The 144,179-nt window shown below is 44.6% G+C and overlaps 1 protein-coding gene across 1 annotated transcript; it reads right to left on the minus strand.

The window, feature by feature from the left end:
• Positions 1-5,426: 5,426 nt before the first annotated feature.
• On the minus strand, positions 5,427-63,583 carry EMB (embigin). The gene is made up of 10 exons (XM_053301491.1): positions 63,164-63,583; positions 44,554-44,628; positions 41,614-41,691; positions 37,257-37,452; positions 32,533-32,627; positions 22,775-22,917; positions 16,488-16,770; positions 14,049-14,082; positions 11,251-11,326; positions 5,427-9,116 (listed from the first exon to the last, which is right to left on the minus strand). Exons 1-9 carry the CDS (start codon positions 63,240-63,242, stop codon positions 11,269-11,271), a joined length of 1,041 nt encoding a protein of 346 aa, XP_053157466.1. The 5' UTR covers positions 63,243-63,583; the 3' UTR covers positions 5,427-9,116; positions 11,251-11,268.
• Positions 63,584-144,179: the final 80,596 nt, after the last annotated feature.

Below are 144,179 nucleotides of genomic sequence, written 5' to 3' on the forward strand. Positions count from 1 at the left end.
GCTATGGGGTTTTGAGGTGACCTAGTCTGTAAAGTGCAGCCCCCAGCTGTTCTATATTAAAAATGGCTTATTCCTCAGAGGGGAACAGATAATCTAAGGGAGACCAAAAATGCAGAGGGCAGAGGGAATCCTGTTTCTTTTCTTTGGTACTCTGGAGTGCTGTAGCTATAACTTAGCAAGTGACTGTTGCTGGTGTCTGTCTTGTTTCTTTACTGCCCTGAGCCATTTTTGGAAGGGCGGTATAGAAATCAAATAAATAAATAAATAAATAAATAAATGAGAGAGAGAGAGAGAGAGAGAGAGAGAGAGAGAGAGAGAAGATCCGCACAGGATTATTCGCCCCCAGCCCTGAACCCCACTAGGGACAGCCCTGCACTTGAAGGCCTAAGACTGCTCAAGCCTCTCTTGTTGGGAGAGGTTTTCCACTTTACGCTCCCAGAATATTCCCTTGGAAGGTGAATCTGCTCATATGAAAAAGTGGATGATGGCAGCCTACTTGGGACTCCTCCCAGCTAGAGGAGGGATTTTTGATCTCTCCCCACCACCCGATTGTTACAGGGAGTAATTAAATGACCCACATTAATTGGGCAGGGTCCAGGACAGGGTATTTCCCCGGGGAATGGCACCATGCTAGGAAAGGAGCTTTTCCAACACATTCAGTCCATATGTTTGGGCCATTTCAACATTTTTTGCCCAACTGCACAGGATCTGCCTACTGGTAAACAGAAACCTCATGGCTGGGTGAATATCTAAAAGATGTCCAAATCTGGGATGAAAGGTAGACTAAACAAGCTTTGGTTTGATAAAACAGCACCTGGGAGGCAGCAAATTGTATTGTAGAGATTGCATATGGGAATTGGATCTGAAATAAGCAATCCATAGGTTTACAGCCACTTGAAAAAAGCAATGGTGCAAAGAGGCTGTTCCATGCATCAAGCTCTTTGTGTGATAAAGCAGCTCTTCATGGAGCTCTGGCTATTTTTAGCCAACTTTCCAGTAGGTTTATGAGATCACCCGGCGTTTTGTGTGTGTCCCTGTCCCCCCCTATCAACTTCGCAATGCCTGGACCAATATGAACTAAATTGGATACAGTTCTAGGGACACATAGTGACACTTCAACGACATAGTTTGTGATGATATCATCCACCCCGATCCAAGATGGCGGACATGTAAACCTTTAAGGCGCAAGTGGGCTACCTTGTGAACTGCCTGATTTGAACGAAATTTGCTACAGATGTAGAGACACATAGGGATGCCCAGATTATGGTATGTGATGATATCATCCATTCCAATTCAAGATGGCAGCTGCATGAACATCTGAGGTGCAAGTGGGCTAATTTGTGGACTGTCTAACCAATTTAAACCAAATTAGGTACAGTTGCAGTGAGTGACACATAGGGACACCTCAATGGCATAGTTTGTGATGATGTCATCCACCCCAATCCACGATGGCAGATGCATAAATTTTTGAGGCACCAGTGGGCTAACTTGTGAACTGCCTAACCGATTTGAACCAAATTTGCTGCAGCTGTAGGGATACAGAGGGATGCCCAAATGGTATGGTATGTGATATCATTCACTGCAGTTCAAAATGGCAGCCGCATGAACATCTGAGGCGCAAGCAGGCTAATTTTGGAGTGCCTAAGCTATTTGAACCAAATTGGGTACAGTTGCAGAGTGACACACACATACACCTCAATGACATATTTTGTGATGATGTCATCCACTTCAATTCAAGATGGTGGACGCATAAACTTTGGAGGCACAAGTGCACTAACTTGTGGACAGTCTAACCAATTTGAGCCAAATTTGCTATAGCTGAATGGACACATAGGAATGCCTCAATGGTGTAGTTTGTGATGTCACACCCCAATCCAAGATGGTAGATGCAAAAGCTTTTGAGGCACAAGTGCACTAACTTGAGGACTGTGTAACTGATTTGAAACAAATTTGGAACAGCTGTTGTGAATGACACACAGGGACACCTCAATGGTGCAGTTTGTAATGATGACATCCACCCTGATCCAAGATAGCAATAGCAATAGCACTTACATTTATATACCGTTCTATAGCTGGAAGCTCTCTAAGCGGTTTACAATGATTTAGCATATTGCCCCCAACATTCTGGGTACTCATTTTACCGACCTCGGAAGGATGGAAGGCTGAGTCAACCTTGAGCCCCTGGTCAGGATCAAACTTGTAACCTTCTGGTTACAGGGCGGCAGTTTTACCACTGCGCCACCAGGGGCTCTTGGATGGCAGACACATGAACATTTGAGGCACCAGAGATCTAACTTGTGGACCTTGATTTGCACCAAATTTAGTCCAGATGTAGAGAAAGTGAAAGGAAAGTAGGCTGATTATTTCTTACTCAAACAACTTGTTCAATATGCCAGTGCAAGCTCTCCAGTTCTGCAATTTGTGATAATGTGGCAAGTCTTCAGGCTTACAGGATCTTCTCCATTTTTTTACTAGAACCCTGAGGTTCTCTAGTAAAACCTGAGCCTGGCATAAAAAGGGCCTAGAGTGGGGAGGAGACAGCGTTGGATGTATACTGGTGGCCTGGAGGGAGCAGCCAACACTTACTGTACCCTGCAAGTCATGCATTGGGATAGTCTGCATATACAATTACAAATCTACACCTGTTGTAATATAGATTCAACAGTTGCATTTAGCAGGGAAATGCACTTTGCTGCTGCTGTTAAATAAATGCAAGTTAGAACCTTTTGCCTATCCATACTGTGACAAATCAAAAAATTATTTTGAGAAAAAGAAATCTGTATAAATCCATGTTCAGAGCTTTAGCCAAGTATTTGGTTCATGTTTTCTGGGTTTTTTTAAAACTCAAGTTGTACACTCATGTTAATTAATCTGAAATCACTGCTTTATTAAAAAACCAGTCAGACAGGGATATTGATTTTCTTTTGCCTGCAACACAATCAGCAGCTTACAAGGCCAGAATGGCATGGATTACAAATGAAGTTTTATCCCTTTCCTTCTTTGTTTCTTCATTTTCTCTCTCAAAGGTCACAATGACCATTTCCTTTTCAGCTGTCTAACTTCAGAAAATATATTTTCCTTTTCTTCTGTTTCTTGCTTGGATTTAAAATTTTAAAGAAAAAAATGTATCTCAATATGCATTTTATTGAAAATGTTGCAATAGATGGAAAACTATTGCATTGTTATGATTTTAGCCTATTTTACATCAGCACTGATTTGGTGAAGACAGGAACTCTAGATTCCAAGACCTATTCACACAATGGGCCAATTCTCACAATCTGGCTATGTTGGTTATGCCACCAAATGTAGGGGAAGCAGAAGTGCACATACTCCCAATTCCTGGTCATCTGCACAGTGAAAGGACCAGGAAGTGATTATGTGGGAGGGATCTATCATGGTTGCTCAACACAGGGAACCAACATCAGCTGCCCTTCTTAAAATCTAAGATGGTTGATGTTGGTTGCCCACACTAAGCAACCACAATGGACCTCTCCCACATGATCACTTCTGGTCCATTTCACCATATAGATGACCAAAAATGGGGAGTGCGCATGCACCTCTACCTCCCTCTGCCACCGGACATTCAGTGGCATAACTAACATAACCGGATTGTGAGAACTGGCCCAATCTGAGGAAATAAAACTATCTGGTAGGCAATGATGAACATTACCATGGTTATCAGAATCAAAGACACTCCTGAATTTAAGATGACCTTTTAAAAAGGGGTTTTTTCCCTCAAAAAGAACATGACTCTGAATTTAAGACAACCCCGATTTCTAATATCAGAGTACGGATGTGCATAAAACTGGAAAACCAAGTTCCATTAGAGTCGAACTGGACTTGAACTGAACTGGATCTGTTCCAGATTTGTTTACAACTGAACCAGACTCTGTTTGGCTTGAATTCGAGCCCAGTATGCAGGTGTGTGTGTGTGTGTGTAGGCAGTACTGGTAAAGGGGAATCCATTAAGGATTCCCCAATACAGTACAGGGGCAGGGGGTTGGCAGGTGATCTAAATAAATTGAGTTGGAATGGGAAGGAAGTAAAAATGTACCTTTAATTTGGCATCCTCTGGGGTGGTTGGGTGGTGGTGGCGGGGACTCCCCCCACCCCGGCTGGAGCAGGTAGATCTGGTTAGGGTCAGTTTAGCAGAGGCCTCCCCCCTTTTTTTGCTGTCACACACAGTCAGAGGCCTAAAACGTGCCTGAACTGGGACTACCCACTCCGGCAGGGTAGGGAGTCCCTCTCCCCGCCCCGGCAACTGCAGTCGGTGCAGCTGCCAGCTACAGCAAATTCAAGGTAAGTTTTTACATCCCTCCCACCCCAGCTCTATTTCTTTAGATCCCCTGGTGCCCTCTTTTACTGGTAGAGGGGAATCCTTACCGGATTCTCCTTTACGAGTGATTTTCAAGCCAGTTTGAGCCGAAGTGGCTCCAGTCTGGCTCAACCCAAACCCCCTCAAGCCAAGGGGCTTGAAATCAAGCCAGCTAGCACACCCCTTCCAGCGCGCACACCCCTACACCCCAGAGAACTTGGGCGAAAAACCTAGTCTTGGATTCAGATAAATCTAGTGCCACTGATCTTCTAACAGAATGAATCAGTCAAAGACAGTCCTGGTAGCTGGATTTGGGGAGGAGCCAAGTGTAGCACCTGTTTGTGTATGCAGTTTTCCATCCAGCTAGAGATTCAGTAGTGGAAGCCTTCTTACATATATAGGCCATAGCTGATTGGACCATGGAGTACTTCACAGACATTCTCTTCACAGTGAACTCATGAAGGGAGGAAGTGCTTCTCTCAAACCCAAATCCATCTTCAGCAGGCAGCCAGAAAGAGGCTCCTTTGTACATATAGCTCTAGGCATAGAGAAATCCCTTTCTCAGTTTATCTGAACACTTAGGCCATAGTTACGCAGCTCTGCTCTGTCTGTAGATATTGGACTACAACTGTCATCATCCCTGACTAGTTGTGGCTGGGGATGATGGGAATTGTAGTCCAAAAACAGCTGGAGGAGCAAAGATAGCACTTACTTACATTTATATACCGCTTTATAGCCAGAGCTCTCTAAGCGGTTTACAATGATTTAGCATATTGCCCCCAACATTCTGGGTACTCATTTTACCGACCTCAGAAGGATGGAAGGCTGAGTCAACCTTGAGCCCCTGGTCAGGATCGAACTTGTAACCTTCTGGTTACAGGGCGGCAGTTTTATCACTGCGCCACCAGGGGCTCATTCACTGTGCCACCAGGGGCTCAAAGATGTGCAGCCCTGACAGAAATCAGGAGATAGGTGCAGTTGTGCACATATCAGGAAATCAGGTGCAATTGTGGTCCCTCCTGTGGATTCAGAGGTAACATATGTAACAGGCTCTCTCTCATGTGCGTGCACGTGTGCACACCCCACACCGCCCCCAACACATATCTGGATATAAAGAAAACACAAACTGGTGTTTAATATCCTCCATTTCAGATGAGTTTTAAGGCATCAAATATCTTGAAGGCTTTACAGTTTATGGTACATTTTTTCCTTAAATGTCACAAAAACAGATGTTTATATTTTATAATACAGGTAGTACATAAGACATTCAAACATTCAAATAGGATGAGATATGCTTTCCACTTTGGTCCTTTATGCCAGTGAAAGGGATAGCTTATTAGAATTTTATTTGCTCAGTTCTGAATGGGAAGACCTTTTCCTTTGACTTCAATCCCCTTTAGACATTCAAAATCTGGGTATGCTGTCCCAAATTGCAGGGGAAACAGGGGCACATCTGCTAACCACACCCTCTGGAACCAACTTGACTCTGTAGCTAGTGCTCTCTTTGTGTTCAGTACTTGACTGAAGAATGTAATCATGCCCTTGGTCTCCTGGTCTCCAGCATTTGTCTGTAGACAAGCATTGAACAAAAAGGAGACCAGAGGGTGTGGCTATGGAGCATGTCAGTGTTGGGGAACAGGGAAGACACCACATTCCCCATCTTTACCTGGGTGCACTTTTAGAATGCCTGAAAAAGAGTTCTTATTCTGCAGGATCTGAAAGTACTGTAGGTGGACATAACATTGCAATTCTATAGGGCAGGTTCAGACAAACCATTGAAAGATGGTAAGCCAGAAACTGGAGCTTCCTGGGGAGCCTGTGCTCCTATCTGGTGTGACGTGTGAACCTGACATCCTTCAGTTCATGCTGGAATTACTGACTTCTCCCCAACTCCAGCCTGTGATCTACAACCAAGGGCTGAAGTTGGCTTGACAAAGTTGGAGAAGTCAGTAACTCCAGATGGGATCTGGAGGCTGGCAGGTTCACATGCCATGCTGGAGAGGAGTACACACTCCCTGAAAAACGCTGGTTCTGGCTTACTGACTTTTGGCAGGTCACCTGAACCCACCCTATGTCTAGAACAGTCGAGTAACAGTGGAGAACATGTTGGGATGGAAGGCTGTGGATTATTTATCTGTTCACTTTTTGAACGACAGATGTTTTAATGGCAATCCTGCCAAAGTTAAACATTCTCAAGTCCACTGATTCTCACTGGGAGAGCATGAAATATGTGCAAGCAAATAAGGGTAAAATGGGCAATTCTACTCCAATAATATGTGGATATTATTCTTTCCCCCACCCCAGAAATCATTATCTGATCTGATTGATCTGTCCCTCAACCTGCTGTCCTCTCCATTTGTCTCAGCTCCCCCAATGAAACTGACTTGCTTAACTCTCCTGTTGTGTTAAAAAGTGCTTAAACAGTGGCTGGATTGTGACAAGTGTTCATGTTTGTTTAATCAAAGAGAAAATTTCAAAGATGATTGACGGTGTGTTCCTTATTTTCTGAAGTTTCTTTCTTTCCTTTTTGCAGTAATTAACAACAAAATAAATTTGTGAACATCCAACAGTAAACTATACAGGTGGCTGACCAATAAATTATGAAATGATTACTTTCAGGATGCAGAAATATGTAGCTATGATCAGAGGAATAAGAGATATGTTAACATGAGAGAGAGCGAGAGAGATGGCACGAGCAGTTTTATACAGAAATTTGAGATGTTTCTCCCCCTCAACTCTTTGGGGAAACAACCTATATTCCACAGTGATCCATAAAAGCAAACTGTTCATCCATAATTAACATGATGGCAATGAAAGTCATTTCAAAAGACTATTCTTCCAGAAAGATCACCAAAGATCTTAGTATTGCTCTGTGCAAATATTCAAAAACTATACATGTGGATTTAAATTGCATAACATCTGAAAAATATGAGATATGACATATTTGCTTTCTATTTTCCAAGCCTTATAATTACTCTCCTAACATTCAGTCATCTTTCCAATTTTGAGGGCTAGCAAATTTTTTGTTTCTTTTTTCTTTTTATTTATAGGTTGCTTTTCTGCCTGAAGGTCCTACAAAAATCCTGAAACAATGAGGTAGTTCTTAAGATCAGCCAAAACCAGGCTAAGGAAGCAAAGGCCAGTTTTGGTGGATCTTAAGAACTGCCGGGAGCCGTGCAACTCCCAGGGTCAATGTGGTAGCCAACCCAGCAAAGAGGCCTGCCACTCAGTCAGGGTTAAGGGCGTGAGTGCACCCTTAACCTGGGCTAAATGACTGTGTCAGTGCCACATGGCTCCAACACAGCAACAGCCAGGAGGCCAGTGCGTGATAAATCCTCATAATACACCGTGTACTCACACGATGCATTATGGGAGTTTTGGGGGTCGGGGTGGCCCCTGACACTCAGCACTGCCAGAGGTGGCAGCTGCGCATTTGGTTGCTCAATCTCCACGCCCAGATCCAGACCAGGGATCATCTGTGGGGGAGGTAAGCTTTTAAAGGCTTCCTCCCCTTGCACCCTCAAGGCCTTCATCACCGATCATGAGAAAGGGCTCAATGTATTAAAAAAAATGGGAAAGAGGAGATTTTAAAAGAAGCTCATAGATTGCACATTTCCCAGAGGTTGAATGCAATCCATTAAGCATTCATTGCATCAATCGATTCTTACTGGAAGGAAGGAAGGAAGGAAGGAAGGAAGGAAGGAAGGAAGGAAGGAAGGAAGGAATTAGCATACTATATCATAATTCCCATTGCCAATGGGAATTTGCAAACCTATTTCTTAGGGATGGGCTGTAATTCAGTAGTAGGACATTTGCTTTGTATGCAGAAGGCCCCAGGTTGAATCCTTGGCACCCCAGTTTGGGCTGGCTGAGACCCTTCCCTGCAGCCCTGGAGAGCTACTGCTGGCCAGCATTGACAATACTGAGCTAAGCCCTCTTCAGACATGCAAAAGGGGTGTGTGCACAACACTCACACATACAGTGTCCCGAGAGTGGACCAGCAAGCCCCAGTCCAGTGATGATGTGCTGAGAAGCCTTACTCTGCTGTTATCTTCCCATTTATGGCATTTGAAAAGGTGAACTCCATAACATGGTGGTGGCCATTTCAGGGACCCAAATAATCTTCTGACCAGGAAACAGCTGCCATCATGCTTATGGAGTTAGCCTCCTCAGATAAATGATGTCAGTGTGGAAAGCATGGAGAAGACGATGCTTCTTGGTGTACCATCAGCAGGGCAGGACTTCCAGGTGTGCTCTCAGGATGCTGTACATGTGTACAGCAGGTCTGTTTTTGCACGCCTTCCTGAGATGACCTAATTATCTGACTCAGCAGAAGGCAGCTTACTGTATTTAAAATCCACTGGGGTATTTTTGGTTGTGAATCATGGATGTATTCTGATGCAGCACTACTTTCCTGATGCAACAGAAGCAATGGGAGCTTTTGGAATGGGGCCTCATGTGCTGGACCACAATGTGCGAGAACCCACAATGTCATATACATTCGACTAATGGCTGAACATTAAGGCCAGTGTATTGCTAACTGTAGCCAAAAGGCCCAATTTGATGTAACAGAGAGAACAACAAAGGGTAGCAAACAGATGTGTTCAGACAGTACTTCTGTGTTGAGGTGTGCGACATCAGCATCATCTTAATTAAAAAGGCATCTTTTAAGCAGTATTATTATGTTTCTTAATACATCTAAAAGGCTATAATCAGAAGCCAAGTAGCTACGGTTTCAGGATTTACATCTTCCTGGAGTTTTTTTGGTGAGACACATAGCCACCTCTTTCCTTTGTCTTCCCTGAATGAAGCAAAACAGACATTACAGAGAGAGTTAGCAGTGCTAATTGATCCAAAACATCACTTCTAATTACTAATTAATGTTCATTATTCAACTTTCTTATATTTCTAGGACAGCTCAAGGGTTTTGAACAAGATATTTGCAGAGCAAGATACACTAAGGGATCTTGGAGGAGAGCTGGTCTTGTGGTAGCAAGCATGAATTGTCCCCTTTGCTAAACAGGGTCCACCCTGGTTTGCATGTGAATGGGAGACTAAATGTGAGCACTGTGAGATATTCCCCTTAGTGGACGGGGCTGATCTGGGAAGAGCACCTGCATGCTTGGAGACGCAATCCCTCCCTGGTATCTCCAAGACAGGGCTGAGTGAGACTCCTGCCTGCAACCTTGGAGAAGCTGCTGCCAGTCGGCTTGGATAACCGGAGTTTGAATCCCCATTCAACCATTAAACTCACTGGGTGACTCTGGGCCAGTAATGTATCTCTCAGCCTAACCTACCTCACAGGGTTGTAGTGAGGACAAAAATAACCATGTACGCCACTCAGAGGAAGAACGAGATACAAGTGTAAACAAAATTTTAAAATTCTGTGTAGAAAATACTGAGCTAGATTCCTATGTTCCTAAGACAAGCCTGCATAACTCCACTGACCCAAATTAAGTCCAAAGGAAAGGTTTGGTAGGCCACAATGAAAGGCTGGTGGGCAATTCAGCTTTCTGGGTCCCAAGTTCCACTAGCAGCACAATCCATGTAGGCCACTGAAAAGAATCATAGTGCTGTTGCACATCATCTAGGCCAGTGGTTCCCAACCTGGGTTCCTCCAGATGTTGATGAACTCCAACCTGGTTGGGAACCACTGATCTAGACATTTCAACTGATCTTCCGCAGGATAAGTTCCTTAAAACAGGGCTGCACAACTTCGGCCTTCCAGCTCTTTTTGGACTACTGCTCCTATCAGCCCTGTCCACAGTGGCCAACATCTGGGGAGGATACGAGTTGCAATCCAACATCTGCAGAAGGGCTGAAGTTGTGCAGCCCTGCCTTAAATCAATCCCTTCAGGCGGCATGGCACTCATGGCCTCAATGGAAGACTGTACCATCAGCATGAATGGTGCAGCCCAGACTGGGAGAAAATGAACAAGACTCCATGCTGCATGGTACTTTTTTTCATGTATTGCATTTGGGTTCCCCACCTTAAAGAGCCCACCCAGAAATGTAATAAATTCCCATAAACGAGCAGCCAGTGTGGTGTAGTGGTTAGAATGTCAAACTCAAGTTCAAATCCCCATTCAGCCATAAGCCTCACTGGGTGACTTTGGGCCACTCACTTCTCTCTCGGCCTAACCTACTTCACAGGGTTGTTGTGAGGATGAACATAGTGCTCTAGGCTCCTTGGAGGAAGAGCAAGATAAGAATGTAAAAATAATAATAAATATGGACATGGCCCTAGTCTGGTTTGCATGAACAAACACTTCCAAATTCTGTTCTTTGTCCTGTCTGGGGTTTGGATTCGGCAAACTTGGGCTTGGTGAAAGAATGCTGCAGTTTACCCCAAGACTGATCCAAGTCCCTATCACTTGGAGGCCTTTGCTCCCCCCCATCTCCATCATCATTATTTATCTATCTATCTAACATATTTTTATACCGCCCAAAACTTGTGGAATTCTCTGCCTCAAGATATGGTGACGGCCAACAACCTGGATGGTTTTAAGAGGGGTTTGGATAACTTCATGGAGGAAAGGTCTATCATCGGCTACTAGTTGGAGGGCTGTGGGCCACCTCCAGCCTCCAAGGCAGGATGCCTCTGAGTACCAGTTGCGGGGGAGTAACAAGCAGGAGAGAGGGCATGCCCTCAACTCCTGCCTGTAGGCTTCCAGTGGGATCTGGTGGGCCACTGGATCCTGGACTAGATGGGCCTTGGGCCTGATCCAGCAGGGTTGGGTTTCAGAAAACAATTCTTGCAATCATTAAAATCAATGCGTTCTTTTAAAAAAAACATCATTTCCTGGTCATTTTAATGGGCCTGCTTGTGTGCTTCGAAACTGCAATGAAAACCAGAAGTCCTGAAGCAAGACAGTATTTGTTTCCCATCTATCTGAACTAGTCCTGAAATCTCTCAAAACTGAGTTTAAACTTACCAGCTTTCCAGAAAGGACTTAAACTTTCCTTTGTCTGGTAGTACTATTTTCCACACCATTGCTGTCTTCTGATTTCCTGGATGGAAGAAGTAGAATTATATTCAGTCTTTTATATAGCGGATAATTATTGCAATCATCATCATCATCATCATCATCATGGGCTACGTTGTATTATTGGGCATTTCCAGATGGAGAAATACTCAGTTTTAAAATGGAAGTTATTACCAATTCTCTACTCAGGGTCCAGATGATGTTCTTGGCTGTTGCCCAGTTTTAAAGCATCAACTGCAGAACATTTCCAGCCAATCCATGATATGAGTAGTTGCACAAACTTTGATTATCATTGTGGACTGGCATCAAAAGACCAGCAGATGGTGCTGCAAAAGTGCACAATGGCCAATAACAACATCTGGACTCCAAGTGGAGAAGCAGTAAGAATTTCCATTTTAAAACTGAGTATTTCTCCACCTAGAAACAGCCATTAATTCTCATGTGGCTAAACTTCCCTATCAACCAAGGAAGACTAGGCACACAAGAGATAACTGAACAGGTCAAAAAGCCTGGGCAATGACGACAACAATTCCAACTTCTGGAATGAAGCCGTTACTATTAAGGGTATTCTATATTTATGATACCTATGAGCAAATCTGGTGATCTCTCCTTCCTTGAAAGCAGGGAAAGGTGTGGAATTTTTTAGGTTTCAACCACTTTTCTGCCTTTCTTGCCCTTAGGGTGAGCCTTCAGTGAGCTAGCATGAGCTTTCAGAATTCTAAACAAGCACAGCCGGGATTGCCTTCCATGTGATCAGATATGTAGCCTGCCTCATTGTGTGGTGTGGCCAAAAAGAGAGAGATCTCCATCATGGAATATTTTAACTGACATTCATTTTTCAGGTTGTGATCTCTGCATGTATAGGAAGTATTCAGAGGAAATTTTTACTCCCTGAAAATAATGGGTGAAAATCACCTTATAGTGAGGATATTCAGCTCAATAAATAGGTAAGAAAATCCACTATAGAGACACACTACAGTGACAGAGAAGGATCTGCAGGCCATATGACTTCAAGAAATCATGTGCAGATGATTTTCCACTGCGCCTCAGGATTGGTTGGTACACACAGGCTTAAGAACGTTTACATGATGCACCAGAAGTTTCATTCCCAGAGGAGACAAGTCAATCAGACAGTTCACCTCACTGAGGCATTCCAGCACAAATAAAAGTACTTCCTGAGTGGATTTCAATGTATTCAGTTTTAAGAATGTGACCTTATCTCCCTCCTCACATTCCCTGGTCCTTGCATGCCTGTCATATCAATGTGTTGTTGTTGGTTTTTTGCTTAATTTCTGCTTTCTTCAAATTATTACTGGCTAGGGTTATAGCCACTGATAAGAGTTGTTTTAGTCTGGAGATTTGTCCTGCATTAAACCCAACCTAAATTTCAAAGCAAGAGAAGGACTGTAATAAAACCCTGGACAGCTTGGGCCCAGGGTATTTAAGAGAGAACTTTCTTCTTCATGAACCTCGCCACCTATTAAGATAATTGGGGGAGATCCAGATCTTGTTACCACTCGCTTGTTTGGTGGCAACCCAAAATCAGGCCTTCTCTAGGGTTGCCCCAGGGCTCTGCAATACACTCCCAAATGAAATGAGAACCTCCCAATTGCTGGCTGTTTTTAAGCAACTTTTGAAAACACACCTATTTTATCTGGCTTTTAGTTTATAATGTTTTACTGATGGTTTCTTATTTATTTTATATTATTTAAATTTTTAGTTGTGTTTAAGTTTGCCCAGAGATTTTATATGTGGCGAGCTGTGTGTGCGCATACACACACATACATATTAGATAGATAGATAGATAGATAGATAGATAGATAGATAGATAGATAGATAGATAGGCTGGCAGAGTGGTTCAAAAATCTGCCAATACAGTGTGTGTTCTTACCCTAAAAACAGAACCTTGAGAGGTGTGTGTGATGGGATGGGGAATGGTTGCTTTTGGCAGACAATCTTCTGAGGGGATTCTGGCAGTAATCTCCAAGGAGGGAAAGCCTTCAGAGAGATGCTAGCCATGTCTGAGGGGAGTCCTGGGTCTGATACAATATTTTTATTAGTCCTTAGGAGTGGAGCTGGATTATAACTACTCTTAGCAAGGCTGTAACATTTGGGTTTAGTGTATGCCTATATGTTCTTTCTTTAGTTTTTCCTATAACCTTTTAATAAATGAACACCACCCACATCTGGTGTGATAGGAAACCTGCCTTGCTGACGTGTTGAGAATTCAACTAAAGATATCTCCCCCATGATGCCTTCTGCCCAGTCAGATCCAGGTATCCATTTAAATGGACAGTGAAGCAGCCTCACCTCAGATCCAGCTGAGCTGTGCCTATGCATTCTGCTTTGGCCCACCACTTAACTGTAACCTGCCGCCACCCCCGGCCCATCCTCAAATGCTCTTCTTGGCCCTCTACTTTTCCACTGCCCATATTTTAATTAGACCTCCCTACCACAGCTGATTTTGGTCTCTTGCCAAGGCACTGACAAATGGCATTTATTAAAAACTGAGCAATTCTCTCTCTCTCTCTCTCTCTCTCTCTCTCTCTCTCTCTCTCTCACACACACACACACACACACACACACACACACACCATGACAATGGATCAGTGGATCAATGGCAACCTAACACACCCACTGAACTCAATGGCAAAATGCACTTGGATTTTAACAGAGTTACATTTCACCCCATATCGTTTAATGCAATAACATCTTATATTAAAATATAAAATAAAATTACTACTTACAGTTGTTCTACTTGTTCAAATTCTTTTTCAACTTCTGTGAGATAAAAAAAAGTCTGTGATTATTTTATTGTTAATCATCATCATCATCTTGAAAAAGATGTATTTCCTGCCTTTCAAATCAGTCTGCTTCAGGAGGAAGATTTCATTTAATCCCCATCGATGAAAGTCTAAGGAATGTTGTATTGGGTTAAATCAGCCAGTCAGGGCATTTGGTTTTTAGTGGCACTCAGTGGGGTTTTCAAAGTGTCCTTGAGCAAGGACACAGAAAAGCAACACATACTGGTATTCAAGCAATTATCTAGTACCTGGTAACTGATTCTCTACTTTGGAGAACACCAAACTTAGCCATCCAGAAGATGGATCCTGGAACCAAAAAAACTGACTTTCTACCACCTAATGATAGAACTCTAAAAGGAAAAACGTCCAGAGCTACTAGATGGGGTGGTATAGAAATGTAATAAAATAAAAAACCTTCCTTCCAACTACTAGGAAATATTACCTAATTTAGCTTCTGTTGCTTCTATACCTAGGGTATTATCTGAAATTAATCCTCAGCTTTGCAAATGTAAAGGCTTACCACATTTTATTTATGTATTTATTTCTGCTCTCTATTTTACCAGGTTCCCATGAATATAAGAGAAGAATATAGTAACTCTGGCTTTTATGTTTTCAAAAGGAGAACAGCGGCATTGGTACAATCTATGACTTTTGGCACTGGGCACTAGCTCCATTTTGCATTCACATCTAACCTAATGATTTTGCAGCAAAGAACTCCCTAAATTATGTCTTAAGACTGCAACATATTTCAGACATGCTCCCTGTCAGCAAAATCTTTTCCTTGTCCCCTCAATTTTGTTTTATATTGGTTGAACATCAAGCCTGAGTTCTGTGAAACTTAAGAGTCAGCTCATTGCTTTTAGATTTTTAGCTGGTCCTAACAGAAGTATTGTGTAACACATACATGCACACAGGAGTGTGGATCTATATCCTTTGACCATATTCATACTGTTTGATATTAAAGACCTGTGATCTCCTGGCCTGGCTATCCCTGGCTCAAGACAGAAATGTCTCATTTGTTGATCAGAAAAGAAATTACAGGATGCTGAATTTGGAGTTTCTTTCAAGTACACAAGGTCTATTGTCTGTACTATAATCAATGTTTATTTTAGCTGTGAATACAGTTTGCAAAAGAGAGATTGATCTATCTGTGTTTGCAAAAGCTACTGTTGGGAATTAACCAAAAATATTATTTAGTGCTTGCAGAAGCCATTGTTGTGAATTAGCCAAACTCTTCTACAGGGCCTGTGCTAATCAAGAACATATTTAAAGAAAGACAATGTGAAACAGCAGGATTCCCCTAAGTTGAGGACTCTTCCACTACATCCTCACACGTAAAGATGTCAGCAGAAAGCAGTGGTCAAACTTCCTGCTCAGGAATAAGTGTATCTGTCTTTTCTGGAAATTCTGCTAAGCGCTGGTCAGAAGCGGGGCAAATCTGAGGTTTCAGACTACTTCAGGAGCTACTGTACTCGAAGGACCCCAGACTAATACAAAATATTTCTCTGCAACAACCCTGTTTTGATTTTTTCCTAATGGTTCAAGATAGCTTGCTTGCATTTTGTGTCTACAAAAGAAACAATATCTAAGGAAAAATAAGTTATATATTTAATACAAATCCTAGCTATGGAGGATTTGCATTAAATCCCATGGAGATTACATAGGCCTATTATTAGAAGTTGATAAACAAAACACTGAAGAATATTAAACAAACTAGGGAACGCATCAAGTAACTGAAGCACTTTGCATTCTTAAAATGCAAGTTAAGTACACATCCTCCACCATGAGCACACAAATGATGTCACCTTGCTTAGTTACTGGTAGTGAACATCAAAATGATATGTGGCCTCTTGCCTCACCACATATTGCCAGTTGCCTTATGGAAGAAACGGATATGGTAACTCTCCCCTGGGTAGCTTTTTCTCCTACCTTGCTTCCACACAATCACTTCTACCCAGGTTTTCCTCTAACCTTGCTTCCACACAATCAAAAACTGGGAGTACACACAGATCCCAAACCTGGGTAGAACACAGTTTTCGAATGTGTGAATGACCTCAATCTGTGGGAGTGGAGTCAGAAGCAGTGTCCCTCTAACAGAGATCCTCAGATGTTGTTCACTACAACACCCAGCATCCCCAGCTGCAATGGCTTTTTCTGGGGATTATGGGAATTGCAGTCAGCAACATCTGGGAATCTCTGTTAGAGGGAGCACTGGTCAGAAGGGCAGAGAGAAAGGAGAAAGAAGGGAGAGGACTGAAATAGAGCAGTTTCTTAATAAAGCTCTCAGTTAAGCCTACATAAGATGCTTTGTGTTTACAACAAGAGAAGAAGGTACAAAACAGTACTTTTAGAAATAAAAAGTGTGCTTCTTATGTATCTTACCGTCCTGAGCTTCTTTCTTTTTGGTGAAGAATTCATAGAGGAAAATTGCAACTACTAAAACAATCACTTCGGCAGCAATTCCAAGAAATGGTTTGAGTGGTACCAAATAAGACAGAACTTTAAGGGATACGTGCCCTTTACTTTCCCCTAGTTCAAATACAACGCGGCACTCGTAATCACCACTGTCCTTCTCAGAAAGATTATGGACCATCAGTTTTGTTTTGTTGTAATACTCCTGGCTGATTCTGTACTTCTCTGGCATCAGAGTTTCATTGATAGCAACCTAGTACAAAAGAAACAAGTTTAAAACTGTATTAGAGTGATACACAATCTATTTAAATGAAATAATGCATAATTAGGAATTGAGAAACCCTGTATCTGTCTAAAGCTAGAGAATAACTTGTGTTTCCAGAGCATATCTATTCTACAATCTTGATATACTTTACACCATAAGTTTTAAAAAAAGAAGGAATGAGAATCTCCAGGTGGGGCTGGGAGAGGCTGCTGCTTGAGACCTTGGAGAGCTGCTGCCAGTCAGTGTAGACAATACTGAGCTAGATGGGCCAAAGGTCTGACTCAGAATGAGGCAGCTATCCTATGTTGCTACGAAATATACTATCAGGAAAACAAAAAGCATGTAATGAAAATACAGATGCCAAAAGCAGACAGGGAACAATCCTGTCTCATCCTAGTTTGGGCAAAGTGTTTGAAATGAAGCAGATATCCATTTTGGTTGCAATATACCTGGGGTAGGCCGTGTGTAGCTCTCCAGATGTTATGAAACACAACTCTCATCACCCCCAGCCTTAATTTATTATAGTTGTGGATGATGGGAGCTGCAGTTCAGCAACATCTGGAGAGCCACATGTTGCCTATCCCTGCAATATACACTCCCATGGCATCCTTTATTTTATTTATTTATTGTTAGATTTTTATACCACCTTTCATTAAAAACAATCCCAATCCTTGGGCAAATGCCGGGGGCCCAACCCTCCAGGAGGGCCGATTGGTGCTAATGCCTGCATTATTTATTTATTATTATTACCTTCATTTATTTATTTATTTAACATATTTATGCCCCGCCCCTCCAGTGCACTACTGCTCGGGGCGGCTCACAACAATAAGATAGACACAGATACAATAAAAGTAATAAAATTAACTTTTTTTTTTAAAGTCAGATTAAAAACCACAATTGTTAGGTTCAAATTAAAACTGAAAATGATAAAAAGCTAAAGAAGCTAAAGAACCTACAAGACATAACAAAACAATAATGGAGCATTAAAAAGTCTCCTTAAAAAGGTGTGTTTTGAGATGTTTTTTAAAAAAACACAGAGGGAGGGAGCATGGCGAAGCTCTTCAGGGAGGGCGCAGTGCCTTTGTTTCCCTCATTCTCCCTGGCAGTCCTCTCAGCACTGTGTGACTGGAGCTGCCATTGTAACTCCCCCACAATAACCCCCACCATAGCGTCTCTCTGGAGCAACCCTATGTTGGGGAAATTATGGGGGAATCAGGATGGTGGTTCCTGTCACCAGAAGCTGAGCTCTGCCACTGTTCATAAGTCTACCAGGGACAATCCATGGTGCTGAGGTGGGCACTGCTACTGCTGCCTACTAGCAGTCCCACAATCTAAAAAGCCAGTCAGGGCCCGCCCTTGTAAGGGGAACCCATATAGGTGCGGACGGAATGGAGGGTACTTTGCTTCGGGCCTCCGCAGACATGGAAGAAGCCCTCCAAGACCCAGTTGCTCAGGGTTGTTCTTTTAAAGGTGATTGGAAAAGCCCATGGAGGGCAGATCCATCAATGGCGACTAGTCATGATGGCTAAATGGAACTTCCAGATTAAGAGGTAATATGCTAAGGCACAACAGTAGGATGATGGTAGTGTCTTCAGGCCCAGCTTATTTATTTATTTATTTTATTTAGCAAATTTATTAACCGCCTGACTTCCTTAGACTTGAGGCGGTTTACATAAATTAAAACAAAAATGAGGACAAGAGAAGAAGGGGGGGGAAGGAAGGGAGGAAGAAAAAGAAAAAAGAAAAAGCACACACCCCACACATGTTAAAAACTAGAACCCTGGCAAAATAAATAGGTTTTCAGGAGCTTCTTAAAGGACAGAAGAGAGGAGGCATTATGAATCTCAGGAGGCAGAGTCTTCCATAGCGAGGGGGCTGCAACAGAGAAGGCCCTCCCACGAGCCCGGGCCCCATGTACCCCCTGGGCCTGGAACTCTGAGAAGGCCCACCTGAGACGACCTCACAGGGCGGGTCGAAGTTGGACAGGAGAGGCGGTCCTGAAAGCACACAGGCACCAAACCCTGTAGGGTTTTATAGGTGATAACAAGCACCTTGAACTGGAGCCGGAAGTGAACTGGCAGCCAATGCAGCAACCTCAGCAAAGGTGAAACATGATCATATGCTTATGGGCTTCCATGGGACATGTGGGTGGCCAATGTGGCGGAAAAGATGTTGGACTAGACCAAGGCTGCACAACATTGGCCCTCCAGCTGTTTTTGGACTACAACAACCACAACCCCCATACACAGTGGTCAAAAGTGAGGGATGATGGGAACTGTAGTCCAAAATCTGCAAGAGGGCTGAAGTTATGCAGCCTAGACTTTTCAGTCTGATCCAGCAGGGTTCTTATGACAGGGTTAACATATTTTAATGAATAAAATAGTATTCCATCACCTTGGTTTGTTTACATAATTGTAAGCTAAAGTGAGAAGCAGAACCCCTAGCTGAAATTCTTTCCTTGGGTAAATTGGCCAGGTTGACATGATTCCAGTGTCTACATTGGTTGGCTGCATTCAGTAACAACCAACAAGAACTTGACTTATATGCCCACAGTATAGTAAGTTGTTCTCTGGTTAGCTCACTATGTCTATATCTACCGCCACACCGACACACCCCATTAGAAAAATATACAATCAGACACACATTAAGACAAAACAGAACAAAAAGAAGTGCCAACAAATACAAATAAAAGGGGAGGGGGGCATTTAAAGAGTCTTTTAAATCTGAAGTAAATACCTCCTAGCTCACAGCAGGCACACAGCTACCCAAACTGGGGAGCCAAAGCTTCCAGAACATAACAATCAGTATTGTTTTAAACTTTTTTAATTGTTCAGATTTTATGGTTTTAAGTTTGATTTTTGAATGATTATATTTTGTTTTAGTTTGTAAAATGCCCAGAGCCATTGGATGGGGTAGTATAGAAATGTGATAAATAGATAAATAATAAATAAAATATCCGTAAACATTTCAAAGTGAGAACCAAGGCAAATCTTAATCTACAACCGCTGTACTCCCGTATTGTACAAACAATGAATGAAATGGAGAGAGATGGCATGGGGCACATGGGTACTCACAAATACCAAATGCACGGCTGCCATGATGTACGGTTGATGGGCACATCAGAATGTGTGCCCTGATGGTAGGTTCTGTCCCTGATCCCTGCATGGAATGGAGCGGGGGTGAGGATTACTTGAGGAGAGGACTTGTGCTATGCTGCATTCTAGGGTTCACATTCATTTAACACAGGCCATGACTATGGGGCCTCAGGAGGCACTCAAAAACACATCAAACATCACCCTGTGGTGCCTAAAGAAGAAAATGAATCGTTGTGGCCAAGCTGCTTTTGAGAGGAAAGCTTGTCTGCCATGACTGTTTGCCTCACTGAGGAACCCCTGATAAGCTTCAGAAGAAAACCATGAAGCTATTCCCATGATCACTAGAAACTGGGCTAAGAGAGCCACCCAACCCGGTTTCTGTCATTTTCAGAACCACCATGTTTGTGGGTGAGCCCGGTGGTTCCACGGCAGCGAGCCCCCCTAAGTAACCCTCCTGCTAAACGAAGTTAATGGAGCGAGCACTCCGTTAACCTAGTTATTTTGATCATTAGGCTTAACATTTGGGGGGGGGGAGGTGACCCCAGGAAGGCATCACTCACTTGTGCAGTGCCTTCCTGGATCTTGGTGGGCAAGGCGGTGCCCCGCTTCTCTCAATCCCTGGAGCTTCCCAGTGGGTTGCGGCTGGGCGTGGGAGCACCCAACTGAAGCCACTGCTCGTCTGGGCAGCTGATTTGGCCACCCAGCAACAAGCCACTGCTTGTTTGCGTGGACAGCGGGCTAAGCTGTGTAGAGCCTCCATGTTTTCTCAGAACACAATTTGAAAACCAAAGCCAATGGTTATAGTACGGTAGCATGGGATACACTCCCCTTGGGTTCTTTGCTATTCGTGTGTTACGTGTGTGCTAGGGTGTGCAAAACTTCAGTCGCCAAAGTGGAGCATACTAAACAGACACAATTCAACCCAAATCCAGCAAATGCTCATTTGCAGCAGCCTCAAATGGAGTTGTCCAAATTTTATTTATTTATTTTATTTATTTATTTAATGTGTATACCACCCACTACTGAAGTCTCTAGGCAGTTTACAGCATTTCCAAACCTATCTTGCACCTTTCCCAGGACTTCAGTGAGAAGCGGAGGAAAGCACACTGGAAGTCTTTTTAAACTGCAGGTGCACTGCAGCAGGCACTGCTCCCCTGCCATTGCCGTCAATAGGGATGTGCAAACTGGTTCGGCTCGACATTGAACCAGTTTGGTTCAACAGTTCAGGGTTGAGGTGAACCACCCCCTAGTTCAGCTCAACCCTGGACCGAACACATACCCCACCTGGCCATTTGGGGGGGCTCGTGAACATTTTTTGGGGGGCATTTTTTTTAGTACTTACTTACTAAACAGCTTGGGCCCTGGGTATTTAAGAGAATGCCTTCTTCGTCATGAACCCCACCGCCCACTGAGATCCACTGGAGAGAGAGGTCAGTCTGCAGTTGCCACCGGCTCGTCTGGTGGCCACTCAGGGACAGGCCTTCTCTGCTGCTGCCCGGAGGCTTTGGAATGCGCTTCCTAGTGAAATAAGAGCCTCCCCATCTCTGACAGCCTTTAAAAAGTCTTTAAAGACACATCTGTTCACCCAGGCTTTTAATTAATATTGTTTTAATGGTTTTAATGCTGTTCTAAAATATTATTTTAAAAATTTTAAATTGTTGTAATGTTTTAAACTTTTCATTTTTGTTTTAATGAATGTTTTACTTTGTTTTTATTCTGTTGTAAACCACCCAGAGACGTATGTTTTGGGCAGTAGAAAAATATGTTAATAAATAAAAATAAAACAAATACTGGGGCTTCTGGGGGGCTTCTCTGAGGCCATGCAGGGGTAGGGTCCGTGGAGGTTCCCTCTGCCACCACAGGCCTCTGTTTCCAAAAACTGCCCAGTCCAGGCATTATTCGGCCCATTCCGGGCCTTTCCCCCATTACGGTGGCCATTTTGGAGGCCGCCGCACATGCGCAATGGGCCCCTGTGTGGCTGAGTCATGACCTATTTATTATTTTTTATTTTAATTTTTTACATTTTATATCCCGCTCTTCCTCCAAAGAGCCCAGAGTGGTGTACTACATACTTCGGTTTTGCCTCACAGCAACCCTGTGAAGTAGGTTAGGCTGAGAGAAAAGTGGCTGGCCCAGGGTCACCCAGCTAGTATCATGGCTGAATGGGGATTTGAACTCGGGTCTCCCCGGTCCTAGTCCAGCACTCTAGCCACTGCACCATGCTGGATCTAGGCCATGTGGCCGCCAAAATGGCCACCAGTGGGTGGAGGCCCAGATTTGGCCAAAGTTCACCTGAATAGGGCACTTTTTGACATAAGGCAGGCTGGTGGAGGGAGAGGGAACCTCCGCAGACACCTGCCCATGGCCTTGGAGAAGCCCCCTGGAGAGAATAAGTATAGCTTTTTTAATTTTTTGTTTACAAAAAATATTCACGAACCACCTCTCCCCTAAAATGAACAGGGTGGTGGGGGAACCGAACTGGCCCAGTCCAGTTTGGACTAGAACTGAACCGGGCCAGCTGGTTTTGTGCACACCCCTAACCATCAGGACTGAAAATAAAATAAAGCCTCTTCTGATTCTTCACAGTAAGTACTAAATAGGGATTATATAAGAGTGGTGATGGGACGGGGGGGGGGTAGGACTGGGTTGAAGCTTTGGTCCAATTTGAAGCAACCCCTTCGAATCAGACCAAAGTGATCCCAATTGTCCCCCTGAACTAACTTGTGCACCCCTTTAACAGATGGTGGTTTGCAAAGCCTGTATCAAGATATGCTAAAACTACAATAAGGTGAAAATTGTAGAAATTGATTTGGCTCATCTCTGCACCAGAAATACACTGCTTGCAATGAATTTTGAAATCACTGTTTTCCCATGATCAATAAAGCAAAAAACTTTACCTGTTCACTTCCATTATGTTTATACCAGCTCCAAGAAACTGAAGTATAATTGCCTATTTCACATGTCAAGGCCACAACGTCACCTATATAACTGACTATTTGCTTGGATTTTTCTCCTGCGGATTTTCCTTTCATTCCGGGCACTAAGAAAAAGCAGAGAAGACTCATGAAATGACTATCAAAATCTCTACAATGCATACAATGCATATAGAAACTATCACGTATAGCTATTCGGTCCTAAGAATTAGCAAGCCCATTCTCTTAATCATTTCTTCATTGCACTTATAATTAAGTATTATGATTTCTAATGTTTGCATCTAATTAAAAATCATTTCTAGCTGGATTAGTATGTATAAAATTAGCAGCATTTTCAAAGTAGCAGTTACAGTCCACATCATTTTCTCCATGCATAACTGGGAATAATCCATCCACTTCTGTGAAGGCAACAGGAACATAGGATGCTACCATATACTGAGTCAGACCATAGGTCCATCTAGCTCAATATTGTCTAGATAGTCTGGTAGCGGCTTTTCCAAGGTTGCAGGCAGGAATCTCTCTCAGCCCTATCTTGGAGATGCCAGGGAGGGGACTTGGAACCTAGATGCTCTTCCCAGAGTGGCTCCATCCCCAAAGGGGAATATCTTACAGTGCTCACACATCTAGTATCCCATTCATATGCAACCAGGGTGGACCCTACTTAGCTAAGGGGACAAGTCATGCTTGCTACCACAAGACGAGTGGGCAGATTTAGGGGGGCAATTTCCCTAACAGAAATAAGTACTTTTATACACAATGCATAATTAACCTATGGAATTCTCTGCCACAAGATGTGGCGACAGCCACCAGCCTGGATGGCTTTAAGAAGGGCTTAGATAAATTTATGGGCAAGTCTATCAATGGCTACTAGTCTGAGGACTATAGACGACCTCCAGCTTAAAAGATGCCTCTAAATACCAATTGCAAGGGAGCAACAGCAGGAGGGAGGGCATGCCCTCACCTCTTGCCTGTGGACTTCCCAGAGGCATCCGGTGGGCCACTGTGGGGAACAGAACGCTGGACTAAACAGGCCTTAGGCCCGATACAGCAGGGCTGTTCTTAAATAAGGGGCGAGTCGGATCAAATGTGAATGGCATAAAGAGGTCCCAGTGACTGGACTAAAACTGCCTCAGAGAACCGACAACTACTTTAAAGTAGTAGACAAGCATTGAGTTGGTTCAACCAGTACTTCATCTGTACTAATTTAAACTGGTATTTGTAGCACATGTAGAGGAGTGGTCCAGATGAGCTGCCACTCCACACAAGGGAAAGGTGCTCTAGCACAGTGTTTCTCAACCACCGGCCCACGGACCGGTGCCGGTCCATGAGCTGTTGGGTTCCGGTCCGTGAGGGTACTGGTCCGTCACACAGAGGGGCGGGGCCAGGGATCCACGGAGCCTGGGTGAGCTCTCCAGAGCACATTTCTAGGCAGGCAGCCCTCGTTGCTGGATAACGTTAATTTAGCTTAGATGAACTTTATCCAGCAATGAGGGGTGCCTGGAAATGAGCTCCAGAGAGCTCCCGGTGGTGGCCCCTACTGGCCCAAAATTGTTTTTAGGGGCCTAGGGTTGGGATGGGTGTGTGTGACCCCTATACTAACTGCTGGTCCGGGAAACTACACATGAGGAATGTACCGGTCCATGACTCCAAAAATGTTGAGAAACACTGCTCTAGCATGCGAAGAGAAGTGCTCATGGTGTGTGCACATCTGTATCATGTGTGGTCATGCCAGTGGATGAAGTACAATCCAAGCCAGCCCATACAGATATGAAGATGAATATGTATATACCGCTTTTCAATAGAAGTTCCCAGTTTACATAGATATATAAATAAACATGGCTTCCTGTCCCCAAAGGGCTCACAATCCAAAAAAGAAACATAAGACACCAGCAACAGCCACTGGAGGGATGCTGTGCTGGAAATGGATAGGGCCAGTTGCTCTTGATCTGTTCAGAACTTTGTTGGCTCTCTTTCTATAGGCTAAGCAGTATTACTATGAGAAAACACATTGGTTCCTGGCCCAGATCAACACAAAGACGTGCACCCGGTACTTTCAGCCACTTCCGGCCGGAGAGGGGGAAAGGCTGGCAGGGAGGTACACTGCCGCCCCGAAGGCTTTCACCGACACCAAGTGCCGGTGGTGGGCAATTTGGCGGGGCAAGTGCACCCTCCCGTGCCCTTAAAGTGAAACCCCCCACCCCCTCGAGCCACCCCCTCCTGGTTCTGTGCACATCCCTAACATCTGGAGACCCAAGGTTCCCAACCTCTGTTGTATAGGATGTCCCTAAATCACAGAAAGAATTATGTTTCACAGATGTGGATCCCCATTGGCAACGTAATGTGTGACCCAGGTCTTAGTTACAACTGCGTCCAGACGATGTTATTGGAGTAAGTCTCGTTTATTTCCTCAGGACCTTGAAGTAATTTGGTATGATATACAGAGAAGCTTCACTTATGATCAAACAATATGCAAATGAGTAGGGGAGTCAGTATTGGGCATCTGCTGAGATCCATTTTCCAGCAATGGATCCAAATGCTGATTGCCACTGCTGCATCTTCTTCCATCTCTTCTTCCTCCATTACTATATTCTTCTCCCTTCATTCCTTGTCCCCTTTCCTTTTCTTTCCAACACCAAATAGTGTAGAGCACACAAGATGCCTTAAGTCAAGCTACATGCTATTACATGCAAAATCAATGTGATTTTTAAAAAAACTAAGCAGCAGTTGCAGAGACTGCTGGATCAGGATAATGTTAGGGGCAAATCACTGAAGCTCTCCTTTCTTCATGCTGCAGTCTAATTCAGATTGGGCTCTTTGAGGCTGCCATTTAGTGGAGGAAAAATGAAGCACATCAGGGCTAATTATGCATTTGACATGCAGTTCAGACCTTAAGTCTTCTCCATTCTGCTATTTCTTCCACCTCAGGTGGCTACCAATGCCTGATGAATGTCCTGATTGACCTGGAAGAGGCATGGAGGTTCTAGCTGTGGGCAGCAGCCATTGCCACACCCAGAACCAACTGATGCTAAGAATCACAGATGGTGGTTTGCCAATTCAGCACTACTTGGTACTAGGAAGGAAATAAAGGAAGAGAAAGAGCCTGTTCCAAGGTGGAGGTTAATGGCCAAGCTGGGAGTGTCCACTGAAGTAGGCCTCCAAATGCCAGTAGGGGTTCTGGGATGTACAGACTTGTGACAGCTCCAAAGGAAGCACAGCAGGCGAAGTGGTCAGAACCTTTGACAGCTCTAAGCAAGCAAGCTGGACACAATGGGAGCTGGACACAATGGGGCGGGATGGAGGTTGCTCAATGGATAAGTAGGTTTCTACAGCTGCTGCTATGGTACAGTAGCATGGCCAGCCCTTTCCCTGGGGAAGACTGTAGTTTAAAGGGGCCTTATCCAATTTTGTAAGTGTTGGCTTCAGGGGTGGTGGAGGGCCTCTACTTGGAGGCCAATTGGCAGGTCCTCCGGGGACTCCTTTGAGTCAGAGGATAAAGGCAGGGTCAAGTCCTTGGGTTGTAGTGGGGATGCTAGTTCCGATTCCCCTGTTCCTCTGGCACGAGTGGTTCTGGCGATGCAGGGTTGCCCGTGGTCTTGGTTATAGAGTCTTCTCATCCTCAAAACTGTCTGCCTCATCCTACAATAAAGGTTGGGTAGGTGGATCTGGGGTTATGATGTAGAGGAATTCATATAAAAAGGTCCAGGGGCCCACTACAGGAACAAGCTAGTCCCCTTAAAGGTCCAATTCTTGGGACCCATGGAACCCTGGAGTTGCTTCTGGGAGAGCAGGAGCTGCCCCAAATGATAACAGTGATTTTCACGATGCATGATAAAGTGCTATTCAAGACTTCTTAAGTACACATAACTTTCTGGGGTCCACCCAGTTAAAAAGGTTAATGTGCAGCTGGTCACATTTTGTGCAGTACAAAACAAAAATATGAAAACCACCCTCAAACAGAAATAGAGGGGAGGGGAGAGAGAAAAAGAAACAGAAGATAAAGATAAATACCCTTTCCTTTTCAGCTTCATTACCTTATACAGGTGGCCCTCGTTATCTATGGTCCCAAAACCCGTAGTTTTGTATATCCAGAGTTGAGCAATGGAGACCACCTGACCTCAGTATACGTGCTCTAAAAAATTGTAGGAATTTGCTTATCTGCAGTCCCTTGGTAGCCAAGGAGGTTCTCAGAGGTAGAAATGACCTCTGAGGTAATTTCCAGCCACCATTTTGCTGAAAGGAGCCATTTTGTGGCTCTTTGGGGTTTGGGGTTTTTTTAAACCCAATTTTTCTCAGTAAATCACCAAAATTGGGGTTTGGGGGGCATTGCTAGATACCCGCAGAGCACTGTATGACACTTTATTTCTTTTATTTCTGCCTTTTCAGCATCCATGGTTTTGTTATTTGCAGTTGTAGCAGAAAACAGAACCCTTGCGGATAACAAGGGCTACATGTACAACAATGCACCAGAGGCTTCCCTTACTCTCTCCAATTCTTGCAAAGCACCCCCGTTTTTCTTGCTTCCTCTCTATTCCCCACTCATTTCAATTTCCCTTCCTTCCTTTGTTCTTTTACCTCTCTCCCCATCTGTATGCTCTTTTCTTTTTATTCTCATTTCCCTTCCTTTTCATCTGTTGGAACATTCTAGAATAAAGGGACATGCATGAATGAGGGTGGGCTACACCTGCCGCTTGTGCAGTAGGAAAGAAAGCTTAAATCTTTCTAAAAACAAATCAATCTTATTCAGCAACATACAGGTAAGGTAATCAGCCTCCAAAATGAATCAAGTTCTCCATGTGAGCACCCAATAACATGGGGGTGGGGTGGGTCTTGCTGATACGATTCCATCCCTTCCAAAAAAAAGGGAAAAATAGGATCACACACAATGGGCCTCTATGCCAGCAGGGAGTGATTTAGACAATCCAGTTCACACTGGGGCTTTCTGCATAGTGGCAGGAAGGGATTCATTGTGCTATTGCAGTAATATCCTTGGCTGGATGTATGAACCAGAGTAACATAATTTGGCCCATAGAAGCCACGTATTGGCTGTGCTTCTGTGCTCAGATAAATGGAGGCTCAGCCAACTGAGAAGCAGAACACTGTTAAACATATTGCCAGAATTTCACTGATATATTAGAGCTGAGCAAATAAATGATGAAATAAAATGTATCTGATTAGTATCGCTACTTTTCAGTCTGATTAATGTTAGTCAGCAGAGCGTAATCTTTTTAAAAATCACAGTTCTCTTATTTAATGAAACATTGCCTCTTCAATAGCATGCACTGTTTTTGTACTCAGAATGTATGATGGACAAAAGATCCATGGATCTGGCTGTCATAACAGGGTGAGCATGACATGTACAAAGTACTCCCATTACTTTGTTCCCATTTGTGCACCTTTTGCAACAGTTCTGTTTGCAAATCTGGCCCTGTACGTTGCCTTGCTGGGAGAAAACAGCAAACCACTTTGAGCTCCTTGGAGGGATAGAAGAGTAAATGTAAAATTAATGCATTGGTTGACCTCCAAACAAAGCACTGGTACTTCTGAAAAGTTCAGCTAACTTGCTAACTTGCTGGCTCAGTGGTGTGGGCAAATTTAGACAATCTCCCCTTCCCTGGAAGCCCTCTGTGCCACCCAAAAAATGGTCCTGAGGATCGCACAGCCCTCAGAGTCGTATTTTCAGGTGACAAGAGGGCTTGCTTCCAAGGGAAAGTGAAGATTGTTGAAACCACGCACACACACACACACCAGGGATGCATTAGTCTGGAACTCTTCAGAAGCACTGGCACCACTGCAGTGCTTTCCCCATTGCATCAGTGCTTCATTAGACAGGATGTCAGCTACTGTCCATCAGTGGTGCAAATATATAGGCAGACGGCACAATAAGGCTCTCCCCCTGGCATCAAGTTTGCTATTTTGGATCCTCCTGATCATGAAATGCATAGATCCATCAAAGCCATGGAGCTGTTTCCCCACTCTGGTGCTGAAAACCAGTGGACGTGGAGAATGCACTATGAGATATCCTACTGTCCAGGTTGAAAGGCCCTGGTGTTGAAGCACCACCAAATGTAACTGAAACCCCAAGCTTTGCTTCCATTTTGTCACAGGCTAAATGCCATATACGGCTGTGCAACAGTGAAATTCTAATCCTAATTATTATTGTTACAATGGGGGGTTGCTGAGTTTTGTTTTGTTTTCTCCCTCCCCTTGTTTTTTGTTTGTTTGTTTCATTTCGCTCTTTCTTTCTTTCTTTCTTTTTATTTTAAGTATATGAAAGGCTATGGATTTATTAATACAAGTAAATCTGTAACTCATTTTTCAAAGAATTTCAAGGGAGAAGTTATATTATGGAAGAGTATCTATGAATATATGTTTGTTTGAGGGGGGGTTGTTACAAAAGGATCCTTTTGATGTTCTTAGAAGTGTTGCTGTTAGTTTCAGTTCCATCACCACAGAGGCATTACAGAAGTCTCAGCTCCAAGTAGCATTTTTACTTTTCAAATGGTTGTTCCTCTTTGGTTCACCTTTGGAAATCGGTAACTGCCCAATTAGAAACATACATTAAAGTTCTGAATATGTTTCATTTACAGGAAATTTAACCAGAACACAGAAAATTGTGGACGTAATTTAAAATAATATTCAAAATAACTAACATTTTTATTTTAGTAATATTGGTCTCTATTCTTAAATAATTTGATCCTCTCTCTCTCTCTCTCTCTCTCTCTCTCTCTCTCTCTCTCTCTCTCCTACTTATAGTCAAATTATTATTTCCCCCAAGACAAGATTATTATCTAGGTATTCGCTGACTGACAGGTCCGGTGGGAGTTGCTCAATTATTGTTTTTGCTTTTTCTTATAATTTTCTTCTTCATATCAACTAGGTGTGTTAAAAAGTTATTGATGGGCAAGATTTAGTTTATTTTTGCATTTGTTCTGTATGTAAACAATTAACTATGATAAGTATGAAAGTACATAGCACATACATGGGTATGAACATGTGTTATATCATATTATGTGTTATTGGACAAGTTGGTGGCTCAGAGGTGTAACCTTTTTCTTACCTTTCTATATAATAAAAAGCATTTAAAAGAAAAGAAAGAAAGAAAGAAAGAAATTCTAATCCTGCAAACCTGTTGATTTTCAAAATGCCAGGACTTGGTTTTCCTCTTCCATCCATGCGACTAAGCCATGAGCGTAAAAAGTAAATGTATTTACAACCTAAGAACAGGATTTTCAAAGTGCAGTTGCTCAGCTATAAACTCGTAACTGTATATATAAAGGCAACAATATCATTAGAATATGAGTGACGTCCATCAATTTGTATCTTTCTCTGTTTACTCCCACAGCTCAATAATTTAGCAACTTGTATCTTTGTTAAAATATCATCATGTGGTAAGGTACCTTTATACTATCCCATTTCAGTGAAAAGGGACAGCACCAGTAAGAACTGCTGCCAATCCTGTGCAGATTTGAAGGAGAGGGCAGAAACAAAACAGAACAAAAAGTCAGAAAATTAGAACTAAGGAAATGAATATAAAAATGTTTTTAATGCAGAACTAAGCTAAAGCGATGTCCCTCCTCTCCCAAAGAAAGCCTGCATCTTGCACTGCACATTTTTCTTATGCATCTTAATGAGAAAACGATTTTATTCTTGCATTTTGCTTGCTTTTTTGCTCTACCTAGAAAGATTGCTTAGGGAGTTGCAATGAGCATAGTTCAGAGGCGACTATGGTTTAATTCTCATTTAGTATAACTGTGAATTCTAGCTCATGTGCTCTCTGCTTCTTTAAGAGGAGAGAAAGTTTTTTACTTCCATGGGTGTTTATAAGCAGCAACTGCATCTGGAAAATCCTCACTTTCCCCACCAAAGTGTGTGAACTAGCCATGATGTGCAACATGCTTTGATATACCATCCCAACCCCATCATCTGTTAAGATCTGTCTCACCTCCTCCATTACAGAAATCAGAAGGATTGGAGTGCAGTGCAGAGCCTCCCTCCCGCCGCCCCTGTGATCTTGACATTACTGGATTCTCTGCCTATCAAGGAGTTCTTCACCCAGCAGATAAGACCATGAATTTTCTGCAAGGCTTCACTGTGAACTTGAAGTTGTCCAAAAAAAACTGATGCAAAAGTGGATTTTTTTTAAACTCCGGATATAAATAGGGCTGCACTCTAATGTGCAGTGAAAAACCCAAATTTTGTGTGAAGTGTTCCCTGATAGCACACAGGGACTTCGGGGTAAATCTGCCAGATATGTGAATGCACATCCTCCATTCTGGAGGAGATGCAAGCTAAAGGTCTTTAAAAGCCCTGTGTGGAAAACTCCCCAAGAACCACCAAAGCCAAGTACAGAAGTTTTCGGTCGCTTTTGATGATGCAATATTGGAAAGGGTGGGGCAGGAAATAGTCACACTTCCTGTTCGCCAAGTTCCTTTGTGAGGTCCAGATGGGAACTCTCATATCTCCTTCTTCAGAAACACCGAGCAAAACTCAACACATGGGTACAGAAAGGAAGTAACAATGGGATAATATAGGATGGCTGGAGAGTGGGGGGGTAGAGAGGGAGAAAAATACCAATCTAAACCTGTACCATACCCTGCTTATGTAAATTATCGGGGAAAGGTTCAGATGAATCTGATTGGCCATTGTATGGAGAGGGGCTACTAGAGCATCTGCTCCCTCCGCCTATGCAGCCAGCTGGCCCCACGGTTTCCATGGGGACAGAATTTGCAAATGTCACCTACACATGTAAAGTTCAACATATGGAGGCTACCATTGTGCAGTTGCTAGTGGGGTTGTTTCCAGGAAGTGAATGGCATAATTTTTGCCTATTCACATTGGACTTGATAGATGTTGGCAGCATTCCTACTCACCACCCCCATGAGGGGTCAGAGGCGGTAAGCACACAATGGCTGGTGTGCATCATCCAAGCCAGCCTTAGGTATATTTTCAGATACACCCACAATGGAATCTTCAACACAGAGTTTTTTTCTTTCTATGGAACATGCCAACTTCTGTCCAAGAACAGTGTCACCATACATAGTGCAACAAGGTTGAGAAGGAGCCCAGAGCTGGTTCATGGCATTTTTCTGCCAAATGCTGCCTAACTGTTCCTTCTCCTTTCTCTTTTTTCTCCCTATTAAAACTGCACCTCTAATTTCTTCCTTCTTTCAGATCTCTCCCCCTTCTTCCTTTTTCTTACTGAAAGGCAGCGTGGTGCTCTTTCACCTTCCTTCCTCTACAGCAGAGGTAGGTAACCTTGACTCTCCAGCTGTTGCTGAACTACAACTCCCATTAACCTAAAAATTGTGGCTGGGGATGATGGGAGCTGTAGTTCAACAGAAGCTGGAGAGCCATGTTTGCCTACTTCTGTTGCAAACGAAGGAAGGTGAAAGAGCATCACCCTACTTGATGGGAGTTGTAGTTCAACAGCTGGAGAGCCAGGGATACCATGCTTCCCCTGAGAACTGGCCCCATCGTCAGCCACCTGAAGAAGATCTTAAGTCTTTATTTAGAAGAGTAGACTGTTTGTCATTCTTTTGATGGATTCTCACCTACATATGTGTTCTAGATGCACCTCGTTTCTATTTATAGGACTACCTTTCTGTGCTCTGAGAACAGCATAAATTCCAACCACACCAACAGCCATATACTGACAAATCTAATCACAGGATTTTGCAATGAACAACTAGAATCATAAAGAAAGCAAATGTCTGTGATCTTACCTTTAAAAAAAAAGCTTCCATAAGCATATATCTCTTCTCCAGTTTTAAAAACACAGGTATAATTCCCCATTTCGTTTTGGTTTCTGATTTTTACCCTTAAAAAGAACAATGGAACAGTTTGTATTAATGCAACCTTCTTCTTGTTGTTGTTAAAGGATAATAAACAGGTTTGAACAGCAAAAATAAGACCAAAATGTATTTAGCAATACAACATGAATGCAAAGCTGCCTTAACAGCGGTTTTCAAAGTTTATGGCAGATAAGATATTGTGGCTTGTTCAGACAAATGCATGTTCATCAGTTGATGACTGCAGTATTTCGAGTGAATGGGCCAACACAGTTTAAACACAAGATTGACAGGAGAACTACCCATTAAATAAAGCATGTATATGCAACCAAAAATAGTACCCCTGTGTTGAGTTTAGGGATGTGCACGGAACCAGTTCGGAGGCCCTTTATGGGCCTCCGAACTGGATTGAAGAACTGGCGGTCCTGCCAGTTCAAATGGGGCGAGGATCTCCCTTTAAGAGCGGGGTAGGGTGCACTTACCCCTACCACCACTTTCCCCCCACCGGTGTCCGTGTTTCTTAATGCCCACCGGGGCAGCAGCGTACCTCCCTGTTTCCGGATATGACTGGAAGCTGCTGACGCCCTGCATAGGTGCACACACGTCACGCACGCACGTCACACATGCATGCATGCCTGTGCTGGCGCATTGGCAACTTCTGGTCATATCCAAAAGATGAGGGCAATGGGGCAGCAGGGAGGTATGCTGCCACCCTGATGGGCATTAAGAAACACAGATGCCGGCGGGGGAAAAGCGGCGGGAGGGCTAAGTGCACCCTCCTCCTCTCTTAAAGGGAGACCTCCGCCATGGTTCCGTGCATATCCCTAGTTAAGAACATAAGAACAGCCCTGCTGGATCAGGCCCACGGCCCATCTAGTCCAGCATCCTATTTCACACAGTGGCCCACCAGATGCCACTGGAAGCAACAGGCAGGAGTTGAGGGCATGCCCTCTCTCCTGCTGTTACTCCCCTGCAACTGGTGCTCAGAGGCATCCTGCCTTTGAGGCTGGAGGTGGCCCACAGCCCTCCAACTAGTAGCCGATGATAGACCTCTCCTCCATGAAGTTATCCAAACCCTTCTTAAAGCCATCCAGGTTGTTGGCCGTCACCACATCTTGTGACAGAGAATTCCACAAGTGGATTATGCATTGTGTGAAAAAGTACTTCCGTCTGTTGGTCCTAGATTTCCCAGAAATCAATTTCATGGTTGAGTTATTCTCCTCTTACCAGCAAGAAATTACCACTACAGTGTCTTACCATTGCAAGACACCGTAATGGGATGTCAAGTGTATTTCCTTGAACCACATCACTAGCTGCACTGGTGCAGAAATGCATGACATTAGGCTGTTCTGGCACAGCCTGTCCCTATTCATTGGGCTGATACAGAGGACGGGTTATCATGACCGGAAGGCCACTGGAGGAGCTTGCAGCTAAGAGTCAGCAGCCATGCATGCTTCCGATACTGGATCATCTGCTCTACAAAAAAACCACTCAGAGGACAGGGAGGTGGTCATGTGTGAGAAGCAATCCTGGTCATTTGGCACAGGCAAACCACCTCCTCCACCCAAAATCAAATGTAAGATTACCAGTATCGGCTGCCTGAACCATCCAACCAGAATGGCCATCCCACATGATCACTTTCCGGTCCCTCTGACCAAGTTTGTCATGGCACATGCAATCTATTATGAGGAGCACTCATGGCTCCTGAATCGTAGCTGGAAGCTGCACCAACGGACTTCTGTCCAAATATAGCTAATCATGGGTCATAATCAGCAGGCAAGAGCATGTGCCTTGCGCTTGCATGCCCCTTTTTGCTCATGAGGGCAGATTTAAAGCTTCCTTCTGTAGTCTATAAGAAACTGCAGTTTCTTTTTTTCATACAAACTTGGTAAACTTATGTTCAAGCCACAGTTTCTCATATTTAGACAGAATGAAAAACTGCTTCCAGAAATGAAACTTTTTAAATATCTTCCCTTGGGAGCATGCTGGGGGAGGGGGTCTGAGCTCATGCACATAATGTCACATGTTTGTAGTGAATGAGGTCTAACCAGAGGTGTATCTAGGGAAAATAGCACCTAGGGCAGGCACTGAAATTGCACCCCCTGTCCAAACATCTGACACCCATCTTTCAGATAACTTTATCATAATATCAGCTGAAAAATACAAGTCAAGCTCATTAATCTTTTCATATTTCAAAAACTATTTAGCAGTGGATGTAGCCAGATCAAAAAATGCGGGAAAACTACAAATTTCAGTATGCCGGGGATCATGAAATAACTAAATACTATGTGAAGGTATATGGAAAACTAAACAGAATTGCCTGTCTGATTCTCTACTATGCATTGTAGCATCACTATTACATAAGTTTTAAAAATCAATGGAGAATTTGACTTTTCCCAGATACTCTGAAAATAATTAAAGGGTATGCAGAGTAAATTCTGCCACTGCTTGGAATATATTCTAGTATTTCAGAAAGACAGTTAAAATGAGAGAAAGAGAGCAAGAAACTCCCAGTGGGCCTTAATACTAAGGATTTCACACTGATTCAAAGACAAACTCACCATTAATAGCCATATTATTAAGACATCACATTTATTTCACTTATCACAAGAAGCAAAGTAAGAGCAAATGAATACAGTCCTAGCTCATAAGCTTCAGCTCAGTATTCACAAGCCCTGATTCTCTGTACATAGTGCCAAACTGAATATGTGTACAGTTTTTTTTTTAACCTGTAGCCCCTTCAGGGGGCTTCCTAAAAGCCGTGGGGGGGGGGCTGCAAAGGTTCCCCCTCCCCACGCCGGCCTCTTAATTCACCACCACAACCCGTTCCAGGCTGATTTTCGGGCCTGTAGAGATCAGTGTGGTGGCCATTTTGGAGGCTGCCACACATGCACAATTGGCCTCTGTGAGGCCTGGCAATGCCTAGGGCCTCACAGGGACCATTTGAGCATGTGCAGTGGCCATTTTTAAATATATATTTTAAATGGCTGACGAAAACAAAATGACAGCCGCGCATGCTCAAATGGCCTCTGTGAGGTCTGGCATGACCTAGGGCCTTGCAGAGGCTATTTGAGCATGTGTAGTGGTCATGTTGTTTTGGGCAGGCATTTTAAAAAAATTCATTTTAAAAAATGGCACCCCCCTTCAAGTGGTGCCTGGGGCACATGCACTGTCTGCCCTACCCTAGATATGTCCCTGGGTCTAACCATGATCTGGCATTTACATATCATAGGAAACTGCCAAAGACCTATGGGCTAGTTCCCACCGTCAATCTGATATCAGTTTACTGGGGGGATCTAGAGATTCCTGTCACCCACATGCAGTATTCCCTGTAAGAGAGATTCCCAGATGTTGTTGACTACAGCTCCCATAACCCCTTCCCAAAGGCCACTGCATCTGGGGATTATGGGTGCTGTAGTCAACAAGATCAGGGAAACCCTGTTACAGGGAACACAGCCCACATGTGCTCCCATGGAGTATGTCGTGAACTCTGAAAATGTCAGCAATCTCAGATTGGCACCGTGCCAAACTGACATGAAGCCAAGTTAGGTCACCCATTTTGAACTCAGCTGGATTATTTCGGCTTCAAGTTGGTTTGGCGCAGTGCCAATCCGAGATCTCTGACATTTTCAGAGTTCACATGACATGCTCCATAGGAGCATCCACACGGCAAGTATCTCTAGATTCCTAGTAAAACGATATCCAGTAAAACGATCGTGAGAACCAGCCCTAGGAAAGAGGAGGAAGAGCACACAAATATCCAATGACTGTACTGGCTTGCACTTCTAACAACAAACCAGTTTTCATCTGAACTGGGTTATTATGGGAAAGAGGGGGAGAAACTCAACACAGGGAGGCAGTTTTTCAACAGCAGTCATGTCTCTGTTACCTTCTCATATCACTTCATGCAGAATGCTTTATAGCAGCCTGTTCTCACACTCTTCAAAGAGTTATCACTTTCTGGATAATCAGCTGATAAGAAAGCAAGCTATGCAGACTCATGTGTCTACATAGCCTTTGTACATAGTCTGGAAACTACAATTAGTACAAAGTGTGACAGCCAGGTTGGTCTTCAGGTCATCTCAAAGAGACCATATTACTCCTGTATTACAGGAGCTGCATTGGCTGCCAATAAGTTTCCAGGCAAAATACAAAGTGCTGGTTATAACCTATAAAGCCCTAAACAGCCTAGGCCCATGGTACTTAAGAGAGCGTCTTCTTCTGCATGATCCCCATCGTCCACTGTGTACATCAGAGGAGGCTCATCTGTGGCTACCTTCATGTCTCCTGGTGGCCACCCAGGGACAGGCCTTCTCTGTTATCACCCCGAGACTTTGGAACGTGCTTCCCATGGGAATAAGAGTCTCCCCATCTCTAGAGGCTTTTAAAAAGTGTCTGAAGACTCATCTTTTTGCCCAGGCTTTTTAACTTCTTAAATTTTAGATTGTTTATTGATTTGTTTTAAACTGTTTTTAGCATTTAGTTGATTTTAATGTTTTGTTTAGTGATTTGCTGTGAACCACCCAGAGACCTTGGTTTGGGGCGGTATATAAATATGTTAAATAAATAAATAAATAAATAAATAAATCACACTTGCTTGCATTATTCTGCACACATACCCTTTCAACTACGCCAGAAAAATAATAAAAACCACTCACGTATTCCAAGTGCACCAACTATTTTTGGAGTCATTCTTGGTGATGTTCTGTTCATCGATGGTTTTGTTATTCATCTTCCAAACAACATCCATTTTTTCCATATTCATGGAAGGGTTACGAGTCAGGCTACACAACAGTTCAAGTTCAGTCGGTCTGCTTATTAGGACATTTTTCTCCATTTTAGCAATGGGCTGTCCTGTTGGAAATAATTAAAAAGACAGTTATGTCTTTTAAAATATGTATCTTTTCTAATTTATATGACAGCTTTGTTACTCTGAGATGTGCAGATTGAAAGCTCATCACATGTGCACTCAATACAAAGAGATTGCTTTCTATTTTGTTTCAGGTGGACCATGCTCGCTAAAATCAGAATGCATTTTCTACAGTACAGCAATTACAGAACAAAACAGGAATCAATGTACCAAGTAACAAGTACATTCATTTCTTTCATGTCATCAGTTTTAGAACATGCCCTATTATTGTATCAGTGGAAAAGGTGCAGGCAAAGGAAAGAAAACAAACACACTTATGTTCTTTTTAGTAATCAGGAACCTAAGCAAGTGATGTTTCTTTCACATGGAGAAATATGCCTGCCAGGTTGGAAACAGATGAGAATCACTCTGTGCACACCAAAACTAACACCAACTTGGCAAGTGCCCAGGTACAGTTTTGCACAACAAAGGATACCTGTCATGATGGAAACAGCCTGGTTCACACGTGGTGTGAAAAGGAGAAAGGACTTCAAAATTCCAAGCCAGCTGCCGTGTTCCCCATCCCCAGTCATTGTTCCCCCTAAGAGGTGTGAGTGTGCATACACTCACACTTTTTGATGTCTGCTCAGTTAATTTTAGATCCCACACAGATTTAAACAGGAAGTCCCCACTCTGAATGCATGTGCATGCACACTGCCTTGATGCTGCTGCCCAGAACAAAACACATTCCTCACACAGAGGAAACAAATTAGAGAGAACACTGTCATCAGTATATCTTAACAGCACAAACAAATGCTCCCATTTGCCCAAGGCAGGCAGGCCCTAGGAATTTCAAGGGGGTCCCCCATTCTGGCCAAAATTCCACTCCCAATTCCATTGCTCATGAACAGAAAAGGTAGAAGTTTCAGTGCAGCTTGTACTAGTGTTAACACCACCTTTAAGTACCTTGTACAGCGGGGGGGGGGGAGAATCATAGCTCTCCCTATCATACCGCCCTGGTAATGATCAATGCCCCTTCTACTTCTAATCTAGGAATATAGGAAGCTGCCATATACTGAGTCAGACCATTGGTCTATCTAGCTCAGTATTGTCTACACAGACTGGCAGCAGCTTCTCCAAGGTTGCAGGCAGGAGTCTCTGATGCCAGGGAGGGAACAAGGAACCTTTTGTATGCAAGTGCTCTTCCCAGAGCGGCCCCAGTCTCCCATTCAAATGCAACCAGGGTGGACCCTGCTTAACAAATTCATGCTTCCTACCAGAAGACCAGCTCCAGAGGAACTGCTAACATGAGCACATGGGGAGGACAGCTTCCATTTGTGCAAATGTTCAATCAGCCCCAATACCCATGACTGAATATGGGGGCTATGAAGGTCAGAGGATGGAGGAAGTGCTCACACTATGCATTAGCATTAGTGAAATACAGCATAACAATACTTAGAGTAAGAGAGGATTAAGAGCAAGAGGTAAACATTAAGCATATTAGATTAATACCACTGTATCATTTAGAGTGCGCCTGCATAACTTCAGCCCACCAGTAGTAGGACTACAACATCCACCATCCCCAGCTGCAGTAGTCAATAGTTATGGAATGCAGGAAGCTGCCTTACAGCAGGCTGGACCATGGGTCCATCTAGATCAGTATTGTATACACTGACTGGTAGCGGCTCTCCATGGTTACAGTCAGGAGTCTCTCCCAGCCCTACCTGGAGATGTCAGAGATTGAACCCAGGACCCCCTGCATGCAAGCAGATGCTCTATCAGTGAGCTATGCTCTATCAGTGAGCCATCCCCTAAGGGGAGTTATGCCTCATAACTACATTAAAAAGGAATGTTTGTCAATAGAACACAACCAGATCCGTGAGACCTGCTTTTGCTGAAACTGCGGGGAGAGTGGGCTAAGCCCGCTCTCCCCGCAGACGATCCCTGCAAAATTGCCGGCTCCATGACGGAGCCGGCGGGGGCTGGGGAGCACAGGGGCCACGCGGCTGGGGAGACCTCCAGAGCCGGGAGGCGGCTTTTCATCAGGGGTCTACTCAGGAGGCGGCTTTACGTCAAGGGTCTACTCGTGAGTAGCCACGCTGCGGCTACTCACAGTCAGGGAGCTCGGTTTTGCAGAGTGCTCAGTCCGCAAACCCAGGCTAAGGGCAGGGGCACTTAGGCGGGTTACCCACCTAGGAACCACCGGACTCGCAGCTAAGCCCAGTGGTTCCCACAATCAGGAAAAATCGGGCTAGGCTTTCCTAGCCCAATTTTTCCTGATCGTGAGAATAGCCCCCCAGTTAGCACAAAGGGATGTTTTTAACAGAGAAACTTGCCTAGGTGCACACAGTAGTGTTTCCCTGAACAAAATTCCCCACCAGGCCTGATGCCCCCTTTGTTTTCTTGAGGGGTCCTTTGGGATCTGCTGGCTCTTACTCCCTCCATGAAGCATTAATAAGCCATATATGAAGGACCATATCTGACCATTTCGACACCTCACACCATCCCTCAGGTCATCATCAGAGGTTCTACTCCAGAGGTGCACAAATCCAGCCCTCCAGCTCTTTTTGGACTACAACCCCCATGGCTACCTTGGACTTAATCCTGAGTGGAACCCAGGACCTGGTGCGTGATGTCAGTGTCATCGACCCTTTAGGGAACAATGACCACAGTGCAATCAAATTCAGCATACATGCGGGGAGAGAATCCCTAAGGAATTCTAACACAGACACTTTTTATTTCAGAAAAGGAAACTTCTCCAAAATGAGGAGTAGGGTGAAAAGAAAGCTGAAAGGGAAAATCAGGAGAGTCACTTCGCTCCAGAATGCATGGAGTTTACGCAAAATCACAATACTAGAAACCCAGTTAGATTGTATACCCAAAAGGAGGAAAGGTACCACTAAGTCCAGGAGGATGTCAGAATGGCTAACAGGTAACGTCAAGGAAGACATAAAAGCGAAGAAGACTTCCTTCCAAAATTGGAAGGCCTGCCCAAATGAGGAAAACAGAAAGGAACACAAACTCTGGCAAAAGAAATGCAAGGTAGGGAGGCAAAAAGAGAGTTGAAGGAACATTTAGCTAAAAGCACCAAGGGAATAACAAAAACTTCTTTAAATACATCAGATGCAGGAAACCTGCCAGGGAGGTGGTTGGACCGTTAGGTTGGTCCTCCATCTGGAGATACCAGGAACTGCTGAACTGCAAACCTACCACTAAGCTGACAGACCCATTTCCATTTGGAGACTGAGCAACTTGGCTGCTGGCAAAGAGCTCTCTTGCCAATCTTCCCTGCAGATTTCCCTTTTTATTTTCTGTGGGTTTGCTTGTGGTTCTTATAAGTTTTATTTCTTTCCTGATGCTCTACGATGTGTTAGCTGCCTTGGATTGGTCTTTGTGAAAATAAGGTGGGATACTAATCTTTTAATTAAATGAGATGAATATTTTTTAAAAAAATCTAAACCCATCTCCACAAGGTTAGGTTTAGTTATCTCCTCACCTTATCTAGTTCATTCTGTCTGAGAAATACCTCTGGAAGAACTCAAAAAAAGACAGAAGGTGAGTGAAATTACCTGCCTGTCCCGGCAGAAGGAAGGAAACTGGACCAACAGGTTGAGCAGAGAGTCCCTGCAGAGTGACCCAGTCAGGGGGGGAGAGAAAACATGGGGCTTAGTTAAAGAACAAAACAAAAAACCTAACGGCTTGCAGGAAATTAAAGCCTTGTGGTTTACCTCAGGGTTATTGCACAGCTCTCTGGAGTTTCCTGTGCAGCTGCCTCTAAGCAGTGCTTTGTGGCCTGAACCTTTTTGGTGGGGGTGAAATCATCACACAATGCATTTGGTTTTTATGCAGTCTGCATACCTGTGTAACAAACATTCTCTCATGACAAAAATGTCATTTCAGCTCAAAGACTGAAACTTGCAAAAATTCAGTTCAGTCTTCAAGTAACAGTCCTTCCAGCCCCACAATTGGTTCCCTGGCTTTCTGTTTTGTTTCTCAGAACAAAGTTTAAACCAATGCTTTGCAAACATGGCGTTTGCAACTGTGAGAGCTAGAAACTTCCGGAACATTCAAGAATATGAGAAATTCTTTTCTACTGAAAGCTGCCCAAACTCCCCACTAGTCCAGATGCTGCCAACCAATAATCAAAATCAAGATCATAAACATACCGCTTATAGTTAGATTTTCCTTCTTGAATATTAAGGTAGATGTTTTCTGTTCACTCTGTTGAGTAGTGATGGGTGGCACTGGCAAAAAGAAAAGTTGACATTGGATTTTATTGCCAGGAAAATAGAATTAAGACATTAGACATTATTTTGTCTTTCTTTCTTTACAGAAGCTGAACAAAAATACAATGAGTCTGGTAACTGAACACCACATTAAAAAGAACATGGGTATGACCACTAAAAGGCCCACACATAGGTCCTCCCTCCCCATGGTGACATCCTATGGGGGACAGCAAAATGCACAGAATAGATGGGCTAGGCTATACTAAGTTCTGTACAGGTAAAGGAATGTGGAGAAAGCCTCTAAGAAAGTTCTCCTTGCAACGACCCCTGACATTCTCTTCAAATTTCTGTTTCTCCCTGGAAGAACCTGAAATTTTCCCAAGCAGGAGTCTTTCCCAACTTTACCTGGAGATGCCAGGAACTGAACCTGGAATGCTCTGCATGCAACAGATGCTCGAACCCTACCCCATCCCCTGAAGGAAATATCTTGCCGCAGACAGTGCTCACATGTAGTCACCCATACAAATGCAAACCAAGATGAACCCTGCTTTGCATTCATGCTCGCTACCACAACACGAGCTCCTGGATTCTCTGTAATGTGCTTATGTTCTTAATATACTGAATTTAGTTCAGCTAGTTCGATACAAAGCCCACCTTTTAAGTGGCACAGCGGGGAAATGCTTAACCAACATGCAGAAGGCTACCAGTTCGAATCCCCACTGGTAGTATATTGGGCAGCAGCGATATAGGAAGATGCTGAAAGGCATCATCTCATGCTGAAAGGCATTATCTCATGCTGCATGGGAGGAGGCAATGGTAAACCCCTCCTGTATTCTACCAAAAGAAAACTACAGGATTCTGTGGGCACCAGGAGTCAAAATCAAAACTAGCATGATAAGTGGTTAGAGTGTCACACAGGGAGCAAGGGAACCAAGGTTGAAATTGGCCATGATCACTCCAAATCAACTAGGGCAGGGGTCAGCAAACTTGACCCTCTGTTTATTTTACTACAACTCCAATCACTGGGACTGGGGATGATGGGAGTTGTAGTACAACAACAGCTGGAGGGACAGGTTTGCCCACCTGTGAGCTAGAGGGCTGAGGTTCTACAGCCCTGTTGCAGTCCAACAACATCAGGCTTCCCAATACTGAGAACCGCCATCTCTGCCTAACACATGTTTATTGGGATACAATGGAGGTGGTGGGGAAGAGATGACTGGAGAATAGAAAAGCGCAGAATTACACTTCTAATTAATGTCAAGGTCACACATTTAATTTCAAGTTCATTTACAAGTTTGGATGTTTCCCACAAATCTTGATCATGACCAAAAGCTCCTAGGCATATGTTCCAAAGCCTGAACATAGCAGGAACATGAACCACCCTAGATTTTTTTATTATTTTTTTAAAAAAATAGTTTTCAAGTTTTAAAAAAATTACCCTACACGGGGCCCACTTCTTTCAAGAATGAAGTTTACATAGTATTGGGATTGCGGTCAGAAAGTGTCTCCCTTCCTGTAAGTGAGATAAAATGTTTGACAGCAAGGGCTACATTGTCTACTAGGAGAATTTTGAAAAGGAATTGTTTGCTGGACATCTTGACAGACCGTTCCGCAAGGGAAGAGAAGCCCACTGGATTGCAGAATGGGATTTAAAGATAAAAAGAACCCTGCTGGTTCAGAACATAAGACCATCTAGTCCATCATCCTGTTTCCCATGGTAGCCAACCAGATGCTTTCATGAAGGCAATCGTCCACAGGAAACCTCTATGCTGAGGAAAAAACATGTTTGAACCTGATAAAATCAGGGCCAATATAAGCATAGTCAACTTGTACAGTTTTTCCTGATGTGCAACACTTCAGGCAAGGTGTCCAGTTAAAATTGTTGGGCAATCAAAATCAAAATGGGGCACAAGAGGTTGAAATGGACTCGGATGTTCCCAGCTGCTTCTAGGCCGAAGCACATACCTGACTGTGTCATTGGGTGAACTCTGGGATCTAGAGCTCTCTGTATCTGCTATGCCCTTCCCAGCACCTATTGGGTCCTATGTATCTCAGGAAATAAAGGTGGGGGGAGATTTCCCAAGATACAATATGAATAATAAACAATTCTTCATCCAGTCATGAGACCTCTTGCCTTGCTTGATGCACTTTGAGCTTGAAAGAGCTCTTTTTCAGAGACAAGAGAATAGTAAAATATCTTTCTTCAAGAACTGTATCTCACATAAGAACAAACGCGCCTACAGATGTGAGATACTATTCTCAGAGAGAAAGATATTTTACTGTACTGTTGCTTCTGAAGAAGAGCTCTTTCATGCTCAAAAACACATCAGGCAAGGCAAGAGGTTTCATGACCGAATGAAGAATTGTTTATTATTCATATAGCTTCTTTGGGATTTCCCCACCACCTCTTTTTTTCTCACCCTCCATTTCCCCTCAACATTTTGGCAAGAAAGTGATGGTATTACTGGAAAGGAGCATAACAAACTTCGTAGACTCTGGTTATAGCTGATGAAGTTATGGAAGGTATGCTATGGCCTAGTAAGAGGCCTCCAACCCAACATATGTATGTCAAAGTAATATATCTGCTTTCTCTCTAGATTAAGAAGAATGTGCCTATTCTCAATTTATATATTGTATAAATTACAACCTTAAGAATTTTTGCTAAGTACCATTTTAAACTCCCTGAAGGCTGCATCACACACTTCCTTTTTCTGTATAAGTTTTAACAGCAAAGCTACTCAGTATACTTGCCTGGACTAAAAAAAGTGGAAGTACAGTCAAAACATAACCAGGTAGTCACCACTACCCTAGAAACAGCAGATATGTGAAAAACCAAAAGGAATTATACAGGACCACTGGAGAAAAGTGATGCTTTGCTACCTTTGGTGGATAGATCAGTTCCTGAACTTGCATTGTATGAAGTTTTCGTGCTGATATTTTGTGTTGTTGGAACAGCTAAAGAAAGAAAGAAAGGCATTTTTATGTGATTTGATTTACAGAAAACTAATACAAGTGTATAGATGGCATAATGTGCTTATTCTAATTTTTTTTTTAAATAACCCTCAAATTTTCTGGAAATCCTGCAAACAGAGTAGAAACTTTGTCCAGAAATAGTGAGCCAGACTTCAAACAGTCAAATGTTGAAAAAAAATTATGGATATTGACCACACCTAGTTCTGCAGAGAAGTGGTTAGGGCAGAAGTTCTCAAATTTGAGTCCCCAGATGCTAGACTACTACTCCCATAACCCCAGCCACAATGAACTGTCAGTGGCCACTGTAGCTGGGGATGATGGGAGTTATAATCCAACATCCGAGGACCCAAGTTTGAGAAACCCTGGATTAGGGTACAGAATTTATGCAAGACGACCTGGGTAAAAATTCCTGCTCAGCCATGAAGCTCACCTGTATGCTGCCCAAAATCTGTTGGAAGAAAAGTGAGATACATTTAATAAACAATTGACACCAGTTTCATTGATTTCAGAAAATTACAAGTTTCACAGCAGTTTTACAAACTCTAGCCAAAAGAAGTCGACCCTTAAGTCTTTACTTTCATTTATCAGCTTATCTTAATTAAACTCATACTAAATTTTCAAGAACGTTTACAGTGGAACATGAAATGAATCAAATGGTTTCAATGCAGATATAAGTGATGTGATGGCAGGAGATCTTTGATTCCTAGGACAAAACATTTCAGATCAGTCCCTCTATGGATGGCATCTTTCTTGGAAATTTAGTTCAGTTCCAGAGCACTTAAAGCTATTTAGTAAGGGCAGAAAACCTAAGTGAGTAATTCATGCTTATAACAAAATGGAAAATTCATCATTGGGTGCCATGATCAGCAATGGCTGGGGAAGAAGGAAAAATAAATCCTCATCATTGCTTCCCTATTAATCAACATTATGTTAAGGACTGGATAGAAAGAGCTATTTCTGAGAACAGTATCATTTCATGGTAACTGAGCAGAAACGATTCAACATACTGTCAGAGATACCAGAAGTTGACAAGATGAAGGATTGTAAGGTTTGATTGATTATTTAAAATATGGTATGGGGAAGGGATTCTAGGTGTGTGGCTTCAAGTGCCTCATGCCTAGGATTCCATCATTCACTGTAGTTAAGTTTCATTCTGAGTGCTACGGTGTCCTTCCGCCACAGCCTGGGATTTAAGGAAGGCTCACCCCGTCATCAGCCATAGAGCTCAAGCACAGTTCTGTCTAGTAAGTATATCAAAGTACTGAGTTCGGTGAAAGCAGGTGGCAGATTTCTGCTCCTGAAGGGTGTCATACACTGGGGCACCCCCCACCCCCAGGCAGTACCTCCCCTAGTTTGCTGCTCTAGAGAGCATAGGAAGCTGCTTTATATTGAGTCAGACACTAGTCAATCTAGCTCAGTACTGTCTACAAAGACTGGCAGCAGCTTCTCTAAGGCAGGAGTATTTCCAGCTCCACCTGGGGAAAGGGATCAAACCTGTGACCTTCTGGGTACATGACAGATGCTCTACCACTGAGCAACAGTCCTATCCCCAAACATGGCATACGTGAGCCTCACACCCAGGTAGTGACTACACCAGGACCAGCTTAGCTTCAGCAAGGTAGCTGTATTGTGTGCCATTAGGCTATGCTCTGGTGGCACAGAGTAAGGGCAACAACTCTACACATGGGTCCCACATCTCTGGATTCCTCTTCCTGGCTGTGGCCTCATCAAAGATCTCCATGTCTTCAAGGCACCCTAAGTCTTAGAAGTTCCCTGCCTCTCCATGGGAATCATGTTTTTTGAGTCTCCTTGCAGGTTGGCCCTGCTATATTCTGCTTCTGGCCAATCCATGTCCACGTCTAACCAGATCAATCGGGATGCAGCACCACTGGGTTGCAGTGACCCAGCTTCAAATCTCTACTCAACCATGAAGCTCACTGGATGACCTTAGGTCAATAAGACTCTCCAAGACGCATAGTGTTGTTTGTGAAGCTAAAAGAAGGAAGAACCATATATCCCACCCTTAGAGATGTACATTATCATAATAAAAACATCATCATCCACAACAGCAGCAGAACTCTTTATTTCAAGCTGCATCCTGAAGCGATACTTGAAGACATCCAGCTCAATTCCAGTAGCGTATAGGGGACCAGAATAGAGTCACCCACTCATTTGCTTGGGTGCCACTACATCAACAGCAGTTGAATGAATCATGCCTTGCTGCATTGCATTCAGAAGGGGCAGAGTGCAAACAAACATGATTTCAGTGACAGGTTTTGCACTGCAGAGCCACACAGCAGATGAAAATAATTCCCCTCTGTCAATAAGAGACCCTTATCCATCAAGGGTCAGAGTTCCTGCTTTTCTCTCTCTCTTCTTATGCTTGGCAACCCACAAAGGACATTTTGTGCCAGCACCAGACTGATGAGATCATCTCAGTTAGCTCTCCAAAGTGGAAGGAAGACAGAGTGTCTTATCTGAGATCATCATAGCCAATGATGGCTTTGTCAATAACCATCTGGAGAATTAATTAGCCCAGTGCTCAAGTCTAGTCCGATTTGTGCATGTTTACTTGTCTCAAATGAAACAGGTAGCTTATAGACCAATTTATAGCATTCAGAAATGGAGGAAAGGGGTATTGGCTACTTGCAGTGAGAAGTAGTACAGTCAAGGATGCAAAAGCTCCTATCACCTGTTCAAGGTGTTATCTTAGCCACAGAGAGCTTAAGAGGCGGCACAGTGGAATCGTGCCTGCTAACTACATCCCTACTGCAGTGGCTATCCAGTACTTTGGGCAACCCTACATTCAGTATTTTTCAGTGGGGCAAGTGCTGAATGCGGGAAGGGTTCCCCACCCACTCACCCTCAGTCTCAAGAAGAAACTCTCCCCGGGTCCAAAGCTTGCTTCTGCAGACAAATGCTGGATGTGGGAGTACCTGGGGGCATGGTTTGTGGGTATGATCCTACAGCCCCTCTCATGCATTTGCTTTTCCCAGAGAGCATAATGTCTGAATGGGGCTCATGTCTCAAAGCATAAAGAAAGACATGATGCATTTTGTACAGTAGAGGCGCTTCAAAAGTGCCCCACTACATTCAGCCCCATTGTACCTTTCATACCTAGGGTTGATTTCTGATTTTATTTAAGTGGTTTGCATGTTTGTAGCAGAACTTGTCTATGCATTGCACCGATTGGCTGATGCCTATGATGTAAACAAGAGCCCAAATCTCCTTTTAAGAATTTCATTAAAAAAATAAAAATTAAGACAACAACAAATCAGTGGATTTGTGTGCATGCAACACTTTTAAGAGGATAAAAGGGGGGCAGTCCTTTTGATGAAGATGTGAGCAAGGCTGATGCTTGAGCCAGTATTTAATTTGTTGTCATGCTTGTGATGTGAAAAATAGCCAAAGGTGTGAGTTTTCATCACGTTGCATTCTTCAGAAAGGACATGCTAGTTTCACAGACCTCGATCATTGCTGTGTATCTAATTTTTCCAACATGATGAAAACAAATCACTTTTGGTTGTTTTTACATTCAGTCCTATACTCACATCTTTAAGATGCAAGCACATTTTAAATATAATGTCTGAACCAGCCCTGAAAAAACAACATACACATACTTTAAAATACATGAAATATTCTAAGTGCTTTGAGGCTTACTAGAATAACCGAGAGGCTTTTAAGGTGCAGCAAGAGGGCAATACATACATTAATATATTATGAGCACAACACAATATTGAGAACAGAGTTTTTTCTTTTTATAGCTCCTATATGTTGGCTTTATTCTACCGAAGTACATTAGCATTTAGGAAGTAAAATGCTTGCTCATTATCAGTCACTAACAAAATCTTCAGCATGTTAGAGAGGCAAAGAGCAGGCTGACACACAGACACATACAGACACGGTGATCTCATATGCCTTTTTCCTTTCAATTCATAGCTTTGAATTATCATTCGACCATTGACTTGTCTAAGCACCAACAGCCTGGGTCATTGAATCTTTGCCCTATAAGACTGCAGAAATGCATAGCAGTCCATACATTCAGCTGCCATGAAGGAGGCACATGGGAAGAACCACTGGCACTTCTGGATTTCTACAAGTAATTCTGCTACCTTCTGGCACTCAGAAGATTGAGGTTAGATATTTTGTAGGAACCAAGGCACGAAAACAACAGAGGGGTTCCTCCCTCAATCCCCTCCACATGTCTAGTGCATAGCCTTCCCTTTCACATCTCAATTAATGTACCGAATTGAGGGGGGGGGTCAATTTGGAATGAACGTGGGCCAATATGGACAACATCATACCTTGTTTAAACAAGTATTTGCACTGTGTATAGAGGAGCTGTTCAGATGAGCAACTCCCCTCTGCCAACCGTGCTACAGAAACATACCAGGAGGGTGTTGGGATGTCCATAGAGGATGTCCCAAGACGTGTACTCTTAGTGCAGACCTGCACAACATAAGGCCCTGGGGGGCGGATCTGGCCCGCGGGGACTTTTTTAGGGGGCCCCTGGTAGGAACATCCTGCATTATCATAGGTGCTGCAAACTGCCTTACAAGGCCAAATATGTCCCACAGTGTACCCAGTGAAGCTTACTTCCAAAGCATTACTAGGACTGCTACCTGAAAGAGAGTGATTCAGGAAGAGGAGAGAGCATTTACTTGGGGCTGGCATGCACTCCAGATGCCCCACTGACTCGGCAGGGGATAAGGCCTATTTTCTGTCAACAAGTAACTAAAACTTCTTTAAGATTGTAAATAATAATTAATGCACTGAAAATTGATGTCAGACCCCATGCACTAAGTCATGGATGGTTCTGGCCCACCGGGGAATCTGTGTTGTGCACTCCTTTCTTAGTGCATTCTCTTCCTAATTGCATGGACTGGTATTATCCAAACTGGCCCTTTATCTCTTTGTGTCCTCTGCTATTCACCGAGAGGAGATGAAAGTTTTCAGAAGTGTATATGCAGAGACATTGCAGGGACGGAAACTAACCTTGCCCCCTGCTCCAAGTGACTATAGCTTCTTACTGGGGGCAGGCTGTAGGAGTCCCCCTACCCTGACAGCTTTGATGACCAGCCCTGCAGAATTTAATGTGAGCTAATGAGAATTAAACTGACTCCTATCTGCATAGGCCCATCCTGCCCCTTCACATCTTCGTAACAGCCTCCTGTTTTCCATTTGCAAAGAGAGATATGACTTATCGAAGAAAAAGACATGGCGGACAGTAAATAGCATAGCTGAACTATTAACAGTAACCTCCTCAAAGAAATTGATGATTAAGCTTTTGGCTGGCTCGGATGACACAGAAAAGCACAAATTTGAAATTTAGTATTTCCTAATTCCATATAAATAATTTGGCAGGAAGGAGCAGAAAGTCTCACTGAAAGATCATTAGGAATTATGCCAAACAGATAAAAGAACTAGGTATCAAGTTTATTTACTTACTGTGTTTCTATCTTGCCCTTCCTTCAAGGAGCTCAGGACAGCAGACCAGGGCTGCATAACTCCAGCCTTCCTGCAGATGTTGAACTACAACTCCCACCTGCCCTGCTGGCCACTTTGGCCGGGGATGATGGGATCTGTAGCCCAACAGCTGCTGAAGGGCTGAAGTTGTGCAGCCTTGACATAGACCCCCCCCCATTTTATCATCACAACAGTCCTGTGAGGTAGGTTAGGCTGAAAGATAAAAGACCAGTCCAAGATCACTACAGCCGCTAAGAGGGATACACTGATAAACCCAGAAAGTCCAGCAGTTTGTTAAAAAGAATGAAAGAAAGAAAACCCTGTGCACGGAGATAATGGCATGAAAAATTGGTGCCCAACAACCTCACTAACAGCACGGAGGTGCAGCAGGCCAAGTGCCTTTGCAACATTCAGTAATACAGAGTCCGTTGCACATGCAGGTGGGCAGATCCACCCCTCCTTCCCCTGGGAATACTCCCTGCTGACTGAGAAGTCATTCCCTACACAACCCTAGGGGTCCTATTTCAAAGCTGCAGCAAGCATTCCCATGGGAAGGGAGGGGAAACGCCACTCTGCATGAAATGTGACTTACATGTGCAGTGTGACTCTAAACACGGCAAAGGTACTTTGCATGCTATGCCTCCCCACAGTTAGTGAGGATATTAGCCATCACAGAGGATATTAGCCATCACATTAAGACAGGTAGGTACTCCCATAAGTCTCAATCGCTGATATCCAGACTAATAAAACACCAGTGCTACAGGAGAAGCTAGTGTTGCACCAGTGCTTCTGCAGAGTTTCAGACTCCCTACTAACTTGGCAAAGAGGCACCTTCTAATGTGGTGGTTCTCTTTATTTAGCAGGGGGAGAGTAACTGGCCCTATCCACCCCCAGCACAGGACCTCCAGTGACTGTTGCTGGTGTCTAGCTTATGTTTCTTTTTCGACTGTGAGCCCTTAGGGGACAGGGTTCCGTCTTATTTATTTGTTTGTTATTTCTCTGTGTAAACCGCCCTGAGCCATTTTTGGAAGGGTGGTATAGAAATCAAAATTATTGATGATGATGATGATGATGATGATGATGATGATGATGTTGATGATGCACTGGTGCTCGCATAAGGTGAGGGGGGGCATTCGGACAACCTCAACTTCCCCTGGAAGTACCTGTGCCACTTGGAAATATGTCCCTGTCTGGGGGCTGCCCTCAGGGATGTATTTTTGGGTGACACACAACACTTCCAGGGGAAGTTGTCTAAATTCCCCACCCCCACTGCATGAAGAGTAGACCTGAGTTAGTTGAACTCTTCAGAAGCATCAGTGCTTCTCCCATAGCACTGGTGCTTGGTTAGTCTGGATGTCAGCCACTGACCCCAACAAAACACAAAAGTAAGCCTCACAGAACTCACACTCAGCCGAGTATGATTACCTCACATGCTCTATCGTCTTATGGTGAGGGAGGGGGAAAGTACTTCCAAGATCCGAATGGGCATGCACACTGTAGACTGACTTCCTAGAGTCTCAATAGAGCATAGCTTTCATTCCCAAATATTAGGAAAACTTCTGAGAATATCAGGAATGCCTTCTAATCTTAATCTGAGCTTTATAGGACATCCTTGGTATATACCAAGTTTTAGGCTACACAATTTCACCAGCAAGGAAGTGCTTCTGGCTATATGTGAGTGCTGTGTAAGATATTCCCCTTCGGGGATGGAACCATAGCTTAGTTGCAGAGCAACTGCTTGCATATAGAAGGTCCCAGCTTCACTCCCTGGCATCTCCAGGGCTGAGAAAGGCTCCTGCTGGAATCTTGTAGAGCCACTTGGTATAAGGCAGCTTCCCATGTTCCTAAGGCTTGCTCTAGTGGAGAATCTTGCAAGATGGCACTGTCTAGAAAAACTGCTCTAGGAAGTCCTCACATTCTGAAAGTACTTTCCTCCTCCTCCTCCTGAGACCAGAGCAGTTCCACATGCTGTATATTTTGGTCAACTGTCATACATAATTGGGGAGAGGAGAGCTGGTCTTGTGGTAGCAAGCATGACTTGTCCACATAGCTATGCAGGGTCTGCCCTGGTTGCATATGAATGGGAGACTTGATGTATGAGCAGGGCCGGCTCTAGGGGATCTGGTGCCCAGATGCAACACTCTGTTGAGCGCCCTTCGTTATCATGAAAAATAAAAATTTGGAATACAATTAGTGTGTATTCAAAATTTAATACACAAAGATTTTATGTAATTATGTACATAATATTGTATATAATATAATTATGTATTATTTTAATTTTATTATTATTTTGCATTTATATCCCGCTCTTCGTCCAAGGAGCCCAGAGTGGTGTACTACATACTTAGGTTTCTCCTCACAACAACCCTGTGAAGTAGGTTAGGCTGAGAGAGAAGTGACTGGCCCAGAGTCACCCAGCAAGTCTCATGGCTGAATGGGGATCTGAACTCGGGTCTCCCCGGTCCTAGTGGGTTTCAGGCAGATTGGGTGGAAGATACTGTATGGGACGGAAGTCTTAGGAAGAAGGCTGAAGATGGAGTCAGAGCTGAAGGAGGAAGGGCAGGCAAAGAGCTAAGGTGCCTGTTCCCTTTCAGGAAGTCAGTTTACCAGGGAAGAGAGTCATTGCTGGCTAGATACTGATGACCTGGGGAATGGCTACCCAGTTTTAATAGTTAATTTGTTTAATTGTTTATCATGTTGTGAACCACCCTGAGCCATTTTGGAAGGGTGGTATATAAATCTAATAAATAAATAAAATAAAATAAAGAGAGACCAGATTGAGGACTGCAAGAATTCAAGCAAGCCATCAGGGAACAGCAGCCAAGCCTGTTTGAAAAATTCAAGGCTGAAGAATCCATCCCAGCTGTCAGAAGGCAGGCCTGGCTCAGAACCGTCCAAGGCCTGTGGCATTTAAAGGGATAGCAACCTTTGTCATCAGCTTCGGTGATTGCCACTTGAAAGGACAATTAGGGGGAACTGGTGGAAACGTCAGTTACAGATTCAAACTGATATTATAGGAGGAGAGCTGGTCTTGTGCTGGCAAGCATGACTTGTCCCCTTAGCTAGCTCCGCTCTGGTTGCATATGAATGGGACACTTGATGTGTGAGCACTGGAAGAGATTCCCCTCAGGGCATGAAGCTGCTCTGGGAAAAGCAGAAGGTTTCAAGTTTCCTCCCTGGCTTCTCCAAAGATAGGGCTGAGAGAGATTCCTGTCTGCAACCTTCGAGAAGCTGCTGCCAGTCTGTGAAGACAATTCTGAGCTAGATAGACCAATGGTCTGACTCAATATATGGCAGCTTCCTATCTTCCTATGTTCCTACACGCAAATAATGTGCCATGCTCAGTGTGGCACACAAAAACATTATATCTCATCTCCAGCCCCTCACCTCTGGCTCTGACTTTACAAGAAGTAAGGTCTCCAGGATAGCTGAGAAGAGATAAGTATCTGCCTCTCAAGCTATATTATTTATGGCATATAGAAGAACAGGTTCATTTCTCATTGGGTTATGAAATCTCATGGCTCCTCTGTCCCTTACAGATTATTATGACATTTATATCCCGCTCTTCCTCCAAGGAGCCCAGAGCGCTGTACTACATACTTAGGTTTCTCTTTCACAACAACCCTGTGAAGTAGGTTAGGCTGACAGAGAAGTGACTGGCCCAGAGTCACCCAGCTAGTTTTATGATGGAATGGGGATTTGAACTCGGGTCTCCCCAGTCCTAGTCCAGCACTCTAACCACTACACCACGCTGGCTCAAATAGTCCCTACCTATGCCTGTAAATTCTACTCAATTAACTCAAAATAATCATACTGAAAATTAAATTGAACATTATACTGCATTAAGCAACTAAAACATACTGCATTTTTTGCATTTTTGCCCTGGATTTTACAGGCACTGCATGTTTTGCACTCAGTACTCTGCCATCCCCAGAATCACAGACACAGAGTGATTCCATGCCTGGTATCTCCCCATTTCATAAAACATACATCCCCCATAAGCACCCCCTCCATTTCTGCTTACTGTTTTTGAAATAGGAATGATAAAGGATGCTTCTTCTTTGAAATGAGACTGTGCTTGTGGTCTTGCTCGCTCCCCATGTCTCCTTTCTCCTAGCCCAGAGCAAGCAAGGGGAGGAGGAGAGCCTCTGGTCAAGTTTGAGAGTCCCTTTGCAAAACAAAGAGAGTCCCTTTGTTTTGACTTGATGACTTGTTGACTCAGACTGAGCCAGAGCCCAGAGGGGGCAGCTGGGAGAACAAAGGGAAGCCACCCCACCCACCCCCACCTCTGTGAGTCTGTCTGTCTTTGCATTGCAATCCACTTCGGAATCCATTTAGCTGCCTGCAGAGGATTCCCTGTCCTGAAAGAGACAGAAAAGCCTGTTGCTTTTCTTCAAGTTCCATTGGCACCTTCCCAGACTCCAGTGGGTGGCGCTCCGATGCTACGCATCTCTTGATTCATAGAAAAAGCCGGCCCTGTGTGTGAGCACTGCAAGATATTCCCCTCAGGGAATGAAGCCGCTCTGGGAAGAGCAGAAGGTTTCAAGTTCCCTCCCTGGCTTCTCCCAGATAGGGCTGAGAGAGATTCCTGCCTGCAACCTTGGAGAAGCCGCTGCCAGTCTGTGAAGACAATATTGAGCTAGATAGACCAATGGTCTGACTCGGTATATGGCAGTTTCCTATGTTCCTATGTGGATGCCAAATTCACCACTTTTGCCCTTTCAAATGATCTGGTTGACCTTGAAAATTCTCAATTCCACAAATGAGGAACTGAAACAGTGTCTCTGCCATGACAGTCTAGTGAGTCAAAGGCTGCTTGGGAATTTGAACCAAGTCTGTAAAAACAATGGCATGCAAGAACAAAGGACAGCAGGCTCCCATTTAATTAGTTTAAGAAACAATAATAGTTAATTATAAACTCCCTTACTGAAACTCCATGTCTTTTTGGTTGTAGTAAAGAGCGCTAGAAACAGGATGAAGGTTGGAGTAACATAAGATGGTGGGCGGGTGGGCAGGCGGAGTCTTGAGTGGAAAAGTTGATATGAGCCCAGGAAAAAGCCAAGGCTTATTTAACATGCAACTAGACACATTTTGTATACTTCACACAACAGCAGGGCAGTGGAAACTACATTTGTGCACAGTTGGGCCTAGGGAATTGAATAGGGAAGTAGGTTGCTTCTTAAAAGAAACAGGAGGAAAAAGAGCGGGAACCATAAAGCTGAATACTATTTCCTTTCAGCCTTCATAAACTATCTATCTATGGCTTCCTTTCTCCTGGTGCTCAATTCTGGCACAAGCTAAGTGAGCTACAGCTTAGGGCTTCACATTACAAGAGGCCTCTGAATGCAAATAAATAAATACATTTCAAGTTTTACATAATGTATTTAATTTATTTTTTGAATTTCTATACCGCCTAATACAGAAATCTCTAAGCGGAATACAGATTTTAAAATATATAATATAAAACATTTAAAATTCATAACAGATAAAAATCACAATAGATAAAAACATATTAAATTTTTCATCTAAAGTTAATTCTAATATAAATAGACTTACTGCAAACTAAATGTTTTTATTAGATCATTTGCTTTTCATTGCACCTTTGCCTAGTAAAGACAACACTTTTATTATTTTTATTTTCTTGTTCATTTTGTTAGAATAATGGGGTTCTTTTGGGTAGGGTTATGGGGCCTTTTAAACTTGGCATGCCTTAGGGCCTCAGCAAGTCATAATCTCGCCTTGCTTCCTCTCATTCTTGGCAAGCCACCTCCATTTATCTTACTCCTTCCCTACCACCTCTCTCTCCTGTCTCCTTTTTAAAAATTAATTCTCATGTTATCTTCCATATTTCTTCTGACAGAAAATTCTGGAGTAAGTGGAGGGTGTGTGTGCTTGGAGATATGCCACATGTGTGTAGGAAACCCAGCTTAGAAAAATTCCTGGAGCAAGGCAAAGGAGGCCATTCCATCCAAGAATGGCTCAAATAGTAGAAAGGTGTTGCACTTAAGGAAGAGGACCAAGCAGTGGTGTAGAGCTGCAGGGACTGAATGGGACACAGTCCTGGTACTTCTTTCCCTCCAGGATCTCAGCAGGGATGCAAAGCCTTTGATTTTCTACATGGAGATAATGTGCTGTTGTTGCTATTTCAACTTTTTTTAAATTAAAAAATATATATTCTTCCCGTCTTAGGAACATAGGAAGCTGCCTTATACCAAGTCAGACCCTTGGACCATCTAGTTTAATATTGTCTGCAATGACTGGCAGCAGCTTTCCATGGTTTCAGGCAGGAGTCTTTCCCAGCCCTTCCTGGAGCTGCTGCCAGGGTTTGATCCTCGAACCATCAGCATGCAAGTCCTATGGTGGACTAGTGACATGATGTCCTAAAATGAATGACTGGTAATGCCCACTGAAATGCACTGGTTCCTTCCAAATGGCCATGGGAATGCATGGGATTTCCAAAGGACAAAACAGCATTTCAGTGAGCATTCCTTGTCATTTGTTTTAGGACATTCCCTAGAGCAGGGTTTCTCAACGTGTGGGTCCCCAGATGTAATTGGACTTCAACTCCCATAATTCCCAACCAAAGGCCACTGGGCTGGGGATTATGGGAGTTGAAGTCCAATTACATCTGGGACCCACACGTTGAGAATCCCTGCCCTAGAGTCTACAATTCAGGGCTGCTCAACTTTGGCCCTCCTGCAGATGTTGGCCTACAACTCCCACAATCCTTGGGAATTGGCCACTTTTGCTGGGGATTGTGGGAGTTGTAGTCCAAAAACTGAGTTGAATAGGCCTGGTACATAAGCCTTGACTTCTTGTAACAGAACCCCTCAAATTATTGTATCTATCTAAGTGAGGATTATGGCCATGAGGCATGGCCATTGGGACTGTCATGGAGAGCACCTGCACCTCTGAATCTGTGACTACATCACTGGGCTCAACAGTGCAGGTATGTGGCAATGACCTTCACTATTTTTCAAGCAGGGGCCACTTTGGCAGAAAACCTCCAATGTCAGGAAGCAAGTCCTCTCTTAAGAACTCTATGGAGAAAGTGTTGAGAAGGGCTATGGGGAAGGGCTATGCTTCCCAGAACTCTGCACACAGTTCCCAAGATGTTGCAGGGGCTCAAGAGGGCTTCATTTCCCTCAAAGGAGGCCCCCAGCACAGGGCAAAGTGCAGCACTTCACAGGGAGAATGGTCACTTCCCTCACGGGGTCTGGGGAACTATGCAAAGTACTGAGTTCTGGCTAAATCTTTGCACAGGCCCTATAAATAATTACTCAAGAGTTCAAGAGGGCTGCCACTGCCCCCCAGGCCTTACAATGGATAGAACTACTATACTGTATGGCATTTCACTTGGATTCATATTGGCTGACACCCCAAGGCTAAATGCACTATAGAACATGTCTGTTCAACTTCGGCCCTCCTGCAGATGTTGGCCTAAAATTCCCATAATCCCTGCCATTTGGCCACTGTGACTGAGGATTATGGGAGCTGAAGTTCAGAAACAGCTGGGGGCGGGGCTAAATTGAGCAGGCCTCATATAGAAGGAGGTCCCTCACAGATCTCAAGATCTTTCCTAAACACATTACATGGAAATAATGATTAGGACAGACCTTGACACATTTTCTTTGGACCAAGTAGCCAGTTCAAAGATGTAGGAGCCAGGCAATGGACACTTAATAAAAGTACCAGACTTAGTGACGGATACTTTGGAAGGGGAGGGTAAACAGGCTCTCTTTATCCCCTTCACAAACAACATACTTAAAACAGAGATAGGGCTGCATGGCTCCCTAGCACCTGGGGTTTGTCAAGTCCTTGTTTAAGATGAGTGCAACACTCATACTGGAATAATGGGACATAATGCCTCACACACCCAAATACTTTATTGCTTTACAGATTTCAGCACAAACAGTGTTGCATAACAAAGTGCATTATCTTCCTGAGATTATTGTGGGCTTTCTTAAAGCTGCCAAAATCAGTGTGTTATTAAAGGCAGAACAAAGCCCGGAAAACCTGGATCTTATATCCTCCACAGTTCTCATTTCAAAGATATCCTGTGCTCTCCGAATATAAATACAGTGGTCCAAAAAACCCCAAAACAACCAGGATAAAAATTGTTTTTGTTACAGTCCTACTTACTTAAGGAACATCAGAGAGCCATGCTGGATCAAAACAAAGGATCCATGTTGTACAGCATCCTGCTTTAGACAATGGCCGAACTCTGCAATGCCCACTAGCCTTCTGCTAGTAGGCACTAGCCTTCTGCTATAGTAGCCTCCCTCCATCCATAACCAGTAATCCATCAGGGACGGAACCACCACTGAGCAAATGGGTTCAAAGAACTCGAACTGCTTCCCCTCAGAGACTGCGCCTCACACCCCAGACATGCCCCCATGTCTGACATCAGAGGCATGGTTTAGCTCCCCATCGGGGCTCTGCCAGCCCCATTTGGGAGCTAAACCATGCCCCCCACATCTGAAGTCAGATGCAGGGGCATGGCTAACCACTCCCTGCGTCTGACATCAGCCACTGATGCAGGGGGTGGAGCTAGGGGCTGTGGCAGCAGAGCACCGCTGGTCTCCCTACATGCCTGTAATTCATAATCAGAAGATGGGACTGTGGCTCAGTGGAAGAGCATCTGCTTGGCATATAGAAGGCCCCAGGTTCAATCCCTAGCATCTCTAGGTAGGTCTGGGAAAGACTCTGCCTGAAACCTTGGAGTGCTGCTGCCAGTTAGGGTAGACCAGGGGTTCCCAACCTGGGGGCCTCCAGTTGTTTCTGAACTCCAACTCCCATCATCTCCAGCCACAATAAATTGTAGCTGGGGCTGATGGAAGCTGTAGTTCAGCAACATCGGGAGGTCCCAAGGTTGGGAACCACGGGTGCAGACAATATTGAGCTAAAATGGACCAGTGGTCTGACTCTGTATAAGGCAGTTTGCTATGTATGTTCCTATGCCTTCTGAAGATGGAGGTTCCATACAATCATAGCGAGGTCATTTACACAATCAAAAATTGTGGGAGCTGTGTGTGCTTCCAATTTTTGGTTGTGCAGAAGCAAGGTGGAAGGAAAACCTGGGTAGAAGTGATTGTGTGGAAGCAAGATCCAAGAGAAGCTGCCCAGCTTTTCCTTCTACCACACAGTCACTTCTGCCCAGGTTTTCTTCTAACCTTGATTCCACACCACCAAAAATTGGAAGCACACACAGCTCCCAAACCTGTTTAGAACACAGTTTTTGTGACTGATCTCAAAAGCTACTGATAGACCCTTTCCCCCATTAATTTGTCAAATCTCTTAGTCACCTAGGCTAGTGGCCATCACAGTATCTTGTGGCAGAGTTTCACAAATTGATTATATTAACCTGTAGATGAATGCATTACACACTTATTGTGAGAAGAACTTTCTTGTCCATCCTAAATCTGGATGATTCCAAATTTTATGGAAAGAGAAAAATGTCTCCCTATCCACTTACTTCACACCGTACCCCTTTTTATAAACTTCTGTCTTAAGTTTATGAATTTTATAGTTTTATAAACCACTTTTGGTGGCTTTCTAAACCAAAAAAGGCCCCAGACACATCAGTCTTTCCTTGAAGCAAATAAAGGGCTCCCCACCACAAAGTATTCCTGAGTTTGACTGTTTAGGATAAATTTTAAGTTGATCTCCAGTTGTGCTGTTTGTGGATGTGATCCAGTCAAAGTTAGATTTTTAGTACCACCAATTGCAACAGGAGAATTAAACACATGCTTTTGGCTGAGTTATGTTTTGGGTTAAGAGTTACCTTCCATTCTGCCAAATTAAGATTTCTGGGCAACTCACCTTTGAGATGCTCAGGAATTTTATGCAGTGCTGAAGAGAAAGGAGGAGCTTTTTATCAGAGGGAGTGGCAGAACATCCATTTGCTATCCCAACCCACTTTCTTCTCTCTAGCTGACATACTGTGCAACTTACACATAGCATTTGCACAGTGGTGCAAAAGTGCCATTGCACAAGAGCCAACACTGCACAGAGTTGTGTTAACAGTGCTGCCATTATATATAAGGCCACAGCATCTTGGGACCAGGCAATAACCCAAAGTACTGAAATAACTCTTGGTCCTAGGGTTATATTTTAACCGATTTGATTTGGATGAAAAGGATCAATCCGATCATTTCAGATATTGAACCATACTTTGGATGAGGGTCATCCATGTGTGCAACCTGGGGCCATTGCCTCCCATGACCCCCCACCTGCCTCCTCCAAATGCCCTGATAGAAAAAAAAATACCCATGCTGATTTATAAGCAGAAATGTTATACACATTTAATGACCTTCTAACTCCTGAGATTGTAGGATGCTAGGATCGGCCATCCGCACAACTGCCGGCTCCGTCATGGGGGCTGCGGGGATGGGGGGGGATGTGTGGCCCCTGGAAGTTCCAGGATGCCCTGCGCACGAGCGTGCGGGGCATCCTGGAGAGACCCCCGAGCCCGAGAGGCAGCTTGCAGCCTCCCGGTTAGGGGTCTTCTCATGTGTTGCCACCCACCACAGTGACACATGATCAAAAAGATGAGGTTAATGGAGCGCTCACTCCGTTAACCTCATCTAAGGAGAGGGTACTTTAGGAGGTTTGCTGCCGGGAGCTGTGTGGCTCCCATTGCAACACATGATTGCCCAAAAGTGGGCTAGGCTCCCTTAGCCTGCTTTGGGGCGATTGTGAGAATAGCCTCTATGTGTTGAATTTGGATCTACCCGAATAATTTTAAATCCAGTTGTGTGCCACGGGGTCACATTTTTACAAGGGGGATGTCTGGAAGAATGACCATCCTATGTAAAACTGAACAGGGGATTGGAAATTCTCAATACCACCTTTGTAAACCTAGTAACACCTAGCAGAGAGTGGCCCATAAAAGACACCAATTCATTTATTTTATAACTCTTAATGTGCCTTCTTAATTCACTTTCAAACAGGAAGCACTTTCAATCTCTCATGAAGTTTCCCATGATGCAAGCCAAGAAGTGATCGTTAGACATTGTGCAAGCAGGCGAGTATATGAAACAAGGTTTCAGCGAAACATGTAATGACGCAACATCCAGAGGCATAGCCACATTCATCTGTTGCAGAAAAGCACAACAGAGTCTAGTGGCACTTTAGAGACTAACAGATTTATTGTGGCGTAAGTGTATAGAGAAACCACTACTATTCTTACCTTGTAGACCAGGGAGATCTCAAACTTGGGTCCCTGAATGTTGTTGGTCTACACTCTCATCATCCCCAACCACAACGGCCACTGAGGCTGGGTATGATGGGAGTTGTAGTCTAACATAATCTGGGGATCCAGGTGTGAGAACCCATGTTGCATGCATTAAACCAGTGGTTCCCAAACTGGGAGCGTCCAGATGTTTCTGAACTACAGCTCCGACTGTCCCCAGCCATTTGGCTGGGAATGATGGGAGCTGTAGTTCAGCAACATCTGGATGCTCCCAGTTTGGGAACCACTGCATTAAAGCTTTACATGGAACTATCACAGAGAGGTCATTCACACAATAAAAAACCTGCTCTACCCAGATTTGGGAGCTGTGTGTGCTCCCAATTTTTGGTTATGTGGAAGCAAGGTAGGAGGGAAACCTGGGTGGACAGGATTGTGTGGAAAAAGGGAGGAGGAAAACCTAGGTAGCTTTTCCTCCTACCTTACTTCCACACAACCAAAAATAGGGAGCACACACAGCTCCCAATCCCAGGTAGAACAGTTTCTGATTGTGTGAATGGCCTCAGACTGTATCGCTTGTGCTTTATAGCCATTTAGCTCCACACTTTGATGGGATGGAGCAAAGTTTTGATTTGCAGTTAGTGCAGTGTAATGGTGGACTCTCAGACCACTTACTAGGACTCATCATGGCATCTTCATTATTCTTGTAATACCACCTAGTTCGGCCTCTACTCACTCTGCCTCTAAAATACCACCTAAAAGTTATCATAAGCTTTGAAAACAAAGGACTGCCTTATATCTTTTACTTCTGCTCTCTGCCTTAAGAGGGGCCCATGTGCTCCAGTTAGTGCTGGAGACAAGACCAAGTAACTGCAAGACATTCTAAAAATGGAGGAGCCACCACTGGTGTTTCTTTGTCCCCACAGTCGTAGATGCACCCTGAAATCAGTGTCTGAGTGAGCCTAATCAGCTTAAGACTGCCTAACTCCTCCTGAATGCCACCTTAAGAGTCTTGTAAACTGCTGCCATTTTCAGCCCCCTCCCCCTTTTCTTTCTTTCTTTCTTTCTTTCTTTCTTTCTTTCTTTCTGAGCCTGGTTAGGAGATCTGATAAACTCAAAGCTTCCTGATAACAACTTTGTCTTTATCATGGTTGGTTCCAGTAAAGATATCATGAGTTTGTGGATTTTAGATTCTTTATCAGGGACCAACACAACTGCCTACAATTTTTTTAAAAACAACAACAAACAAAAACTATTTTCTGTCTCCAGGCTATCACTGCTCCACCTGAGCTTATTTCTTTCCCCATCTTGGTCAACTATGACCACTGCAACCCTACTCATGTTTACCCAGAGAAATAAGCCACCCCATTCTCAGTGGTTCTTACTCTCCAAGAAGTGCGTTTAGAAGCCTAATGACTAGGAGGTGACTTTTACAGCCTTTTCAAAACAAGGATAACGACAAAGGATGCTCCTTAGGAAAAAGTTTGCAAATATCTTATACACGGGTCTACAAGAAGGGCCCAGGGAGGGCCTTATGTAGATCAGAATTCTCGAAATAATAAGAGGAAAATTAATCTTTGCAATAGCTGCCGGGAGAGGCGGTTCAGAATGACGCAAAAAGCAGAAGGTTAGATGGATCAATTGCAATCCAGACAAGCAGGCAGACCATCCCGTCCCCCCAAACATGCTCAGCCCTCTTAGGTTGGATTTTTTTTAACATACTTTTTTGCCGTCAAATGAACCTTCCCAAGGTTACTGATCACCTTGGGCGAAGACTCGGCGATCGCTCTCGTTTGTGTAACCCACCAGCCGTCCCCGGACAGGATGGGAGAAGAATAGGAAAATAATTAAAAGCCTTACCGAAGGAGGTAGCATCCGAGGAACCCAAAGGAGCCAGGAAGAGAAGGAACAGCATCGGGCACGCCGCGGAGCCGCTCATGTTGCTGCCGGGACAAGGTGCAGTAGCCCCTGCAATGAGGTCTATCAGCTTACTCAACAGCACCCCAAGTGGCCGCGGGCGGCTCAAGCAACAGGCTTTTTTCTAAGCTCCTGTGTGTGTGAGCAGTAATGCCTGTGAGCAGTAACTGACGTCAGAAAGCAGCAGCAGCAGCTTTGCTGCTGTGTCTGCAAGAAGAGCAGTCTTTACCCATCATGCACTTGTTTAAGAGCCAGCATCTCTCCCCGAAGCAAAATCGATCACGTTCACAAAAGAGACAGGGCAACGCCGCGACAAACGTAAGGCCGCCGCTTCCGAACCACCCACATCTAAGCTCATCCTCTACGGAGGCACCTTCTATGGGACGCCAGCAGCATCTTTCAGCTTCCGTTTGCAGTCGCTGCTGGGAGGCTGGCGCCACTGAGGCTAACCTCCAGCTGTGATGCATAAGAACCGAGGAAGAATCCCGCTGGCGATGAAATGTTCCTGAACCCAAACATCCGGCTTCCCGAGGTGGCTTGCCAGGTATTTCCAGGAAGCCCCAAAGCATCTCATGAAGTCAACAAAATTCCCCCACATTTGTTTGCTGCCTGCAGCAACCGGTGCTCAGAGAGGTAGCGTGGCTCTGAACCTGGAGGTTCCATTTAGCCGCTGTGGCTAATGGCATAGAGGAACATAAGGAGCTGCTATATACAGAGTCAGACCATTGGTCTGTCTTGTTCAGTATTGTCCTCACAGACTGGCAGGGGCTTCTCCAAGGTTGCAGGCAGGAATCTCTCTCAGCCCTCATAGTAGGGAATTAATTGGAACGTTCCCCTCCTCGTAATCAGGTTAGTAAACCTGTATGTCATCTATGCAATGCTCCTGCATAGGAATAGGGAGGGAAGACGCGATCAAGAGGTTCACGCAGATGAGACAGTAAATCTCTTCTGGAAAAGTGTGTATGGTTATGTGCAAAAAGTGTATTTCTTCTAAACAGCAATGGGACAAATTATGGAAATTTACATTGGACATAACCCTCCCCACCATTACCTGATGTGCCTTGTAATCCCCCATCCCCGAGTTACAGTACTGCCTGCATATACCTCATAACCTTGTGGGTTTCCAAATCCTTGTGTGTAAATCTTTGTAGATATATGATGTACAAACAACCACTTTGTATATAATTGTGCTTTGGCAACATACTATATGCTTTGGTAGGTTGTTGGTTCAATTAAAAAAATCTTGTCCAATCGCAGGGAGGGAACTTGAAACCTTCTGCTCTTCCCAGAGCAGCTCCATCCCCTGAGGGGAATATCTTGCCATGCTCATACTTCTAGTCTCCCATTCATTTGCAACCAGGGCAGACCCTGCTTAGCTAAGGGGACAAGTCATGCTTGCTACCACAAGACCAGCTCTCCTACCCATTCCTAGACTTCTCCCTACCTGCGTCTAATGATCCCCTTTTAAAGCTCTTGACACCAATGGCCATCACATCTTGTGGCAGGGAATTCTCGAAATATATTGCATACTGTGTGAAGAAGTAGTTTATTTGATCAGAACAAATTGCCAGCTACCACTTGTGTAGCAAGCATGACTTGTCCCCTTTGCTAAGCAGGGTCTGCCCTGGTTGCATATGAAAATGGGAGACCACATGTGTGACCACTGTAAGATATTCCCCTCAGGGAGCAGGGCCACTCTGGGAAAGCACCTGCATGCAGAAGGTTCCAAGTTTCCTTCCTGGTTTCTCCAAAATAGGGCCGAGACTCCTGCCTGCCACCTTGGAGAAGCTGCTGCCAGTCTGTGTAGACAGTACTGAGCTGGATGGACCAATGGCTTGACTCAGTACATGGCAGCTTCCTAAGTTAGTGCATGAGGGAGGAAGAAAATGTTCTTTCTGGGCCAGTTTGGACCACATTTGATGTGTGCATGCCATGAATTTGCATGTCCTTCCCTCTCCTGATGCGCCAGGATGCCTTTCCCTAATCACATCCAAACTGATTCTCTATTGGTTTTCTCCACATCGTGAATATTTGATAAACCTCTTTAATGGCCTGCCCTCACTGCCACTCCCAAGACTGCATTTGCTTGGTTGTCAGCTGTGTCCCATGTTCAGACACCTGCACTCCTTTCAAAGCTTGCAAGGGTCAGGCCCAACCTCTGTATGCTTTGAAGGGTGCACTGGGGAAGATTAACAGGCTATAAGAATCCTCTGTCCTCTTTTCAAATCCTGCAATGTCCAATGGAGAGCTGGGAGCTAATGATCCAATCCTTGCAAGATTTCAAATGGGATACCAGGCAAGAAGAAGGGAATACCAATAGCTTCCCCAGCCCCCTAAAATCCAAAGGGGGGCAGAACATGCTTGGGGGCAGGGTGAGGCAAGGCAGCACATGGCATCTTTCCTTAGGTGCCCAATAACACTGGGGTACTCTTGGTTCTACACTGCAGGAAGGCCATCACTATGCAAGCAAGCTGGCCTCGAGCCTGTTGGATTGCAACCTCGATCCAAAAGTCCAAAATGCAAAGCAACTGGGAAGCTGGTTAGCCCCCGGATGAAAGCTGCGGATGGAGCTGTAGCTCAGTGGTAGGGGATCTGCTTTGCATGCTGAAGGTCTCGGGTTCTATTCCTGGCATCTCCAGGTGGGGCTGCGAGCAACTCTTGACTGAAACCTTGGAGAGCTGCTGCCACCAGTCAGTATGGACTAGAGATTCTCAACGTTGGGTCTCCAGATGTTATTGGACTTCATCTCCCATCATTCCCAGCGGCCTTTGGTTGGGGATTATGGGAGTTAAAGTCCAATAACATCAGGGGACCCAACTTTGAGAATCCCTAATATAGACCAGGGTTTCTTAACCTTGAGCCCCCAGATGTTGATGAACTACAACTCCCATCATCCCCAGCCATGTCCTTTGTGGCTGGGGATGATGGGAGTTGTAGTCCATCAACATCTGGGGGCCCAAGGTTAAGAAACCCTGATATAGACAATACTGAGTTGGGTGGACCAATGGCAGTATAAGGCAGCTTCCTATGTCTGGGGATGGGGGCCATAACTCAGTGGTAGAGGATCTACTTTGCATGGATAAGATCCCAGGTTCAATCCCTGGTATCTCCAGGTAGGGCTGGGAGAAACCTCTGCCTGAATCCTTGGAGAGCCACTGCCAGTCAGTGTAGACAATACTGAGCTAGGTGGCTCAATGGTCTGACTCAGTATAACTTCCTGTGTTTTTTATGGTTTTGTTCAGAGCATGTGCCTCAAGCCAAATCCAAAGGGCAGGGCTGAGTGCAGTGGCATGACTGGGCAGAGTGGCACCACCAGCAGCCCTACATCTGGAACCAATCTAGGTGATTGATTGATTAAGTGCCATCAAGTGTCGACTCTTAGCGACCACATAGATAGATTCTCTCCAGGATGATCTGTTATTCAATTTGATATCCAACTTGGTTTTTAAGGTCTCTCAGTGGTGCATTCATTGCTGTCGGAATCGAATCCCTCCACCTTGCTGCTGGCCGTCCTCTTCTTCTCTTTCCTTCAACTTTCCCCAGCATTATGGATGGGTTCCAATGCATTATGCAGCGGAAGGTGCTTGGCTTGGAGAGTTCCAGGGCAGGACTGGGCAGCAGAGCCCCACATCTGGAACCAATACTGGGTTCTAGGTCCTTGGGCCAATGATATGGCTTTGAGATCAAAGAGAACAAAATGGCACGGAGTCGCCTGAGTTCTAAGCCTCTGAGTCAGAGGCTTAGAACAGTAAAAGGAAGGTGTGCCTTGAGATTCAGGGGAGCTGAGTGGGACATCAGCACTACCCAGCAGGAATGCAAAGGCCCTTGGGTCAGCTAATTCAACCAGTGACTGATTGAGTGGCTCTAATTGCATCAGGGTGGGGTCTTCTGGTACCTCATTGTTGCAGGACCCCTACGTGCCAGCTGAGCCATTTCACATCACAAAAAATGCAAGAGCCCTGGGTGCTGCCGCTTCTGCCTTCCCCAGGCAGCCCTGCCTACGTGACCATCCCAGATGCCGGAGTCTGGCTCTCAAATCGTAAGTTTCGGGTTCATGCAGCAGTTTTCTCGCCTGAGATAGAGGCTAAATTCCAAAGTGGGGTGGGGGTGGCTCTGGCAATGCAAAGTGCGAAAGTGATAGAGGTTTGAAACTATATTTATTATCATATGGGTACACTACTCAGAACACCAGCATTGGGTGCAGCTCTCTGTTAAACGTACACTTGGGGGCAAGCCCTGGTGTGTAGCTATGTATTTATTGTGTGGGATATCCTTAATGGAATTGCTTTCAGATTGCTTCTGCTGTTCCTTTAAAAGAAGGGGGGTGGAATTAACTTGGGTCAAAAGCATGTCTGTTTTCCCAGCCCTTATCAGCAAAGGCTGAAGATAAACCGTACCTGCTAATTCCTAACCCTGCACAATTCAGATAAATTGGGTTTAGCCTTGTTAAAGCTGCCAGATTGCCATTCTTTTGACAGGCAAATTGTGGGATATTTGGTTAACGGTTCATGAAAGGGTGCTAATGGTTTGGAGATGCTCTCCTTATTGTTGGGGATCTCTCTTTGTTTTCAGATGAGACACCCACCAGAACTTGGAGGAAGTGACACCCTTCCAGCTGAGAGGAGAGCCAGGCTGTGTGAAACAGCATTTGGCATTGTTTGAAGTCAAAGCGGGAGAGAGTTTCCAACTGAAAAAGTTAGCTGGAAATTAAGAGTGCAGCTGCAGCATTGGATGCTACCCCATGATGCTCTATAATATACTCAGGGTCAGGGCCCACTCAGACAACTGTTTGGGAGGGCAGGCGGGGAGGGAGGCTTCATAACCTTCCCTTCCCTGCAGACAATTACCAAGACATTGCTGGGTGCATGGATTGCGCACCCAGTCAGTCCACTGCTGCCCCAGGCAGTGCATAGGTGCAGGGGTCAGGACATGTCATCCTGGCCCCTGGAAATCCCACAATGCACCACACGAGTGCACAGAGCATTGTGGGGATGCCCCCAGCAATGGTCGGGTGTCCGCTTCTGTGCCAGCGCTGGCTGGGAGCAGCCGGCGCTCGCACACGAGCAATTAGTCCGAGTTAAGGGCGCACTCACCCTCGGTGGGTCTGCCGTGGCACCAACAGGATCTATGTGGATCCCAGTGGTTCACACAGGCACCCGAGCCCGGTTTGGGCTGCTTGTGAGAACAGCCTCTCAGTGTTCTTCCTTGTAAGGCTCGGGGGCCAGTGGCAGCCCCTGGCAACCCTAAGTGTGACTCGCTGACTAGTTGCTTATTTGGCCTGTGCAAAGCTTCAGCCAAAGTGAAAAACTCTGCACAGTCCCCCTGGCACCACGTAGAGCCAACTTTTTCCGCTGTGCAGGTGCGGCTGCACTTTGCCCCGTGTTGGTGATGTTCCCTTAAGGGAATCAGAGCCCTCTCAGAAGGCACACACAGACTGCTGGAAACACAGGAAACTGCCTCCTACAGAGTCAAGCCATCTAGCACAGTATTCTCTACACCAGGGATTCTCGACCTTGGGTCCCCAGATGTTGTCGGACTTCAACTCCCATAATCCCCAACCAAAGGCCTACTGACTGGCAGCAGCTCCCAAGGTTACAGTCTTTCCCAGCTTTACCTGGAAAAGCCAGGGATTGAACCTCGGACCTCCCTTCATTATGCAAAGCAGATGCTCCACCACTGAGCTGTCACCCCTTCCCAGTGCTGAAGGTGAACACTGACCTCCCAGCACATGGAGTCGTTGGAATGGGGAGAGAACGTCGGGTGCGGAAGACGTGCGGCGCAAACAGAAACTCTGAGGATGCGGGTTATCCAGAGGACGCGCTGCACGAACATAGGGTGGAGATCCAGCGCATGGACCTTCCCCGTGCCCTCCCCTTCCTGCCAGTCCCTCCTCGGGGCTCCCCTCCCCTCCTGCGTCTGGAGGTCCCCCTTCCTCCAAGGGCCCTCCCAGGACTGAGAAAAGCACAATACTGAGCAGAGATCAGCAAGGTGGGAAATGACAATCATAGTTAAGGGATTTTGTTTGTTTGTTATGTTTGCCCAAGTGGCCCCTGTTTGTTTGTTTGTTTGTTTGTTTGTTTGAATGATTTCTATACCACCCTTCCAAAAATGGCTCAGGGCAGTTTACACAGAAAAATAATAAATGAATAAGATGGATCCCTGTCCCCAAAGGGCTCACAAACTAAAAAGAAACATCATATAGATACCAGCAACTGTCACTGGAGGTACTGTGTTGGAGGTGGATAGGGCCAGTTACTCTCCCCCTGCTAAATAAAGAGAACCACCACCAAAGGTGCCTCTTTGCCCAGTTAGCAGGCAAAAAATATTGCTTCCACTTACATTCTGCTAGTATATTTGCCAAGTTAAATCTCCACTGCTCACTCAGCCACAGGAAACTAAAACCAGCAATACTGCCCCTGGATTTTCTCACTGCTCAGGAAAATCAGAAGCAGGAAGTGCGTAACAGTTTATTCTCAATTACGTTGACAAGGTGAGAGAACCCACATACCCATCAGCAATGGCAGAGACAGAGTGTTGTGTTATATGCAAACAAAGAGTCCTCATTGGCAGTTGGCTTGTTGAGTTTTGCAGCTATAGCATCTGCACTTGCCGAAGCAGCTGTTCTGGAAGCTGTAGGGGAGGGGAGGGCTAGCCTGCACCATCTAATGCTGTGAGCTCTCCTGATCAAGTTTCCTCTGCGAATTGTTCCGTGATCCCGTCAATAATGCAACAAGGTCAATGCAAAGCCAGCCTTTGCATCATCTCAAGTCTCAGAGCTGCTTCTCTCCACCTCCTGCTGCACACAGGGCCAAGACCTGACAGCTCAGGATGCACGGTGCACCAGAAAGAGAGGCCAACTGTCAGAGCACCCATGTCATTCCCAGCTGGCTTGAGCACCAGAGGCATTTGGCCAGAGGATTCAGGAAGGTTTCCTAAGCATCCTCATTACTCAACACAAGGACCCTGGTTGACACAAGCAGCAGATGAGACGGGAAAACTGTTATTGGACTGTACCACTTGAGATGGTAATGCAGGAGACTCCTCCAAGAGGGGGCGTGATACCCATGCATGGCATGTCAGGGAGAAGTCTGAATGACATTAGGTTGCCTTGAAGTGTAGAAATAATTAAATCAGTGAGCCAACAAATTTTAACTACTCGCTAGATGCAAAGAAAACCAACAACTCCAGTGTCATCACTGTGTATGGGGTGTGGATAATCCCCAAGCATTTCAGGAGTCCACCTCATTTTACTGAACATTCCCAGCCAAACCAAATAACCCATATCTCCCCACAAGCACCATTTCTCCCCTCTGAAAAGTTAAAGTGAGTTGTTACTAATCAAGCTTTCTTTCTGTCGGGACCCCTGGCTGTGCAGAATCATGATCAGTTGATTTCAGTTAAGAAGATTAGAGTTAAAGCCATTGCCCACGATCTCTTGCGCTCTCTCTCTCTCTCTCTCTCTCTCTCTCTCTCTCTCTCTCTCACACACACACACACACACACACACACACACACACACACAGGCTCAAAATGTATTCATGGAAAAGGTACCCTATCTTTATGTTATCTTTTAAACATCATCAGTGTTCAAAACGCTTGACAGATTTTATTGTCAGTTGTGTGGTTTGTAAACATGCAAACAGTTGTGAGAGGAACAGTCTGCTGATTGCTAATTTGAGCTACAGATCAGGTGCCAAAGCCCAACTTCCACATGTCCAGTTTGACATTAGCACTGGGCTGGCAATATGGTTCTCATACCAACTGCCAGGGACCAGAAAATGCTGCAGAGCAACAATGCAACAATGGGTCTGCTTCTGTAATCCAGCCGAGTGCTCCCCAACCTTTTTTGATCCTGAAGCACATTTACACTTAAAAGGAAACGTAAGCAAACTGCTCCCTCAAGAAGGACACATTCTTTGTTGTTATTTATTTTATTCGTGAGTGTGAGGCCGAAGGGAGGATTGATTAGGGAACAAGCCAGCTCTTAATGCGTGGAGTTCAAACTCCCTGCTTGTGCAGCTGGCTCACTACCTTATGTGCTGGGAAGGATGCTTCCCTCCCTGGTGCATAAGGAAGCAAACCTGTGTGACTGACCAGTCGTTGTCAAGTCTATGGCACATGAGTGTGCCACAGCATACCCAGGATAGATTACCACATAGGCAATAGAAGTAATTGCCTATGGCAGCAAATCTTGGTGAGTGGCAAATCTTGAGGGGGGGGGGAGATAAATCTTTTCTCCCCACTTTTAAAACTGCTGCTGCATAGCAGCACAGTGGGGGCAGTGGCAAGAACTCCGCCCGCCTCCCAAACCATGGCAGGCGAGGTCTGGCGCCGGAGGCAGCAGAGACAGCGAAAGAGCTCCTCACATGAGCCCGCCTCCCTTCCCAATGACACAGATTGGGCCGATTTGGGGCCTCTGCACATGCACATGTGTGCACAGAGGTTTAGAATCAGCCCGATCTGTGTCATTTGGGAGGAAGGCAGGCCCGTGTGAGGAGGTCTCACTGCTGTCTCTGCCATCCTGGATGGTGGAAATGGGGGCGAAAGCTCCTCACACGGGCCTTCCTTCCAACTGACACAGATTTCAGGTGGATTTTAGCCCATTTGGGGCCTCTGCTTATGTGTACGCTGAGTGAACTCCCCACGCCCAGGCTCTGGAGAGCCCCGAGCAAGCTCTTCCCTGTCAATTTCACACAGATCTTGCTGCCTGAGAGCATGCATTTCTCTTTCTCTCCCTCGCTGGGCATGTATTTCTCTTTCTCTCCTCCTGAGAATTGTTGGAAATTATCTGTGGTGAGAGAATCCCTTTCTCATTATAGCAGAGTGCACAGAGGCACAACACAGCGGATTTAGTTAGGCATGTGTGTATGTTGTGAGTAAAGTAACTTGGAGCCAATTCATAGTTTCAAATCAATATAAAAGGCATTTATTAAGGAACTACATTCTAGATAGGAAAGTGAGGAGTTAGGATCTCTAATCTAGCTAGCTAGCTGGATGCAGATGGATTCTGCATCCTCTCTGCACATATGGTGCAGGGAGAGAGGCTTGCCATGTTGCAAGGTAGAAGGACAGGCAGGGAAGAGAGAGAGGAAGAGGAAGAGGAAGTTGATCCCTAAGAGTAGCAATCTACATTTCAAAGGGATAGCATCAGAGCAGTGGAGAAGTGATGACCAATGTCTTGACTCTCTAGCCCTCTGACTTACTAGTCTGTCCTCCACTGTCTGAGACAAAGAGACAGCGCAAAGTCCTTTAACTTCCAACAAGAATCACCACTTTGGGCAAAGAAGCACCTTTCAAAGTGGTGATTCTCCGCAGGAAAGCAAATGGCCCTATCCAATCCCAGCACAACATCCCTCCAGAGGCTGTTGTTGGTGTCTACCTGGTGTTTCTTTTTACACTGTGAGACCTTGAGGAACAGGGGTAGTTGTCCGTAAAGCACTTTGAGAACCATTTTTTTTGTTGAAAAGCAGTATATAGTAGGGATGTGCACAGAACCAGCTTGCCCAATTCGGCTCAAATCCAGGCCGGATTCAAGCTGCCCAAAGTGGCTTGGCCTCTATCGAACCCAGGCCCAGTCCAGTCCGGCCACTAAGCCAGCTCAAGGAGCTTGATGGGTATACTTGTAAATGGGAATCCGGCAAGGATTCCTTGCCGAGTAAAGGGCTAAATGCAGGGGCAGGGGGAGAGGGAAGAGGCAGCATTTTCATATTTTACTTTTAAAATCAGGCCATGGCTGGGACAGTGGTGGCTGTGGGGAGGGGATGGCGGCAGCTCCTTCCACACACACCCCTCCACCTGCCTGCCAAATGACCAGACATCCATGCTGTGGCCCAGGTATAGGGGCTGCAGTGGCCGAGGCAATGGAGGCGGCGACAGGGGCTCTTTCCACCCACCCACAGCCAGCCTCCCAAATGACCAGGCAGCTGCACCTTGCCAGATTGCCCTTTACAAGTATACCAGCCGAGGTAGGGGCTTGGCTCAACCTGCCCTCGGACCAGTTCCCTTCAGTTTAGTTTGAGGGCAAAGCTTCAAGCCAGCTCGCACATCCCTAGTTTATACATAACAGTAGTTATTAAGTAAAAAAAGAGAGCCAGAGATCTCTCCTTTTTGTGCCATTTCCAACTGCAGGTGGAGGAAGAGGAACTAAATAGCAGGGGTGATTTTATGTATCTCTATCTATAACCAGCGAGAGGTTAAAGCCAGCCATTGGCTTGTAGTTTTCGGTCTTCAGGGCAATGTGGTACTATTCAGACTTTTAAGTATAAGCATAATCCATTAAACCATTTGTTTTGGCATCCACTAGAGTCATTCCCTTGTGACATCAAATACACAAGGAGAAGAGCAGTGAGTGAAGAACAAAGCAAAGTTGAAAGGAAAGGATCAGAAGGAAAAGAGAACCAATTAAAAGCCTTTAAACCAGGGATTTAAAATATAAGGTTAGGTCCTCTTATGGATTGGTAATTGCTAACAGGAAGCAGAGAATACGATTAATAGACAATTTTCACAACAGAAGGAGAGGAGAGCTGGTCTTGTGGTAGCAAGCATGACTTGTCCCCTTAGCTAAGCAGGGTCTGCCCTGGTTGCATTTGAATGGAAGACCACATGTGAGTACTGTAAGATATTCCCCTCAGGGGTTGGAGCCACTCTGGGAAGAGCAGAAGGTTTCAAGTTCCCTCCCTGGCTTCTCCAAGATAGGACAAGATTTATTTATTTTTTAATAGGACAAGATTTTTTTATTGAACCAACAAATGAGATTCCTGCCTGCAGCCTTGGAGAAGCCACTGCCAGTCTGTGAAGGCAATACTGAGCGAGATAGATCAATGGTCTGACTCAGTATATGGCAGCTTCCTGTGTTCCTATGTAAGAAGTGAGGTCCCCCAAGGATGTAAATAGGGACTGTGTTGTTGTTGTTGTTTTTAAACTTGTTCACAAATCTTTTTCCCCCAGCAACTGCTCTTGCTTTATTTTTGAGAAAATTAATGTCTTGAAAATTAATTTCAATTGAAAGAGAGATGGATGATATTCAATTAATTTCAATTGAAAGAGAGATGGATGATATTCAATTCTTTTGTGTTATCCACTCAATCGAGAACTAGTACTTTGTACAGTCCACCACCTACCAATCTATCCATCGTTCATAAAACTGTTCCTGGGGATCGAGGCTGTGCCGATCTTTATTTTTGTCAGTATCCACTCCCTCATGGGCAAAGCTTCCATTGGACAAGGGGAGACAGTTGCACCTGGGCCCACATGGTTTAAGAGGCCCCCAAAGACCCCTGGGGCAGTCCCCCTTTGTCCACAAGTCACTGTTACCTCCGCTGCGCTTGTCGCTGCTTCCCGTCTTTGCCGTCGGGAGAGTGGCGGCACAGCAGGTGGGCTTCCCTCCACTCTTAACGTCATGGCACGCGGTGGTCTCCATACTCAAACGGTGCAGGTGTGCTGTTCGGAAGAAGGGAAGCCCACACGCTGGTGGTATTAGGTGGGGGGAAGCCAGGGAGAAGCCCGGCCACTGCCCCTGCCAATCTCCTGGTGGCGAAGATGTGAGGTAGCAGTGGCAGCGATGGTGCGGCAACGGCACTTTGGCGGCGAGGCCCCCCACCCACAGAGGTAATTAATGGGGGGGGCATCACAGATGAAGGTGGTGTAGTTTCAGCACTGGGGGCCCTCTGCCTAATTTTGTCCCCTGGCCACCGGCTGCTTTTGCAAAGTCCAGATAGAGTGCATATTCGGTGGATGAGTCACAAGACTCCCAGTCCTACAAATCTCTGGTCCAAGGAGTTGAAATCACTATTTTGGGGCCTCTTTATCCCCCATCACAATCCCCCACCACAACCCCTTGCTCCCCTCACCAAGCGGACCTCCAGTTTCTTTATTTCAACCCAGGAAGGCTATGCAGACAAGAAAAGTAGATATAGCCCCTTCCAGCAATTGCCCACTTCAGGACAAGGATTTCCCCCCACCTCAGTTTCTTTTTTGTCTTTTATCAGTGAAGGCCCATAAGGACTCCTTTGGCCCTTATCACTCTTCTGAACACAGGTATTTAGGTGGTCAGAAGTGAAGGAGGCAAGGAGCCAGGACCAGGTGCCTAATCACCTTTGGATATATCAGCTTTTGTCTCCATGGGAACAAGAGGCCAGTCTCAGGCAAGCATAGTGGAGATCCATATTCATGAACACTTTTCTCCAGCTATGCAAAAGAGTGGCTTAAGTTGTCTAAAATCTCCTTTCTGCCTTCCTCCACTAACCCCAGGAGAATTGCATTCTCATGTTTGCCACACAGCTAGTCCTAGTATTCCCCTTTCCTTTGTACCTTGGGTAAAGTCACCTGGTCTGCCTAGACCGCTGCCATGGTCACTTTTGTGTTTTGTCTATCCCCTCCTTTTCTAAACAAATGGTTCCCCAGCCTGATTAGTTGTTCTTTTACTTGTCAATTAACCCCATTTGTGTCTCTCAGCAACCATGCCCACATAGCTGCAGTGCAAAGTTAGCAGCTAAGCTCTAACATCAGGTGGATTCGCTAGGAGTTGCGCCTTCCAGTACTCTATGGTTTCCCCATTCATTTGAATTTCTATATTGAACGCATTGCTTTTTCCATGTTGATCATCCTCAGTTCTCCAAGTAAATGCTTTATTTTGCTGGTTCCACATTTAGAGTGTATATTTTTGATGGTCCTTTTAAAAAAATGTTAAGAGTTTTGCACTGAAACTTTCGGCCCATTCACACCTTATGTTCAACACTTGCTTTAATTAATTAACTAACTAACTAACTAACTAACTAACTAATTAATTTAATATACCACCCCATCCAAAGGCTCTGGGCAGTGTACAACAAATTTAAAAAGACATAAAAATACCCACCATTTAAGACACAGTGCTAAAAACAATATAAACACAATTAGAAACCATTTAAAACCAATTAAAATACTTTTAATCTTTTTTTTTTACAAACCTTGGAAGGCCAAGCCAAACAAGTAAGTTTGTAAGACTCTCTTAAAGGCTGACAGTGAGCCTAAACAGTGGATATCTGCTGGGAGTGAATTCCATAGACCAGGAGCAAATACAGAAAAGGCCCAGTTCTGAGTTGGCATCAGACGTACCGGAGGTAACTGGAGACAGACCTCTCCAGATGACCTCAACATGTGATGGGGATTATACCGAAGAAGGTGCTCTCTAAGGTAATCCAGACCCAAGCCACTGAGAGCTTTAAAGGTAATAACCAGCACTTTGTATTTCACCCGGAAACATGTCGGCAGCCAGTGCAACTGTTTTAAAACAGGCATAATATGGTCCCTCCATATCCCCGCTGCCCAACTGACTCCCTAACTGAGCTGACAGAGCTGATCTCAGAGTTAATGTTGGAGTCAATGAGTGTACATTGTATGCAGGTACAGAACTGTACATAGGTACAATCCCAAGTTAGGTTGAACTCAGGTACAGAGGTCCACTTCCTATCTGTACCATCCATCTAAAGGGACTGTATACAGGTTCACTTTTAAAATGAGCCAAGTACAGTCATTCCCACAACACAAGTACAAGTGTACAGAGAGCTGGCCTGGCCAGGCTTTGAGACTTGAGCACTCTTGGGTAACTATCAGCTCAAATGAGTGGGAGAATGAGTTGTAGTTCTACAAAATCTGGGGAACCAAGCTTGAGGATCCCTGCTTGCACGTGCATATAAATAACAACAATTAATTATTAATATGTGTGTGTTCTGTTTGTTAAAATTTGCTTTTGAATGAAAGATCTGGTCAGTAATTTTGTGACAGTAAGCCCTCTAAACCAATCTATGCTAAATTATCAAGGAGCGAAGACAAGATCAGTATGATTTAATCATGAATTACAAACTGTTATTTTTTAAAAATAGTAATAAGTTTATTGTTGTGACCACTGGTCATAACACAATATTTAAAAAGGGGGGGGGGAGTGGGGGAGAAGTTAAAACAAGAGAGCATACAATAACATTCAGCAAATAATGATACAGAGGCATCTTGTCTCTGAGCTGGAGGTGGCCTATAGCCACCAGACTAGTAGTCATCGATAGACCTGTCCTCCATGAATTTGTCCAAGCCCCTTTTAAAGCCATCCCAGTTAGTGGCCATCGCCACATCCCGTGGCAGAGAATTCCATAGATTAATTATGGAATTAATTATCTAGATTAATTATCTCATCAGTGGGCAGGGTTGGAGACTGTATATGGAAAAGATGTTCACTATATAGATATCAGGGCAAAGGGAGTCACCTCATGGTGTCAAAAATGAACATTGCGATGTTCTGAGTATTTCATGCATTGTACCATCTAGTGGCCAAAAGGCAGAATCCTTGCTTAGTCTGGTTTACATAAACATGCTCTTTGGGAGTGGAAGATCTTTCTGCAAGGAAGAGTGTTCTTCATATATTCAGATTAAAATAAAACCCAGTGGGTCATCTTGCATTTTGAGTGTGGCTTCCATACTTTAAAAAGAAGCAAACTGTGGCCTGATTTGCATTAGACTGCTAAAGTCATTTAAATTGAACATTTTTAGAAACTAGAAAATGTGAAGTGTCCCTCAGTGCCTCTGTTGTGTTACAGGACTTTGTGACAACATAACAACATGGGATTTTGATTTGAAATGATTTGGTCCAGAAAGATTAGTAGCTTGTTCAGAGGCCTGCACCTCAAAAAGAGAAAGAAGATGAAGATATGTGTGGTGTTGTGGTTAGAGTGATGAACTAGAACCAGGGAGACCTGAGTTCAAAACCCCATTCAGCCATGAAACTCACTGGATATCTCTGGCAGTCAGAGACACCCTTACCCCTGGATGTCTGGGCTAAAGTCCAGAGCCTCCACACCCCCTAACATTGGTAAAGTTGTGCCATCGAGTCGGTGTTGATTCCTGACAACCACAGGGCCCTGTGGTTGTCTTTGGTAGAATACAGGAGGGGTTTACCACTGCCATCTCCTGCACAGTATGAGATGATTCCTTTCAGCATCTTCCTATATCGCTGCTGCCTGATATAGATGTTTCCCATAGCATGGGAAACATACCAGTGGGGATTCAAACCAGGAACCTCTTGCTCCCTAGGCAAGTTATTTCCCTGCTGCACAATTAGGTGGCTCCCACACATCCTGCCCCCCCAATCCTTTTTAGTCTGTCATGGGTGGTGTGATCACATTAAAAATGTGTTAAATATGTGGGGTGGGGGCTCCAATAGCCTTTAGGTCCAGGCTCCAAAATTACTCAGGTGCACCTCTGCTGGCAGTCACTAAACTCTCAGTCTAACCCAGAGGTGCACCAAGGTAATTTTGGAGCCTGGACCTAAAGGCCTTTGGAGCCCTGCCCCCATGCAAGTTAAGCATCATTTTTTAACATGTAGGATCTCGAAGGCACAAACCACACCACCCAGGACAGACTAAAGAGGATTTGAAAGGCCCCCAGGGGATGTGGAGGCCTTGGACTTTGGCCCAGAAGTCCAGGGGTAAGAGTGCCTCTGGTCTAACCTACCTCACAGGCTTCTTGTGAAGATAAACATAAACCATGTACACCACTCTGGGCTCTTAAGAGGAGGAACAGACTATAAATGTAAAAATAAATAATGTACACACACTCCATGCAATCCCAAATTCACACATATTAGCTTTCAGACTACATATTAAAACCATACACATGAGCTTGCAGGAAACAAATTGTTCAGGGTGTGTGCGCTATCAGTGTTGTGAAGCTGCCTGAAAGTAAGGTAACCTCTAGCAGATTCTTTCTTGCAGAGCTCAGGAAAATGCCAATCAATGATAAGAAGCTTATTTTTGAGCAAAAAGCCTGATGGAGGCTTTCTGCTGACTAGCATCTTTACACATTAACTTGAGGATGTATCAGCGGGCTCCTGAACTCTTTAACTATTAGAAAGAATTGTTTTATGAGAATAGTCTTGTTTGGTATAATCTTTCTCCAAATACACCTTTGATCCAGGAAACCCAAAGAAAACGTTTAGTTTCTTCGTAACAATAGCTTTGTGTGTGTGTGTGAGAGAGAGAGAGAGAAATTCCAGTGTTGGCAACTTGAAAGCCTTTTGGCAAGCAAGATTAGAAATGCCTGGCTTTGGGTCAGGTTGAAGTCAGGAGGTTACACAGACATTTAATATAAAATATAATGTGAATACATGGAAAAAGGAAAAGGAAACCCAGTTCTGTACTTCTATGCCTTATTCTCTGAGCAGCTCTGAGAGCTTGCCAGAAGAGGGGGTTGCTTGCCTGTACTCTGCTGTACTTCAAAATCACCACTGCAGATGCCCAGAGAGGTGTATTGAAGCATCCTGCTCACCAGGTGACACAGAGCTAGTAGGTTTGCACCTCATCTTATACAGCTGCTGATAGTCAGGCTCATCAAAAGAGTTTCAAGATGTCAGCAGCTGTCTAGAGTGGCCACTTTTGTTCCTCTAGGGACCATTTTGTAGGGCTGTGCAGGCATATCAGACCTGATATGTGTTTTGTTCGGCATTATTGGGAGGAGTTTCACCACAGCAGAAGGGACCCTCAGCATTTGGAACTCCCAGCTAAAATCGCTCCAGTCATGGGGGAACTCTCCCACAATCCCATCATGCCTGTTGGACCCAACAACTGTGTGAAAAAGAAGCTGCTTCTCAGCTGCGGCAGCTTCTCTTTCATCTGTTGGGATTTAGAATTTAAAGGGAAAACCCCTTTAACTTTTAAACTTTGACAGAATGTTGGGAAACGGTTAGATTTCCAATCAGACCCAAGAGTTTTGCCGGGGGTCATGCAGATCTCACCCAACAAATTTTCCATTTGATCAGATCTGACCATTTTCTGTGCGTACAAGCCTACTATTTCTACTATTTCTAGCCAGTGTGGTGTAGCAGCTAGAGTGAGTTCAAATCCCCATTCAGCCCAGAGACTGGCTGGGTGACTCTGGGCCAGTCACTTCCCTCTCAGCCTAACCTACTTCACAGGGTTGTTGTGAGGAGAAACCTAAGCTCCTTGGAGGAAGAGCGGGATATAAAATGTAAAAATAAAATACTATTTTGATCAAGAGAACCAACCAAAACAAACTAACACACAATAAGGTCATTCACACAGGCGGGTGGGGCAGACGGACAGGGAGGAAGACTGGTTAAACTCATTCCCCGCCCATGAGTGTTCGCATGTTCCTGGGAGTACAGACCACGCTCCCAGAAGATCTGCACTGTGTGCTGCATTGCAGAGCTCTGGAGGCTGGGATGATGTTTCCCAGCCTCCGGGGATCCCACAATGCACCACAAGCATAGATCAGTTCATTGAGGGATTTATGCAGGAGATGGGCACTCTAGGCATCTATCTGTCTCTGTGTGCAGCTAGACAGGAAGCAGCCCGAGCTTGCACATGAGCAGCAAGCCCGAGTTAAGGGAGCACTCGGTCCCCTAACCTCAGCTAACAGCCAGGCTAAAAAGCCAGGCTAGGCAGTGCTGCCCGCTGGGATCGGGCCTGATCCTGGCGATTCTCACACACAGCCTAACCCAGGCTAGGCATCCCTAGACTGGGTTAGGCTGCATGTGAGAACCACCTCAATGTCATCTTGAAGGCTTTTCTTCCAGCCTTTGGCAGTAGAGTGTAGTAGTACTGTAGGGAAGGAGGAGAAAGAAGCTGGAGCAAAAGTAGGAGAAAGGCAAAGAAAGGCTGGACATGAGGGGAAAGCCAGGTAGGGCGGTGGGAGGAAACACAGATCTCCATCTTAGCTCAATAATGTCTTGCACATACGCTCCACTGAGTGCTCTGCATGGGGAACATTCCTCCCTTTTGTTACTAAAAGGGGACAGTTTCTTACTTTTGTTATTGAGGGGACAGGGCCATCAAGCCAAACACATAAGCCCTTTTTCACAATAGGTAACTGGCTCAAACTGGACTCGCCTTTAGACATGTAAGTTTTTTAGGCCCATTAAGGAGGCAGAATCTCCAGTATGAAGGGGAAATCTCAAATCCCAACCGGCCCCAAACCAGCGTGACATCAGAGATGTGCCAAGCCATCTCATTGGATCCAAGAGTTGTCTATCCTGGGAAGAGGAGGACAGCCTCCCCGCTCTGTAATGGCTATAAAAATTGAGGGCAAGGGCATGGCCAGTGTTTGCCAATTCCCATCTGCTAATGGGTGTTCCAGAGGAGAAGCTGTAGAGATTAACGCTCTCTCAGCCAAGGACCAGCCTACTCCTAGACAAAGGTAAAACTGAGTAAAAGGTAAAGTGTGCCGTCAAGTCGATTTCGTCTCCTGGCACCCCCCAGAGCTAGTTAGTTAATGTTTTTGTATTTTCTTTTGAATTCCTGTGTGCCTTTCCTTACTTCCAGTTTCCCCTATTTCCCCCAGTTCCTTGTTCTGTGTGCAACCCTGGCTTCTTAATAAAGTTCATACACTTAAAAGTGGCTTTAGTCTGATTCAAAAGGTTCTGGAGGATTACTTGCAAAACCTTTCCCCATGTGCCTTGCAACATCATTCGCTACTGTTGAGTTGTTTTCAGAATAATATATTGTAGTCTAGAGCTGGGTTGTGTGGACTCTGGCTGTACAGAGCCTATAAGTCCCAAGCCAGACAGTTCTAGGTGGTTGAAGCCGTTTCTAAGCCTGGTCAGTGGCTCAGATCAGTCTTCAACTGGTGGCAGCCTAGCTCAAAGGAGTGGCATTGCTCCTAGACTGGGATCAGAGTAATCTCTCTACTGAGAGTAGACCCCCAGGAGAGCATAGAATAACCCCTGTTTCATCACAGATGGGCTCCTTGAGGAACTGAATGGTGTGGATAAGTATTTGAATAAAGAAATGCATGAAGTGAGCTGTGAGGGAAGGAGAGGGCTGGAGCCTCCTTCAGAGTACCCATCAACCCCACCCGCCAAATTGACCAGCCATTAGCAAGCATGTTCAATAAATAATGTTTTGCACTTCCACTTTGTCTTGATTTTTGACAGCTCATGAACATCTTTGCAAGAAATGAGGACTGCTAAAAGCTCTGCCCCATTTCTGTTCTCATCTCTGCATATTTTTACTGGCTTTGGGACCTCTAGAAAACTACTCAGCCCTACCAGATACCCTACCTTCTCGATCAAGCTTTCCCCCCATGTTTTTAGGCCACACTGCAGGATTGGACAGTAAAATCAGTGGACCCTAATAAACTGTGTTAATGGAAAGAATTTGCCTCCAGTGGGGTCAACAAAATCTCTTCACAACAAATGAGTAAAAGCCCAATGACCTGAGAAAACTCAAATGCATCTAAGGGATGACATCGTCTCAGCGCAGTCCTAAGGATGATACAAGTCCCATTATAGTCAATGATGTTTAGTCCCTACTAAATATGTTTGGGATATAAATCTGCCTTATTCAGAGTCAGACCATTGGTCATTGGTCTGCCTTATACAGAGTCAGACCATCTAGCTCAGTGACGTCTATTCTGACTGTCAACAGCATGGTTTCAGATAAGAGTCTCTCGCAGCCCTGCCTGGAGATACCAGGGGCTGAACCTGGGACCTTCTGATTGCAAAGCAGATGCTCTTCCACTGAGCTACACCTGCCATTCCCAAGGACAGTGTCCTTAATCTCTGAAGCTGTTCATCAGGACCGAGGAGAACGTTTACCACAACTGAAGTTCAAAGTAAGAAACGAGATTACAAATAAAATGGGGAGAATGGAATTACTGTGAGTAGGGCTATGGGACGCTTTGGAGGCATATTTGGATTTGGCCCGAACGGAGCACTCATCTGGTTTGTGAAAAATTCTGTGCCAAACTGAAGTGGATCAGGACAATTTTGGATAGGCCTCCAAAGCTTTGCTCTTCCCCCTATCTCCCCCAACCCCTGAACCAGACCAGGTGGGAGATATCGAGGCTATTCTCACAATCGCCCAAAAGCGGGCTAAGGGAGCCTAGCCCACTTGGGCAATCATGTGCTGCAACAGGAGCCGCACAGCTCCCGGCGGCTAGCCTCCATAAATACCCCTCCCCTTAGCCAAGGTGAATGGAGGTCACACATGAGTAGACCCCTGGGCTCAGGGGTCTCTCCAGGATGCCCCGCATGCTCATGCCGGGCATCCTGGAACTTCCAGGGGACACACAGCCCCCAATCCCCGCAGCCCCCACCAGCTCCATGATGGAGCCGGCAGTCATCTGGGTGGCTGATCCAGCCACCCAGGGCTGCCATTTGCTTGTCTGTGGGGAGAGTGGACTAAGCCCGCTCTCCCCGCAAAACCCCTTACAGCTCTTCACACTAATTGTGTGAAGAGCCTCATCACCTTGCCTGTTCAGAGATTGGCTTGGTTCACACAATCATTCAGACCTAGGTTTAAAGTGAGTTACTGACATTAGGGTGATTGTGTGAACCCACATCAAGGTGGGAATCTAGATTCACCTCAGGCGAATAAACTACCTTGGCGAGCACTATGCAAACCTGGTTTTTTAAATCATGAGTAGCCGCACTGCGGCTCCGCACCACAGCTACTCATGAGGAGACTCCTGAAGGGGAGGCGAAAAGCCACCTCCTGGTTCCGGAGGTCTCACCAGCATGCCCTGCGCACTCGCACAGGGCATGCTGGAGCTTCTGGGGGCCAATCAGCCCCCGCTCCCCCCGGCTCCGTCATGGAGCCAGCAATCTTGTGGGCGGCCACCCTGCTCATGTGTGGGGAGAGCAGTCAGCCCACTCTCCCCACTCACTCTCCAAAACCGGGTCTCACTGATCATGAGACCCGGCTCCATGTTTGACCCTTACACTTATCTTGTGGTTCTATCTGAATAACTTCCAACATTGAGATCTTGACTTAGCATTCTTCAAGTCAGAACCATGGACATGCTTTGAGGCAATGGTTGATATCCAAACTAAGTTACTCAATAGGTTACTCAGATGTTACACTAAAGACTACTAAATTTCAATAGGATTTGAACAAACTTAAATTAAAGTAATTTAATCAGGATCTCAGCCAGTATCTCTAAGTTAGTTTATGTAAAATTGCACTGTTCTTCTCAGGAATGCCCCCCCCCCAAAAAAAACCCCAAAATAAAGCCACCCTGAGAGGACTGTGTTGGGTCCCCTCATTTTTAAAATGATGACAAGCAGTGCTGAAGGCATTAGCCAACTAACTTGTACAGATGGCTGTTGAATTAAATATGTACAAATCGACAGGAGTGTTTCTTGCCCGTGGAATTATCGAAAACAAATTATTTTATATCTGTTCAATCAGGCAATCGTGTTCTTTTTTGTTTTGTTTTTGTTTTTTAAAAGATGGTTTCTCCCTAGAATAAGTTAGCTTATCCATTTTTTATTTTTTATTTTTGCAGCTAAGCAGAAATGAAATCTTCATTTAAGCATTCATAGAATATCCCCAATACAGGCATATTGTGATATTTATTACTGTAATATTTATTGTAATTAGCTAATTCATCAATACACAGATTAAAAACAAGCCCTTTGCATGATGATACATTTTAATTGGACTCTTCTACTACTAAATGGAAATTAACATATTGTACAACTGAAGCTATCAATTTAGAAGTGGCAGGGTGGAAAAACAAAATTAGAATTCCAGGGCAGCATTTTAAGCTAGTTAGAGTCATAGATTGACATCCTGACTAACAAAGGATGTTATGCTAGTGCAAAACTGTTGCACTAGCTGCTTGCACGAAGTCTGGACCTTGTGTTCCAAACTAGTGATTGTGCAACGGGGCATAATGCAGCATGTCTCATTTCTTTTAAATGGAACTTTGCGCAAATGTGCATTTTTAAAAATGCAACTATGCAATCTTCTTGTGCTAGTGCAAATGCTCAATATGCATGTGCTTCATAGGCTCCAGGTAGGGACAGTCCTTATTGTCTGAGATCTATATCTGGCAAACCATTTCTCCTCCTCTGTCTGTCTTTTCTTTTGGAGGGAGATGTTGGGATACCGATTTAAAATGTTGTTAACTTGCAGCCCTCCCTCTCTCTAGAACACGCGTAGGCAACCTTGGCTGTCCAGTTGTTGCTGAACTACAACTCCTATCATCCCCAGTCACAATTCATTGTGGCTGGGGATGATGGGAGTTCTACCTCAGCAACAGCTGGAGAGCCAGCATTGCCTACCCCTGCTCTAAAAGAGTGCCCATGGACACAACACGCCAATATACCACTTCCTTTCTGTTTCCCCCCATCTTCAGTGCTGGTTCCAGTCCTGATGGCACAATGCATGCCCCCCACCCCATGGTGCGGTAGGACATTGCCTATCCTCAGTGGTGTGCTGGGCTCCCGTACCCCCACAAGTAGGGGAAGGAGGCCAGTGGCTGCTTCCAGTCTGCCACTCTTGGAGGACTGGCAAATGGGGAAGAATCTTCAGCTCCTCCCACTTTCATGCTTGGAGTGGTGGCCCACGCATCACTGGCACCTGATGGAATGTTTGTGTTTAGATCTGTGGTTCCCAAACTGGGAGCCTCCAGATGTTGATGAACTACAACTCCCATTGGCCCCAGCTACAACTGGCTGGGGCTGATGGGAGCTGTTATTCAGCAACATCTGGAGGCTCCCAGTTTGGGAACCACTGGTTTAGATTATACTCATGCATGCCACAGCAAATACGATTAGAAGAGGCATTCTCTCCTGTGTCTAGGAGAAGGGGGAATGCCTCTTTTAAGAAGGGGAGGAGAGCTAGTCTTCTGGTAGTGAGCGTGAACGGTCTCCTTTGATAAGCAGGATCTGCCTTGGTTTGCATTTGGATAGGTAATTTGCATGTGAGCACTGCAAGCTATTCCCCTTAGAGGATGAGACTGTAGCTCAATGGTAGAGCATCTGCTTTGTATGCAAAAGGTCCCAAGGAGGGCTGGGTAAGACTCCTGCCTGAAACCTTGGAGAACTGCTGCCAATCAGTGTTGACAATACTGAGAAAGATGGACCAGTGGTCTGACTCTGTATAAGGCAGCTTCCTATGTTGTAATTCTTCTGTTTTGAAACTTTTTTTAAAAAAAAAAAAATGCACTACCACTTAAACAGGGACACATTCAAGTTGTTCAAGAAGTCTGAATCAAACTCTGCCTGTGTACAACTGTACACACATAGGCACTTCTGTACACTTGAAGACCCTGAACCCTGTCTCTTTGTGCAAATAAAAGCCTGCATGCCCACAGTTCATGCACAGTGCAGATGATGCACACAGCATGCAAGGAGAGCTGTTCACACATTCCACTAAATGTGCAGAAGATTAGGGCAGGATCAGCAGGCACAATTCCACTCCGCTTTCCAAGTATTCAGTGATTTTTTTCCCCTCTTGAAAATGTGAACATTATGTGACTAGGTCTAGTTGAATTTATCTTAAGCGACAAATAATACTAACATGCTGTCCTTCTTCTGAACACCCCATCTTTTAAAATCAAAGTTAGCATAATATTCCTAAACTGAAGATGGGGGGGAGGGAACGACACACATTGCATTACATCTGATATCTCTTGAGAGGACAAAATTTTGTTTTCATTCCACAGCTGTGCAACTTGATAAAACTGGTATTTAATCCAATTAGAGAAATCTCCCAGTTGCACAAATTCTGGCCTTATTTCATTCTAAACATTGATGTTAAGGGGGAGAGATTTAGACTCGTTTTAGCTCTAATTGGAAACTATGCAGTCAGTTGATCAGCAATTAAGTTGGTAGTACATATCTTATTTTCCCAAACATTATTACGATTCCATAGCAGGCTAGGAAAATGGATCTTTAGTTCAGAATGTTATTAAACTAAATTCAGATTTAGTTCAATAAGGTGTTCCAGACCTAGGGCTCATAGATGGACATTTATGCAATACACAAAATCTAAACTAAAAGAAATACACAGAACAGCAAGTATGAATGAGAAACTAGTGTTTCAAAGTCAACTGAACAGTTTACAATGATTTCAGAAGACTTGGAGTCAAGCCCAGTGTTGGATCTTCTCTATGGGCTAAGTGGGCATGGCTCACCTTAAATCTCTCAGTCCACCATTTTCTTTCCGCTGCTGGCCCTGCTGTTTTGTGTGCCCTTAGTGCCTGCCTCCATTCTCTGCTACTCTGCCTGCTGCTGTGATATAGAGGAATGCTGTGGGTGTTGGTATCAGAATCTGGAAATGGCCAATACAAAGAAGCAGAGAGTACAAACTAGAGTACAAAATATGCATATTAAGGAGGCAAAAGCTCTGAAAAGGGAGCATGTGAGTGTCCTGCAGCAGCTTAAAGCAAAGAATGGATGGAGCAGGAAGGGGTCAATGGGGCAGAGGAAGGAAATGCTTCTTTCCCCTGGCACTGGCTTTTCTTGTGTGGCCCTTGCTTGCTCTCAACTACTCAGTGTTGTGCCTCTTTGTGGAACTGGACAAGAAGGGGCTGCTTCTTGTGGGGATCTGTGCAGAGGAAGAAACTGTATGCAGCTCCATCTTTCTTGCCCTGCCCTGCCTGCCTGCCTTCCTCTCTCTCTTTTTTTCCTCCAGCTTTAACTACCTCTCTCTCTCTCTCTCTCTCTTTCCCCCTATCCCCCTCTCTCCCTATCTCTCACCTCCCCTCTCCCTGTCTCTCTCCTCCCATCTTTAACTTGAGCTAGTGGGAAATGAGAAGCCTAGTTTAAGACCAGCGAGAAGAGAGAGAGGCCAAATTCAGATGTAACAGGAAGCCAGAGGTCCCTTCACCTCTGGTTTCATAACCTGCACATCCCAATTCGGAGAAATGGAATTTGTGTTGGGGATTCTCTCTGGTAAGAGACACCCTTCTAATATAGCAGAGTGCACAGGGGCAAAACACAGCGGAGTCTGCCCAGGCATGCGTGTATGCTGAGAGTAAAATAAACTTGGAGCCAGTTCATAGTTTCAAATCAGTATAAGGAGTCTTTATTGGTGAACTCCATTCTAGATAGGAAAGTGGAGAGATAGGATCTCTAATCTAGCTAGCTAGCTGGATGCAGATGGATGCATCTCTGCACACATGGTGCAGGGAGAGAGGAGCATGAGTGTTGCAAGGGAGAGGGAAGGAGAAGGAAGAGGAAGTGGCAGGCAGGCAGGCAGGCAGGGAGTCCCTGAGAGTAGCAATCTACATATCAAGGGATAGTGTCAGAGCAGTAGAGAAGGGATGACCAATGTCTTGGCCTCTCTAGCCCTCTGACTCACTAGTCTGTCCCCCTCTGTCATTGAAACATGAGAGAGCGCAAAGTCCTTCACTTCCAACAATTGTGGGGGTGGGGGAAGCGACCCGTGGTTTCTCTCCCCAAACTCCAGACTGAACCTTTGTTTCAGAGTCAAGTTTGGGCACTGCAAACTCCATTTCTGCGGCACCAGCAATATATCTGAATGCAGGCACCACAGTTTTAGCCTCACAGAGCTGGAGTTGTGGGAGGAAGCTCCTCCCTCACTCCACCCCGATTGACTGTGCAGGCTGTCCTTCTGTCAAGAAGGAAGCCAGCACAGCCTGCTCCCCTGCCTCTCTGCAGTCTCACCAATGGTGGCGGGGGGGGAGTGTGATGGGTGTGTTTTGCTGGGTTCCTTTCTTTTTCCATGAATATATTTTGTATTTCCCTTTCTGTGTATACCACTCTGTGCACTTCAAATTGAAAGGTGGGATATAAATATTACAATAATATAATCTGGGGCTCAACCACTTGCCCATTATAGTTTTAGAGCTGTTGTGCTTGCTGATGGTAGGTGGAGATTAGGGGCTAGCAACCCCCTATCTGCTGTTCTTCCTGCCTTTGATTCAGAAGAAAACACAATCTATGTCTATGTACATTATGGGAACTGGATTTGTCCATAAGCAGGAACTTTGCAGCAAAGGTGGGGCTTTATCTCTATACTGAGGAAAGGAGTGGGCTGGTTGGTTTTTGATCTCTGAATAGATGTGGGTCAACCCTAGGACATATCTACTTGGACTAGAGATCATGTTGTAATTTTCCTGGGTGTGACTTGTTGAAAGTTAACATACATTCCTTGAGACTTAAATCTCTCACCTTGCTCTTATGTGTGTTTATTTAGAAGTTCAAAATTGGATACTCCCAAGTCAGTGTGCATAGGACTGCAGCCTTACTTCCCTTGAGTTGATGCCTAGTTTTTGTAGAATGCAGCATCAGTTGTTGGATGGTTTGTCTGAGGTACCAAACTGAAGTGGAAATAAGAATTCAGGAATAGACTGCCTGACTGAGTTTTTAGTTTGGCTAGAAGCAGACCTATTGGCACAGTGGGGAAATGACTTAGCAAGCCAGAGGTTGCCGGTTTGAATCCCCGCTGGTATGTTTCCCAGACTATGGGAAACACCTATATCGGGCAGCAGCAATATAGGAAGATGCTGAAAGGCATCATCTCATACTGTGAGGGAGGAGGCAATGGTAAACCCCTCTTGTATTCTACCAAAGACAACCACAGGGCTCCGTGGCCGCCCGGAGTCGACATCGACTCGATGGCACACGTTACCTTTAGATGCAGACAAACCTGATGAAAGGGAGTGAAGAGACTTTAGCCAGGTTGCAACTCCAGTGCATCTATCTACATCCCTGGCTGAGTGTTGGACTGGTTACCTGAGGAATATTTTACATGGTTTTTTTGTAAAGATCATTAATCATTGGATTTACAAAGCCTCTGTTTTGGGGAAACCAAATTTCTTCTCATCTGCAGCAATTGAAAGTGTATTTATGTGTCTGGCGTTCCTCTCAATTGTCCTTAGTCTTTGTGTAAAAATGGGAGACAGGCAAAGTATGATCTTTTGAAAAGCCCAAAATGATACAAATGTTCTCCTCTGGCTGAGCTTTTGCTAATGAGCTATTGAGATTGTGGCTTGTACTGCAGATATAGCTGAAGGACACGGCCTGTTCTGAAAGGAAGCCCCAACTTAGATTAAATGTAGCTTCTTTATCCACACTGACTGTACAGCAGCAGCTGATGTGCTTTAAAATGCATATTTTTCAGGAGGAAAGAGAGGAGAAAACAAAAATTAGACAAATTCCAATTATTGCTAATGCACATGCCCAAAGTTGGCTCTGCCCATCACCAGCCCTAACACCCCCCGAGTCTCAGGAGCCACCAGCCACCACTGGTCAGGCCATATTAAAAACTAGAGTTCCTATTGATGAACACAGTTGAGGTCATTATTAGATACTGTAGGACATGCAGAAATAAGCATGAAAAGGGTTTCATTTTCTATTGCTATTTTGCTGGGTACATACAAACTGACCTCCAGAGTTACAATGACATTGAACTGTTTGATCTGGAGTCACACTTTCTCTCTAAACATGGACACTTGACTTCTAAATTCATACTTAGAGTTTAGTGTGAACTGTTCACATAAATAGTAATGGAATGGTTCCTAGGAAAAGAATCCAGAAACTTTCCCAGAAAAGCGGGCTTTACTGTGGGTTTAATGCAAGTCCAAATTTGTCCCCCAAAAAGACGCAAAAATTGGAATTTTTAACCCTGGACAAGGCTTTAATGCACAATTGTGTGTGAAATGTTCCCCATGATCTCGCACGGACTTTGGCGTGAATCTGGCCGACACTCTCCATTCTGTGCTAAAAGCCCCATCTGGAAATGCTCCTCTTCACACACATAGAAGGGTTAGGAAATTTAACCATGGAGCTAGAGTTAGCAGGTGAAAATGCTTATCTTAATTATATGCAACATTTCACCTGTGATTTTTTGCAAATCAGACTCCTGTGAAAGGTAGGGGTAGAAGAGCAGGCTTATTTTCTTATGGACAGTTAGCGACTCTGTCCACATACCCACATTCAGGCATGCACACACACATGCAATCCCTTTAGCTACTCCCTATACTAGCCAGAGTAGCAGGAGGATCTACATTACAATTACATTCACTGCTTCTGGCTGGTACAGGGATGTAGAGCAGGGGTGCCCAACCTTCAGTCCTCAGACCTTATTGGACTAGAAATGCCACCATCTCTAGCCACAATGTCCTTCTTGGCTAGGCATGATGGGAGTTGTAGTCCAGTAACATCCGGACACCCAAGGGTGGAAACCTTTGGTATAAAGATATAACTATGCAATACCATTTCATACTCAGTGCTATCCCTCAGCCTCCTTTTAGCAGGCGGGGCATGTGTGTGATAAGATATTTAAAAGCTGCTCATAAAATTACTGAGAGTCCTTTAGAATTAATAGGCTTTAATTGGCTTTGTTGAGGGCTTTCCCTTTCTTAGGTAATACACCCTAGGGCATGATTGGATAGAGCTATTAACAACACAGTAATACCTAGGGAAGCACAAGCATTAATTATATCATTAGTAAGTAATTGTGGAATATCTTATACTTAACACAGAGATCCTGGATTTCATGCTCAAAAAGTTAAACGATGCAGGAGGAAAAGGACTGTTGATGAAGTTTCACAATAGCCAGGGTTGGCTCTCACATGCGTGCTCATGGTTTGATACCGTGCGAGTTGATTCCATACTCAGCACATGAAACCAGTGTTCAGCTGGGTGAAAAGGAATAGATAGAAGGGGCTGATGGCAGGCGGGGGATTACACCAGTCTGCTTTATGCATCCAAGCCTCCATGCATCAAGTGTATACACAAATACACATGAAAATGATCCACAGTCCTGCAGACTTTGGAATGCTCTCCTTTTGGCCATTAGAGATGTGCACAAAACCAGCCAGGCTGGTTGGTTTGAATACAAACTGGATTTGAACTGTCCCAGCCTGGTTTGGGGTCCATTCAGACTTGTTTGGACTGGTTCGGGGGTCAGCTGGTAAAGAGGAATATGGTGAGGCCTCTGCGCATGCGCGAAGGTAACTAAAGGTCACCACGTCGCTGATCTGGGCTATTCTGGGGGAGGCCAGTGGGGGTGGGGAGCTGCCACCACCGCTGCCACTAGTACTTGTAAGTACTAAGTGACTCCACGCACACCCCTTCTTGGTTTAGGGTACCCCCTGCCCCTTTACTGGTAAAGGGGAATCCTCACTGGATTCCCCTTTACCAGTAGAGCTTCGAACTGGCTCTACTGGAACTACCAGTAGAGCTCTGAACTGGCCAGTCCGGTTTGACCCTGAACCTGTCGAGCTGAACCGGTTAGATGTTGAGCCGGCTCGAATGGAGCCGGCTCGCACACCTCTAGTAGGCATCCACTCCTAAGTCTCCATCACAGTTTTTAGAAAGCAAGTGAAATCTTGGCTTTTTACCCAGGCGTTTATACCACTGTTGCTTTTGTGCTGCGGCTCCTCTGTATTCTATGGTCGTATTGTGTATGCTTTCAAACTTGTAATTATATTTATATTTTATATTCCAATTTAATCTTTGTGCTGTTGAATAGTTTTATATTGTGTTTAAATGTTTTGTAAACAGCCTTGAGATTGTTTAAATGAAAGGAGGTATAAAAAAATCTAACAATAAATAAATTAAATAAATTCTCAGGGTACTGGATCCTGATGTCATGGGCATGCGATCGGACTCTGAGGATGAGGAGGAGACAGGCAGTGTGACATCAGAGGAGGGAGTGCTGCAACCTCAAAGGCAAGAAGTTGCAGAGGCAAATGGGACTGACTCACAGGACGTTGAAAAAGAAACAGAGCCAAGTACGACAGCTCCTGTGGAGGAGGCACAGCCGATCTCAGCTGTAGAGAGGCGTCAGTTGAAGAGACAGGAGGAGATAAGGAGATGCACATGCAGAACGGCTTGACTAACAAGAAGAGCTGCTGTGTGAGGGACCCATGATTGAAAGCACATGGCTTCAGCCTATTTAAGACGGCTTCACCTCAGCTGCATTGCTGGTAGCAACGTCGTGCTTTGGTGAGCTACCCAGCTGTGTTCCTGCTTGTTTTGACTGTGCTTTGGCTCTGGACCGTTTGGACTCTGTTTGTGGAATTCAACTTGGGCTTGGTTTGACAGACTGGATATTGTAACAACTCAGACCGGTTTTGGTTTGGAAATTGCTTACTGCTTGGCTCTGACATTCTCCTTTCAACCCTTTGCCTACTTCACGCTCTGTCTGCTGATATATAGCTCTAGATTAGCCTGACAGGTTTATGACATGTGAGTACAGAAGTGTAAGCAGCCCGTAGCCAGCCTATAAATTGAGGGGATCACAAAAGTGGGGAGGGCAGGTTATATGACCTTTTAAAAACAATTTGCAGCCTGGGGCACTTACACTGAAGTAGTGCAAAAGTCAACAGAAATTGCAATTTTCTGAATCGATATCTAATAAATGCAATACAATTTCACATTTCACAATAAAATTTCACTCCCCGCTCCATTTCTCAAGTGTCCAATAGTGCACTTTTGCCTTTAATAAATAGATATAAAAAGAGAACTTTGGTAAATGACTTTTTCCTTAATACACGATTGCAGTGTTGAACTTGAGCACAGTAGCAATTAAGGCTTAATTAAAGGAAATTAAAACATCTAGAAGTTCATTGTAATCACAGCTGCCCCTCCATCAATGATTTATGCATAAGCTATTATAAGCACTGAGCAACCATTTTTAAGCTACTATTGTAGTTCTTTTGAGGGAAACCATATGGGAGCAGATAACCATTTTTCATATCTTTGGGGGTGCGCAGAGGTGTAGCTAGGGGAGAGGGGGGCCCACCATCTTGAATGGGGGTGGATGATGTCATCACAAACTATGCCATTGAGGTTTCACCTGTGTGTCCCTACAGTTGTACCTGATTTGGTTCATATTAGTCTAGGCGTTGCCAAGTTGTTGGGTGGGTGGGTGGGTGGGTGGGGACACACACACAGAATGGTGAGTGATCTCATAAGCCTATTGGGAAGTAGACTTAAAAAAACCCTCCTGCTGCTCTGATTTTTAGTGAAAGGGGTTGGAGTATTACGGCCCAAACTGGGGTGTTTAAGTACAGGTTTGAACTCTCTCTGAACCCCTCCGAATATGGTAAAATTAGACGATGTCCGATTTTACTGATTCAACTTTGCACAGGCTGTAGAAACATAGTAGACACTCATATGGCATTATTTCTATCAATATAGATATAGATATATAGATATAGATATATAGATATAGATATATCCCACCTGACTCCAAAGGCTCTCATGATATTTGAATTGGGCTAGATTGTATATGTGTTGAACATAGCAACTAAAACCCTATTCTCATGTTATTTCAGAAGGAATTTACAGTGCTTTTGTACAAAGGCAGAGAACCATGCCTGAATTGAAAGAATTGCCTTTGCTGAAAAGTAAGAACTGCCTTTGCTGAAAAGTCATCTGATATTTGGTTAGTCATCTTGATATATTTTATTAGTGTGAGGTCCTGTGATATTTGATCTGTGCACAAGCAACAAAGAGTTCTCCGGTACCTTAAAAACTAACACATTAAGTATAGCAGAAGGTTTCATGGACTATAATCCAATTCTTCAGATGCAAGGGGGCTCTAGTGCCTCAAACATGCTGTAATACAAGGGAGGCCAACTTGATGCTTTCTGGCTATTCTTGGAATACAATTCCCAACATCACCAAACACACTTTGAGGCTGTGAGAATAATGAGAGTTCTATTGCAACAGCAGTGGGAGAACCTCTATTGGCCACTGCTGCTATAATAAATTTGTTAATTCAAAACAGAACTCTGTTTTGGCATTAGCAGATATTAATACAGCTACTCCTCTGGAAGTTGGCTTGTGGTAGCCCTTTTGCACATCCAGGCAGGGCAACTGCCCCAATTCAGCCTAGCTCAGGGTCCCTCAAGTGCAGTGGCGTAGCGAGGATGCCGGCAACCCCTATCCAGCCTGTTGCTGGTAGACCCCACCACCCCAGCCATGCCCCCTGCATCTGATGCCACGCAGCTCCATTTTTTAGAAGTTTCAGCCAACACTGGGCTCCCAGCCTGGCCGGAAATGCCTCTCCCTGCTTTTGCAAGCAGGCAGAAGCCACCCCAGCCACGCTGCATATGTGGTGCTGGCTGAATTTTACTTCCATACGGGGCTCATGGTTCCATTTGCTAACATGACCATGCCCCCTGTGCCTGATGTCAGATGCAGGGGCGTGGCTGGGGCACCAGGCACGGCCCCTGGAACATGGCAGCTTGGGTTCTCTGAACCTGTTTGCCCCTGCTCTGGTGGCTATTGCTTCTGTCTCCCTTCTGTTTCTTTTTAGATTGTGAGCCATTTTGAGACAGGAAAGTATGTTCATTCCTTTCGCTGTGTAAACCACTTTGAGAACTTCTTGGTGAGAAGGAGAAGCTGCAGCTGCAATCATTAATATGTAAATGCAAAAAAGGACCTTTTGACTTCAAAATAAATGTGAGCCTTAAGGGTAAGTCACACAGGGTTTCCATCACTTGCTGAGTCATTATTTTTCAATATTTTTTCAATTTCGAGCCATTAAATTCTCCAGAACTGCTTTCAAGAGTAACCTGAAGATTGATGCCCATTCTTAGAAAATCCAGACCATTCCTGGAATACTGGCAGTCCTACTGATGATGACAAGATCAAGGGTTGGCAATCCTGCTTGCGATACAGTCAAGGGGTGACTTGTTGCATGCCTGATCAAACACTACAGGTAGAATTTTCATATCAGTTCATAACAATTACTTCAAACATAAGGGAGTCAGTTCACAAATTGAAACTCCACTTCTCACTGGAGTTCATTCACAAATTCATTTTTAAGGCACCAGGTGACATGGAAAACTGTATGCAGTACTACATCGAAAGCCACCTACTGTGCTGGATTGTGATTGCCATTTCATCAGTGCAAAATAAGTTACCACTCTCCTTCCACCAGTTTATTAAGAGCTTCCTGGCTGCCATTGTGTTCAGCAGAAATCCATGAAAAGTGGATGTCATGTCTTCTCCCTTCTTGTATGAGAAGGACAATAGCTGAGAATAAAGCATTTTAGTTTCACTTAGTAAAAGGACCAAACCTGCAGGATTTTGAAGTAAAATGCATTCTGTATTGTTGCTACTTACAGACTTCCCTGCAGTACTACAGAACCCAGCAGTCTGTGCAGCAGAGACAGGAACATAGGAACATGGAAACATAGAAAGCTGCCATATACAGTGTCTGACCACTGGTCTATCTAGCTCGGTATTGTCTTCACAGACTGGCAGCGACTTCTCCAAGGCTGCATGCACCATATTTATCATCTATCACCCTTTCTAAATTCCGTGGGGCCTTTTCTAGGGCTCGCTTTAATGCCTTACCATCAGCTTTGCTCAGGGGGAGATTTCAGCACTGGCCTATAGAGGCGTGTTTATGTCCCTGTAATGCTAATGAGATCGAAGCAGTTGCTCATGTTTTACTTTATTGTGAATTTTATAGAGATGTTAGAAATCGTTTAATCTTGCCCATGCTGTATTGGCGTTTTGGATGCCTCAGTTATTTTAGTTGCTTTAATGATTCATTGGTTAATTTCTTGCTTGAAGACAAAGACTAATATTTCAAATTCAGTGGCAAAGTTTTGCTATATTGCTAGCAGAATTCGGAGTGCTTTGGTGTCTGGTGGGTCTGGTGGGATTGCCTGGTAACAATGTATTTTCTTATTTTTGTGTTGCTTTTATCATTTGTTTACGCTAGTCAAATGACTGAATTTAAATAAAATCTAAAGTCTAAAGGGAGGAAAGAATCTCTCTCAGCCCTATCTTGGAGAAGCTAGGGAGGGAATTTGGAACCTTCTGCACTTCCCAGAGCAGCCCCATCCCCTGAGGGGAATATCTTCCAGTGCTCACACTTCTAGTCTCCCATTCATATGCAATCAGGGCAGACCCTGCTTAGCTAAGGGGACAAGTCATGCTTGCTACCACAAGACCAGCTCTCCTCTCAGAGAGGCTGCAAGTGAAGCAGCAGGAGGACACAGAGCAGGGCGGAGATTCTTGTTCTCCCTGCCTGCACGCATGCACACCGCCTCTGCACAGCTTTTAAAATGAAAATCAATGCCTCCTCCTCTGCTGCCATGGCCCGGTGGGGTGTGTGTGACATGAGTGAGAGGAGGAGGTGCAGCCGCCCGTGTTGCTCCCCTGCCCGCCAGCCCACCTGGCCATAGCAGCTGGCAGTGGGCCTGCGTGCCACCGAGGAGCAAGTAGTGTCAGGTGACACAAAGCACGTGTTGGCTTCACATTGCATCTCGTGCAACGGCTGGAGCCAGCTGGGCAGCGCAGGAGCGGAGTGCAGTGCAGTAATAAAGACCAACAGTAGTGCTGTGACTTGACTGCAAATATTTCAAGAAAGACTCAAAGTTTCCTCCTCACTGCTAATTCCAAATTTCTGAGAAAAAAGAAGACAGCGCACTAAGACATTCAGAGGAAAACCGGCTGTAAGTCGCATACACAATCCTATCTTCATTTTGAACAGGGGATTATTGTAAAGTTTAGCTGAATGAGAGGTAGTAACACTAACAGAACTCATGAATAGATTTTGATCCGTGGTGTCCTGCAATGATTTATCGTGATAATTGATTATTAGTGCAGAACTTCTGGATTAATAATAATAATAATAATAATAATAATAATAATAATTCGATTTCTATACCGCCCTTCCAAAAATGACTCAGGGCGGTTTACAAAGAGAAATAACAAACAATAAGATGGCTCCCTGTCCCCAAAGGGCTCTGCAGACCAGTTGCTGTGAGCTGCATTCAGTGCTACACATATTGACTGTTTAAAAGGAAAAGGAAAATAAAACACCACCTAGGGAGGGTTGAAGCAAGGAGGTGCTGGTGCTGGTAGATTGCACTGAGCTTTCAGGAGTGAGGCAAAAGGGACGGGCTGAAGAAGGGCTAGGGGAAAGGGAAGGAACAGTATCAGGAGCCAGCTGTTGCATCAGTTGTGACAGCTGTGGCTGTAGAGAGTTGCATTGCTGCAACCTGAGGTTAGACGTAGCCTGCGTTGCATCCGAATTCAGAACCACAGTCTGCATCTCCTTCAAACAGAGTTGAGGGAGGAAGCTCCTCCCTCAACTCTAGCTGTGACTGGCTGTGCAGGCTGTCCTTCATGCCGGAAGGAAGCCCCCCAGCCAGTTCCCCCTCCTCTCTGCAGTCTCACTGACTGAGAATGAGTGCTCTCTATGATGACCGGATTTGGACATGAGAGAGGGGTCAGGGTGGGGAGCAGAACTTTGGGTCCATTCAACCTGTGATTCTGTGTTACATGCATATGCAGCCTTAGTCTAGATATCAGCTGCTTCTAAGGTTCTTATGCTTAATTTTGCATCTTGCCTATTTCATGACACTTTTTCATGGGGGAATTCTCTTCTGCCTGTGCCATATTTTGACAAGTGGAGTTCACAATGGAGATGCTTTACATGGAAAGAGAACAAATCAAACAAGAGCAATTTGAGTGTCGCGCCATATACGGAGACTTCAAGCTCATTCACCAAGCTTCCTGTTTTGGAAACTGAGTTGGAGACTTGTTTCTCCAGGGAATTGTCTACATGCACATTTCTATATTGAGCAAGCAAGTGGGTAAGTGAAAAATAGGACTTTTTTAAAAAAAGGTCATAGTTACAAAAAATAGGCAGCATGCTGTATAGCAAGACCCTACAATCATTGACAAGTCCCCTGCCTTGCCATGTCAAATCACGAGGGACTTGGCAAATATCTGATTTTCTGCTCCCAATGCAAAAACAAACAAAACAAAACCCTCTGTATGTTCACTGTCAGTGATAAATGTCCTGAAAAGGCAAGAGGCTTCCGATTATCATCAGATCCACAGCAGGGGAAGAAACAGCAACAGTACAAGCTGATGCACAATAAAGCCAATTGTGCATGTGATGCACAACAATTATTCAGATCAGCATTATGTTGCTTAGAGTAATGTGTGTGCTTTTGAATGGGAAAGCATAATGTGCAGCGAACCCAATTGTGAATAATACGAAGCACGTGTTAAGCTGTGATGATTTGAATCTGCAATGTGAAGGCTGCAAATCAGCGCTCTGGACATTGGATGCCAACTGGCAGCAAGGTGGGAAGAGCCGTGGAAATAAAAGGACAGGTTTTGCACATCCCAACCTTACCTGGATAGAGACAGCTTCTATGCTGCCAGGGTTGGCCACAGTTACTCATGCTCTGGTAACCTCATGCTTTGATCACTGCAATGTATGTAGAGATGAGACTGCCTTAAAAAATGATTCAGAAACTGCAAGTGGTACAAAATGGCATAATAACAAGATTATTCAGAAGCCATTTTGTGTCACATTTGCAAAAAACGACCCTCACTTTTTCCACCAAAAATGGTAGAATTGGGTTGGGGGGGCATTGCTGGACACTTAATGCCCCACAGAGCATGGTACACCACTTTGTTTCTATTATTTTGACCTTTTCCAGCCATTTTTAGCCTTCCCCCAGCTCCAGCAACCTAACTTCCAAAGTCCCATTGACACAATATTTCGTTATCCGTGGTTCCAGCAGGCAACGGAACCCTCACAGATAATGGGGTTCACCTGTACTTCCACAGAGCAATAATGTAAACCCAGAAATCTTTCTAGATCTCTGGTTTGCAACACATCAACCTGACATGAAGCTGAGATCTTGAAATCTTAATTTGCTGATCTCAGCTTCAAGTCGGGTTGGTACATTGTCAACTGGAGATTGGGGAAAATTTCTGGGTTAACACTGTTGTTCTATGGTGTTGTTCTATGCTGCAAGAATCTCTAGATTTTTGCAGAACGGACATTTGATTAATGTGTAAATCTGCCCTCCGAATACGACCCTAAGAAAAACCCTCACTTTACACTGCCAAATTATTTAGATGTACAATAAACACAGTTCTCTTTCTGAGTACCCAATTTTAATCCTGTTTTTCAAAGGATGATGCTCAATGTGTTGTTATCATCAGAACACACTTTAGTCATATTAAGGAGAGGAGAGCTGGTATTGTGGTAGCAAGCATGACTTGTTCCCTTAGCTAATCAGGGTCTGCCCTGGTTGCATATGAATGAGAAATTAGATGCTCTGGGAAGAGCAGAAGGTTCCAAGTTCCCTCCCTGGCTTCTCCAAAATAGGGCTGAGAGAGATTCCTGCCTGCAACCTTGGAGAAGCCGCTGCCAGTCTGTGAAGACAATACTAAGCTAGATAGACCAATGGTCTGACTCGGTATATGGCAGCTTCCTATGTAAGGCATTATAAATCCAAGTACAATGTAAGGAAAAATGGGAGCATTCTGGCTAGCCCCACACCAGTGGCAGCCAGTGCAGATGAGCCTGGGGTGGTGGAAAATGAGTCACAGGTTTGTTGCTCATTCTGCTTTCACTTCCTGGCCCATCCCAACTCTCTCTTTCTCCCTCCATTCACACCACCCTGAGTTGTGTTGGCTGTCATCTGCCTGGTTGGGGCAGAAATTCCCAGCAAAGCAACTGAAATCCCCAATTGGGTGGTTTGGGATTTCCCTCCCCTACAGGGAAAATGATGGCCCAAGCAACTTGGAACAGGGTGGGCATAGAGAGAGAGATGGTGATAGGCTGCCGGGGTTGGAAGGGAGAATGAGCAATGCCCCTGTGGCTCATTTTCCACCATCCTGCACCAGCTGCCACTGCGCCACACCCTACACTGACACATTTTTCAGCCACCTTCTTAAGTCCCCATGTTCAGCACTTGTTTGTGAAGAGAAGTGTTGAATGTTCTAGAACCTGCTGCTGTCGAATGTTCTAGGACCTGATTCCTCTGCCAACGAACTTCAAAAACAGGGGCACTTTCGAGGCATGACTAAGGAATATGTCAGTGCATGAGCTGGAGAAAGCTAGAATGCTTTACTTTTGCCTTGCCACGGTTCCACCAGTCCCAGATTTATAATGCAGGAATGGGGCTTCTAATATTTAAAGCAATGACATAATAATTCTTTAATCTGCTTTGGCAATTCTAGTTTCATTCCCTGAACTGTCAAGAGCTGTTGAAAACAACAGCCTGGTTTTGACTAGAGATGTAAAACAATAAGAGTGTGGGTAATTGTAACATTTTAGTGGTTCCTGGAGCCAGCTAACACCTGCATCAACAATTCTGCTCACCTACTGTTTTTAAGCTTCACTAAAAATTGCTGAAGTGGTTCTATTGTCAGCAGTTTGCCTGAAATTTTATGCATGCAATTTGTCATCAGTTTGTTTCTCTTTTAGATTTGGCAATGATGGTTAAAATATTCTTTTCCAGCAGTAATGATCATTTGAAATGCACTTTTTAAAAAAACATTTTCTGGCAACCAGCAGAATGAATATGGAGTGATGGTGGTGCTATTATAAACTAGGACAGGTGGCGTTCCAGACGCCGTTTATAAAATGAATGTTGCATTCGGTGTTGCAAAGTTAAACTGCCCTTGTTATCCATTATGCTTTTCACTCAACACAGAGGAGCTGTCAGGCTTTTCAAGGAAAGGAGGGTGGGTTTTTTGCATCGGAGAATGGGTGAGTGATTTAGCTCACAAAAGAATGATTGAAAATGAAGAACAGTGACATTTGAATGATATGTCAACATCCTTTATGTTTAGGCTCATCTGTTAAGCTACACTAGACATCAAGTCCAGCATATCTCCAATGGTTTCAGTGGGACTATTCCGGAACAAGCAGTCTGAGCATTGCCAAGGAAGTAGTGTGGATAATGATGCTCAGAAATGAAATAATCAAGGCAGAAAGAACATTTCTGATGTCTTGTTTGGCCTTGAATTGCATCCAATTATTTGGCTGTTATCTATACAGTCATGAGAAAATCTCACCAAATTGATCTTCCGCACCTGGATAACAATTGCTCTCATGGCAGTTTGGATAACATAGTGGATAAAAGTGCAAGCTGTGAGCCAAGAGGTTTCCAATAAAAGCTCCACTTCAGCCACAAACTCATTTAATAACCTTAGTTAACTGACTAGTCTTTTAGCTTCATCCAAACTGCAATATAGGGATGATGACTTAGTTTTGCAAGGGTTTTCAAAGGGCTGGTTAAGACACCATGTGGAACCTTGGTTAAAGCCAGGCTCCACATAGCATCCCTGACCTTCCAGGACATGCGCTCCCCGCTCCCATCCCTGCACAGACATCTACTTCCTATCTAGGTTAAAGTAAACCCAGATTGGTTGTGATGTCTGAACCAACCAATCTCAGCTTATTCTAACCTACTTGCTTCAGATAACACCAATATTTGAAATGTCAGCCCTTGGTTTCACAACTCAGGTTCCCTGAAGCAAGTAGGTTAGAATAAGCTGAGATTCATTAGTTGGGATGTCATGACCAGTCTTGGCTTATCCTAACCTGGAAAATAAGAGGATGCTTATGTAGGGATGGGAGGGGAACGTGGGCTGAGGGACATCACGTGGATCTCGGAGTTAACAGGGGTTATACATGATGTCTGAACTGGCCCATAGGGACAATGACCTAGTTTTAGCAAGGTTTTCTAAAGGATGGTTCAGATACCACATGGAACGTTAAAGAGAGGTTCCTGAATTGTCCAGGAATGCACACTCTCCTTTCACATTCCCATGTGATGTCTGCTTCATATCTAGGTTAACACAAGCCGAGATGAGTCATGTTGCCCAAACTCACCAAATTCAATTTATTCTAACCTAGTGGCTTCAACTAACCCCAGACCTGTAACTCACTTCAAACCTTGGGTACAGATCTCGGGTTATTTGAAGCATGTAGACTGAGCATGCTGAGACTAGTTGGTTTGGGTGTGACAAGCAATCTTGATTTATTTCAGCTTAAATAGGAAGTTGACACTTTTGTAGGCATGGGAGAAGGGAACATGTGCTCCCAAAGCTCAGGGACATTGTATGGAGCTTGGCTTTAACTGAGGTATTGCATGACGTCTGAACCAGCCCTATGAGACAAATGGGATTTGGAGTTAAATGGATCATTGAGGCTATTCACATGACCACTTGAAAGCGGGCAAAGGGAGTCCAGCCTGCTTTCGAGTGGTCGTGAGAACCGCCAGGAGCTGTGTGGCTCCTGGTGCTTAGTCTTCCTAATTCCCCCCCCCCTCCTTAAACAAGGTTAGCAGAGCGAGCACTCCGCTAACCCCGTTTTGGCAATCGTGAGTCGCCACAGCACGGCTTTGCACCGTGGCAACTCATGAGTAGACCCCCGACTGGGAGGCTCCAACATGCTTCCTGGCCCTGGGGGGTCTCTGCAGAATTCCCTGTGCACTCGTGTGGAGCATTCTGGGACTTCCTGGGGCCAGGAATCCCCACCGCCCTTACTGGCTCTGTGACGGTGATGTATAGTGAAATAGTAACGGAATTGCACAGCTTGAAGTTCTCTGCAAGGGAAGTTGCTTTGTCTGTCAGTGCAAAGCAGTAGTTTTCCATCCCCCATAGGTTACAGCGACCAACTGTGATATGTAGAAAAGCTGATATGACTAGGAAGAAGCTGGCTGTCTGCCTGGGTACATGTTTGTGGTTTGTGCCTGGCCTTGGTTAAGCACTCTGGCAACAAGGTGCTGTTTTCTTGTGTGGATGACTTTTGAATTTTCTTGTATAAAGGTATGGCTGTTTGAAATAATTCTTTGTCCTGCTCATTGGCATTAGCCAAGGCAATACCTCTGTACTTAAGGCAAAATAAAATATTTGATCTTAAAGTCCTCTCGCCTGGGCTGATATTATTATTGGGCTCCATCCGCCCAGGAATGAACCTCAAGGCTCGGTCAAGTCTACCATAGTACATCAACGGAGCTGGTAGTTTTATGGGCAGCTGATCTGGCCGCCCAGGGTGAGCTCCCTGCAGAGCTCGGTTAAGCTCTATGCACGGATCATAGTCTAAATACTTTTAAATTGGGGTGGTGGCAGCGGGGTGTGTGTGTGCAATGTTCAAATCTGGACTAGAACAGCAGTGCAGAGGTAGGGGATGTTTACCATTACTTCTATGCCATTTTCTTGCCACATCTCCTCCCAAACTGGTTATTTTAACCCCAAGGGTGCAATTGAAATAAATGGCAGCTTTGAGGTTAAATAGTTGCTTAGTGGGGTGGGCGGGATTTTCAGCAGGGAAGGGTTAAATATCAATTCCCTCCATGCTTCAGTCCTGACCTAGGTGACAGTGTTCCCTGTAATAGGAGTCACAGCTGTTGTTGACTACAACTCCCAGCATCCCCATCTGCAATGGCAACAATATGTGGAAATCTCTGTTACAGGGAACACACACAACAGCTGTTTTTAAGTGAAAAGAAGCTCCTGCCTACAGGACAAATTTAGCAGCATCAAGTCTAATCTGGCCGTTAGGATCTCTGACATAAAGTATACAGAACACTTGCAAGGCACAGAACTGCACTGGGCTCTTCCCTGCTTTGGCTCCCAGGACACACAAAGTGATTTGCATTCCTGGGCGATTGCAGTCTTCAGACAGATGCCCAAAGGTGATGCCTAAGGGCACCAACCAGGGGCATAGTAAGGTTGGAGTGGGCCCAGAGACAAGATTTCAAAATGGTCCCCCCACCATTGTAAATTGTGGATGATGCAAGTCATTTAATGGTACTGGTAGCGCCAAGTCTTAAGACTCACATCAATTTTGGAGGATGAATACAACTGAAGGAGCCTGGGCGGGTGCGCAGCATGTGGCTTGCCTCTGGGGGGCCCCCAAGGCAGTGGGCCCCCAGACAACTGTCTCCCCTTGCCCTATTATAGTTACGACCCTGGCACCAACCATTTCGAGACATGCAGCTGTATTTTGGGAACAGTGCTTTGGAGACGAGGATAATTGTGTTTTCTCTCTCTGATCGGTTACAAAATGATGCAGGAGAAATAGAGTATAGAATGCAGCAGGATGTATTTGCTCTAGTGCATTCCTACACTGAGCAGGTGGTTGGACTAGAACAGGAGTGGGCATTAGGTAGCTTGGGGTGGGTCTGTAGCTCAGTGGTAGAACATCTGCTTTGCATTCAGAAGGTCCCAGGTTCAATCCCTGACATCTCTGTTACCCCGGCTAACTTGGCAAAGAGGCACCTTTTAACATGGTGATTCTCTTTATTTTGCAGGGGGAGAGTAACTGGCCCTATCCACCCCCAGCACAGTACCTCTAGTGACTGTTGCTGGTGTCCATCATGTTTCTTTTTAGATTGTGAGCCCTTTAGGGACAGGGATCCATCTTATTTATTTGTTGTTTCTCTGTGTAAACCACCCTGAGCCAATTTTGGAAGAGCGGTATAGAAATCAATCAATCAATCAATCAATCAATCAATCAATCAATCAAATAAATAAATAAATAAATAAATAAATAAATAAATAAATATCCAGGTATAGCTGGGAGAGACACCTGCCTGCAGCCTTGGACAGCCTCTGCAAGTTAGTGTAGTAGGCAATACTAAGCTACATGGACCAATGCTATGGACCAGCCTCCTATGTAATGGTAGCTCTTGGGTGATGTGAAGTAGGCGCTCCAAGCTTTTAGGTCTGCTTCCTCCTCCCTTACTTTCTAGTCAGTACTGGAAATGTGATTGGCTGGTTGAGTGAGGGCATGGCCACACCATGTTTATTCTCTCTCCTATTTTTATTCTCCCTCATCTATTTATGAGATCAGGGTTGTGTTTACTTTCCCTCCCATCAGTCACTTCAGTTTCGTCCCAACAAATGAGCAGCTTTTGCTCCCCTTCTGTCTTGCAGGGAATTTTTCCCCCTGGAATCCAATTCAGGAGTTTTGATGTTAAAATCCCCTATTCTATCAATGTGACTTTTTTTACAACCTGCCATTTTGTGATGGCTTGGCTTCCCCTAACACTGTTTTGTGCTGGTAGCTGCCAAGGCTCTGGCTAAAAAAAAAAAATGCTCCCAGACTCCTTAAGCTGCACATTTCTGGACTAGAAGACACTCCCCTTCCCCCACCCATTGTGATCCCTTCTAATTATAAATTCTGTGATTCTGTATTGGAAAGGAAGACGAACATAGAACCATGTTCATATTAAGGCCCTGAGAATTCAGGGGTGATATCACCCCACTCCCACAATATTTTTTAAAATATTAAGCCATTAACATCCCCAGGATTCGTTTCATCGACCTGGAGATTGATGTTGATTCCTGGAGACTTCTGGCCCTATCCTGGATAGTTTGCAGCACAACTTGTGCTGATGCTGGCCATGAAGTGGGCTAGGACACATACTCCCTTGCAGGAGAATTTCAGCCCTCATTTGGCTTCAGATCAGTGCTGCAGCAACATTCCAGGCAACCTTATCTCTGGCCTCGCCTAAGCCATGCCTTTGCCTTTTTCAAGGCCACACAATGTGCTGCCCCCAGATTCTCTCAATGGACTAACACTATAGGTCCATTCACACTTTATGTTCCACACTTGTACAACAAGAGTATGAATACGAATACGAGTACACAGATACAAGGATCCACATGTTCTGTTGAATGAAGGTACAGAAGTACACTTCCGATCTGTACTATGCATTTGAAGGGCCTGTATCCAGGTTCACTTTAAAAACAAATACAAGTACACTAATTCACACAAACACATGTGTACGTGTACAAACATCTGTACACTCGTACAGCATAATATCTGACTTGGGCTTATATATTTCTTAACTGCCTGTCACATTTAGCAACTCATCTGTGCAGCAGCATAGCTAATCATCATCATCATCATCATCATCATCATCATCATCCCCCAGTGAGGCACTACCTTGGCGTGGTTGTGGGGCTTGCGTGCTCTGAGGAAGGTGAGAGCTATGCCAGAGGTCCAACCATACTGGACAGGTCTCACCAGAGGAGCCAGACAAAGAGTGCCTCTCCCATCAACAATATGGTGAGACGTAACTTTAATAAATCTATACTGAATTCGTTGTCGCCCGGGTCAACAAGGACCGCGCCAGGTGCTGGAGTCCCTGGACACCTGGTGGCAAGTGGACAACAGGACTCAGGATCTTCAGTTGAGCAACCAGGGCTGAAGACAGCAAAGTTACTGCAAGAAACGTCGCTTAACCGAAAAAAATATACGAAAAATGCCAAGAAGGAAATAATGATCTGCTATTACAAGTCTAGTCCAACTAGAAGAGGTTATTTAAAAAGAATGTACAACATTTGGAAAGAGAAGCATCCAGATACAGAAATAACAGAACAAAGGCTAGCAGACCAGAGAAGATTCATAATAAGAAATAAAGTATTCACAGGATTATAGCTGGAAGAACTGCAAAGAGCAACACAGGCTCAAGATATGGAAGAAGAATTACGACCAACTGAAGCAGTTGCTCAGGCGCAGATGGAGGAGGTGTTGGAAATAGAGGATGCCACTGTTGCTGAACTGTTTCAAAATCAAAACCAGGCAACCTCCCCTTTGCCTTCACCTTAAAAACCCAAATGCCATTTAACAGAAAAGCAACAAGAACTAAAGCAAAAAATAACTGAGCACATGAACCAAACAACCACCAGGGTTCGACTTCCAGCTCTAAAAAGAGTTGCCAAAAAACAACTTGATCAGGCATTAAAAGATGTCAATGCTGCACTTGCAGAAATAACGACCAAGAATTTGCAAGAAACAAACCAACTAATGTACACTGCAGCAGCAATAACAACACAAGAGCTCAGATATAAGATCAGTGGACCTGTAAAAAAAGAAAGCAGTATATCACCTAAATGGAAGATTAGATTAGAAAATAAAATCTACAGGCTCAGATCAGATGCTAGTAAATTGAAAGATATGAAAGACAAGAAGCTGAAGAATGAAAACACCAAACAGTATCTGATCCAAAAATACCACCTAGTTTCAAGGAAAATTAGAGAAGTCCTGGAAATAATAAAGCAGCAAATAACAGCAGTGTCAAAGAAGATTAGTAGATACGAAGCCAGAATCACGCAACACAGGCAGAATCTCCAATTCCAGTAGAATCAGAGACGTTTCTACCAAAGCATAGAAGGAGAAACTGCAAGAAACCTAGAAACACCAAAAAAAAGAAGAAATAGTGCAATTCTGGCGGAAATTATGGGACAATCCAATAGAATATAATAAAAAAGCAGGCTGGATGAAAGAGGTTTAAAAACGTAACCAACAAATGCAAGATCTAATAATAACACCAGAATTAATAAGTGAAAGAGCAAAGAAAATTAAAAATTGGACTGCTCCAGGCGACGATGAACTGCATGGCTTTTGGCTTAAACACCTAACAAGCCTTCATAAACAACTATCAAAACAGTTCAATCACATTTTGCAAGGAGGTGATATTGAACAATGGCTAACAACTGGGAAAACTCATCTCATCATGAAAGACCCAGCAAAAGGTGCACTTCCAAGTGATTATAGACTGATAACTTGCCTGCCAACCATTTTCAAATTATTAATTGGAATAATAGCAGATGAAGTGATGCAACACTTATTAACTAACAAACAGCTTCCAGTTGAACAGAAAGGAAATTGCCCAAACACCAGAGGCACAAAAGACCAGCTGCTGATTGACAAAATGATTTTAGAAAATTGCAAGAGAAGAAAAACAAATCTAAGTGTTGCATGGATTGACTACAAGAAAGCCTTCGATTCATTGCCTCACACATGGATACTAAAATGTTTAGAAACAACTGGTGTCAGCAAAAACATTCAGATATTTATTTAAAAAGCCATGAGCATGTGGAGTACACAGTTAACAATCAATGGCGAGACACTTGGACAGGTTAGCATTAGAAGAGGCATTTTCCAAGGGGACTCACTATCGCCTCTGTTGTTTGTAATCACCATGACCCCACTTTCACAAATACTAAACAAAACAGCCCTCGGATACCAAGCATCTAAAACATCAAGTCAAATCAACCATCTGCTGTACATGGACGATCTGAAGTTGTATGGAAAATCCCAGTCAGAATGATTTAAAATTCACTGCATGTTATGCTATAAAAGAAAACTATTATAAAATGATGTATAGATGGTATCTGACACCAAAAAAATTGGCATTAATGTATAAAAATGTTTCAAACAAATGTTGGAAGTGTAGACATTCTGAAGGCACCTTCTTTCATATGTGGTGGACCTGTGGAAAGGCTAAATCCTATTGGGATTGATATATAATGAGTTAAAGAATATATTTAAAATGACATTTCCTAAGAAGCCAGAATCTTTCCTGCTGGCAATAACACAAGGTGTAATCTCTACAACTAATTTAACATTTTTTATGTATGCTTCTACGGCGGCCAGAATTATATATGCACAGAAATGGAAGAGTAATGAACTGCTGTCAAAAGAAGACTGGCTGATAAATATTTTGGAATATGCGGAGATGACAAAACTTACAACACTAATAAGAGACCAAAACTTGGAATGTTTTAAAGAAGATTGGAAACCATTCTTGTTGTATCTAAATAACTACTTTCCTACTATGGACTTTACAGCAGGGTTTGAAATTTAGCAAAAAACTGCAGTTTGGGTAGATTAGCTATGATTGTAAGGGTTTAAATTTATGCTTTGAATTAGTATTATAGCAAGGGTAAACCTGGGCAGTTTGGAATTAAAATTACATTTGATTTTAATTGTAAACTGCACTCTGGGCAGTTTACAATTAAAATCAATTGAACAATTAAAATCATTTAAACATTAAAATCATTAACATTAAAATCATTTAAAACCCAACATTAAAAGTATTAAAACTATAAATATAATTAAAAGCCTGGGTGAATAAATGTGCCTTCAGTGCCTTTTTAAAAGTTGCCATAGATGGGGAGGTCTTATTTCAACAGGGAGTGCATTCCAAAGCCCAGGGGCAGCAGTGGAGAAGGCCCCTCCCTGAGAAGCCACCAGACGAGCTGGTGGAAAGCACAGATGAACCTCTCCAGATGATCTTAACGGGTGATGTGATTCATGGTGAAGAAGACATTCTTTTAAATACCTAGGGCCTAAGCTGTTTAGGGCTTTATAGGTAATAACCAGCACCTTGTATTTTGCCCGGAAACATATTGGCAGCCAGTGTAGTTCTTTCAACACAGGAGTAATATGGTCTCTCCAAGATGACTCAGAGACCAACCTGGCTGCTGCTTTCTGGATCAACTGCAGTTTCCGGACTGTGTACAAAGGCAGCCCCACATAGAGCACATTGCAGTAGTCCAGCCTAGAGGTTAACAGCATATGTACCACTATTCTGAGGTCGTTCATCTCAAGAAATGGACACAGCTGGCGTATCAGCCAAAGCTGATAAAAAGCACCTCTAGCGAACGCCTCAACCTGGGACACCAGGGAGAGGTTCAGATCCAGAAGCACTCTCAGACTACGTATCTGTTCCTTCCAGGGGAGCGTGACCCCATCCAGAACTGGTAGACCAAAACAGTCTTCCGAGTACCGACTCTGCACAATAAGTACCTCCATCTTATCTGGATTTAGCCTCAGTGTGTTATCCCACATCCAGCCTATCACTGCCTCCAGGCAGGCATTTACGGAGGTTATGCCTTCTCCCAATGACGCTGACATGGAGAAATAGATTTGGGTGTCATCAGCATACTTATAGAACCCTGCACCAAATCTCCTGATGATATCTCCCAGCAGTTTCATGTAGATGTTAAACAACATTGGAGACAATATGAAGCCAAGAGGGACACCATACAAAAGTTCAGATTTTGAACTTCAAGAGACATCATCTGTCTCCAAGAGACATCATCTGGAATCTGCTCTTGAGATAGGAGTGGAACCACTGCAAAGCAGTGCCTCCCATCTCCAATCCCCTCAGACCTTCCAGAAGGATACTATGGTCAATAGTATTGAAGGCTGCCGAGAGATCCAAAAGGACCAACAGAGTCATACTCCCTCTGTCAATTCCCAATTGGAGATCATCCATCAGGCCAACCAAGGCAGTCTCCTCCCCATATCCCACCCGAAAGCCAGTTTGAAATGGGTCTAGATAATCAGTTTCCTTCAAGACCACCTGGAGCTGGGAGGCCACCACTTTCTCAGTCACCTTGCCCAGCCATGGAAGGTTGGAGACAGGCCTGTAGTTGCTTAACTCCGAGGGATCCAAGACAGGCTTCTTCAGAAGCTGTCTAATAATTGTCTCCTTAAGACAAATCCTGCCCTCCCACAGAGAAGCATTTATAATTTCTACCAGGCCCTCTACAACAACCTCTCTGCCATCAGGCCCAGGCAACCTGATGAAGCAGATAAAGGGGCATGGCTGGCTGCATATAACACTCAATCCAGGCTTGGTTCCTTGGTCTCAGCAATTCATCCCGAGTAGCTGCACAAGACTTTCCCCCACTCCGTCTGGTATTCAGTGGCAGAACACCTGCTTTGCATGCAGAAGGTCCCAGTTCCACTCCTTGGTGTCTCCAGGAAGGGCTGAGGAGGGTCCTGCCTGAAACCTTGGAGAAGCTGCTGCTAATCAGTGTAGACCAGGTGCGCCAAATTGTGGCCCTCCAGCGGTTGTCCTACAGCTCCCATCATCCCCAGGCACTACACTATGGCCAGTAGCCAGGGATGATGGGAGTTGTAGGCCAACATCTTCAGGAGGGCTGCTGTTGACACCCCTGGTGTAGATCATACTGAGTGAAATGGACCAGCGGTCTGACATGGTATAAAGCAGCTTCCTATGTTCTTGTGTTTACCAACTAGGTTTTCTGCCTCTGGCCCCTTTCATCTTCATCTACATCTGGCCCCTTTCATCTTCCTTGGCTCCAGATTGTCCCAACCACACCTGTTGTCTCCGGCCCTCTTTGATCCTCGACTGCCTGCTCTGAAATCAGACCTGCCCCCGTCCCCAGCTATGCCTTGGAGCATAGCCAAAGCCTTTCTCACTGGCTCTTATCTGAACAGTTAAAATGTCTAATTAGGAAATAAATCCAATGAACGCCTTAGCTCCATTGCAAGGACTGCTCGAGCCACAAACAAAATTATCATTTTGCCAAGATAGCAGGGATAACATTCTGTTCTCTCCTGTTTTCCTTAATGAGGCAAATAGCTGCTTTGGGGTGGATGGAACAACTCACATTGAGGGAAATAGCATGGCGTCATGGCCCCTGCTCTGAGTAATGATTCCAGGACTGATCACAAAGAGGCAGGGCAGCACCGGAAAATAGGAACACAGGAAGATGCCTTATACTAAGTCAGACGGTTGGTTCATCTAGTGACTGGCAGTGGTTCTTCAGGGTTTTAGACAAAAATTTATCCCTACCAGGTATTCATTCTGAGGCCCTATGCATGCTAAACACATGCTCTACCATTGAGCTATGCACTGAGATACCATTGAGCAATACAGCCGCATCCCCTCCTTCAAATAATACTTTAATCTAACCATTTCAGTCGAGATGGCCTTGCACTGCCAAAGCTGTCAAGAACATAGCTTTTGGACTTGCTCTATTGCTTCTTTATTCAGAATTCTAGCTATAAATTGGATCTCCAAGCATACAGCTTTGATTGAAAACGTTCACACCATCTTCAGCTGAAGTGAATGGTTCAGATCCAGCTGTATAACTATGCCACTATTAATGGAATTGAGGGTTGCCATATTCTGGCTTTTCAAATCCATGTGCCTAATCTGCATATTATGTAAATTGGTTTGAAAATAATTTTTGAGCGGAATAGTGACTGCACGTTTTGCTCCATAACTCTGCTTCAACAAGGACTAAAGCTTAGCTTTTAAAAAAAGAAAAGAGCTGAAATCCAGGTGAATCTGGTGAATCTGGGTGGGATAAGCAATATGGGTGAGATGCTTAAAATGCAGGTGAAACCTGAAATTAAAAGCTTAGCTTTTAAAAAAAGAAAAGAGCTGAAATCCAGGTGAATCTGGTGAATCTGGGTGGGATAAGCAATATGGGTGAGATGCTTAAAATGCAGGTGAAACCTGAAATTCGGCGGGGAGGGCATGGCAGTTACTCATGCTCTGGATGGAAATGAGTCTGAGCTAGGGATGCTCACGAACCATCTGACCGGCGGTTCGGTGGAAAAGGGTTACCTTTAAGGGACATGGAGGGTGCTCTTACCTCTCCCCCCATGTTTCCCCCACCAGAGCTCTCATCAAATCACAGGCGCGAGATGGCAGCATACCTCCTTGCCGCCCTGGTCAGCGTCAAACTGGAAGTGCTCAACACATGTGCGTGTGCGTCTGACACTCCCGGATTGATGCTGACCGGGGTGGAAAGGAGGTATGCTGCTGCCCCATGCCAGCGATTTTGATGAGAGCACCAGCAGGGGGAACATGGTACCTGGGGGCGGGGGTAAGAGCACCCAAACCAGTCCCTTAATGGTAAACACCCCCCCCCCACACACACACACACACTGCCACTGAACCGGTCTGGATGCCAGACCTCTGAACTGGTCTGGCGGTCCGGAAAAGGACCACTGAACCAGTTTGGGCACATCCCTAGTCTGAGCCTGCCCCTGGTACAGGGGCGTAGCATCCATTGGACAAGCAGAGACAAATGTCCCTGGGCCCAATGGATCAAGGGGCCCCCAAGGAGACCACCCCGCTGCCACCTCTGCCCTGTCCTGCTCCACCAGGGGTGATCATCCCCTACCCCCAGAGCCCAAGATAAGTAGTGGTGGTGCAGCAGGAGTGGTGGCAGTGGGGCAGAGCAGGGACGGCGGCAGGGAGATGTTGGCTGCCCCACCGCTTGTGTTCGGCATCAGGAAAAGGGGGCGTGGCTTGGGGCACAGGGGCACACATGTGTTTCATGCATGTGATGGGGGGCCCCGACCCGAGTTTTGTCCCCTGTCCATTGGGGGTCTTGCTACGCTCCTGCTCTGGTACCTGTGGTGATTTTGGTTAATCCATTCCTTGATCCAGGCCAGTTTTTGAAGGTGCTTTAGTTACATGTAATCCGGTCTTGTAGAAGAGGCAGGGCTAACAAACAGCCAGCAGCAAGAGCACTGAAAAAGCAGTCTGCACTTGCCTCTCGGTACATAATATCTATTTCATTAAACTATTATGTGCCTGACTCCACTCCACTGCCTTGTCCTTGCATACCACAACTCTTTCTCTTCGATTCTTCAGTACCCCCTCCCCAAGTGCATCTAGCCAGCCAGAAAAACCAGGCTGCGGCAGTGTCATGATGCAAAGGAGATTATATAGAAGTTACATACAGTATGAAGCTGAGTCAGAACATTGGTCCATCTAGCTTGTATTGTCTATTCTGACAGGTAGCAGCTTTCCAGGGTTTCAAGTGGGAGTCATTCTAAAGTTTCCATCTCCCCCAGATTTCCAGGTATTTACCAGATTTTAAGCATGTTCCCTGGCACTCAGTTAGTCCATTAGTTTGCCCAGATTTCCAGCTTTCATTTTCATTTCATCGATATCTATCTATCTGGCTATCTATCTATCTATCTATCTATCTAAGCTCTATCCCTTGTAGAAGCAGAGTTAAGGAGCAACTGCTGGACTGGACTGTTCAACCGCTAGTTGAACCGCTAGCACAGGAGGCTACCTGGGAGAGCTTAACCCAATAAGTAATCCCCCTGAGGAATGTTGCCTTTGTTGATTGTTAGCAGGGGATCTCTATAGGGCAGTTGAAAGGAGAGCTTGATTCTGATGTAAATCATTGCCTACCTGTGTATTACAATGCTTAAGGTTTTTTGCTTTATTGTGCAATCCATTCTTTGCATGCCTACTTAGAAGTAAGTACCACTGGTTTCAATCAGATTTTATCCTAAGTGTGTATAGGATCACAGCCTTAACTAAAAAGCTCTGTATATTTTTTCTTCTTCTATTGCTGCTATTAATATCTCAAACCAGGCTGGTGTCGTGGAGAGAGTGTTGGACTAGGACCAGGAAGACCCGAGTTCAAATCCCCATTCAGCCATGAAGCTCACTGGGTGACTCTAGGCCAGTCATGTATCTCTCAGCCTAACCTACCTCACAGGGTTGTTATGAGGATAAGCATAACTATGTACACCGCTCTGGGCTCCTTGGAGGAAGAGTGGGATATAATTTTTTTTTTTAACAACCCTTAAAAAAACCTTAGTTCAGTTTCCCCCATATATATAATTTTAGTTGTGTGTTTTTTTAACTATTGTTGGGAGATATCATGGGGACATACAAGTCAACTGGACAGGGCATCAGTGATTTGCATAATTTACAAATTATTTGCATGCTTATTTGCATAACATGCAAATTAGGGTGCCCAGATTTGGAGAGCTTGAATATAGCAACCCAATTACCAGCCCTATCTGGAGATGTCAGGGATTGAACTTGGCTCCTTCTGCATGCAAACGAGATGTTCTACCACTGAGCTATCTATCTATCTACCTATCCCCTAACTATGGCCACAGACCCTGGCACACCTCTTGTGTGACTATGGGCGGTGTGCTTGGTTTTGCTCACATAAATAGCATGCATGGAACTACTAATCCAAAATGGGCCCATGGAAGGAAAAAGGGGCATTATTCTTTATCCCACTGTGGTTCTGATCTGTATAGAGCCCCCAACTAGCAAGGGTCCAGATCCCCTCTAAGCTTTTGAAGATTTCCTCTTTCCTTATACTGAACTTCCCCCTGCCAAACCTAGTAATGATCCATAATTTCAGATGAAAAATGCATTAGTGCTAATGGGAGTTTACTTTTGGAGTAAATGGCAGGTGGAGGTGATGACCAGAACAATAATGGACGCAAGGCGTTAACCTCGCCCCCCCCGCCATGATCCTTATCAACCCCCTACACCTTCTATGTATGTTAGAAAAACCAAGCACACATGCCCCCATCAGACAATAAATGTATCATCTAGTTTGACTCCAGGCCTGCTGTGTACACAGAAGCTTCTGTGTGCAAATTTCCCTTGCTGAATGAAGCATACACAAATTATTTATTACAGCACTTATGCTCTGCTCTCCTTCCAAGGTGCTCAGACTACTTAATATGGTTTCTAAACAGGTTCCCTTGCCAGCACTTTCCAAGATCAGATCTGCTTCGCTTCAGACTAAAACTGCAGGAAAACGTTGGCTTTCAGGCCACTAGCAGGGGCGGCCCATCATGAGGAAAGTTGAGGCAGTCGCTTCAGGCGGCAGATTATTGGGGGCATCAGTAGGGTGGCAAGTTGCTGCCACAACTGGCGCAGCTTTGTTGTTACAAGCATTGACTTGTAAGCTTCGTAAGGAGTATCTCTCCTTGCACTCCTCGCAAAGTTTGCAAACAGCACAAAACAGAGAAGAAGAGACTGCTGAAAAATTTCCTTCCTCCCTGCCCCCACCCCATTTTTCAAAGCTTGCAAGGCTTGATTTTGAAAGGGGGCTGACCCCCTTCAGAGTGATGGGGCAAGACAGCATTTGATACCTCACCTCCAGCACCACAGTAGCTTGAGCCACCCCTGCCTGATACGAATACAACAAATATTTATATACCACTTTTCAACAAAAGTTCCCAAAGCAGTTTACATAGATATAAATATAAATACATAAAACGATAGAGTAGAGATTTTAGAACTGGGTCAAAATTTCTCCCCTAACTTCCATCACTTATAAGGTAACTTTATCTAGACTTTATTCAACATGTTCTTGAATAAAAATAAGGTAACATAAGGATATTCTTTCTTGCAACAAGCCAATAGTCTTCTCACCCACTCATGCTTAAGCTACTGGCAATGATTTTTGTTATTCTGTACAAGCATAGAATAGTTTGTTCCCTCTCTCTTGTTTGTATTTTGTAAGAAAGTTGATTTGTGGAAGGCAAAAAGTCAGTGAAAATTGCTCCATGAAGAACATAACTAAAAATTACAGTTCCAAAAGGACTTGTACATTTTGAACACTACCAGGAGTATTCATAATTAACCTGTTTTTGAAAAATAAACCAAGTCATAAATGCCAACAAACTCATCTAAATTCAAGGAACAGCCTGTTTTAATGGATATTTATAGGTATCATGGTTGTCTTAAGGTTGAGTTAATCTGCAGGAGGAATGTAACAATTCAGTAGTTATATGATTAGGAGATGAAGTTTACAAGACAGTCCAGAGGCCATCCATGGCTCATGCTCCCCACTCTGTCAGAAGCTCACTGAGGGACACTTGACAATTCTCCCACATCGAGGTGCCACCTCAGTCCATGAACAAACAGGTAATACATCAAATCCTGAAGTGGTACCCAACCACATTCTCCTTGACACTGAGGTTTCAACATGTTTGTGACCCAACCATTAAAAAGAGATTGTGATTGTGGTAGAAGAAAGCTCATTGGAAACTATAAGGTGGGGGCACACTGAGAGCATGCCCACCCTGATGTCACAGGAGGATGTTCCAACACACTCTCATGGTGTCCTTTAAATGTGGGAGGGCCATTTTCTGAATTGCGCCTCTACACACACTCCAAAATCCTGTTTAAACAGGGTTTTGGAGCACATGTAGGACAATTCAGATAAATGCCCCCCATCTGTGATTAAGGGGTGCCCAGAGAGCACATTGGGATGTTATCCCATTATGTCAGGGTAGGCACACTTTCAGTCTGTCCCTGCTCATCTGAACTAAATGAACTACAATTGATAACCCACCTAAAATCACAGCAACAATTTAAAAAACCCACCCTAAATCTAAACAGCAGATTAAAAACACAGATAAAACCAGCCACTTAAAAGCATTGTGAAACAAGTAAGTATCCAAAGCACACTTCAAAACAGGAAGAGTCAAGATCTGACTAATATCCATGGGGAGGGAGTCCCAAAGCTGTAGCGCCCTCACCCTATAAGCCCTAGGACTTGCCAGTCAAACTTGTGTTAAAGGTGGTCCAGAAAGTATGGCTCAGGAGGTTGATCCCCTCTTCCCTAAGCAGATTTCCCCAATAATCTGCTGCCTGAGGCAACTGCCTTGCCTTGCCTCGCCTCGCCTCAAAGATGGGCTGCCTCTGGCCTGAGTGTCACTGTGGCATTTTTAAAACTACAAACTATGGTTTGTTGTGATATCTGAACCAGGTGATCATGCATACAATCCGTATTTACAAATGTATTTCCTTCCTAGCAACTAACTTCTGAAATATCTCAATTTAGTAAGTTCATAAATCAGAAGAATTTTCTTTCCCCCACCTTTTAAAGATTCATGCCCATACATAACAATATGCCAAGAGCTTGATCTGAATAGTTTAGAAAATATAGATAATTACTTAGGAGGAGAGAAAATTAATTTCATATTTAAGTAGAGCTTAAAGTACCAAACTGTATTTGTTGATGCATGGCAACATTCACCAAGGTTTAATGACTGAGATAAATCTTCTTATGTAACATTTTATCATTGGTTTGCATACCACAACCCATCCTCTAACCAACAGCATCTCTCAAATACAAAAATAGTTTGACGATGTCAATGGACATATTAATAATTGATTTAAAGGAGCTGCAGATTTACCAAGAGAAGCTTGATGAGACAATAAAATAGCTAAATAGCACATTTCTCTCCCCCAAGAGCTGCATGAGAGGGATTGGATCACATTCAAACCCATTGTGCATCATGCTGTAGCTAATCATTGTGTTTCAAATGCACAGTTGGAAGGAAGGTATAAGATATTTGTGCTACACAATCAGATTAGTATGGCTGCCCAGGGTACCTGCTTTGCTCTCAGAAGTTCCCCAAATCAACCCCTGATATCTTCCGATAGAGCACTGAAAGACTGGCTGACATACAGAACAGAACTTCCTAACTAACTGCAGTGGTGCAGTGGGGAAGCAGCAATTTTTGATGCCCTCTCCTTCTCCAGAAAGTCCTCTGTGCCACTTGAAAATATGTTCAAAGGAGCTTCCTGTCCTTTGGCCAGTTGTGACAACTACTTCTGATGGGCCCAAGGAGGCAAGCAGATGGTGGAAGGAAGGGTCAGTGGGCCCAAAGCAACAGGGAGCAAATGGTGAGGCAGGCAGTGAATAGTGGTGTGTATGTGTGTGCATGTGTGTGCGCTCTGGAAGTGTTGAATGGTTGGGCTTGTGGCAGCTTCCCCATATGGGGCCTCAGGTGACCCCCTTCCCCTACAGGGCCCCAGGTGGCCCATTATCTTGGAACATGGTCACACAATTATAATTTCACCCAAGCACAGTTCAACTGTAGGGTAGAAAGGGGAAGCTTCACATCATGGTGGCAAGTAAGTAGAGGGAAACCACTGGTTTCTGACAAGCATACAGGTGAAACTTGGAAAATTAGAATATCGTGCAAAAGTCCATTAATTTCAGTAATGCAAATTAAAAGGTGAATCTGATATATGAGACAGACGCATTACATGCAAAGCAAGATAAGTCAAGCCTTAATTTGTTATAATTGTGATGATCATGGCGTACAGCTCATGAAAACCCCAAATCCACAATCTCAGAAAATTAGAATATTACATGGAACCAAGAAGACAAGGATTGAAGAATAGAACAATATCGGACCTCTGAAAAGTATAAGCATGCATATGTATTCAGTACTTGGTTTGGGCCCCATTTGCAGCAATTACTGCCTCAATGCAGCGTGGCATGGATGCTATCAGCCTGTGGCACTGATGAGGTATTATGGAAGACCAGGATGCTTCATTAGCGGCCTTCAGCAATTCTGCATTGTTTGGTCTCATGTCTCTCATCCTTCTCTTGGCAATGCCCCATAGATTCTCTATGGGGTCAGGTCAGGCGAGTTTGCTGGCCAATCAAGCACAGTATACTGTATACTTTTCAGAGGTCCGATATTGTTCTATTTTTCAATCCTTGTCTTATTGGTTCCATGTAATATTCTAATTTTCTGAGATTGTGGATTTGGGGTTTTCATGAGCTGTATGCCATGATCATCACAATTATAACAAATTAAGGCTTGACTTATCTCGCTTTGCATGTAATGCGTCTGTCTCATATATCAGTTTCACCTTTTAATTTGCATTACTGAAATTAATGGACTTTTGCACGATATTCTAATTTTCCGAGTTTCACCTGTATACTCCCAGTACTTCTGCCTCCTCCATATTGTCTGAACCTGCCAGTGTTGGGCTGACAATTTTGGATCCTCTCTGCCACCCAACATTCGCCCATTTGTAACCCATATTTGAAGTTGGGCAGAAAATGTTGGGCAGTGGAGGGGACCCAACATTGTCAACCTACATTGGTGGGTTCGGATAACACAGATGAGGCAAAGTACTGGGAGCACATGTGCACCAGAAATGAATGGTTTCCTCCTACTTTCTTGCTGTAATGATATGTGAAGCTGCCCAAAGGTTGTTTTTTTTAAAGTGTTTGCTGAGGCATGAGGAAGTGGGGTTGGATGAAGCCGGGGTACTTATCCCCAGGGCCAGATGAGCCCTGCCAAAGTGTGTAGGTCTTGCCCGTTGGCTCCTTCTGGTGACAGCCGTGATGCAGCAGCACTCTGGCCAGGTGCACAATGGCTCCAGCAGCCCAAACAGCCAAGGCACCAGGAACTGCAAGAGTCTCAGGGACACAAAATCTCATGAGACTTTGGGGTGGGATTTTGGTCTGATCCCAAGTCTCACGAAACTTGCCAAGTATGCAAAGCAGCTGGAGACTGAGGAGGGCACAGAGTCAACGAGCCCAGGGATTCAGGTGGCTGCAGACCAGAGAAGGGGGTGAAGGTGGCAGAACCTCCCCTGTCTGGCCAAAACTCTGAGGCCAACCCCATCCTTTTGGACAAAGTGCTCTGTAAAAAAAAAAAACCCAGGCTATACAGGAGGCTCACAGGGTTATTACAGCAAAAAGAACAGAGCCTACAAGCAGATAAATCCAGATCACAAGCCTCATAGACTCTCTTCTAGAGAGAGAACTTTCCATGATTATCCTGTTCTCCCTATTTGCAGAGAGAACATGACGGAAATCCCTTTTTTCCTGGAAATCTGGCTTATCCTGTTTTTTTGGAGACACCAGAAATTAGGGAGATTCTAGCAAATAGTGTTCCGTGAATCAAGTGTCCTGAGCCCTGGGCAATGGCCTCAACCATGATGAGTCTGATGACAATAGGCCACCTCCAGCCTCAGAGGCAATATGCCTCTAAATACTGGTTGCAGGGGAGCAACAGAAAGAGAGTGGGCGTACAGTTGGAGATTTATTGTGCAATTTCCTGTTATTAGAAGCATATTAACAATGGTATTGATAAGCAGAGCTTTGACTTGACCAAACTTTGCATTTGCTTGGATATTAATGTAGCCCTCTTGTCCACAAGAGTGACCTTACAGAAATTTGTGAGTCAGAACTGTCTGACTGGGTAATTTCATAATTGAGGCAAACAGGTAATGAAGTAACATATGCTAATGTTAAACGTTAGGAGATTTTCAACGTGGATACAGGAAACAAAAAAATGCAGACATTCTGCAGGTTGACATAGTGGTACATAATAAAATCTGGGAAATTATGGGGGCTGGTTGTGTAAAATGTTCATGACCAGGTGAGAGATCCAATGAGAAAAGAACAACTATGATCATAGAAAGGGCATAAAAGCAAGGCTGGAGTCTGTTCATTTACCAGCAGAATTTCCCTTGTTTGAGCCGGGAAGTTTGTAGAGCTGGCCTTTCCCTCCCTCTGGCCTTGAGCAGCAGAGAATCACCACCTACTGGATCCTGTGCTGTCTCTAGCCATGGTTCTGATTGCCCTGGCAAGCTACAGCTGTGTGGGCAGACAGTTCCAGCAGCCAGGGTCCAAATGTCCACGTGGGAGATGGGGTTTGGGTACTTCTGGCTTTAAAAGGACTGGGGCAGACCGGAGGCGCAGCCACTGGCACAGACCACCTGCAGGTGGCTACCAAAGCTGACCTTTGGTGGCGGTCTTTGGGGTGGGACTGGGGGCTGGGGCCAACCTATTGTCTTGGACTGCTGGAAGGAAGACTCCTGCTCAGTTCACTGTTGCCTAGTACTTAGTTAGGCCTGGTATAGGTATGTGTTTTGGGTTGAACAGAGAAGGGGAGGTGGGGGTGACTCTGGGGCAGCTATACCCATAGTGGTGGAAAATCGATAAAGATATGGCATTGGTAGGTCAGTGGGCCATTACAGGGGAAGGGAGTTCAGAAATTTAATTGCTGTTTCCCCTTCCAGCAGGCCTACCATCCTTTGACCTTGGAGAGCAATGCCAACCACGCATAGAACCTCACCTCATTACTCTGCAAAATAAATCCGAGGTAGCCCATGATTTGATTATGGATGAAGGAGCCGACTTGGCATGTATCAAGGAGACCTGGTCGGGAGAGGCTAGTGGTCCAGTTTGGTCCCAGCTTCTCCCAGAGGGTTACTCCATGGTGGCGCAGGTGAGAAGATGTGGGTGGAGAGATGGGGCGGCTGTGGTCTATAAGAATACCATCTCCTTTACCAGGATCCCTGTCAGGGATTTGGCTTATATTAAATGTGTGTACCTAAGTCTAGGGACCAGGGATAGACTGGGACTTCTAATGGTGTACCGATCATCCTGCTGCCCAGTGGAGTCCCTAATTGAGCTGACGGACTTGGTTGCTGAGTTGGCATTGGAGTGGCCCAGGTTGTTGTTGGTGGGGGACTTCAATGCTCATTTGGGGACCGGGTTGTCGGGAGAGTTCATAGTGGCCATGGTGACTGTGGGCTTATCACAATTGGTCCCTGGACTGACACATGATGCTGGTCACATGCTTGATTTGGTCTTTTGCTCTGATCAGGGTGGTGTTCCATGGGTGGGGACTCCTGTCTTCTCCCCACTGTCATGGATGGATCACCATCTGGTTAAAGTAGAACTTACTGCCTCGGCCCACCTCTGCAAGCACCTAATAGGTTGGTCCACCTGAGGAGGTTATTGGATCCAATAGGATTCCAAGAAGCCTTGGAATAGTGATGTGCCTGGACCAGTCTTGAGGCCATTCTACAGGCCTCCGGATTGGTCCGGACACGGGGCGGTTTGGTTCAGAAGGATTGGGGTGGGGGTTCCATTAAGGGTGGGGGAGGGTTTACTTACTCCTCCCGCGCTTTCCCAACTCCAGCGCCGTATTTACTTTAGAAATCAGGCAGCAGGATACCTCCCTGCCGGCCCCTTCCTCGCTTGGCTCCTTTTCCATTAGAAATCGGGTGGCAGGAAGGTATCCTGCCGCCCGATTTCTAATGGAAAAGGAGCCAAGCGAGGAAGGGGGCGGCAGGGAGGTATCCTGCTGCCTGATTTCTAAAACAAATATGGTGCCAGAGTTGGGAAAGCGCGGGAGGAGTAAGTAAACCCTCCCCCAACCTTAATGGAACCCCCCACCCCAGTGCCGGACCACAGCTCCGCGGTTCCATGCACACCCCTACCTTGGAAGGGTTTAGGGTTGGCTCTCCTAGTGATTGTGTCAATACTCTGGTGCAAACATGAAATAATGAACTCACTAAATAATGAACTCACTAAATTGCTCCTAAGTGTCCTCTCTGACCTGCTTTAAAGACCTGAGAGGAGAGCTGGTCTTGTGGTAGCAAGCATGACTTGTCCCCATAGCTAAGCAGAGTCTGCCCTAGTTGCATCTGAATGGGAGACTTGATGTGTGAGCACTGCAAGTTATTCCCCTCAGGGGATGAAGCCGCTCTGGGAAGAGCAAAAGGTTTCAAGTTCCCTCCCTGGCTTCTCCAAGATAGGGCTAAGAGAGATTCCTGCCTGCAACCTTGGAGAAACCGCTGCCAGTCTGTGAAAACAATACTGAGCAAGATAGACCAATGGTCTGACTCAATATATGGCAGTTTCCTATGTCCCTATGTTCCTAAAGACAGCCCCATGATATTCAGATGAACTACGGGAGCTGAAGCAGCAAGGTAGACGACTAGAGCACTAATCGGGCACAACACAGAGCTTTGAAGAGCTATGCTCTGGCAGTGCAGGCAGCAAAGAAGTAGTTATTTCTGCCCACATGGCTTCTGTCCAGCTGAATGGTCTAGCATTGTGAGGGAGCTACTATATACCCCCTCCCCTTTGAATTTAAACTTGGAACCATCAATCACTCGCTGTGATGTTTTTAATGACTTTTTTGCAGATAAAATCTGTCATATTAGGGGCAAGCATGATTCTACAGTTACTGCAGAGTCCACTGTGGAGGTGTTTAGCAGCTGCTTGTATAGAATTAGAATGGATCATTTTCAGTTTGTGACTCCTGAGGAAGTGGACAAACTGCTTCAGACTGTGCATCCTACAACCTGTTCTATTGACCCTTGCCCAACTTGGCTTATCTCATCTGGTAATCATATTATCAGAGAGGGTCTGGTAAATATTATAAATGCTTCTCTGAGGGAGGGCAAGATGCCTCCTTGTCTTAAGGTGGTTATTATTAGACAACTTTTGAAGGAACTTGCATTGGATCCATTGGAGTTAGCTGCTTACAGACTTGTTTCTAATATTCCATGGTGACTGAGTGGGTGGTGCCCTCTCAGCTCCAGGAAGTTTTGGATGATGCAGGTTATCTAGACCCATTTCAAACTGGCTTTCGTGTGGACTATGGGGTTGGGATTGGTTGACCTGATGGATTATTTCCAACTGGCTATTAACAGAGGGAGTGTGACTCTGCTGATCCTTTTGGATCTCTCTGCAGCTTTCAGTACCATTGACCATGGTATCCTTCTGGACCGCCTGAGGGAGGTGGGAATGGGTGGCACTGTTTTACAGTGGTTCCGTTCCTACTTCTCTGGTAGATTCCAGATGGTGTTGCATGCAGACTGTTGTTCTGCAAAGTGAGAACTAAAGTGTGGAGTTCTACGAGGCTCCATACTGTCTCCAATGCTCTTTAATATCTACATGAAACCACTGGGAGAGATCATCTGGAGGTCTGATGCAGAGTGTTATCAATATGTTGATAACACCCAGATCTATTTCTCCATGCTGACTTCATCAGGAATGGCATATCTTCCCTAAATGCCTGACTGGAGATGGCAATGGGCTGTATAAGAGATAACAAACTGAAGTTGAATCCAAATAAGATGGAGGTACTGACTTGTGGGGGTCAAGACCTGAGAGATGGTTTAGATCTGCCTGTTCTGGATGGGGTTACACTCCCCCTGAACGATCAATGTAGTTTGGGAGTGCTCCTGGACACAAAGCTCTTCCTGGTTTCTCAGGTTGAGGCAGTGCCCAGGAGCGCTTTCCTCAGCTTTGGCTGATATGTCAGCAGTGTCCATTTCTGGAGGTAAATGACCTTAAAACTTTGGTGCATATGCTGATAACCTCCAGGCTTGACTACAGTAATGCGCTCTATGTGGGGCTGCCTTTGTACATAGTCTGAAAAGTACAATTGGTACAGAATGCGGCAGCCAGATTGGTCTCTGGGACAACATGAAGGGACCACATAATACCAATTTTAAAAGAACTACACTGGCTACTGATATGTCTCCAGGTGAAATACAAAGTGTTGGTTATGCCCTATAAAACCCTTAATGGCTTGGGCCCAGGGTTTTTAAGAGAGTGCCTTCTTTATTATGAACCCTGCTGTCTGAGATGATATTCTGGACAGGTCCGGTTACAGTAGTCGCCAGCTCGTCTGGTGGCAGCCCAGGAGCAGGCTTTCTCTGTGGCTTTGGAATATGCTCTCCACTGAAATAAGAGGATCTTCTTCTCTGTTTTCATGAAGACCCTCAAGAATCACCTAATTTTGCAGGCTTTTAATTAGGATTAATTTTGATAATTCGTTTTAATAACTGTTTTATGCTATTGTTTTTATTGTGTTTTATGGATTTTAATTTGTGACTTTTTATATTGTTATAAATTTTGTACACTGCCTAGAGATGTATATACCAGGCGGTATAAAAATAGGATTAACAACAACAACAACAACAACAGTGTTAGATTGTAAGGGCATCCTTCTACAGTCTGGTTGGTCCTTCAGGTCAGTACTGAGCTAGCTCAGTACTGAGCTATATGGACCAATGGTCTGACTCAGGATAAGGCAGCTATTTGAATATCCCTGCTTTGCTACTTCCTGCTCTGAATTGTGCTGAATTCTGAAATAAAGCTTTGTAAAAGTAAAGTAAAAAGTAAAATTCTCTACATTCCTTGGGTGAGTTCTGAAAAAAAAGCTTTGCTAAACAAGTAAGACTTCCATCATTTCTTGGGACTATTGGGAGGCTTTCCTGACTCGAATCAGATCTCTGATGTTGATGCTTCTCCTGGGCTAAGGCCAAGCCCAGAGTGAACTATCTAGACTAAGAATCTTTAATCAATTTAAAATCTCCTTCAATGCCCTAATCTCTTGCCTGTGGGATCAGGGGCATATCTAGGGTAGGGCAGGCAGGGCATGTGCCCCAGGCACCACTTGAAGGGGGCACAATTTTTTAAAATGAAAAAAAAAAATTAAATGGCTGTCAAAAACAAAATGGCCACCACATGCTCAAATGGCCTCTGGAAGGCCCTAGGTCATGCCAGACCTCGCAGAGGCCATTTGAGCATGCACAGTGGCCATTTTGTTTTTGGCGGCCAATACACCAATCTTTGCAGGGCCAAACAGGCCCCAAAATCAGCCTGGGATGGGCTGCAGCAGTGATTAAGAGGCCGGTGGGAGGAGGAGGAACCTTTGCAGACACCTCCGCCCCACAGCCTTTAGAAAGCCCCCCAAAGGGGCTAAAGGTAAAAACATTTTTTAAATTTAATATAAGTCATTGTACACATATTTAGTTTGGCACTATGTACACAGAATCAGGGCTTGTGAATACTGAGCTGAAGCTTATGACCTAGGATTGTATTCATTTGCTCTTACTTTGCTTCTTGTGATAAGTGAGTTAAATGTGATGTCTTTTTTTTTTTGCATTAAATTTTTATTGATTTTAACAATATCTTAAACATCTCATTACATTCAATTAAACAAAAATTGACTTGTTACATGTGATGTCTTAATAGGGCTATTAAGAGTGAGTTTGTCTTTGAATCAGTGTGAAATCCTTAGTATTAAGACCCACTGGGAGTTTCTCTGTATATCCTTTAATTATTTTCAGAGTATCTGGGAAAAGTTAAATTCTCCATTTATTTTTTAAAACCTACGTAATAGTGATGCTACAATGCATAGTAGACAATTAGACAGGCACTTCTGTTTCGTTTTCCAAGTACACCTCCACATAGTATTTGGGTATTTCATGAGCCCCAGCATATTGAAATTTGTAGTTTTCCAGCACTTTTTGGTCTGGCTACATCCACTGCTATATAGCTTTTGAAATATTAATTAACAAGCTTGACTTGTATTTTTCAGCTGATATTATGGTAAAATTATCTGAAAGATGGGTGTCAGATGTTTGGACAGGGCCACCTTATACATGTCACGGCTGGCAAACTGTAGCAAACTTCTGGCTGCAACCACGAAGGTGGCAGGTGAGCAGGGGCAGGGTCAAGGGGGAGAGGCAGCAGGTGAGCAGGGCTCAGCAGTCCCTCTTCTTGGGGGATCCTTGGAATACATCCTCCCAATTAAAGATATGCCATCGAAAGGAAGCATTTCCTCCACAAAAGGATGCATGAGACAGAAAGCAAGAACAGTGATTGGCTAGGTCAAGAATATTTTTCTTGATTTGTGGAGACTTGATATGACCATGTTTGAGAACCCCATTTAAAGCAATGGAACAAGCAGCATCCTGATGCATTCTGCAGCCATCGGTCCATTAGTCAGACTGAAAACCAAGGCTAAGTGGATCTCTTTTTGAAAATGCTTCCAAGGATAGAGAGCTGCTTGACACTCCACAAGTAATGTCAGAATCTGATGGAAATAAAACAGGGAGGAAAGCTGAATGATGAACATTCTTAAAGGCTTTGACTTAGAAAATGGCTCTGCTTGATTATGTTCTGATTGCCTTGAAGATGGAGAGCACAAATAAATCCTTCATTATGTTGGTGTGTTATGGCTGTGAAAGATTGCTAAACCCTGAACAGTTTCCTCTCTAAGACACACACACACACACACACATGCACACCACCCCTACCCCCATCAACAATAAAAACGCATTGCAGTTTCTCCAAGTTTGGAAATGTTTGCTTTGCTTTAATATTTTGCAACAAAAGGTACATTATGGCTAGATGTGCATCTGATACACAGCTACCCTCTGCAGTCCACATTGCACCTAGTCTCCTCCCACAGTAGGGATGTGCACAAACTGGTTTGGCACTCCTTTTCTGGAAGTCCAGTTCAAAAGTCCGGTTCAGAAGTCCAGCGTTGAAGCTAGTTCAGAGTTCCTTTAAGGGGCAGGGAGGGTGCCCTTACCTGCCCCACCGCTTTTCCCCCACCGGCGCTCTCCCCAAAAGTGTTGGTGTGGGGTTGCAGCGAAACGTCTTGCAGCCCCAGTGAAAGTCACCATACAAATGGCTGACGTGTGTGAACATGGCACACTTTTGGGGAGAGCGCCGGTGGGGGAAAGTGGCAGGGCAGGTAAGGGCACCCTTCCTGCCCCTTAAAGGACCCCCCCCCCCACCTCCCGGGAGTGCACGTCCCTATCCCACAGTGGGCCCTTCGCAATCTCCAAGTCAGGTCTGCACAACTCCCCCCCCCAGGTATTGGACTTCAACTCCCATCATCCCCAGTCACAGTAGCCAATTGTCAGGGATTATGGGAGTTGTAGTCCAATGTCTGCTGGGGGTGGGGGTGAGGTTGTGCAGCCCTGCTCGACGACAATGAGAAATAAGTGGAAGATAAATGGTCATATCTGCTGGTGTGACATTCAAGCATCATCTTCGCACCTAGGACCATTTTACCTGTAATCTCTGTTTTTATAGAACTAGGATAAGGAAAACATGTTAGAAGGGGTGGAAGTTGGTGGGGTTTTTTAGTTGGGAATATCTTCATGTTAATCTCTCATATTCCTGTGCTTAGATTTGTTAGAGAGGGTGTACAAAACCAAGATAAAAAATTGGGAGGGGGTTCCCCGAAAGATTGTGAATGATTACTGATGAATATTTTATTTAATCATTGCCTGATGCATTTTGAGCATGGAAGTATTTTTCCTCAGAGGCAACTGTAAAAACAATCAAAAATCTCTGTAGGTTAAAACTAAGTTATAAATAGATCTATCACAACATATTTTCTGTTTCTGAAAGCATATATGCAAAATATTGAATAAATAATCAATTCTCCTGTCTCCCAAAATAATCATTCTTTGTCATTTTCCTTCCCCCTCTTTCTCTCCCAGGGTACCGAAACCCCACTTAGGAGCACCCCTATTTGAGTGCACCCCACTGCTGTCTTTCTCTCTGGGGAAGGTGCTGGCTTTTCACAGTGCCTCAGAAGCCATGACATTGGGAAAGAATAGATACAGGTGCAGTAGGAAGACCGCACACAGCACCCTGCTTTGTGTCAGTAGAGGGTTAAAGGCATTTCTAGCATGCAGCTGAAAGAGGTGTGAGCCAGTTCAACTGCTGCTCCAGGCAAAGGCTTGCCTGATATGCAGAACACCTCTCAGGTTAGTATTCCCAAACTCTAATCAGGATGCTGCTCCACTCAGAATGATTGCTATTATCAATTCACTGAAAGGCTTAGAGTAAGTTAATCAAAGAACCCAAGACCAATTTTCCCAGGAGGATAGGAACTGTAAGAATTCCTAAGTCAATCAGCCCATCTTGGAATCTTCCCAGGAGAAGAAGGGCAGATACAATCCCTCCCCTAATCGAAGAGCCATCTCCAAAACAATGCCAGCTTCCCCAGTGAAAACGCTAACCACACAAACAGAAGTTTGGGGCGGTCTACAAATCTGAGAAATAAATAAAATACAATAACCCAATCAGACTCATGGACAGCACAGAGAAAGGCTACATTTTCCCATCTCTAAAGACCTCCCTTTGCAGAACAATTGGTTCTTCACAAATCTCATTGTCCAGCAAAGCCGTTAAGAATGTAAGTTCCATACTATCGGAACTGGCAATTTGAGCACAACCACTCCGGAATACCCAGTGAAAACAAGGGTGTCTCCCGAAGGCTCGTGGCTATGCCACAAGGTCTCTGTCCTTCATCTCCAGGCTGTTTCCAGGATATCTTCTCAGACTAAGGAAAGCTCTGTCTGAAGCTCATGCACTGTGGCGTCAATCCAGGTCTTTTCCCCCTCCTCTTTCTCCCCAACCTGTTCTCTCCCTGTGTTGCTCCCCAACAACAGAGGATGCGCTAACAATTCACCCTTTTGTTTCCAAACTCTCTTCCCTGTTCCTGGAAAGGAAGGAAAGATTGTGTCATGGAATCAGTGTTGACTCCTGGCAACCACAGAGCCATGTGTGGTGTAGCGGTTAGAGTGCTGGACTAGGACCGGTGGGGCCCGAGTTCAAATCCCCATTCAGCCATGATACTTGCTGGGTGACTTTGGCCCAGTCACTTCTCTCTCAGCCTAACCTACTTCACAGGGTTGTTGTGAGGAGAAACTTTAAGTATGTAGTACACCGATCTGGGCTCCTTGGAGGAAGAGTGGGATATAAAATGAAAAATGAATGAATGAATGAATGAATGTGGTTTTTCTTGGTAGAAAACAGGAGTGGCTTGCCATTGCCTTCTCCCACTCAGTATGGGATGATGCCTTTCAGCACCTTCCTCAGTCAGTCACAGTTTATTATTACAGTCAAAAGACCCAAAATACAGCATAAAAAACAACAACCCACAAAAGAAACAATTTGATGTACCATTAAATATCAACAAAACAATCATTTAAGCTATCAATTTCCTCCTACATTTAATCACAGCTGCTAAAAACTTAGCTACAGCAAGGGTTACCTCAGGCCTGGAATCAGATAAGAGGAATTTCGCATATACCTGGATTGAACAACCAGGTTGTGATATTAATAATGGGCAGATAAGATTTTGTCTTAAATCAATATAGAACCCAGAGACCAAAAGTACATGCTCCACAGTCTCTATTTCTAGATTATTACATGGACAGAACCTTTGTGTGAGTCATATAGCCTGGAATCTCCCTGAGAACACCTGTGAAGGAAAAGCATTTAAACAGCCTTTGCAAAAGCAATCTGATGAGAATGATTCTGGGAAACCCTCAGTGGGGGCTCGAACGAGCAACCTCCTGCTCTCTAGGCAGGTTGCTTCCTCGCTGCCCCACTAAAACCCTTCCTTTCTCCCAAACAACAAGCTCACTATCCCAGAAAACTCCTGTGCCTTCCCCCAGCCCTCCTGCTTTTGCTCATCAGTTCAGCCTATTCCCCAGTGCAGGTAAATGCCTTCAGCCAGACTGATGGCTGGTTCACATGGCCATTTAAATTTGGACTTAATATGGATCACTGACATTATGGCATTAGCGTGCTTGTGTGGAACCCATGCCAAGGTGGCTTATGGCTCAAGATTAATCTGAGACTCCCGCCATGGGATGAGTTCACACAATCATGCTAATGTTGGTAAAAAAAAGTAGTGCTGTTGAGTCGGTGTCGACTCCTGGTGACCACAGAGCCCTGTAGTTTTCTTTGGTAGACTACAGAAGGGGTTTACCATTGCCATGGGGTTTACCATTGCCATGGGGTTTACCATTGCCAGCTCTCCTCCTGAGAGCTCTCTCAGGGTTGGGAAATGTAAAAAAAGTGAAATTTGAAATAAATTTCAGGGTTCCTCCAAGGAGAAACATATGAGAAATGTTGATGGAAGTCAAATAAGTGTCTATCAGACAAATGAAATTTCTCATTGTAAAACTTTGTTCCAATGCATAGGTTAGCCTCCTTAGTTTAAATGACCCCATAGACACCTGCCGCACCTGCCACACACATCCCATAACACCCCTGTTATAAAGAAATTTCATTTGTCTGATAGACACTTCTTTTACTTCCATCGACATTTCTCATATGTTTCTCCTTGGAGGAACCCTGAAATGTATTTCAAATTTCACTTTTTTGACATTTCCCAACCCTAACTGAGAGAGCTCTGGCTCTCAGGAGGAGAGCTGGTCTTGTGGTAGCAACTATGAATTGTCCCCTTTGCTAAGCAGGGTCCACCCTGGCTGCATTTTAATGGGAAACCACATGTGAGCACTATAAGATATTCCCTTAGGGGTGGGGCTGCTCTGGGAAGAGCATCATGCAGAAGAAGGTTCCAAGTTCCCTCCCTAGCATTTCCAAGACAGGGCTCAGAGAAATTCCTGCCTCCAACCTTGGAGAAGCCGCTGCCAGTCTGTGTAGACAATACTAAGCTAGAGAGACCAATGGTCTGACTCGGTAGAAGGCAGCTAGGCAGCTGCACTAGGCCAATTCAGATGATACTTTTTCAATCAGCTGACAACATGTAATACAGATTGTTAACCGCCCAGAGATGAAAATTAACCTTTGTTAACTTTCATTGTCATTTTCATTGTTATGGTCATTGTTAACCACCCAGAGACAAAAGTTTGGGCGGTATATAAGTTAAATAAATAAATAATACATGCACATGTGAGTGTGCATGTGCTTCCCCTGCAGTGTACTGAAGGGCTATTCTCTATATGTGGACCAACTACTATTTGGGCTGAGTGTAGAGCAGTAGTGCACAATTCTGGCCTTCCTGAAGATGTTGGACTGTAACTCCCACCATCCCTGACTCTTAGCCACTGTTAGGGATGTGCAAATAGGTTCAACGTCAAACGTATTCTACATTGAACTGGTTCGGTTCAACTGTTCAGGGCTGAACTGAACCACCCCCTGTTCAGTCCAAACCTGATTCATTTTTTTAAAAAATTGTGAGGCAGGGCAGTACTTCCAAACCATCCATTTACACTAGAATTGGCCCTCCAGCTGTTTGTTGGAATGCATCCATCATCCCCAGCCATGACCCAGGCCATGCAGAGGCCTATTGCACAGGCACAGCAGCCTCCAAAATGGCCGCAGTGCTGAGGGGGGAAAGACTCAAAACTGGCTGAAAAGCAGCCAAACGGACGATTCCTGGAATAAAGGAGGCTGGTGGAGGGAGCGAGAACCTCCGCAGGACCCCCCGCCGCCACTTCGGACAACTCCCCCAGAAGAGGTAAGTGTAAAATAAATAAATAAATAAAAATCATGAATTCCCCCCAACTGATCCAAGCCTGGGGGCGGGTTTGAGGATATGTTGGACTGAACTGGCCCAGTCCGGTTCGGGTCCAGTTCGGACTCAAACTGAACCGGACCAGTCGGTTCTGTGCATATCCCTTGCCACTGTGGCTGAGGATGACGCATGCATTCCAACAAACAGCTGGAAGGCCAACTCTAGTGTAGATGGAATGGTGCCCCATTGTGCCAGGAGTGAGGGAAGGACATGCACACTCACATGTCCTTATCACATGTCCTTGGCTGTTGGACAAAGTATCATCTACACCTGCCCATCTTAGGCTCATGTTATAACATGATATGAACAGAATTTGGACTTAGACAGAATCTGGGTTTAGACAAATTTATGGAGGACAGGTTTGTTGATGGCTCGTAGTCTTGATGGCTATAGGCTGCCTGAAAGCTTAGAGGCAAGATGCCTCAGAATACCAGCTGCAGGGGAGCAGCAGCAGGAGAGGGGATATGCCTTCCTCTCTTGCCCGTGGGCTTCCCTGAAGCATCCAGTGGATCATTGTGGGAAACAGGATGTTGGATTAGATAGGCATTGGGCCTGATCCAGCAGGGCTCTTCTTATGTTCTTATGGAGTGGAGGAAGAGGTTGCCTCCACTTTCCACTCAGTGAGTTCTTCCCTAGTGCTCCCTGCAGTTCTTCCTATGCTTAATGAACTAACAAAAAAAAATGCACAGAACATCTTTTTAGAACTTTGCATTGCCTAGTAGATGGGCAAATTTCTTCATGGCACACTGTGGTTTATAAATAATAGATAATGGCAGATAAAGCTGTACAGCGAAAACAGTGCACTCTTAACGGTATTGTAAGCTTTATATTCGTTAATGGTTGACTTATGTGGAGTGATGGCATATTACTGTAATTACAATAACCATATATTGTGCCTACTAATGTGGGCCTAGTACCTTGCCAAAAAAATTAATGAGCCATAATCTAAGTAGGTACCATTGGTACCATTAAAAGTAAACGTTTACCGCATTGCAGGAACTATCACAGAATTTATCCAAACTTCTAAGTTAACGGGGGGAAAGAAAGATAAGTAAATTGGTTTACCTTAATATTTGTTCATGTTTAACATAACCATAATGAATAATTCAAGCATTGCCACAAATGGCAGGGGGAGGGGGGAGACAGGGGAGAGGGAGATTAAAACAAATGGTTGAAATGACTGCTCTAGTGAAATACCAAGACTACATAGGAAGCCACCTTATACTGAGTCAGACCACCTCGTTCAGTATTATCTACTATCACTGACAGCAGAGTTTCCAGAATTTTAGGTAGAAGTCTTCTGCCTTTTAGGATTGACTGTCAACAGTAAAGGATCCAGCAGCCAAGAAATACAACACAGACTAGCACTTGGTGGGGTAGTAATGAAGGCCTTGGAAAGGATATTAAGATGCTGTGATGTGTCTACAGCTACAAAGATTAGAATCGTTCAGACAATGGTTTTTCCCGTGACACTTTATGGATGTGAGAGTTGGACTTTGAAGAAGGAAGATAGAAAAAGCATTGATGCTTTTGAACTTTGGTGCTGGAGAAGACTTTTGAGGATACCATGGACAGCCAGGAAAACAAGCAAATGGATCATAGAACAAATATATCCAGAATTTTCATTTGAGGCACAAATGACCAGGCTCAAACTATCATATTTTGGACACATTATGCGAAGATTCAGCTACCTTGAGAATTCCATGATGGTGGGAAAAGTTGAAGGAAAGAGAAGAAGAGGGCGACCATCAGCAAGGTGGATGGACTCGATTACAACAGCAATGACTGCACCACTGAGAGACCTTAAAGGCCAAGTTGAAGGCAGATCATCCTGGAGAGAATCTATCTATGTGGTTGCTAAGAGTCAACATTGACTTGACGGCACTTAATCAATCAATCATAGAACAAACTATGAACAAATTATAAGAACATAGAACTAACTATAGAACAAACTTCCCAGGAAAGGATGACCTAGAGATGCCAGGGACTGAATCTGGGGCCTTCTGCATCCAAGAAAAGAAAAGAAAAGAAAAGAAAAGGTACTCTGTCACTAAGTTACAGCCCCATCCTCTAACCATCTTCTATTCAGTCTAACCCCTGGACTTCCAGGCTGAAGTCCAGGGCCTCCTCACCCCCTGCCCCCCCCAATCCTTTTTAGTCTGTCCCAGGTGGTGTGGTTGCATTAAAAATGTGTTAAAAATACTGTGTGTGGGTGAGGGCGGCCTCCAAAGGCCTTTAGGTCCAGGCTTCAAAATTACCTAGGTACACCTTTGCCTCTATCCTCTAACTCAAAACAACACAAAACAACACAACAAAGGAAAAAAAGAAGAAGAAACACAAAACCCTTTTTGTTCACCCAGGCCTTTTAAATTCTGATTTTCAGATCTGAATTTGATTTGATTTTTAACTAATTTTAAAATGAGTTTTTAAACTGGTTTGTATTGTATTTTGTATTTTCTTTTCTCCCTTTTTGTCTGTTATGATTTAATGTTATGTGTTTTTATTGTATCTTTTTTTAAAAAAATCCTGTGTTGTGAGCTGCCCAGCAAATAATTTGTTATGGGGTAGATAACATATAAAGTTGTTGTTGTTATATCACAGAATATACAGCTTTGATAGGTTGAGTCACATAACCCAGCAGAAGTTAATCACTGTAATTATTTAGGTTTTATGGTCCCATCCCCTCCTCTTCCCAAAATAATAACTTAGGATTTTATAGTCCTTTCTTCTTCATGATCCCCACCAAAGATCGTTTGGGGAAGTCCATCTACAGTTGTGACCAGCTTGTTTAGTGGAAACTCAGGATTGGGGCTTCTATCTCTATAGTGGCCTCCAGGGTTTTGGAATACTCTGCCTGCCAGAGTAAGAGTCTCAGTATCTCTGGCAGCTTTTAGAAAAGCCTCGAGGACACACTTGTTTAACCAGGCCTTTGGTTAGTTTCCCAGCTGTTTTAATATGTTTGATTGTTTTAGCCTTTGTACTTATTCTAATGGCTTTTATGTGTTTTAATTTTGTGTAAACCGCCATGATACGTCTATTTCCGGCAGTATATACAAATTGCTAAATAAATAAATAAATGTTCAGCGTGCTCCATGTGTATTATCTTCTTGTCATCTTTACAACACTCCTTTAAGGTAAGTATTATTATTACTCTCATATTGCATCGGGAGACCTGAAACTCATCCAATGTAAGTAGATTCAGGAAAGTCTAGAGAAAATACTTCTTTGCACAATACATAATTAATTTTATTAATTACGCATTTCCCTGATTGCATGGGAGTGTTGTTCTCCTCTGTACATGCTAGAAATAATCGTTTAAACTAGGATCTCTAGAGCAAGTTGGAAAGTTGTTCAGATGAACCACATCCTATATGAAATTAAGGAAAGGTGTCCCTTTGCACGAGGAGGAGGAAAGGGCACGTGCACAGTTGATGCTTGCACATTCTTATTGCATGTGATGAGCCAGGTGGCTCAAGTATCATCTGAATCAGCCCCTTTTGTTCAACACATGTGCAGTAATTCACTTCCTATCTATAGTCTGTGTTTGAGGGGCCTGTACCTAGGTTCACTTTTAAAATGAACCCATGTACGGTCATTCATACAGAAACATGAATGAGTGACAGACACCTTTATACACAACAATGCAATGTCTGAATAGGGCTTTGGATGGATTTAAAGAGATATTGGACAAATTCATGGAGGATAGGCCTAGAATGGCTATCAGTTACACTAGGTATCTGATACCGCAAGCTTGTATTTGTTTGTATGTATGTATATTTCATATATACTGCCCCACTTTGTAGGGATTGCTCACATGGAACACTGCACCCACTCAGAGCCTAATACAGCTTTAGACAGGAGTGAATGATTTGAATGGCTGGTCTGGAAGCCATCCTGGCATTGATCTTGCTCTGCCATAGTTTGGCTATAGATCTAGAAATACTTCTGCAGACTTGATTAGTGGCTTTTCACTTTCTTGGAGTGGAAACTGATCAGTTAGAGTGGGGAACAAATATGGAATCCAACAACATTTAATTCCAACTAGCTGGGCCGGAAGCAGAACATTTGCGCCTCCAGCTGGCCCACCCACTGCCACAGCTTTTTTCTCCCCACCCCCCGCCCTGCCGGCCCACTTGGCTTTCTAGCTGGCCAGCCGGCCCACTTCTCTACCCGCCCCCACGCTTTCTGGATGGTGGGCCAACTAGAAAGCCAGCCCGCAGCCTCCTCCCACCCACCAACTCCTGGCAGCGGCTGCCTCCACCCGACAGACGGGCCAGCCTGCCCCTTCCTCCTGCTCCCACCAGCCAGGCTGGCCTGCCACCTCCTGCTCCTCCAGCTGGCCGGGCCAGCCCACTGCCATCTCCTCTGGCCACCATTGCTATTTTCTCCCCCATCCCCCATTGCTATCCTATCCAGCGGCTTGCAAACTCTCACGAGAGCTGCCACACATGGGATTAACGACGGGTACCTTTAAGAGAATGAAATATATAGAAGATAGATAATTCTCTTAAACGTACCCATCGCTAATCCCATGCGTGGCAGCTCCCATGAGAGTTTATGAGCAGCTGCCGGATAGGATAGCAATGGCTGTCTAACAGTTTCTTGTCAGCCCTACAGGGCGATTTCCAGACTAGATCCTACAACAGGGTCAGGGCATATCTAGGAAGTGTGTTTGCACACTTTCTGTGTCGTGACACCACAGTCCCTATGTGGACAGCAAGGTGCTATTCACATTTCCATGCTTTGTTTCAAGTTTAATCACTGCGATATAGAGCTAGGACATTGTATATCTGGTGTGAAAAAGTTGCTGGTTTGAGGGGTTGTTAGTTGCTGCAAGACTGCTCCCCCTGCTGTTTACATTTTGAATGCAACTTGCCCGAATGGAAGCATTTTGCTGCTGCTGAGCAGCTAGGCTGGAAAGCCCCCAGGCTACAAAGTCCATGATTCTACAAAGTCCGGCTAAAAAATGTTAAACAGCAGAAATAGTCCTTTCCTTAAACCTGCAGTTTTAAGTAGTTATTAAAACAATACATTTGGTTGCCTGGACTTGACATTAACAATACATGATTAATACAGACCAGCCTAATGGAAAAGCACTAAAGCAATTGTGTTCAGTGATGAATAAACCATAGAAGCTGATTAGAGTAGCTTGTATGGTGGGGGGGGGGAAAACCAACCTACAAATATTCTTTTGAATTCTTAAACAAATCTCTTTCCACTATATTCAGACTCATTTATTTGCTATGAATTATTCACCAGAGTCTTGGGCAGATGGGTAGTAATTGGTTTTACAGGTGTGAGGCTAGATTTAAGCAGCCCATTTTTAATATTACTGTGTAATATTTTAATTATTTCTGCACTCAAAGGCACTAGTGTGGATCTCAGGCACACAGCACCTCCCTTTCCATCTCTATTGATCTCAGTTAAAATCAGGCTTGATCACAGATGTTCATACTTTCAATCATATATATTTTTCTTAGGCATTTCCCATATCATCCATGAAAAAAGATATTGTTGCTGTTTGCCTGTTGGCTTCCAGGCTCAATTTGAGGTGCTAAAGTCAGAACAGTTTAGGAACTAGGTATTTTAAGAATCACCTTTTCCCATACCATCATTGTCATCTGAAACCTTGCTTTGGGCGTCTTGGCTGTCAGAGGTGCATTGGTTATATATGAAGAGCATGGCCTTTTTGGTGGTAGCATTGACTTTGTGTAAATCTCTTCTCTTTCATAGAGGAAGGGTAACTGTCCCTATCCAACTCTAGCAAAGCATCCATCCAGTGGCTGTAGCTGGTGTCTACCTGATGCTTCTTTTAGATTGTGAACCCTTTTGGGACAGGGAATGTATGTATGTACTCATGTATTTTTCTATGTAACTAGCTGACCCCCACACAGAGCATCTGTATGCTCTTTGGGGCCGGCTACCTCTCCCCTACCCCACCTGCCCCAGTATTTGGCCGGGCCGAGTGCCGGGCCCAGGCTGCCGGGCCGGGCCTCACCTCACCTCCACGGCTGGGCCTTCTGCAACCACCGCTGCGGCCTGGGCCACCACCACCATGGCCAGGCCCACCACCACCTTGGCTCTGCAGCCGGCCAATTCTCCTGGGTGTGCCCCCAACCAATCAGGCACCTCCGCCACCCAGCCAATTAGCTGGGCGCCGGGACACACATTCCAAGGCACACCCAGGAGAATTCTATAGAATGTTTGTCTGTATTATTCTTCTGTGTAAACAATTTTGTGAACGTTTGTTGATATACAAATCATTTTTTGGTTGGTATACAAATATTGGTAGTAATAGTAGTAGTTTGTTGGTGATTTGGGTTGAGTGTTTGTATCAAGGGCAGCCCTCCAATGAGGTGGTCTTCTCGGATGGCTGATTGGAAGAGGTGGAGGGATGCCCCATCACCACCGTATTGTGCCTCTCCCTACCCAACCTGAAGGTGGATTCCTAGCACACAGTTGCTCTTGACTCTTGAAAGTCTGGGGCAGTATGTGATAACCAAGTGATAATTGCGTGAAGGAGGATCTACACAATTAGTGGCATCTATATATTCTGGGCTTCCAAAAAGTATTGTGATGGTATGAAAAGAAGCCCTTGGGAACTGGTTCCTGCACTGTGTAGTAACATATTAAGAGGCCGTTTGTTTAAATAAACGATGGCATGAACTAGCCCAAATTAAGCACTTTAAAATTATCTCCTATTATCTCCAGTTAAACACATATGCTTAGATCTCCCACTATGAAAAAAATTATCAACATTTCTAGCCTGTCTTTCCTCCAAGGCGGTCAGGATAGCATACAGTGTTCTCGCCTGATTTGATCCTCACAACAACACTGTAAGGGAGATGGAGCCACAGCTCAGTGATAGAGCATCTGTTTTGCATGCAGAAGGTTGCAGAAGGTTTCAGGCATCTCCAGGTAGGGCTGGGAGAGACTCTGAGGCGCTTCACATGATCAGAGTGAAGCATCTTGAGATGGTTTGTGGGGAGAGTGGGCTTAGCCGCTCTCCCTGCAGACAAGCAGGTAGCTTGCCCTGGGCAGCCGGATTGGCCACCCACATGACCACTGGCTCCGTCACGGAGCTGGTAGGGGTGGTGGGGATCGGGGGTTACCCGGCCATCAGAAGTCCCAGGATGCCCCACGTGAGTGTGCGGAGCATTCTGGGGAGACCCCTGAGGCCAGGAGGCTTGCTGTAGCCTCCCAGCCGGGAGTCTACTCACAAGTTGCCACAGTGCAGAGCCGTGTATCATGATCTTTGAAATGGGGTTAGCAGCGCCTTTGCTCCACTAACTTCATTTAAGGGGAGGGGTACTTTGGGAGGTTTGCTGATGGGAGCCGCATGACTCCTGTTGCAGCACACGACCTCCCAAAAGTAGGCTGGTCTCCCTTAGCCCACTTTTGGGAGGTCGTGTGAATAGTCTCTTTGTTTAAAATCGTACAGAGTCACTGTCAACCAATATAGACTCGGCCTGCACAACGTAAGGCCTAGAGGTCTGGATCTGACCCATGGGGACTTCTTTTCTTGCCCTCAGGAAAGAATGTCCTGCACAACAAGTCATGGTTGGGTCTTGCCCACTGGGGCATTTGAGTTGTGCATTCCAGTAGTCATTGATAGTGCTGAACTTGATGGACCAATGGTCTTACTCAGTATAAGGCAACTTTCTATGTACTCTTTGTTATGCTGAAAGATATTGGCCAACTTCAGACGTCATGGGGAACCTGAGGTAAACTCACCTCAGGTCCCCCCCCCCCCCCCACTGTGATGTCCAAATGACTGGAACCATGGTTCCTGGACCCAACTGTGGTTCTGATTTTGCCCTCAAACCTCAGAATTAACCCTCATTGACTCCAGTGTGTCTTCTGGTTTGTTCAGCTTGCACACATTGGAGTTAAGGGGAGCAAGCTCCTCCCCTCTCAAATGCAATTGGCTGCCGTGGCTGTCCTCCCATGCATGGAATGAAGTCCAGGCAGCCAGTTACTCCCCTTTTGCAGTCTCCCAGACAGCAAAGGACGATTGTCTTGGAGCGCACCTGGGGAATGCAGGCAAGTTGCTGGTCTATTGGATCCATCGTTTGCTGTTAAGTCCGAAGGCAGCCTTCAACTGGGCCAAGGTCAGCAAGTGAGCTTCATGGCTGAGCAAAGATTTGAACTTGGGTCTTGCCATTTGTAGTCTGAAACTAAAAGGTACTTCAATATTGTACTTTATTTAGAAAAGGCAGGTATTGTAAGACCGGTGGGGCGGGGCAGTAGCAGCCACCATCAACTCTTAAGTGCGGCTCCCTGACTAATAGCTTATTGGGCTTGTGCTGAGAAACTGTGTTTCTCAGTTCCCCTAACACCATGCACACCATGCTGAGCTGCACTTTCCCCAGCACTTGGGGCTCCTTCAAGAGAACTAGAACCCTCTAGAGATTTTGCACCATCTTGGAAGGTGTGCACAGAGGTGTAGCCCTTCCCAGTGGTTTCCTCCTAGAGCTCTTAAGAGAGGGCTCTGTCTCTCTTAAAAGGCCTTCCCAGCACTGAGAAAAGTGCAGTGCTGTGTGAAGGTCAGCACAGGGGGAAATGGCTCTCACATTGAAGGTTTGTTTGTTTCTGTGTTTGCCCAAGTGGCTCCCACTTGAAAAATAATGAAGATCACTGACTTAGACCATGCCTTAATTTCTGAGGTGTCTCAATTTGGCTGCAATCCTAAACACACTAACTTGGAAGTAAGTTCCATTGAAACTCAGAGACATGAGTTTTGGGTGGTATAAACATATGTTAAATAAATAAAATAAAATAAAATAAAAAACTCAATGGGATTTGTTTCTCATTAAACATATTTTGGATCAAGTTGTCAATTTTTCCTATTACTATAGCCTAACTTGGCCTTTTTCCCCTTTTTTGAAAGGGCTGATTGTCTTTTATCAACCATCATCTTTTATGAAGTACATCAGCTTTCAGACTTCAGTGCTTCTCTTTACCTAGACATGAGGAGATGGTATCTCATTTAAGTTGAGCACAAAAGAAGTTATATTGAACAATGGAAATGCCATTTAGTCCATGTAAACAAGATTGTTAATGGCAAACCATCAGTACATCAAATAGTTCTGAGACAATAAAGGGTTGAGCTTCAAGCAGACAAAATAATGCCGTAGATCTAAATGAAGTTAAGGTCACCATTTAAGCCATTGTTTGGGGAATCCTGGAGTGCAATAAACTTAAATTCCCAGGTTTGTTGTTTAACTTTTCTGGCCACCTGGAATTTTCTCAAACTTAGCAATCAGTCTTACAGTCTGATCTGATGGGCTGCAGGGCAAGGAATGCACACCGATGCACTAGTATGTGGGTTTAACTGAAATTGGATATGATCAGGGCAAGAGTTGGGGACTACTGCAGGACAAAAGGAAGTACTTCTGTTCACAGCATGTAGTTAAACTATGGAATTTGCTGCCACAGCATATGCTGATGGCCACTAATCTTTGTGGTTTTAAAGGGGGATTAATCAAATTCATGGAAGAAAGAGATAACAATGGCTACTACCCTTAGTACCTACCTATACACTTGCATCAGGAACAGAGGTGGCATGCTCTTGAATACCAGCTGCTAGGAAGCACCAAAGTGGGGGGTAGATGCTTCCCAAGCACACCTGGTTGACTGCTGTGTGGGACAGGATGCTTGACGGGTTGGGCCTTGGCTTGACAGCAGGGCTCTCCTTTTGTTATTACAGCAAATGAATATAACCACAGTTGAAAGAAATCCTGGCAAGGTAAGGGAATGATGATCCTATCTATATCCAAAGGCCTGGTCCCACAAACAAATTAAACAAGACAGTGAGCCTCTTCTCTCGATCCGTGAGAAAGGCTCCAGGGCAGTTTGCCAGGAGAGTGGGTTACACATACCCTCACCACAGACGATCATCTTCATTTCCCTGGGCAGGCGGATCACCCGCCTAGATGACCAGCAGCTCCCTCAGCAACTCCAAGGGTCGGGGTGCCTGGACGCACCACTGCACATTGCCCCACCCCCAGAGCTCCGATAATACACTGCACATGTGCATAGTGCATTATGGGCATCCCCCCTCCCCGAGTGTGCCTGCCACAGCTGCAAAGAGCTGGGGCTGACACACAAGCAAAAAAATGAGGTTAAGGAAGAACCCGCTCCCTTAACTGCATATTAAAGGCTGTCTAAATAGGTGGGTTGGCCACCATGTAGCCACCAGGAATAACCTCAGTGATGTGTGAACAGCCTCAGTGACACCATGAAACATTGGTACTATTTATTTATTTTTATTTATTTTTACATTTTATATCCCGCTCTTCCTCCAAGGAGCCCAGAGCGGTGTACTACATACTTTGATTTCTCCTCACAACAACCCTGTGAAGTAGGTTAGGCTGAGAGAGAAGTAACAGGCCCAGAATCACCCAGCTAGTATCATGGCTGAATGGGGATTTGAACTCAGGTCTCCATAGTCCTAGTCCAGCACTCTAGCCACTACACCACAGAAACTTGCTTCTGGTGCTTGCAGCTCACATTGCAAAAGAGGTGAGTATTGTGAGCGATACTCACACACTCCAATCCAGCTCAGATTTAAAATGGGAGACCCAGATTCCTGTACTACCAAGGCATTTCCCCACCTGACATACTAGCACAGTTCACAGGTGAAAATTTCTTGATTTGCCCCAGTGGTCAAAAGGCCTTCTCTAGATGCATGGTCAGAATCTAGCTAACTGCCCAGGCATCTCCTGAGTGCAGTCTGTTTGTCCAAGCATGGCTTCTGATGGAGCAGGAGGCTGTTGGGGCCATTTTATTGGTTGCTAAGCCAGGTTAGTGCAGTTTTGTGTGCGCTGCTGCAACTTTTCGTGCATAGCTCAGCAGTCGGCATCAGAGAAGCAGCTCTTCTCCCCTTCCCTGGAGCACAGTATGGGTTTCAGCTGGTCATCCATTTGGGGGCCAGATAAGATTGATTCATTCATTCATTGCCTTCATCAAATTGGCTTGTGATGGAGGTATTTTTTGCCTCCTTTGTACTATGCTCTATAGTTAGCTAGATTCCTTCCTTGGTCACAAGAGCAGATCTAGGGTGGGATGAGAAAATAGGAGTTTTAGTATAGGAGCCAGCCTGACTGTCAGTCGCTACCATCTGGGGGAAACTAATGCTCATTGTGATTTTTGACAAGGTCTACACCCCAAGAGATGGAAAATAGGTGATATTATTGCAATGCTTAATAATGTTGTGGCCCTTTCCTCCAATTATGACTTCATTGGTATGGCCGCAAAGGAATGCACACAGACACAGGGAACACTAGTAACCGAAAGGAATTAATAGTGTTTTATTGAAACACGGGACACAACTTTTCTCTCCATTAAGTGGTCTTGATTAAAATTTCATCCCCTGGCAAAACCAGGTCCTTTAATTGACCCAGAGGGCAAAAGCCTGT

The sequence above is a fragment of the Hemicordylus capensis genome, chromosome 2 (genome assembly GCF_027244095.1).
Source record: "Hemicordylus capensis ecotype Gifberg chromosome 2, rHemCap1.1.pri, whole genome shotgun sequence".
NCBI lineage: Eukaryota > Metazoa > Chordata > Lepidosauria > Squamata > Cordylidae > Hemicordylus > Hemicordylus capensis.

What these genes read in the sequence shown, in the direction of transcription:
- EMB (XM_053301491.1), bottom strand. Translation starts at nt 63,242, where the DNA reads ATGAGCGGCTCCGCGGCGTGCCCGATGCTGTTCCTTCTCTTCCTGGCT. An exon ending in TGGAAGCTTTTTTTTTAAAG is followed by an intron (nt 22,918 to 32,532) that starts GTAAGATCACAG and finishes GCTTTTTCTTAG; the next exon opens with TGCCCGGAATGAAAGGAAAA. An exon ending in AAAGAAAGAAGCTCAGGACG is followed by an intron (nt 14,083 to 16,487) that starts GTAAGATACATA and finishes TTTATCTCACAG; the next exon opens with AAGTTGAAAAAGAATTTGAA.